This window comes from Pleurodeles waltl, chromosome 1_1, assembly GCF_031143425.1.
Source record: "Pleurodeles waltl isolate 20211129_DDA chromosome 1_1, aPleWal1.hap1.20221129, whole genome shotgun sequence".
In the NCBI taxonomy this organism is placed as follows: Eukaryota; Metazoa; Chordata; class Amphibia; order Caudata; family Salamandridae; genus Pleurodeles; species Pleurodeles waltl.
Genome location: NC_090436.1, coordinates 336,538,791 through 336,682,969, shown reverse-complemented (window position 1 = coordinate 336,682,969; position 144,179 = coordinate 336,538,791).

Sequence of the window (144,179 nt, the reverse complement as noted above, 5' to 3'; positions counted from 1 at the left end):
CACGGCTGGTGACTTATCGGTAGCTGAAACATGAGGAGAACATAGCATTAGATATAGCACTGGGTGGAGGAAGAACAGACATGCAATGTACACAGCATTCTCAGATGACATATGCTGTCTACCACACATTCCACAACACTGACAAACTCCAAATATATACTAACTTCCTACCAGCCATCTACAGTATCATGTACATGTCACTGGGGCAATGGCTATCCATTGTTTACCATAAGGGCCCAGAGGTACGTGGGCTACTGCGTCCTTGCTCAACATTTGTGTCATCATACTAGTTAGGATCAAGTGGCTCAACAAGTCCGGAATCCCTGTGCCATTTACAATAAGTGGCGCAATGTATGCAATGCATCACTTTGACAACCCTGGTGCTACAGCAAGCCTTGGCCAGGCATCATGGATTCAGGGTGGTGGTCATCTGATGTGGGGACAGGAAACTTCCCACCAGCAATTTTAAGGTTTGGCAAAGCATCATTCATGTGTCCATGGGTTAACACTTGTTCAGAGCACGCGTTACAAGGGGGCACACCATTGCTCAAAATTGGCCCACATGTACAGTTCAGGCTTAGTGCCCATATAGTTTGGCCAAAGCCAGAATAGTACATCTATGCTGTCTACAGATTTTGTACCTATTGCCCCCTACCCTGTGCTCTGGTGTGCAAATTGTGTTATACGGCACAGACAAGGTGGCTGTATGGGTGACCTAAGGAGCACAGTAAGATTGGCTCTGCACTGGGTGCAGCTACAGTATTCCTATTCATTGAACATGTGGACATGCACTTCAGACATCTCCTAAGTACCAGGTACACACTTAGCATTCACATTTTATGTACATGTGATGTTACTAAGATCACTCACAAATATCATGATGGGTAGACCATGTTAGTAATTCTGCACACACCTAGCTTGCTACAATCCGTAGACATGTCCCACAACCATCTGGAGCAGATTTGTATTATCACTGTGTACTCAACTGACTGTTGGCCAGCACAATAAGGCTCCTCGCACAACTGCTGCCTCACTTAAAATCTGAAGAGTAGTGAGGCACCGATGGTACAAGTGTCTCCTGCATAAGCCCCCTAGAGACCTCAAAAGATGTACACCATCTGTACAGTTTCCTGAGTAAGTGAAAGCTGTGTGTGGCACACAGTGCTGTAAAAAGTGCTGTGACAAATATGTTGGCAACAGGCATGCTAATTAGATAAACAGCAGCTCAGACAATGTGATGATTGACATCACTGTATATGTGCAACAATCAAAATATCCAGAAGGAATGAATATATACCCAACTATCTAAGTAAAAAACTCAATTTTTCACTGAAAAATAATTTCTTTTATTTACATTAAACCAATTTAATCATAGTGCCCACAGATTACCTGTGCACCCAAAAGGAATCTAATATACAAAGCAATTATAATAAGAAAACTCTAATTATATACAAGTATTAAACATAAAGAAATCAGTCCACAGTTCCATTAGGGCACCGTAGTAATAAGGTATAGTCTGCTTAGCCATCCAGTGGCAAGCAGTCACAGAGGAAGGTAGTGGCAGTTGTCCAAGGAAAGTATCTCGCCTCAGTGAGAGAAACCAATCACTGAAACGAAGTCCGATACAGTCCACAAATTCTTAGATCCAACAATTCGAAAATTCCAACAGTCACTCCTTAGAAGTTACAGTCGACGCGTTTCGGCCTTAAGAAATCCGGCCTCCTCAGGACAATGGAAACAGTGCCTGCATGGTAGTGGAAGAGCGATAAATGAATAATTATCGCAACCAGACTCGTACTATTTTTAAAACGTCAAGCCGGCCGTGTGGATCCAAAAGTAGCAGCTCTTAGGCATGAGGAGGCTGGATTTCTTAAGGCCGAAATGCGTCGACTGTAACTTCTGAGGAGTGACTGTTGGAATTTTCGAATTGTTGGATCTAAGAATTTGTGGACTGTATCGGACTTCATTTCAGTGATTGGTTTCTCTCACTGAGGCGAGATACTTTCCTTGGACAACTGCCACTACCTTCCTCTGTGACTGCTTGCCACTGGATGGCTAAGCAGACTATACCTTATTACTATGGTGCCCTAATGGAACTGTTGACTGATTTCTTTATGTTTAATACTTGTATATAATTAGAGTTTTCTTATTATAATTGCTTTGTATATTAGATTCCTTTTGGGTGCACAGGTAATCTGTGGGCACTATGATTAAATTGGTTTAATGTAAATAAAAGAAATTATTTTTCAGTGAAAAATTGAGTTTTTTACTTAGATAGTTGGGTATATATTCATTCCTTCTGGATATGTTGATTGTTGTACTGTTTTTGTCCCTGATCCAGTGGGGTAATAGGGACTTCCCCTCCTGCTGTTTGTTATCACTGTATATGTGGGCATGCCTTCCTTTACTTAACACCCACAATTCCTTTAAAAAAAAAAATATTTTTTATTCAGAAAAGAAAGAAAATTCATTGCAACAACAATACAGAGTGAAGAAATTCATCCAGCAAAAAAAAACACAGATAATAATATTCAATGTTTATAATAATTCAAATCTGCCTCCCATAGCAAACTTTTCCCCCACGATAACCTATTAGTGTGTCCGTACCCACTCCCCAAACCACCCCCAGATTGCCTGCCCCTTCTTCCTCGCACCCCTTCCCTTCCGCTGATACAGGGCAGCCTCCAAATGATAAATAGATATTAATTTCCCCAGCCACTGCTGACACGTAGGGGGCCATGTGTCCAGCCATGCCGATGATATACATAGTTGATATGACACAATTGCCATAAATATAAACACCCTGTGCATTCCCACCCTACTCTCTGGGATCCCTAGAATGACCATATCAGAGGTAAGGTCTACCTCAGATCCTGTTACCCCCCTTAGCATCTGCTGGACCCCTTCTTTCAATTATGCCAGTTTCCCACACTTAGCAAACATATGTATAATATCTGCAGTAAATACACCACATCTCGGGCAATGCGTTCCCTCCAACCTTCCCCATTTGGCTATTTGAGCTGGGGTATAGTATAGATCGTACAATGTTTTATAATGCTGTGCCTGTAATGCTGAGGGCAACAGCATGGTGTGCCCAAGCTCCAGAGATTCATAAAACTTAATACCTCCCTTATTAAATTTAGTAGCCCACTTCTTACTGTATTTCTCAAGATCATTAGATTGTTCAGACATGAGTATTGAATATATAGATCTTATTTAAATACTAGTCCTTTCAATTATGTTCTCCAATAAAGCATTCTTTGTAAACCCCTGTACCCCCGTTTTTTTTCTCAAAAAATCTCTTATCTGCAAATACTTAAAAAAATCTCTCCGCTCCAATCCAAACTGCTCCCGAAGGTCCTCAAATGCCTTGACCCCAGACCCATTGTAAAAATCGCCTAACCTTTGCATCCCCAGGAGGGCCCAATTGGTGAAATAACAATCTTTAATTATCTCGAGTAGGGAGGGGTTATTATCTATCAAAGTATAGTGATTAAACCATCCAAGTCCTACCATTTTCTGCCACGATCGCAAACATTTATAGGCGGCTTCCAAAACCTTAAATCATACTTTCTTGTAATACCCAGGTTCCGTAAAAACTAACAAGCCCCCATTAGCTAGTGGACCAATCATCAACTCATAGATATTTGGGTAATAATCTGCCTCTGCCTCACCATATTTCCCCCTCAGCAATGGGCACATATATTGGAAAGCCGCTGCCATCTGATACAGTTTCAGGTTCGGGAGAGCCCACCCCCCTTTTCTGTAGATAAAGACATAAGTTTGCTTGCTCTTCTACACTTACCATATGCCCATACAAACCTCATAATTAGCCGATCTATCTCCCCAAGCCATGATTTTTCGAAGACCAGTGTGATTGCCCAAAAGAGATACAACAGCTTGGGAAGAAAAATTATTTTAACCATATTGCATCTCCCCATTATTATAGACATATGTAGATTATTTCACTGATTAGAATCCTGCTTAGCTTTACCTAATATTGGGTCCAGGTTTATACTAACTATCTCTTCTACCCTTAAGGCAATATCAATGCCTAGATATACAGCTTGGTCCACCCTATGAATATCCTGTGTAATCAAACTAATGTAGTCTATTAGCCAATAACTGGGTTTTTCCTTATTTAGTGAATACCAAGCAAACTTCCCAAACTTACATGTCCCTTCCTCTATTTCTCTCAATGCTACATCTGGGTTGGGGGTTATGATTGCTATATTGTCAGTGTATGCCAACACTTTTGTGTCCCATTCCCCATCTCTGAACTGGCGAGATAGCAGAATTTCCTTCTAGCCGTCTAAGCAGGGGATCTATGTATATTGCAAACAGCAATGGAGAACGTGGGCATCCCTGCCTGGTACCACACCCTATTTGGATGTAATCCGATTGCCCTCCCATTAACTGTATCCGAGCGCCAGGAGATTTATAGAGAGCTTTAATTGCCAAAAGGAATTTTCCCCCAAGACCGTAGACCTCCATTATTCACCACAAATAATCCCAATTCACTCTGTCAAAAGCTTTCTCAGCATCCAGCAATATGACAGTCATTGGTTCTTTTGCCACCTCTTTTGCATCTAAAAGCGTGATATCCCTCCTAATATGATCCGTGGTGTCTTTTCCAGGTATAAACCCAAGCAGATATGGTACTTCCAACTTCCAAATAACCTTGGAGAGCCGAGCTGCGAACATTTTTTAATACATTTGACCATCGCTATTTATTAGTGTGATTGGCCGATATGAGCCTGGATTCTGTGGCATCTTCCCCTTTTTCAAGAATACTGCTATATCAGCTAAAGCCCAAGATGGGGGGGGGTTTACCACCATTCTGCACCCGGAAAATAATTCCAACATCAACGGTAGCAATTGCGCTTTAAAGCATTTATAAAACACTAAGGGGATTGCATCAAGAACAGTACCTCTACCCATGGAGAGTCCCCCCATTGCCTCCTCTATCTCCGCGCAGCTAATACACTCCTCTAAAACCCCTTGTTCCTTTTCTGGGAGTTTGCTAACCTTATTGGTACTTAAAAATCCAAGCTTTGCTTCTTCTGTAAAGGAGGGAGATGACTTACAGAGTTCAGCATAGTATTTCCGAAACACCTCCCTGATCCCATCCGTGTCCACCACGATTCGTCCTTGCTGGTCCTTGATTTCCCTAATAACCCCAGCTGCTGCCTTATGGCGAGCACGTACAGCTAGCAGGCGACCAGACCTCTCACTATATTCATAGCTTTCGGAACCCTTGGCAAGATATTTTTCCGTGATTTGTTTAGCTGAGATTTCATTGATTGCTGCCTTTGCGATAGTAATCTGTTCCAAAGCAGAGTTCGTGTCCTCCCCCCTCTCGATAATCAAAGTCAGCTGGTTTTCTGCTGCACTAAGCTTTATATATGCCTCATTAATCAAAACTTGAGCATATCTCTGTCTCCTAAGGCTAAAGCTCAAAGTTTCCTCCTGTATCCCAGCCTTCAAGGTGTCCCAAACACTCTCCAGTGGGGCAGTTCCTAGATTTAATTCAAAAAATTCTGTTATCCACTTTTTCATATGACTATATATTCAGGATCATTAAGCAGCCCTCTCTCAAAAGTCCACTTCCTCCTTCTATGTTCAAAACCATCCAATTTCAACTTCCAATACTAATGGATTATGATCTGCCATGAACTATGGATATAATTACATGCCTGCTCCTGCCATTAATTCGGGAGATATTAAGAAATAGTCCAGTCGAGCCAGCTTCACATGGGGAGCAGAATAATATGTATACCCAGGATCCGGTGCCCGAAGCTCCACCCAAGCTCTTTCTGTAAACCACATAATGCCTTAAATACCCGGGGTTTGCGACCACAATACCTCTTGAGGGTAGTATTAAGCAGATCCCTTAATCCATTCCAAAACCCATTAAAATTCAAATCCCCACAAAGAATATAAGGAGAGGGCCATTCGGCTAGTTCCACTGACAGAAAATCGATCAGGGCTATAACTACCCCATATATAGAGCACAGGGTAAAACATCCCTTACTATAGTGGCACTCTATAGCCACCCATCTACCATTTCTGTCTGCCGCCCTCCTTGTAAACTTCAATCTATTACTCACATCCAAAATCGCCCTACCCCCTTGTCCTGAAATTCTGCTCAGTGCAACCTACCACCTTCATATCTAATGAGTTCAACAATCCTCTATCCCCGTATTCAACATGTGTCTCCTAGAGACAATATATATCTGCCCTGAGAGTCTTCAGCTCTGCAGCCACTTTTTGCCTTTTACGGGGATCATTCAAACCACAGACGTTGATTGATGCTATTCGCAGTCTAGTCATTTACCCCTTAAATATATTTCCAGCAAATATACCCATATTTTTATTTTTATTTCCGTTGATTCCATCCTTGTATCTTATATTACGTTTCAAACACAATCCCTCCGTCTTTTTTACATCGTGAACATCTCTTTTCTCTCCTTCAGCTCCCTCAACATCAAGCAAACCATCTTCTCTTTCTTTTCCTTTTTTCTTTATATCCCCTCCCAACACCCCCACCCTGCTCTCAACACTTCCACCCCCCATTCCCCAAACCAGCTCCCTCTCTCCACCCCGCTCCTCCCAACCTCTACCTCACTCACCCCCTACCAAATGAGCAATCAGACCACCGCTGGCCTGCATGATAGAAACCCTTAATACCGGTCAAGGCCCCTCCCGCGAAGCCACGCATCTTATAGTCATCCAGCTTTACCCCCACTAGCCAAGAGCCAGAAATAAGAGTGTATAAAAGAGACAGAAGGGGGGGGACCCTTTAGTTCACAGAGCTTTTTCCTTCATTTCCATCAGATATTCATTTGCTTGAACTTCAGATGTGAACACCCATCCCATTAATCACTGTTTTCAACCTAGCCGGAGCCAGCAGAAATCCTCCCCTCCCACGTCCTGAAAAGGTTTAATCATCTGCCGCAGCCGCCACCTGCACTCAACTGTGACGTGACAGTAATCTGGTCACACAAAAAAAGTTATATTCTCCGCACAGCAGGGGGAATCAGGCCAAGCTTTCTCAAAGATAGCTTGCCTTAGCAAAAAATTACCAAAAAAAACAGGATGGCCCTGGGATGTTTAGACCCCAAGTTGTGATCCCCCCTCGTTTACCCAGAGAGAATCTGTGAACCCTTTGAATTTCCGTCTCCCAGTCCAATTCCCAAGCTCTGGAAAGGCACTGTGTAACAACTTAATCATGAATGCCTTAATATCATTTCCCTCTGCCCCTTCCCCTATCCCTAAGAATCTTAGATTATTTCTTCTCTGCTGATTCTTGAAATCTTCCAGTTTCCACATAATATATGTCAGTTAACCGCCTTGAGTCTCCACATGTTCTTTCAGAGCCACCACCTCTCCTTCGACCACCAAAGTGCGGCTTTCAACGCTGTTTAGCTTTTCTTCTCTCAGCACAAGATTTAGTTATCTTGCGAACTGTAACCTGTAGCTGTTTGGTGGCCATTCAGGCTCTTCGACTCTCCACCCGTGTCTCTGTTTGCAGCTGACTTACAGTGACATATAGCAAGTGTAGCAGTTTTGTATCTGCACTAGCTATGTTGTTTGTCTGCCCATCCGTAATGTTCTCACCTTCGACTGAGTTATGGATAAGAGCCGTATCTTTAGGGACTTTGAAGTCTTTCTCGGGTTGAGATAGTCTAATTCCTGAATAGTCTCATTTAAGCGTCTCAGCACACTCCTCCGGAGAATCTCCTGCACCTATTTTGGAGTTCATACTCTTGCGCTGCCACCGCTGTGGTCTCACCGTAGTCCTGACCGCTGAGGATAAGCTCTCAGCCATCGATGAAGCATTCCCATCCTCCTCACTCAAATCGCATCCACTGCTCCCTGCTTCTGACTCCTCCGTTAGTGAATAAAATGTATCTCCTCCATCTTTAGACCAATCAGTGCTCTTCCCATTATTCTCTGCCTTTCTGGTCTCAAATGTCCAATCTTTGGCCACATCCTCTCCCACAGTGCTCTTTTCCTTCTCCCACTCTATCCCCTTTTCCTGTTGAGTCTCAGGGCATTCATTAATCAGATTACGGGTGTTTTTTGCCCGTTCTTCTTGTTCTCGTATGATATGGAGAGTGGCGGAGATCACCTGTTGCTACGAGTTCTTTATTCCATCTCCTTGCCCCTCCACGTAGCCCTGTGATTTGTCCAAGTCCGGGCTGCTCTCAGTCAGCCCCTTGCCATTTTCTGAGCCTTTCTCATCATGGTATACCCCCCCCAAGAGCCTCCACCACCATGTTTGGGACATCCTTAGAGAGGGGGATAGGGCCCGCAGCAGCACTCCCCTGATCCCCATGAGTCAAGAAATCAGTTATAATTGGCTGTGTTTTACTCTGACTTCTATCTCTTATTGTAGTGTCTGACTGGGCTCCTCTAAGCTGGTCCCTCTCATCTTTAACAACTCCAGGCCCAGCTCCACTGCTGGTCTTGCAGCTTATCTTACTTTATACTCCCGTGAGCCGCTTCCTGGTCAGACGACCATCACTGCCTTCTTTTCATACATGCCCTTGGCGTGCAACCTCAGGTTTGTCTGCCAAATTTCTTACATTCTTTGGCGCAATTTCTGCCACCATAAACCAAGGTCGGGTCACAATTAATTTACCGATCCTGCGAATCGTCTCTTGAAAAAGTCTGGCTTCTCTTTTTAATCATTTAACAGCACCTTTCAGCCCACCACTTAGAATGCACACAGGGCTTAGCCTTACCCCCTCGGGAGTCGCTTTAACAGCAATCAGCATTTGAATGTCTTTACCTTCCTGGTCTGACCCGCCGCTGTGAGAGATTGGCAGATGTGCCGATGATCGCTTGAGCGTCTCCGTGCGCTCTGACAGTCCCAGGGTCACAAACTCAGCCGAAATCCATCCAACATCGGTAGCAGCGGGGGTGCAAGACTCTGGGAAATGTGGGCACAGCTCAGCTTAGCATGAACGCGAATGCCATCTCCATGTTTGCGGTTCTCCGAAGTCCGTCCTTCCGCATGGCATCCAAGGGGAGGGGCCAGCAGCCGTCTATCCGGCATCCACCTTGCTCAGTAACACCCACAATTCCATAGTAGCACATTGGCACTTGTGCAACAATCAACTCATTCTCCATCCTCAATGTAGCATTGGACATGATGTCCATATCCTAACTCAGATGACGTCATTGGCCACACAATACATTTCCTCATTGTAATGTACAGATCAGTTCCTCTCACACAAAACCCTGGAATGACACATGTGACTCACAAGGTGACAATTACTGGCTGCATTAGGGGTCTTCAAACAGGGACACTTCTCCACTGGTGTAAGGTGGAGGCCCACCTGCAATACATGACAGGATAACATAGCTTTGTGAATTTTGGACATTTCTGTGCATGGACAATAGTTTCACATTCAACTTGTAAAGCTGAGTAAGCAGGTCAACCTAGTGGTAGGTCAGAACAACTGCCAAACATTAATGACCTGTCTGTGAGACAAAGGGGCCGATAATGGAGACCTTGGCAGCACTAAAGCATCACTTTCCCTGACGCTCCTGTGGTGCATTTCACTGCATCATATGTACATGGATTTGTAATGCAACTGTTTTGTTGCGTTACACTTCCATGTCCATATGGGGCAGCATAACACAGTATTCTGCATCAGAGGGACATGCAATGGTTGTTGCAGTGGGCGTCTCATTATAACACCCATTTCCTTTGACTCTGCCCCAGATGTTGAGATGTTGAAGACATCTTACTCATTATCAGCGATAAAAGACTAACACCTGCCCTAGGGTGGTGTGACCACAGAAAAGTGTTGAGGAATGCATTGATACAGCCTAGTTTCTTGTTTCTAATATGTGTGCGCCATTTCAAAGCACACAAACTAGAGCTAAAATGCCCTGGCTGTTTCCTTATGCTCACGTAGTTGTCCCTTCCTGCTCATTAACTGATTAACATTATGGGGGTTTTCCCAGTACTGTGTGGGCAGCCATTGTCGCCATAGTAGACCATTTATGTCCAGGAAGGGATACCAACCTGCGCATATACACTCCCCTCAACACAGACACGCTTGCACTGCGGTCCAAGTATGCCTGCATTGGTGCAGGCTTCTGAGTGATGTGCTAGTGCTGGCGCAGGTGCAGGCCTGGCCCATACTGTCTGTGAAATGGGGCAGGTCTCTGGTACAAATTCAGCACATGTGTGTCAGATAATAGAAACATTATGGGGTGTATGTGATATACAATGTACACAAAGTAGAATGTGCAGGTAGTCTGGACCAAGTGCATAGCTAAGCTCCCTTAAATGCTGCAGGCCAAAGACACAAACGGGCTGATTTAAGTAAAGTGAGGCTGCACCTAGTGCATTGCAACTGTGCTTGCACCCCCAAGCGCCTTCCTTTCCCCCACCATGTGTTTGGTGTATAAAATATACGGTGCACCTTGGCACAGGGTAGGGGCAATCGCATCATTTTATATAGACGCAAATTATGTACTCAGCAAATATTTTGGTGCAACTCCTGCAGAGTACATAGAGGCCCATCATATATCATGTTATGCCCCCTTTTAATGCCGGCTCTAAGCAGGCGTTCAAAGTGTGGGAAAAAAGGTGCAAGGATATATAAAAGAATTCCCCGCCCCATATGTTTTGCCCACTCCCATACATGATGACTGGCTCAGCCATCATGTTGTGCAAGACTTAACAAAGTGGTGTTATGCATGCATTGAACCACTTTGTTAATATGGCACAGGGAAATGGCACTTGAGCACTGCCATAGCGTCATTCATGAATTTCACAATGGACTCTTTAATAAGGCCCAAAACAACCTGTCCTGACCCTTGAGAAAACATGGTGCACTCAACCTTATGTCTGCTTGTCATGCACATGCAAATTAGAATGTTGCTATGCAAATGGGGTACTAACCAAATGGTCCACTAATCTGAATCCCCAGGTGATCCAGTAGACCTTGCTCCGGTACTATGATATCACCCTGGTCGGTGCCCACAACTCTGAATACTCTGTGTAGGTGGTAGAGCACCTTGTCCCACTGCAGCTTCCGTGCCTCTGTGGGGCAGCCCTATATTACACGGCCACCCAAAACTAGCATCATGGGAAGGTAATGCTGCACAAGCCAGATGAACCCTATCATCTTCGTTGCCCTCACTTTCCCAGACATTATGCAGTATGAGCAAACTGCAAATATAAGAGCCCAAAAAAATAAACTTATTTAACTACCCCACCTAACCCCAAAAACCACAACAAATTATGCTAACCCTACACAAACACCCCACAATACAATGACAACTACAGGACAAAAGCACTACAAAAAACTGAGGAAAAAACAAAAATCACACAACAGTAATAGGGCAAAACTCTCCAACAACACCAATCCTTCACCAGCACCAGCTCCACACACCCTCACACAGTCACAGACAAAAAGACTGTGAAGTGAAAGTGAAATCACTGTACCATGTATGCAGTCAGGAAGTCCTGTTTCATCACTTCCTGGGCCTGTGCATCACGTTTTCTGATATGCGTCATTTTCTTTTTCACATATGACAGACATGCATACATTTTTTCCTATTGAGGCTGACAAGGCCTCAAGACATGCGATTGACGCGCAGGGGCCATGCGTCATTTTTTTATTAGCAAAGTATGAAGTTGGTCATGCGTGGTATTCCTTCCGATGAACCCTGACAAGGCCTGTGTGCTTGAGATTGATGAGCAGGGGCCAAGCATCATTTTTTGGCATAGTTGAGTATGGAATATTACAGTTTGCGTCAAAATGTTTGACGCATAATGGAAATACATGGACTTTGTTGGAAAGGCTGACAGTGCACACAAATTCACATACCATGTCACAGGGGCTATGCATGTATGTAGTCAGTATGGTATGGCTATCTGTGTGTGCATGTATGTTTATATTTTAACAGTAACATTGGTATGTGTTACCATTATTTTTGTATGTGTGTGTGATGCATGTGATGACTGATACCGTTTGCATATTGGCATGTGTTTCTAGACTTTGTCCACATACATGTTCCCTCATTTGTACTAGCAGTGTACATATGTAATATAACACATATTTGTGGGTCTACCACATTGTAATGTCTGATTTCAAAATGTACATTTAACAACAACACAGTAATACATGTGATACCCTTGACAAATTGTACTCAGAGGATGCAGTGGACTATGGCTGGGTTGATTTCATGTTAACCCTAGCAATGTGAGTGCATATGTGCCCACACTGTGGTGTGTTTTTAGGTTAAGGCTTCATGATACTCTGCTACACGTGTGACATATAGTTCCCCATGCATCTATGATGCAGGAGATGATGTACTCAAATGTGTCAATGAAGCTTGGTATGTGCTGTGTGTGTGGAAAGACATATGTAGTGTCATATGTGTAAAATTTACCACATTGGTGTGTTCATGGGATATGAAACCTCACATATCTATCTTCCTGCATGGACATATGTTGGACTTTGCTAAATGGCTGCTTAGTCCTATCAGTGCCACCTATGTTTCCATATGTGGGAACACATCTGATGGTCATTTAAATCTGTCAATGATCATGTGATATAAATGCATTTTCATTTGTGGAAAGTTGACTTTTGTGCAGACTCCAATACACAATACTGGGCCTGTGCCATTTTAGTGGTACAAGTCTGCAGAGATATCAGACATATGTGTGCATGCCACAAATTAGGTACTTACAATCGACCATAACATGTTTGTTATGACTGTCACATACAATGGCATACAGCTGTGTAGCAGTGTTGCAGTCGGGCAATGATAGCAGCCTAGTCATAATTACTACTGTGGGACTTTTTATGCTCACACAGACCCATGGTTGCATGCTTTGGTGCAGGTTTATAGTGCTCTACGTGGCTCAGTCCACTGTGCACATGCATGAGGCCCCTGACAGTGTCAAGAGTCAATGTAGCATAAGCATTGGTGTTCGGGCGTTGGCCGGGGATCCAGCCTCATTCTGATAGCTCTTCAGCAAGCAATGCATAGTCCCCATTCAGACTGACACATGCATATTTGTGATCGAATGGTCTCGGATTTTAATTTTCCTTTGGGGTACTTGATGTCAGACTTGCCCGATCATGTACAGAGGACAGACTACTTGTATGTGTAGGACATGTCTCATAAGTTGGCATGGTCTGACAGACATGGTAAAACATTATTAGTAATTTTTATTTGCAGCTTGGTTAGGGCTTTTATCTCTAGTGTAACTTGTAATTTTTGTACGACTCAGGGGACAGATGATGTCATCTGTTATGGCCTTCTGTCAGAATGGTATGCAATGGGCAACTACAACGTTGTTGTTGTAGCAAACATGAGTGGGTTATGGAGTTTTGTACTGACCTATGCATCCTCTCTGAACATATGCTGGGTGACCACATGGTGACATTGTTGTGTTGCACAGTGAGTGCTGGTCTATGTGTGTACCTTCGCCATCATGTATGGCATATCTTGTTTGGAATAGATTAGGTCATACATTGGTGGCATTCCTTAGGCTGCTTACACTTTGTAAACATATTTTACTGCAACATTGCCCGGTCATACATGGACAGGATGCTACATGTGACTTGTGTAATTTGAAGATGCGCACATCTTCTACTACTGGCTACATGATAGTTTCCCTTCCATTTCAAGGCTTTGCAAAATTATATGACTTCCACCCACACATGACAGTACTCCTGCCACAGTACTTGTTGTATCTCCAAGTGTCTGTGGGATCCTTTCAGCTGGCCTTCCACATCCTTTTGTGTACATGGGTATGTATTCAATTCTGCATTCAACAACCTATGTCACTGTCACCATGAGTGTATCTTGTTAGTGTCTGAAATCATGTAAGCGCAGGGTTTTTGAATTGCCACATGCAACATATCTGTCTCCTTCTTCACCCATACAATTTAAGGATGATTCTGTGACATGTTTGGACATTGCTAGACATACTTGCACATCCCACACCTGAGTGACATGTTGGAGACCAAGATATTTTAGGGAATTATGTCACAGTAGGTAAATTTCCCTTGGTCAGGCATGTGAGTGTCAATGAGAGGCGTGTTTTCATGTGTGGCATGTGATGGTATCATACAGACTATACTAGGTTGCCTTGCTGACACGTCAACCATTGTAGGAAATTGCAAACCCTTTCCTACCTAGGCCATACACCTGTACATCAGTCTTCACATGTATATCCAGATTAGCTGCAGGCATGTGTCAAGGCAACAGATTTGTGTAACAAGCGTGTTAGAATGTACATAGGGAGGGGGACAAACTCTGCCTACACTCCACACAGACACTGAATTTTGATGGTGCATTCTCGAATGTTATTGTTAAATCCTGACCATGGACCATAGGTCTGGAGAGTGGATCAGCACAAATTGCTGCTTCACTTGTCTAGAAACCCCTAGCACAATGCACAACCAATATGTGTGTACTTTATTGGTGGTACAGCACTCTGTGTGGCAGGGTTGGGCCCAATGGTGGTGCCAGCACGTAACGGCATTGATATACGGTGCAGGCTTTGGCTAAAACTTTAGTTCCTAAACCTGAACAGTCAATAAAGGTCCATTGATACTAATGGTGTCCCCCCTTGTCACACTTGCTCAGTATGGGCATAGTAGCTACCCTCCTGAGATGTGACACAGTTTAGTTCCTATTTTTCTAATGCACCATTTGGAAATAGCCCCTACTGTCTGTACCCCCCTCAAACATCTTGCCAGGTGGGGGGATGATGTGGGGTAAGGGGTAGGAGTTTGCACAATGCCTACCTAATGCCATGTATATTTTGTGGTGCATGGATCTAGGCTTCAGGAGCCACATGGCTGTGAGTAATGTGACACTGATATGTGGAATGGAGGCACTAGACCATCTTACATCACAATCTATGTTCCATCCATCTTTGTAACTGTTGTGTCTATTTCCTGCTATCATGGTAGCCCTACAAAGCCAAACTCAGGCCTCCATGTTACCATGTGGAACTACGCATGCTGTGTGACAATTACTGATCCTTTGTGGCTGATTATGCCTGTGCCAGCCATCAGGAGTACAAGGGTGTGATTCACACAATTGGAGGAGTAGCAAAATAGTTGCAGAGGAACCTCCAAGGTTCCTCTACATGATTTATCTCAGACACTCCCAACACATGCACAGTGCAGGCGTTGGGAGGGGGCACACCATATTTTTGCATGGATCCTTATGTATGGTGCATGAAAGGTCAGGTATGTTCTCAATACTCCTACAAAGTTCTACTATGGCATCCATTAACTTGAAAGTATAGCACCTACTCTGTGCCATGGTGGGCCGTTTCTTGTAAACAGCGCACACATGTTGGCATTAGGGGACGCTAATGGGCACATGTGAAGTGGCACAGGACTAGGTGCTGCATCAGTTCTCATTAATCTGCCCCATGGTCTTTAATGTCTGATGACGTTGTATTCCTATGTGTGCCGAACACTGCAGCAGCCAGGTGAAGGTGCACACTGTGGGTATGTCAGGTATGTGTAGGTGATATATAGTTGGTAATGGCAATACTTGGGTGGCATTTGTTATTGGTGCCGCCAGAGGCTTGTACACCATGACAAATATGGGGCTGTTCCTATGTATGACTTTCTTTACATTGACATGGTCTATGCCATTCAGATAGCTGAGCTATTAATTGTTTGGTGTCATATGTGTGGGATCTGTATTTTGTTGTCAACCAGTGAACACTTGTAGTGGTTTGGGCCCAGCTTCTATATGCAAAGGGGACATAGCTCCACCTGTCCTTCACGTGGTGTGCCAGTCAGGTTGTGGCTGTATTATGTACATATGGATGTATGTATGTGTGATGTGCAATGAATGCGGTGTAGTGTGGCATGTGGCATATGTGTTGTCTGTACATCTGTGTTCCCCTGCCCACGTGTGCTTAGTGTGGTGTATGCCTTGTTTGTCGTACAAGGTTGATGTGTTGTCTGTGTACTGATTGGTATGGTGGCTTACCTATGAGTAGCCCATTGCCATATTGCCCATCCTGGAACCACTTATTGATGGTGGAATGCCGGAATATGTAGGCATCATGATGCTGCCCGGATATTTGCCTAGGATGCGTGTGAAGAGTCCACGGTGGTCTACAATGGCCTGCACATTTATGGAAAGGGTGTGCTTGTGGTTCCTGTAGAGGTGTTCCGTTACTGCAGGTGGCACAAGTTGAACATAGGTGCAGTACATTGCACCCAGCACATGCGGGGACCCAGCAATTAGGTAGAAACCATGCTTGGTCTCCTGCTGCAGTTGCTGGGTGTTGGGGAAGCAGATGTGGTGGGGTGTGAGGTGGATGATTGCATCCAGAACATTTGGTAGGAAGGCCCAGAAGGATGGCTGGGAGATACCACCCACTTGTGCGGCCGTTGTATGAAATGACCCTAACACCAGCATATGGAGGACAGCAACGAGTTTGATCATGGGTGGAATATTTGTTGGAGTTTCCACCCTTGCTGTGACGTTCGGTGCAATTTGGTGCAGCACGCGTACAATGGACTCCTGCTTCAGATGGTAGATTAGATGACATCTTGTTCCTGGAGCGCAAGGATGGTTGTGCACTGTCGAAATACCCTCTCCCACCTTATGCAATGCCTTTGTGGCTACTGTGGAGGTGTTTGGGGTTCCTGTGGTGATGCTGGAGGGATATGTTGTCATCGCTGTCATCTGCGGCATGTGCCAAACTGGAGCATTAACAGTTCCATGTTGTAAAGGAGGTTGGCAATGCTCCTTCTGTGTGTTTTCCTTAAGTAGTAGTGTGTGGGCCCCATTTTAACACCTGGACTGATCGGGCATTAAAAGTTGACGCAAATCGGGCTTTGTGTCAGTTTTTTGGACCGGTTGCTTTATGTGCATCGTTTTAGTGTTGGGGTGTAAATATGGCGCTAGAGGACTAACGTCATTTTTTGGGAGGGAACACCTACCTTGCATAACATTGTCGTTAAACAACGCAGGGTGGGTTGGCGCTCCCCAAAAATGACACTAACTCAGATATTTTAACGCTAGACGAGTCTAGCAGCAATATATAAATATGGCGGTATGTTAACGCCGCTTTTGTTTAAAAAAAAAATGATGCAAAGGCGGCGCAAAGTTTTTTTAAATATGGGCCTTGATGTCCAGCTTCCAGAGAGTGCGAGTGATGTATCTTCCATGTTTCAAGCCTCTACTCCCTACCGGACAACCTCCAGCCGTCAAAGTGCCAGCAGACCACCTTTGCATCTACCAAGGCTTGTCTGTCACCAATCCAGAAACCGACGGCCACTCGGACATCACTGACACAAGAGTAGACCCCCAGCATAGAGACTGACTTCTGCAACGACCCCTTTCCTGTGGTTCTGCATCCTGAAGAGCGTGAACTCAAGAGGAGCAGCAAAGCAGCTTTGGCGTGACCAGCTCCTGTGATTGACAGCTTGAAACCACGTCTACACCCGGAGTCACTGGACGTGGTGACAAAGATCCAACTGTTGATTCCTGGTCCCCCAAGTACCTGTTTTTCAAGTGGTGTGACCGTGCCAACAGCCACGGACCCTGTCAGCACCAACGAGAGCCAAAGCACCTCTGTATCCGGACTCCCTGGAAAGGAAATAAGAAACTGACTATTGACTCTTGGTCTAGGGCCCTACAGAACCTTATGTCTAAGTGGGTTACAAGGAAATCACCCTGCAGGTGCCCGAGTGCCCACTTTGATTTTCTCTATTGACTTCAATGGGAGCCATTTAAACAGTGAAAATACCCTATTTTCCAAAGCTTCTAAAATTCATAACTCCAGTTGTGTGTAACTTGAAAAGTTAATTTTAGTGTTTAAATTTATATAAAAATCTTCTTTATGTTTCTAAAATTGTGTTGGATTTCTTTAAAGTTGTGACATTTACTTATTGTCTATGTTGGTATTGTGAAATGCTTTACACATGTTTCTCTAAGGAGCTTGGCTGATCTTTGCCACTCTGCCAGGACTGAGCTAAGGTTTACTAGTGTGAACCCGAGGTCCACGACTGGGTTATGTGCAAGTATGACATGGTAAGACTCCCCAGTCGTACCACATAATACTGCCAGCTTGCTACAATGGCCCTTCAAAAAGACAAGGCCCCATATCTTATCTCTTTCACCGGGCATCTCTCTGAAGAAGTTGTCTCCATTTATTTGTAACCAAAAAACATGAACCCTGCATAGCAAATCACCATATGTAAGGGCTGCTTTGGAGCAAGTGTAGCTTTAATTGATTGAGTCACCTGAGTCTTCATGGGGACATAGGTGTATTTTTTAAAGAGATTTAATGTAGGTGTTTTATTAGACAAGTTCAGGACTGCATCCATTTAATGAACAGTCATACAATGTTTGCACTAGGTACAGTCTGATTGAATATTACTAATATATATATATCTATATATACATATATATATATATATATATATACATATATATATATATATATATATTAAAGCACTTGTTTCATCTAAAACAGTGAGCCACCTTGCTGCATCCATTCTATTTGTATAACAATTCAAACCAGTGACTTACATATATAAATATGTAGGGGTATATTTAAGAAAAGTGGCGCTGCACTTTCATTGCGCCCCTTAGTGCCCCCCTACTGCCACCATGTGTGCGCCGTATTTAAAATAAGGCGTACCATGGCACAGGGTAGTGGGCAATAGCATCATTTTTTTAATGTTATAGATGTATTCTGCAGGAGTAGCTGTGCTTTTTGCTGCTAGCTGTGCTTTTTGGTGCTAATCCTGCAGAGTACATAGGGGCCCATTATAGATGATGGCATGCCCCTTTTTAGCGCCCCCTTTCCATACATAGGCGGTGATTCTAACCTTGGCGGACGGCGGAGGCCGTCCACCAAGGAACCCCCGTCAGAACACCGCACCGGGGTCGAAAGACCGCGGCGGTGATTCTGAGATTTGCCCTGGGCTGGCGGGCGGCCGCCAAAAGTCCGCCCGCCAGCCCAGGGCAAATCAACCTTCCCACTAGGATGCCGGCTCAGAATTGAGCCGGCGGAGTGGGAAGGTGCGACAGGTGCAGTTGCACCCGTCGCGTATTTCAGTGTCTGCTAGGCAGACACTGAAATACTTTTTGGGGCCCCCAGGGGCCCCGCGGCACCCCCTACCGCCATCCTGTTCCTGGCGGGCGAACCGCCAGGAACAGGATGGCGGTAGGGGGTGTCAGAATCCCCATGGCGGCGGAGCGCGCTCCGCCGCCATGGAGGACTCTGACGGGCAGCGGAAAGTACACCGCCGACTTTCCGCTTCTGACCGCGGCTGAACCGCCGCGGTCAGAATGCCCAGCGGTGCACCGCCAGCCTGTTGGCGGTGCAACCGCGGTAATTCGCCCTGGCGGTTTTTACCGTCAGGGTTAGAATGACCCCCATAATGCCTGTTGCAGACATAATGTAGTGCAAAGGATTACAAAGTGGCGCAATGCATGCATTGCACCACTTTGTAAATATGACGTGGCATTTTTGGCCCTCTAACTCCACATTAGTGTAAAAAAATGACACTAATGTGGCGTTAGAATGGCACTAGGGGCTCTTAAATATGCCCCATAGTGCTTTTTGTCACAGGCTAGGACACCATTGCAGTATAAATATACAAGTCAATATTCCCCATTGCGTCAACCAGGATTCAGTTCTTTGATCTCCTAGTCACACACATCTGCAGTAATCACATAAAGCAAATGAGGTTTCATAATGTGCATTTACCATCATTTAACTTGCATTTATTTTCCATTTAGTGTGTGTGCCTTAACAATAAAATAGTTACATAATTGTTTATTCTTTTTACCCACTTCTTTGATGCTGTCACTAAACTTACAGACCTAGCTCCATGGCGTTTTTGATAACAGTTGTCATTCCTTTTTTGTGTGCATTTCAACCCTGCACGTACATGAAGAAAGCCTGGAAATGTGTCAAATTAAGAAAGTTGTTTTTTCCAGGCTGTCTTCATTTCCAAGTATTACTGATGCATTTGCTTCCCCCAGGTACTAAAGCCAAGCCCCACAGTTTAAAGACCTCAGATCTACAGGCTATTTGATGCTGACATCTTGCCAGCAATTATATCAAAGCTAGAAACACATCCCTCCCACCAGGGCACCCCAGTGAAACAAGCACTGGCAAATCCAATAGGTTTGTACTGCCTGTCAGTCTTATTACTTTGTCAATGGTGTGTTTTGTAATTTGTTTTTGTAAAACATTATTGTTGGTGATGCTTCTGGGCCTTCATTGATTTAAAAAACATTGGACAAAAGCAAATATATTTTTAGCTTAAAAAATCACTCATTGCATAATTGTGATTAGCACTGAAGGCAACTACTTTGAGTGTGAATGTGATGCTTGTAAAAGGGCAAAATGCAATCTCTCACAATGAAGTTAGCCAGTATCTGATGTTGGCTAACCCAATGCTTCATGCTGTAAATGGTGTGAGGAAAATGTGAATGACAGAACAACAGACTAGTGGTTAAAGAGGGTTGACTGGAATCCCAATTAAGTAAGTATAGTGTACATGTAGATTAAGTAAAGACAGAAGGTATTGGTTAACACCATGCCTAAAAGAAATTACATTGGTTGGTTGAAGATGTGGGACAGTTCATGGAGGTGGGCAGTGGAACTAAACATGATTTCATTCTTGGACACAATCTGCCGAGCCTGGACTGCAGTACCAAAAACATCTCTTGTAAAAATGATCTCATGAAGATCTCTCTCTTTCTATACATCCATTCTCTCTCTCTCGCCTCTCAATTTATTCCCTCTCTGATCACTTTCTCTTTACCTTCTTCCTCCCTTTCTTTCTCTTTCTCTAGAAGCCTCCAATTGTCTGCTGCATTTAACCTCTGGGAGCTGGGAAGGTGGCAGAGGCACCAGGGCCAGCCCCGGGCCATTAATGGCCCCAGCCCATCAGGAAAATGCAGAGTGGAGTGAAAGGCTAGCCTGGCCTTGCCTCCATGATAGAACAGCTGCCCGTACCAAGCACTTCCACTTTGATGCTCTTCCCTCAAAAAACAAAAACGTCTTGCGGAAAGGTTAGGACAGAAAAAAACACTACCAAAGCTAGTGGATCTGGTCTTGGCAAGCTATTGTGGTGGTTACCTTTTTTATTGAATGCATATACCATAATCAAACATACCACTGCTGAAACATAGGGACTGATTACGAGTATGATGGTCCTGGGACTGCTGTACCCATGGTGGTGGTGCGGCTGCTGCATCCTTGGAGGTCCAATCGCCAGATTAGGATGCTGGCAGTCAGACCGCCACAACACCGCTGACACCGCCAGGATCAAAGATCCCACGATACTGGTGGTGGGGAAAGCCTTGGTTGAGCACAGAGTTGCCCATGGTGGCACAGCCATGCTGATCATGACTTGCCTTTCCGACAGCCTTTTCATGGCAGTGTCACTACCATAAAAAGGTGGGCTGGAAGGCATAGGTGGGGCCACGGAGGGGCCCCTGCACTGCCATTCCCATGTTGTGGACAGTGCAGGGTCCCCCCTGTCGGCAGGCTGGGAATAGGCACTTTCTGCTATGGCAGACAGTGCACATTTCCAGTGTGCTTCCAGTGCAGACTTTGCTGTGGCATTGGCTTCGGCTCCCCTGGGAGCTGAAGCCATTGCTGCTGCACTGTTTCCACCAGCCATCCCAGCAGGGTGATCATAATACGGTGGTCCGGCAGTCGGACTGCCAGGATTGCAATGAGCGCCATCGTGGCCACATGCTTGCAATAAACAAATTACATTAGAAGAAAACAAAAAGGTACTCCACACAAACACACACACACACACACACACACACTGCAAGCTATTCTTTCAAGCCCTTCCCATGCTCTATCTCTGTAGTAATCTAAAGTGGTATTATTCTCACCTAGTTTATCCATGCACAGCAGACAGTGCATCATGACCATCTAAGCCCAAAGAAGATCAGTCACCGACTAACTCAAATATTAGTCATATTTGGCAGTTGAACATAAGATATTGTGTTGTCTCTCTTTAGGGAAGGAGTATGTGTTCATGATAAATATAGACACATGCTGAATCCACAGCTGATGTAATAATTATCATTTCCTGACTGGACTGAAAGTGAGAAGAAGATGAGAAAACTGGAGTGCAGGGTGGTGTAGAGTCAGCATGGTAGAAGACAAGCTACCACAAAAGTAACTTAACGTCACATCTGCAAGGGAACTCATAATATAGATTAGACTAGCATAATTATTTGTCTCTGTAACGTATGTTGCTGCTGTGGGTGGAGCACACCAGATTTAACTTTACCTACCTATCTAACATAGTTTATGAGGAAAGCAGTTTCAACGAAGGAAGTGAAACAGTAGAGGATATAAAAAGACAGGACAGGAACCTTTTGCTGCTTAAGCCACATTTTGTCCTCTTTAAACACACTTTACCCTTTGATGTCAGTTCTTTCTTTTCTTTTATGCTTCTCCATGCCCCCCAGAATGTCGCTTAGAGTTGACACTACCATGCATATTGATTTTTTTCACTGTATATAAGCGTATGTAGACATTCCAAGGCAATCAATGGTTACTGGTTGTCAGAATGTGGAATTTAGTCCTGTTCTGATAACAATGGCACTATTCCTCACGAAGTCCAGTTAGGTCTCAATAATTTAAACTGGAGTTCAAACCTTGGAAGCAGTAGTACAGAGCAGACAGGTATAACGAGACCTGCGAATACCAAAACAGTTAAAAAATAGAAAACAAAATACAATAAAATCCCACTCCAATTTATAGAAATAGTATGAATGTAATCTTCAAATCAACGCTAAAATGACAAAAATCAGATGAAGTACCGGAGTGCTAGACTTGGCATCCTTGGTGTGGTCTCCTCTAACTTTTTCCCTCTGTTCCCCAGGTCGCTGATGTCTGCTGGACTCTGGTTTTGCTGTTTTTGTTACTTTGGGCACTTTACCACTGCTACCCAGTGTTAAAGTGCAAGTGCTCCTATATAGAATGGCTATCATCATGGCTTTCCATGATTGGCATATTTGATTTACAAGTAAGTCGCTAGTATAGTGCACTAGAGGTGCCGAGGGTCTGTAAGTCAATGTTACTAGTGGACTTGCAACACTGGTTGCGCCGCTCACATTAGTAGCCCCGTAAACATGGCTCAGACCTGCCACTGCAGTGTCTGTGTGTGCAGTTTTAAACTGCCAATTCGACTTGGTAAGTGTGCCCACTTGCCAGGCCTAAACCGTCCCTCCTTATACATGTAAGGCACCCCTAGGGTAGGTCCTAGGTAGCCCCATGGGCAGGGTGCAGTTTGTGTAAAAGGTGGGACATGTACCTATGTGTTTTAAATGTCCTAACAGTGAAATACTGCCAAATTTGTTTTTTCACTGTTGCAAGGCCTATCTCTCTCGTAGATTAACATGGGGGCTGCCTTTAAATATGATTAAAATGTAGATTCCCTTTGGGAGCAGATGAACACATGGAGTTTAGGGTCTCTGAGCTCACAATTTAAAAACACATCTTTTAGTGAAGTTGGTTTTTAGATTGTGTGTTTGAAAATGTCACTTATAGCAAGTAGGCATTTTCTTGCTTAAACCATTCTGTGACTCTGTGTGTTTTGTGTATTCCCTGACTGGGTCATTTTGACAGTTGGGCTGTTTGCACCTCTCTCTAGACACAAAGGGTGCTGGGATGTAGCCCGCATATTCTGATGAGCCATCTGTGCTGGAGTGGAAGAAAGGAGTGTTCACTCACACCTAGCTGGGCTGTGCCTGCCCTCTCACAATGCAGTCTCCAACCTCCTGGTGTGTGGCTGGGGCCTGGCCTGGACAAGAAAGGATCTTACAGACACTTGAGGCTTTACTTTGTAGTAGGCCTACTTCAAAGGCAGAAAGGGGTATAAGAAGAGCATCCCAAACCCCTAAAGATCAGATTACTTCAAGGATTCAAGAGGAACCTCTGCCCAGAGAAGAGCTGAAGAGCTGAGAAAAAGTGCTGCCCTGGCCTGTGACTGTGCTGTGTTGGGCTATCCTGCAGTTGCTGCTTCTGCCTGTGCAAGGGGACAGAGGCTGGACTTTGTTGCATCCCTGCTTGAGAAGTGACTCAAAGGGCTTGGAGTAGAGCTTGCCTCCTGTTTTGAAACTTCAGGGACAGCAAAGGCTTCACCAACTAGACCAGAGTCTACTTGCTGTGGACTCTAGCTTGCCAGAGGGTACCATTCTAGTTCCTGGACCCATGTAAGTGAATTCCTGGAGAAAAAACAGTCTACCGACGTCGGACGATGCCTTGTGACTTTGTAAAGGATGCTGCCGCTGCCCAGAACCACAATGCATCTTGTCCTGAGGCCGTGGACCTCGCTGAGTGTGAATCCGATGACCCTGTGAGCTGACGCCGCTACCCCGGAACTGCAACTCCACCTGCCTGAGGCCATAGACCTCATAGAAGTCCGACGACCCTGTAGGCCTAGCGTGCTGCAACAGCTGATTCTGCCCAACTTCGCTGACACTGGAGTGTCGTAAGTCCAACCTCTGTGATGTTCCAACACCATTGCAGCGCCTGCTGCCCTGTGACATCATTGTGACCCCGTGAGGTCACCCCGAAGCATCGTAACTCTGCCGGGCTTCGCATCTGCTGGAACCAAGGGACGGACTTCGCATCCAACGCCTCCTCACCTCCACCACCCTGTAGAGAGGACCTGATGCCGCTGCGTGATGCCGCAGTTCTTCTGCCCCATGGCACCGGAACCAACTCCGCATCGGAGCACTCAAAGCCGCTCTCCCCGACTTCGTGCACCGGCCTTTTTTCTACTTGTTCTGAAGGTAATATACCTGGGGGTTGACCAACTCCGTGACAGTGCCATTGGCGTTACGTTGCAGGAAACACCCCGTTATGATGCCGTACTTTACCAACTTGCCGTGGTTTCACCTCAGATCACTGTTTTCTTGCTTTTAAGTGCTAAATTTGTATTTTTAACTGTATTTGTGGATTTTTATCACATTTGGTCTTGTTTAGATAAAATAATTCATATTTTTCTAAACCTGTGTTGTGTCATTTTGTAGTGGTTCACTGTATTACTGTGTATGTTGGTACAAATACTTAACACGTTGTCTCTGAGCTTAGCCTGCCTGTTCGTGCCAAGCTACCAAGAGGGTCAGCAGGGGTTAACTAAGTGTGATTCTCCTTTACCCTGACTAGAGTGAAGGTCCCTGTTTAGACAGGGGGTAACCTGACTGTCAACCAAATACCCCATTTCTAACACAGAGATATGGGTTTTCAAAGTTTTAGATATTTATAGCACTATAAAATGCAAAGTGCCAACTGCAGGTACCTGGTTGTGGTAGATAGGGTCAAAGTCACAAGTTAAGGCTGATGACAATGGAGCATGGGTTAGATACAGGGACTGGCTTCAGTTCAGTGGAAATGTTTTAGTCTCTGGAAGGGAAAATGGAAATCCTCAGTGGGACAAGCTGTGGCCGAGATGGGCTCCACAAGACCAAACAGTCATCAGACAAAGTTCCGGTAAAGCCATTGACTTTCGGCAGGAAAGCCCTAACTGAGAGAAATTAGAAATTCGTAATCAAGGAAAGACCCTTTCTGGCAGAATACTTTTGGCGTCTTCGCCCATTAAAGATTTTTAGCTTCAGACTTAAAAACATTTTTGGAAGTGGAGAACCTTTCAGCTGGGCAAACCAGCAAGTTGAGTTGGACTGTCAGTATGATGTAAGTGTCTGTGGCTTTGCAGTGGTCTGGGGTAGTCTCTAGTACTTTTGGCAAAGTTCCTTGAAAATGTTCCAGCTTTTAGGGTTAGGTGGGAGGATAACATTCCCCAGCAGCTTGGGGACACCAATTGGGGGTTAAGACTCACTACAGAGGACATCAGCAGCAGCTACCAGGGCAAGTCCATATCAAACTGGTCGGCTGGGCCCTTCAGGGAGGTGGGCTTTCTCCAGCTTTTGTGTCCTTGTATCTTAACAGAAGGCTAGCCAACTAGCCCTTTGAGTCCCTTCTTCATCAAATGGGAGCAGGTCCAGCCCTTGCAGTCGTCTTTCTGGAATCCAAAGTGTTCAGCAGTTACAGTGCTTTTACTGTCTTAATCAGTTCTAGCAGTGTTCTTAAGAAGGTATTTAGGGTTAACAGTTTTATGATCAGCACTGGCTTGAGGGTGGGGGAACCCCATGTGCAAGGGGGAAAATGTTCCCAAGGACAATTCTATCCACTTTAACTTAATTCCCTTGGGATTTGACACTAAACATTCCCACACTGCCCTGCGCTTCCACAATCCAACATGGCATTCTTCTCCTGGTCAGAGCTCTGGGCACACCCCTGAGGTTTGTCTATTAAAGTGAGGAGCTCCCCCTGCAAAATAGTTCTGGAACATGTTTTCCCGACCTGGCATTTGTGCCACTCTGGCTTCTTAAACAATGGCAGGCCTGGGTGTGAGTAACATCTGTCTATGACAGGGAACTTAAATTTGAAGGTTGGATAGTTGGTTGGTATATTCCCCAGGCCATCCTTTCAGGAGAAGGGCACACCCCCTCTGAACTGTCCCTTACCTGGGAGCCATTCGTATCTCCCAACAGGCTGCCAGATGACAGATGGGTTAAGTTCCAAATAGGCTACTAGAGGATTTAGGCAGGAAAATACTGACTTTCTAAAAGTGGCATGTAGGAGGCTGGCCTGGCTTGTAGTGAGTACCAAGGGGTACTTACACTCTGTACCAGGTCCAGTTATCCCTTATCAGTGTAGAAGAGGTGTTTCTAGCAGCTTAGGCTGATAGAAGGTAGCTATAGCAGAGCAGCTTAGGCTGAACTAGGAGACATATAAAGCTCCTACTATACCACTGGTGTCATATGCACAATATCATAAGAAAACACAATACACAGATATACTAAAAATAAAGGTACTTTATTTTTATGACAATATGCCAAAAGTATCTCAGTGAGTACCCTCAGTATGAGGATGCCAAATATACACAAGATATATGTACACAATACCAAAAATATGCAGTAATAGCAAAAGGAAGTAATGCAAGCAATGTAAAGTTACAGTAGATTGCAATAGAGCACATAGGTATAGGGGCAACACAAACCATATACTCCAAAAGTGGAATGCGAATCACGAATGGACCCCGAACCTATGTGAGCTTGTAGAGGGTCGCTGGGACTGTAAGAAAACAGTGAGGGTTAGAAAAATAGCCCACCTCAAGACCCTGAAAAGTAGGGGGGTCATTCTGACCTCGGAGGTAAAAGGCGCTTACCGCCAGTCAGAAGCCCGCCATAACACCGCCGCGGCCGCGGTAAACCGCCACGGTCATTCTGACCCGCAACTGGCAAACCGCCAAAAACCCGACATCCACAAAAGTCCGCTCCACCAAAGGTCAGCGCAAAAATGGCGATGACCAAACCTCCACCGTCACGCCAACAGAAATACGCCCATACCATTCCGACCCACAAATCCACGCGGCGGTCTTTCAAACGCGGTATTCCATTGGCGGTACACACCGCCGCGGTCAAAATACACACACACATAGAAAACTCAGCCACATTGGTCAGTTTGAAATACACACACCTGATACACATACTAACACCACTCCCACACACCCAACACTATATAAAACACACACCCACATCACCCACAAGCCCCTACGACCCGAAATTATTGACGAAGGCTAGAGAGAGAGCACAGAATAGACAATCACACAACACAGAGGCACACAACACCATCACCCACACAGAATCCACGCAACAAACACCACACACCACCACACGCACCACACTCATCACCACAAACGCCACCCCACACCTCAACCACACCACCCCATGGCACCCCAAAGACACCCCAGGTTCAGTGACGCCGAACTCAGGGTCATGGTGGAGGAAATAGTCCGTGTAGAGCCCCAGCTCTTCGGGGCACAGGTGCAGCACACCACAATTGCCAGGAAGATGGAGCTATGGCAAAGGATAGTGGACAGGGTTAACGCGGTGGGACAGCATCCACGCAATCAGGAGGACATCAGGAAGAGATGGAACGACCTACGGGGAAGGTGCGTTCCATGGTATCAAGGCACAACATTGCGGTGCAGAAGACTGGCGGCGGACCCTCTCCTACTCCCCCAGAATTTACCGCATGGGAGGAGGAAGTCTTGCACATCCTGCATCCTGAGGGCCTCACAGGAGTAGGCGGAGGAATGGACTCTGCTAAGGCAAATCTTCACTACTGCTTCCCACCCCCACCCCACCTGCATGCCAAATCATACCCCCACCCCCTCCCCCATCACACCAACACCTAGCAAAAGGCTCACCATCACAACCCACCCATCCCAACACCAAGCCCTGCATGCGACCACAAAGCATGGACACCCATCACCAAAGCATGCCCTGCACACACACATCACCCCCACAAGCCACCCTCACAAAAGCCCCCACAAGGAAATGCCTGCACTTGGGTACACGAACACCCACCCATCACACGAAATGCCACACACAGAAGCAATAACCATACCTTTATACCCCTGCAGGACCCGAACGCCACCACACCGCCACGGAGGGTCCAGAGATGTCCATCCCACCCCCAGAAGAGGCCCCCAGCGATGACAGCAGCTCTGTCTCCCTGGACCCAGATGACCAGCCCGGCCCATCGGGGACCTCTGGACAGTCGGTTCCCCACAGACAGCCACAGGCTACACCAGACCCAACCCCCTCTGGGAACACCAGCACAGCTCCCACCCAGCGGGCCCATGCCTCTGTCTCCAGGACACGTAAATCAGCGGTGTGTCCACCACTACTGGGCACCCAGGTTGACCCACCACCCCAACAACAACAGGGACCTGGGGGCAGTGGTAGTGGGCACACCGTCCAGGGGACAGAGGCCCAGGAACACAGGGGAACTGGGAGGGCTGCTGTGCGACAGGGGGGGCACAGGCCCGGGGAACCGACTCTCCAAGAGGCCCTCTCCTCCATCATCGGAGCATACCACCGCTCCCAGGAGACGATGGCGACGGTACTGGGCCGGTTCCAGGAGATCCAGGAACTGCAGGAGGAACGGTACATGGGGTTCAGGGAGGAACTGAGGAACATCGGTTCCGCAATGGGGACCATCGTCGTGGCCCTTACCCAGATCGTCACCACATTGCGGGACCATGTGGCACCCCAAAGGGCCCCTGTCACTAGCCCAGGACAGGAACAGCCTACCACCTCCGCCGGCGCTAGTGGACAGGAGGCCCCCACACAACGACAGGCCACCAGAACCCCACCTTCTGCAGAAGAAGAACCACCCCGCAAGCAGAACCTGAGATCTCACAAGAAGACAGAGTAGGATTGCAAGACCCCCGCCAGCCTAAGATACCCCCAGATGTCATCCCACTGTCCCACATTGTCACCCTGTCCAACCTTGAACTGCCCCTGCTCCATCCTTCCCCAGGCATATGGACAATGCACCTGTGCCACTGAGAACTGGACTCTGCCATGGACATTACTCCACCCCCACCCATCACCGTTTCCCAATCATGTACCTATATGTAGCACTTAAAATAAATCACTTATTGTACTTAAAAAAACAGGAGTCTGCTTGTATTCTTAACAAATGTATTACACATAACGGTGCAATAATGTCCAGTTACTTTGTGATGACAACATACCAATTTCAATAAGCTTTAGTCCATGGGCAAACAAAGCTGAAGTCAGGGAGTGGGTCATACAGCTCTGAAAAGGGAAGGGAAAGTCACAAATCAGTCAACAGGAACTGGGGGGAAACACAGACAGTGGAGATGCATGAGGCCTTAAGTAAATGTAAAATGGGGTGGCTGATTCTTACCTGTGTGCTACTGAAAATATTGTTGTATGACTGTATCCCTGTTGTCCGTGTCGTCCCCGTTGTCTTCCTCCTCTTCACTCTCCACAGGCTCCACAGCTGCTACAACACCACCATCTGGACCATCCTCCTGCAGAAAAGGCACCTCATACAGCAGGCCACGATGATCTGGCACACCTTCTTTGGTGAGTACATGAGGGATCCCCCTGTCATATGCAGGCACCTAAACCTGGCCTTCAGGACCCCGAAGGTCCTTTCTATGATCCTCCTAGTTCTCCCATGGGCCTCATTGTACCGTTCCTCTGCCCTGGTCTGGGGATTCCTCACTAGGGTCAGTAGCCACGACAGGTTGGGGTAACCAGAGTCACCAATTAGCCACACACGGTGTCTCTGTAGCTGTTCCATCACATAAGGGATGCTGCTATTTCGCATGACATACGCGTCATGCACTGACCCAGGGAACTTGGCATTTACATGGGAGATGTACTGGTCAGCCAAACAGACCACCTGGACATTCATAGAATGATAACTTTTTCTGTTCCTGTACACCTGCTCACTTTCTTTGGGGGGAACCAAAGCCACATGGGTCCCATCAATGGCACCAATGATGTTGGGGATATGTCCAAGGGCATAGAAATCACCCTTCACTGTAGCCAATTCGCCCACCTCAGGGAAAATAATGTAGCTCCGCATGTATTTCATCAGGGCAGACAACACTCTGGACAAAACCTTAGAAAACATAGGCTGAGACATCCCAGATGATATAGCCACTGTTGTCTGAAAAGACCCACTTGCCAAAAAATGGAGTACTGACAGAACCTGCACCAGAGGGGGAATCCCTGTGGGTTGGCGGATGGGGGACATCAGGTCTGGCTCCAGCTGGGCACATAGTTCATGTATAGTTGCTCTGTCAAGCCTGTATGTAAGTATGATATGTCGTTCTTCCATTGTCGACAGGTCCACCAGCGGTCGGTACACAGGAGGATTCATCCTTCTCCTCGCAAGTCCCAGCGGACGGTGCCTAGGAAGGACAACATGGAGCACAGAGTCAAGCAACCCACAGGTTCGTTCACACAGCTTGCACAGTACACGAATCGCTATGCATTGAAAGGCTTGTATGAGTGGCAATGCAAGGCCTAGGCCTGTGTGACGCAGTAGAAATCATGCCATGTGGGCCCTTGAAATGGCGGCTGCCTGACCTGTGAAGTGTGACAGTGGGATGTGAGGTCACTGCACTGGCGTGGCACACCGTGGCGGTAGGCAGTCGAAGACCGCGGCGCAAAGAAGCATTGGTTAACATTGAACCCTATGGGTCTCAGGAGCCAATGACGATGTGCGCCGGCGGTCGCGGTACGCACCGCCGCGGTACGCACCGCCGCGGGCGTGACCGCCATTTTCTATCTGATTAATCACTCGAGACATGATCATCCACAGGAGAGGACCTATACTGCAAGTGCTGCTGTGACCTCGGTCTGGGAAATACAATGGCTGCTGCGACTGGGGAAAGGGCCCCTGCCTTCACTTCCGAAGAATTGGAGAGACTTGTTGATGGGGTCCTCCCCCAGTATGCGCTACTCTACGGTCCTCCAGACCAACAGGTTAGTACACAGGGTGCACGTTGAATGGGCTATGCCTGTGTTGAGTGGGGTGTATGTAAGATGGTGGGGAGGGGAGCGAATGAGGAGTGCAACGCACGAAAGATGAGAGCATGTGCCACATGGCAAGGTTGGGGAGGGGGGGGCTACTCACATTGACCAGGCAGAAAAATGATGCGATTTCGTTTACCACCCTGTACATGTCACATAGGTCAGAGCCCATCAGAAGATCAACATTTGGCGTGCCATCGCCAAGGACGTCCGGGCCCTGGGGGTCCACAACAGACGGGGCACCCACTGCCGAAAGAGGTGGGAGGACATCCGCCGCGGGACCAGAAAGACCGCTGAGTCTCTGCTGGGGATGGCCTCCCAACATAGGAGGGGTGCCAGCCGCCAATTGACCCCCCTGATGTCCCGGATCCTGGCGGTGGCCTACCCCGATTTGGATGGGCGCGTGAGGACATCACAGCAGACACAAGGGGGTGAGTATCAGCACATTCTGCTATCTTTGTGCGCAGTGAAGGTGTCTGGGTGGGGGAGGAGGGCTGTGGCTATCTCCAGGCCAGGGCACATTCTGTAGCCTAGGCCCCTCCGTTAGACACGGCCCTGTGCCCCCGCCCCCCCCCTCTGTAGGGTGCCAAGTACAGCTATCCATGGTCCGGCCTCACCCATGTGTGCATTTGTCGTCCATAGACCTGTAGGCCTAGTCACAATAACTGAGTAGTGTACCCCGATTGCGCGGCCTAGTTCAGGGGGCTTCTGTGTCTGTCCTCTCCGACAACGGTGTTGCCAATGCATGCACTCAACCTGTCTTCATTTCTCCCCCCCCCCATTTTCTTTGTCTTCCTGTTCATTTGTGCATTAGCATCATCAGGCGGAGGAGAAGTGGCATCGGCGCACGAGGGAGCTGCATCTCACATGGCCCCGGAGGGCCATACAACAGACTCTGAGTACACCAGTGAGACGGAGGGCGAGTGGAGCTCCACAACGGGGACCCGTGGAGACGTCAGCGACACCGACACGTCCTCGGAAGGGAGCTCCCTTGCGGTGGCGGCAACATCCGTGCCCACCGCCACAACAGGTACAGCCGCCACCCAGCGCACCAGCCCCGCCCTCCCAGCAGCCTCTCAGCCTTCGCTCCGTGCCGCTCGGCCAGGAAGGCGGGCATCTCCTTCGCCCCAGGCACCTCAGGCCCTGCCCCAGTTACCCCTGCTGCCCTCAGTGAGGAGGTCATTGACCTCCTCAGGACACTCATTGTTGGGCAGTCTACCCTTTTGAATGCCATCCAGGGTGTAGAAAGGGAGGTGCATCGGAGCAATGCATACCTGGAGGGCATTCATTCGGGTCAGGCTGCCCATCAGCGATCGTTCAACGCTCTGGCCTCAGCACTGACGGCAGCCATTGTCACTGTCTCCAGCCTCCCTCTTCTGACTCCCTCCACCCAGTCCCAGTCTCCTGTTCCTCTGCCTATCCCATCCACACCATCAGACCAGCCTGCACACACCTCTACACCCAAGGGCAGCTCATCCAGACATAAGCACCACAGATCCCACAAGCATTCACCCAAGCAACATCCAGATGCAGACATGCCAACAGTCACTACCACCTCTGTGTCCCCCACCTCCTCATCTCCCTCCCCCCTCCCTGTGACTTCTCCACTCACACCTGCATGCACACCACCATCAGCCAGTACTTCCATCACCAGCACACCCTCTATTACAGTCCGCACACGTGCAGTCACCACCTCCACTGCCATTTACACGTCCACTGTGTCCTCTCCCAGTGTGTCTGTCACCCCCTCTTCCAAACCACACAAACGCAGGCAGCCACCCACCCAACAGCCATCCACCTCACGACAGCCTCCGTCACAAGCACCTGCACCCAAAGAAAGCACACTTGACTCTCCTACAACCACATCCTCTTCCTCCACTCCCATACCCACTACACCTACCCGTCCCTGTCCTTCCAAAGTCCTTTTCCTTTCCAACCTTGAGCTCGTTCCAATCACTGACCCACCCCCTCCATCTGGTAAGAGTAAAAAAAGCACCTCAGCCACCACCAGCCCTGCATCTACTGTGACCATAGTGCAGGGCTATTGGAGTCCACCAGATCCTAGGGCAGGAACATCGGCCAGCAGCAAGGGGACAGCCAGCCCACCCCCTGGGAAGAGGACAAAAAAGAAAAAGGCCTGGCGCGACAAGACTGAGACGGCTGCCACCAAGGACAGTAGCCTTGCCCCGTCACCTGCCACAACATCCAAGGGAGGCAAGGGCCACAGAGCTTCAGCGAAGGAGGGCAAGGGCAGCAGGGCGGAGAAGTCAGGCAGCAGGCGAGCTGCCCAGGAGGGCCCCACAGCCCCATTCCGGTTGTGACGGCCGACACCCACAGGCCCAGGACTCCATCACAGGAGGGCCCCGCGACCGCAAGTTCGGATGGCGAATGAGCGGGAAGTCTTGCCCAGGTCTGGCTCCCTAGACACACAGGACAAGCACCGCTGAACAGGGGCCCGCCGGCACAAGAACCGCTGAACAGGGGCCCGCCGGCACAAGAACCGATGAACAGGGCCCCGCCGGGACAAGAACCGCTGAACAGGGGCCCGCCGTTTCAGGCACCGCTCCGCTGGGCCCTTCATCTCAAGCACCGCTCCGCTGGGCCCTTCCTGTCAAGCACCGCTCCGCTGGGCCCTTCATCTCAAGCACCGCTCCGCTGGGGCCTTCATCTCAAGCACCGCTCCGCTGGGCCCTTCATCTCAAGCACCGCTCCGCTGGGCCCCGCCGTCTCAAGCACTGCTCCGCTGGGCCGTTCCTGTCAAGCACCGCTCCGCTGGGCCCTTCCTGTCAAGCACCGCTCCGCTGGGCCCCGCCGTCTCAAGCACCGCTCCGCTGGGCCCTTCATCTTAAGCACCGTTCCGCTGGGCCCTTCCTGTCGAGCACCGCTCACTGGGCCCTTCCTGTCAAGCACCGCTCCGCTGGGCCCTTCATCTCAAGCACCGCTCCGCTGGGGCCTTCATCTCAAGCACCGCTCCGCTGGGCCCTTCATCTCAAGCACTGCTCCGCTGGGCCCCGCCGTCTCAAGCACTGCTCCGCTGGGCCGTTCCTGTCAAGCACCGCTCCGCTGGGCCCTTCCTGTCAAGCACCGCTCCGCTGGGCCCCGCCGTCTCAAGCACCGCTCCGCTGGGCCCTTCCTGTCAAGCACCGCTCCGCTGGGCCCTTCCTGTCAAGCACCGCTCCGCTGGGCTCCGCCGTCTCAAGCACCGCTCCGCTGGCTCCTTCATCTCAAGCACCGCTCCGCTGGGCCCCGCCGTCTCAAGCACCGCTCCGCTGGGCCCCGCCGTCTCAAGCACCGCTCCGCTGGGCCCTTCATCTCAAGCACCGCTCCGCTGGGCCCTTCCTGTCAAGCACCGCTCCTCTGGGCCCTTCATCTCAAGCACCGCTCCGCTGGGCCCCGCCGTCTCAAGCACCGCTCCGCTGGGCCCTTCATGTCAAGCACCACTCCGCTGGGCCCTTCCTGTCAAGCACCGCTCCTCTGGGCCCTTCCTGTCAAGCTCCGCTGGGCCCCGCCGTCTCAAGCACCGCTCCGCTGGGCCCTTCATCTCAAGCACCGCTCCGCTGGGCCCCGCCGTCTCAAGCACCGCTCCGCTGGGCCCCGCCGTCTCAAGCACCGCTCCGCTGGGCCCTTCATCTCAAGCACCGCTCCGCTGGGCCCTTCCTGTCAAGCACCGCTCCGTTGGGCCCCGCCGTCTCAAGCACCGCTCCGCTGGGCCCTTCATCTCAAGCACCGCTCCGCTGGGCCCCGCCGTCTCAAGCACCGCTCCGCTGGGCCCCGCCGTCTCAAGCACCGCTCCGCTGGGCCCTTCATCTCAAGCACCGCTCCGCTGGGCCCTTCATCTCAAGCACCGCTCCGCTGGGCCCTTCATCTCAAGCACCGCTCCGCTGGGCCCTTCATCTCAAGCACCGCTCCGCTGGGGCCTTCATCTCAAGCACCGCTCCGCTGGGCCCTTCATCTCAAGCACCGCTCCGCTGGGCCCCGCCGTCTCAAGCACTGCTCCACTGGGCTGTTCCTGTCAAGCACCGCTCCGCTGGGCCCTTCCTGTCAAGCACCGCTCTGCTGGGCCCCGCCGTCTCAAGCACCGCTCCGCTGGGCCCTTCATCTCAAGCACCGCTCCGCTGGGCCCTTCCTGTCGAGCACCGCTCACTGGGCCCTTCCTGTCAAGCACCGCTCCGCTGGGCCCTTCATCTCAAGCACCGCTCCGCTGGGGCCTTCATCTCAAGCACCGCTCCGCTGGGCCCTTCATCTCAAGCACTGCTCCGCTGGGCCCCGCCGTCTCAAGCACTGCTCCGCTGGGCCGTTCCTGTCAAGCACCGCTCCGCTGGGCCCTTCCTGTCAAGCACCGCTCCGCTGGGCCCCGCCGTCTCAAGCACCGCTCCGCTGGGCCCTTCCTGTCAAGCACCGCTCCGCTGGGCCCTTCCTGTCAAGCACCGCTCCGCTGGGCCCCGCCGTCTCAAGCACCGCTCCGCTGGCCCCTTCATCTCAAGCACCGCTCCGCTGGGCCCCGCCGTCTCAAGCACCGCTCCGCTGGGCCCCGCCGTCTCAAGCACCGCTCCGCTGGGACTTTCATCTCAAGCACCGCTCCGCTGGGCCCTTCCTGTCAAGCACCGCTCCTCTGGGCCCTTCATCTCAAGCACCGCTCCGCTGGGCCCCGCCGTCTCAAGCACCGCTCCGCTGGGCCCTTCATCTCAAGCACCGCTCCGCTGGGCCCTTCCTGTCAAGCACCGCTCCTCTGGGCCCTTCATCTCAAGCACCGCTCCGCTGGGCCCCGCCGTCTCAAGCACCGCTCCGCTGGGCCCTTCATCTCAAGCACTGCTCCGCTGGGCCCTTCCTGTCAAGCACCGCTCCGCTGGGCCCTTCATCTCAAGCACCGCTCCACTGGGGCCTTCATCTCAAGCACCGCTCTGCTGGGCCCTGCATCTCAAGCACCGCTCCGCTGGGCCCCGCCGTCTCAAGCACCGCTCCGCTGGGCCCTTCCTGTCAAGCACCGCTCCGCTGGGCCCTTCCTGTCAAGCACCGCTCCGCTGGGCCCCGCCATCTCAAGCACCGCTCCGCTGGGCCCTTCATCTCAAGCACCGCTCTGCTGGGCCCTGCCGTCTCAAGCACCGCTCCGCTGGGCCCCGCCGTCTCAAGCACCGCTCCGCTGGGCCCTTCATCTCAAGCACCGCTCCGCTAGGCCCTTCCTGTCAAGCACCGGTCCGCTGGGCCCTTCATCTCAAGCACCGCTCCGCTGGGCCCCGCCGTATCAAGCACTGCTCCGCTGGGCCCTTCCTGTCAAGCACCGCTCCGCTGGGCCCTTCATCTCAAGCACCGCTCCGCTGGGGCCTTCACCTCAAGCACCGCTCCACTGGGCCCCTCATCTCAAGCACCGCTCCGCTGGGCCCCGCCGTCTCAAGCACCGCTCCGCTGGGCCCTTCCTGTCAAGCACCGCTCCTCTGGGCCCTTCCTGTCAAGCACCGCTCCGCTGGGCCCCGCCGTCTCAAGCACCGCTCCGCTGGGCCCTTCATCTCAAGCACCGCTCCGCTGGGCCCTGCCGTCTCAAGCACAGCTCCGCTGGGCCCCGCCGTCTCAAGCACCGCTCCGCTGGGCCCCTCATCTCAAGCACCGCTCCGCTGGGCCCTTCCTGTCAAGCACCGCTCCGCTGGGGCCTTCATCTCAAGCACCGCTGGCCCATTGACAGTGCCGGTTCTGTGTCGAGCAGGGCTTCAGGAAGCACTCTGGCTCCCTAGACACACAGGACAGGCACCGCTGAACAGGGGCCCGCCGGCACAAGAACCGCTGAACAGGGGCCCGCCGGCACAAGAACCGCTGAACAGTGCCCCGCCGGGACAAGAACCGCTGAACAGGGGCCCGCCGTTTCAGGCACCGCTCCGCTGGGCCCTTCCTGTCGAGCACCGCTCACTGGGCCCTTCCTGTCAAGCACCGCTCCGCTGGGCCCTTCATCTCAAGCACCGCTCCGCTGGGGCCTTCATCTCAAGCACCGCTCCGCTGGGCCCTTCATCTCAAGCACCGCTCCGCTGGGCCCCGCCGTCTCAAGCACTGCTACGCTGGGCCGTTCCTGTCAAGCACCGCTCCGCTGGGCCCTTCCTGTCAAGCACCGCTCCGCTGGGCCCTTCATCTCAAGCACCGCTCCGCTGGGCCCCGCCGTCTCAAGCACCGCTCCGCTGGGCCCCGCCGTCTCAAGCACCGCTCCACTGGGCCCTTCATCTCAAGCACCGCTCCGCTGGGCCCTTCATCTCAAGCACCGCTCCGCTGGGCCCTTCATCTCAAGCACCGCTCCGCTGGGCCCTTCATCTCAAGCACCGCTCCGCTGGGGCCTTCATCTCAAGCACCGCTCCGCTGGGCCCTTCATCTCAAGCACCGCTCCGCTGGGCCCCGCCGTCTCAAGCACTGCTCCGCTGGGCTGTTCCTGTCAAGCACCGCTCCGCTGGGCCCTTCCTGTCAAGCACCGCTCTGCTGGGCCCCGCCGTCTCAAGCACCGCTCCGCTGGGCCCTTCATCTCAAGCACCGCTCCGCTGGGCCCTTCCTGTCGAGCACCGCTCACTGGGCCCTTCCTGTCAAGCACCGCTCCGCTGGGCCCTTCCTCTCAAGCACCGCTCCGCTGGGGCCTTCATCTCAAGCACCGCTCCGCTGGGCCCTTCATCTCAAGCACTGCTCCGCTGGGCCCCGCCGTCTCAAGCACTGCTCCGCTGGGCCGTTCCTGTCAAGCACCGCTCCGCTGGGCCCTTCCTGTCAAGCACCGCTCCGCTGGGCCCCGCCGTCTCAAGCACCGCTCCGCTGGGCCCTTCCTGTCAAGCACCGCTCCGCTGGGCCCTTCCTGTCAAGCACCGCTCCGCTGGGCCCCGCCGTCTCAAGCACCGCTCCGCTGGCCCCTTCATCTCAAGCACCGCTCCGCTGGGCCCCGCCGTCTCAAGCACCGCTCCGCTGGGCCCCGCCGTCTCAAGCACCGCTCCGCTGGGCCTTTCATCTCAAGCACCGCTCCGCTGGGCCCTTCCTGTCAAGCACCGCTCCTCTGGGCCCTTCATCTCAAGCACCGCTCCGCTGGGCCCCGCCGTCTCAAGCACCGCTCCGCTGGGCCCTTCATCTCAAGCACCGCTCCGCTGGGCCCTTCCTGTCAAGCACCGCTCCTCTGGGCCCTTCATCTCAAGCACCGCTCCGCTGGGCCCCACCGTCTCAAGCACCGCTCCGCTGGGCCCTTCATCTCAAGCACCGCTCCGCTGGGCCCTTCCTGTCAAGCACCGCTCCGCTGGGCCCTTCATCTCAAGCACCGCTCCGCTGGGGCCTTCATCTCAAGCACCGCTCTGCTGGGCCCTGCATCTCAAGCACCGCTCCGCTGGGCCCCGCCGTCTCAAGCACCGCTCCGCTGGGCCCTTCCTGTCAAGCACCGCTCCGCTGGGCCCTTCCTGTCAAGCACCGCTCCGCTGGGCCCCGCCATCTCAAGCACCGCTCCGCTGGGCCCTTCATCTCAAGCACCGCTCCGCTGGGCCCTGCCGTCTCAAGCACCGCTCCGCTGGGCCCCGCCGTCTCAAGCACCGCTCCGCTGGGCCCTTCATCTCAAGCACCGCTCCGCTAGGCCCTTCCTGTCAAGCACCGGTCCGCTGGGCCCTTCATCTCAAGCACCGCTCCGCTGGGCCCCGCCGTATCAAGCACTGCTCCGCTGGGCCCTTCCTGTCAAGCACCGCTCCGCTGGGCCCTTCATCTCAAGCACCGCTCCGCTGGGGCCTTCACCTCAAGCACCGCTCCGCTGGGCCCCTCATCTCAAGCACCGCTCCGCTGGGCCCCGCCGTCTCAAGCACCGCTCCGCTGGGCCCTTCCTGTCAAGCACCGCTCCTCTGGGCCCTTCCTGTCAAGCACCGCTCCGCTGGCCCCCGCCGTCTCAAGCACCGCTCCGCTGGGCCCTTCATCTCAAGCACCGCTCCGCTGGGCCCTGCCGTCTCAAGCACCGCTCCGCTGGGCCCCGCCGTCTCAAGCACCGCTCCGCTGGGCCCCTCATCTCAAGCACCGCTCCGCTGGGCCCTTCCTGTCAAGCACCGCTCCGCTGGGGCCTTCATCTCAAGCACCGCTGGCCCATTGACAGTGCCGGTTCTGTGTCGAGCAGGGCTTCAGGAAGCACTCTGGCTCCCTAGACACACAGGACAGGCACCGCTGAACAGGGGCCCGCCGGCACAAGAACCGCTGAACAGGGGCCCGCCGGCACAAGAACCGCTGAACAGGGCCCCGCCGGGACAAGAACCGCTGAACAGGGGCCCGCCGTTTCAGGCACCGCTCCGCTGGGCCCTTCCTGTCGAGCACCGCTCACTGGGCCCTTCCTGTCAAGCACCGCTCCGCTGGGCCCTTCATCTCAAGCACCGCTCCGCTGGGGCCTTCATCTCAAGCACCGCTCCGCTGGGCCCTTCATCGCAAGCACCGCTCCGCTGGGCCTCGCCGTCTCAAGCACTGCTCCGCTGGGCCGTTCCTGTCAAGCACCGCTCCGCTGGGCCCTTCCTGTCAAGCACCGCTCCGCTGGGCCCCGCCGTCTCAAGCACCGCTCCGCTGGGCCCCGCCGTCTCAAGCACTGCTCCGCTGGGCCCTTCCTGTCAAGCACCGCTCCGCTGGGCCCTTCCTGTCAAGCACCGCTCCGCTGGGCCCCGCCGTCTCAAGCACCGCTCCGCTGGCCCCTTCATCTCAAGCACCGCTCCGCTGGGCCCTGCATCTCAAGCACCGCTCCGCTGGGCCCCGCCGTCTCAAGCACCGCTCCGCTGGGCCCTTCCAGTCAAGCACCGCTCCGCTGGGCCCTTCCTGTCAAGCACCGCTCCGCTGGGCCCCGCCATCTCAAGCACCGCTCCGCTGGGCCCTTCATCTCAAGCACCGCTCCGCTGGGCCCCGCCGTCTCAAGCACCGCTCCGCTGGGCCCCGCCATCTCAAGCACCGCTCCGCTGGGCCCTTCATCTCAAGCACCGCTCCGCTGGGGCCTTCATCTCAAGCACCGCTCCGCTGGGCCCCTCATCTCAAGCACCGCTCCGCTGGGCCCCGCCGTCTCAAGCACCGCTCCGCTGGGCCCTTCCTGTCAAGCACCGCTCCTCTGGGCCCTTCCTGTCAAGAACCGCTCCGCTGGGCCCCGCCGTCTCAAGCACCGCTCCGCTGGGCCCTTCATCTCAAGCACCGCTCCGCTGGGCCCCGCCGTCTCAAGCACCGCTCCGCTGGGCCCTTCATCTCAAGCACCGCTCCGCTGGGCCCTTCCTGTCAAGCACCGCTCCGCTGGGGCCTTCATCTCAAGCACCGCTGTCCCATTGACAGTGCCGGTTCTGTGTCGAGCAGGGCTTCAGGAAGCACTCTGGCTCCCTAGACACACAGGACAAGCACCGCTGAACAGGGGCCCGCCGGCACAAGAACCGCTGAACAGGGGCCCGCCGGCACAAGAACCGCTGAACAGTGCCCCGCCGGGACAAGAACCGCTGAACAGGGGCCCGCCGTTTCAGGCACCGCTCCGCTGTGCCCTTCATCTCAAGCACCGCTCCGCTGGGCCCTTCCTGTCGAGCACCGCTCACTGGGCCCTTCCTGTCAAGCACCGCTCCGCTGGGCCCTTCATCTCAAGCACCGCTCCGCTGGGGCCTTCATCTCAAGCACCGCTCCGCTGGGCCCTTCATCTCAAGCACCGCTCCGCTGGGCCCCGCCGTCTCAAGCACTGCTCCGCTGGGCTGTTCCTGTCAAGGACCGCTCCGCTGGGCCCTTCCTGTCAAGCACCGCTCCGCTGGGCCCCGCCGTCTCAAGCACCGCTCCGCTGGGCCCCGCCATCTCAAGCACCGCTCCGCTGGCCCCTTCATCTCAAGCACTGCTCCGCTGGGCCCCGCCGTCTCAAGCACCGCTCCGCTGGGCCCCGCCGTCTCAAGCACCGCTCCGCTGGGCCCTTCATCTCAAGCACCGCTCCGCTGGGCCCTTCCTGTCAAGCACCGCTCCTCTGGGCCCTTCATCTCAAGCACCGCTCCGCTGGGCCCCGCCGTCTCAAGCACCGCTCCGTTGGGCCCTTCATCTCAAGCACCGCTCCGCTGGGCCCTTCCTGTCAAGCACCGCTCCGCTGGGCCCTTCATCTCAAGCACCGCTCCGCTGGGGCCTTCATCTCAAGCACCGCTCCGCTGGGCCCTGCATCTCAAGCACCGCTCCGCTGGGCCCCGCCGTCTCAAGCACCGCTCCGCTGGGCCCTTCCTGTCAAGCACCGCTCCGCTGGGCCCTTCCTGTCAAGCACCGCTCCGCTGGGCCCCGCCATCTCAAGCACCGCTCCGCTGGGCCCTTCATCTCAAGCACCGCTCCGCTGGGCCCCGCCGTCTCAAGCACCGCTCCGCTGGGCTCCGCCGTCTCAAGCACCGCTCCGCTGGGCCCTTCATCTCAAGCACCGCTCCGCTAGGCCCTTCCTGTCAAGCACCGGTCCGCTGGGCCCTTCATCTCAAGCACCGCTCCGCTGGGCCCCGCCGTATCAAGCACTGCTCCGCTGGGCCCTTCCTGTCAAGCACCGCTCCGCTGGGCCCTTCATCTCAAGCACCGCTCCGCTGGGGCCTTCATCTCAAGCACCGCTCCGCTGGGCCCCTCATCTCAAGCACCACTCCGCTGGGCCCCGCCGTCTCAAGCACCGCTCCGCTGGGCCCTTCCTGTCAAGCACCGCTCCTCCTGGCCCTTCCTGTCAAGCACCGCTCCGCCGGGCCCCGCCGTCTCAAGCACCGCTCCGCTGGGCCCTTCATGTCAAGCACCGCTCCGCTGGGCCCTGCCGTCTCAAGCACCGCTCCGCTGGGCCCCGCCGTCTCAAGCACCGTTCCGCTGGGCCCTTCATCTCAAGCACCGCTCCGCTGGGCCCTTCCTGTCAAGCACCGCTCCGCTGGGCCCTTCATCTCAAGCACCGCTCCGCTGGGCCCTTCCTGTCAAGCACCGCTCCGCTGGGCCCTTCATCTCAAGCACCGCTCCGCTGGGGCCTTCATCTCAAGCACCGCTCCGCTGGGCCCTTCATCTCAAGCACCGCTCCGCTGGGCCCCGCCGTCTCAAGCACCGCTCCGCTGGGCCCTTCCTGTCAAGCACCGCTCCGCTGGGCCCTTCCTGTCAAGCACCGCTCCGCTGGGCCCCGCCATCTCAAGCACCGCTCCGCTGGGCCCTTCATCTCAAGCACCGCTCCGCTGGGCCCTGCCGTCTCAAGCACCGCTCCGCTGGGCCCCGCCGTCTCAAGCACCGCTCCGCTGGGCCCTTCATCTCAAGCACCGCTCCGCTAGGCCCTTCCTGTCAAGCACCGGTCCGCTGGGCCCTTCATCTCAAGCACCGCTCCGCTGGGCCCCGCCGTATCAAGCACTGCTCCGCTGGGCCCTTCCTGTCAAGCACCGCTCCGCTGGGCCCTTCATCTCAAGCACCGCTCCGCTGGGGCCTTCACCTCAAGCACCGCTCCGCTGGGCCCCTCATCTCAAGCACCGCTCCGCTGGGCCCCGCCGTCTCAAGCACCGCTCCGCTGGGCCCTTCCTGTCAAGCACCGCTCCTCTGGGCCCTTCCTGTCAAGCACCGCTCCGCTGGGCCCCGCCGTCTCAAGCACCGCTCCGCTGGGCCCTTCATCTCAAGCACCGCTCCGCTGGGCCCTGCCGTCTCAAGCACCGCTCCGCTGGGCCCCGCCGTCTCAAGCACCGCTCCGCTGGGCCCCTCATCTCAAGCACCGCTCCGCTGGGCCCTTCCTGTCAAGCACCGCTCCGCTGGGGCCTTCATCTCAAGCACCGCTGGCCCATTGACAGTGCCGGTTCTGTGTCGAGCAGGGCTTCAGGAAGCACTCTGGCTCCCTAGACACACAGGACAGGCACCGCTGAACAGGGGCCCGCCGGCACAAGAACCGCTGAACAGGGGCCCGCCGGCACAAGAACCGCTGAACAGGGCCCCGCCGGGACAAGAACCGCTGAACAGGGGCCCGCCGTTTCAGGCACCGCTCCGCTGGGCCCTTCCTGTCGAGCACCGCTCACTGGGCCCTTCCTGTCAAGCACCGCTCCGCTGGGCCCTTCATCTCAAGCACCGCTCCGCTGGGGCCTTCATCTCAAGCACCGCTCCGCTGGGCCCTTCATCTCAAGCACAGCTCCGCTGGGCCCCGCCGTCTCAAGCACTGCTACGCTGGGCCGTTCCTGTCAAGCACCGCTCCGCTGGGCCCTTCCTGTCAAGCACCGCTCCGCTGGGCCCTTCATCTCAAGCACCGCTCCGCTGGGCCCCGCCGTCTCAAGCACCGCTCCGCTGGGCCCCGCCGTCTCAAGCACCGCTCCGCTGGGCCCTTCATCTCAAGCACCGCTCCGCTGGGCCCTTCATCTCAAGCACCGCTCCGCTGGGCCCTTCATCTCAAGCACCGCTCCGCTGGGCCCTTCATCTCAAGCACCGCTCCGCTGGGGCCTTCATCTCAAGCACCGCTCCGCTGGGCCCCGCCGTCTCAAGCACTGCTCCGCTGGGCTGTTCCTGTCAAGCACCGCTCCGCTGGGCCCTTCCTGTCAAGCACCGCTCTGCTGGGCCCCGCCGTCTCAAGCACCGCTCCGCTGGGCCCTTCATCTCAAGCACCGCTCCGCTGGGCCCTTCCTGTCGAGCACCGCTCACTGGGCCCTTCCTGTCAAGCACCGCTCCGCTGGGCCCTTCATCTCAAGCACCGCTCCGCTGGGGCCTTCATCTCAAGCACCGCTCCGCTGGGCCCTTCATCTCAAGCACTGCTCCGCTGGGCCCCGCCGTCTCAAGCACCTCTCAGCTGGGCCGTTCCTGTCAAGCACCGCTCCGCTGGGCCCTTCCTGTCAAGCACCGCTCCGCTGGGCCCCGCCGTCTCAAGCACCGCTCCGCTGGGCCCTTCCTGTCAAGCACCGCTCCGCTGGGCCCTTCCTGTCAAGCACCGCTCCGCTGGGCCCCGCCGTCTCAAGCACCGCTCCGCTGGCCCCTTCATCTCAAGCACCGCTCCGCTGGGCCCCGCCGTCTCAAGCACCGCTCCGCTGGGCCCCGCCGTCTCAAGCACCGCTCCGCTGGGCCTTTCATCTCAAGCACCGCTCCGCTGGGCCCTTCCTGTCAAGCACCACTCCTCTGGGCCCTTCATCTCAAGCACCGCTCCGCTGGGCCCCGCCGTCTCAAGCACCGCTCCGCTGGGCCCTTCATCTCAAGCACCGCTCCGCTGGGCCCTTCCTGTCAAGCACCGCTCCTCTGGGCCCTTCATCTCAAGCACCGCTCCGCTGGGCCCCACCGTCTCAAGCACCGCTCCGCTGGGCCCTTCATCTCAAGCACCGCTCCGCTGGGCCCTTCCTGTCAAGCACCGCTCCGCTGGGCCCTTCATCTCAAGCACCGCTCCGCTGGGGCCTTCATCTCAAGCACCGCTCTGCTGGGCCCTGCATCTCAAGCACCGCTCCGCTGGGCCCCGCCGTCTCAAGCACCGCTCCGCTGGGCCCTTCCTGTCAAGCACCGCTCCGCTGGGCCCTTCCTGTCAAGCACCGCTCCGCTGGGCCCCGCCATCTCAAGCACCGCTCCGCTGGGCCCTTCATCTCAAGCACCGCTCCGCTGGGCCCTGCCGTCTCAAGCACCGCTCCGCTGGGCCCCGCCGTCTCAAGCACCGCTCCGCTGGGCCCTTCATCTCAAGCACCGCTCCGCTAGGCCCTTCCTGTCAAGCACCGGTCCGCTGGGCCCTTCATCTCAAGCACCGCTCCGCTGGGCCCCGCCGTATCAAGCACTGCTCCGCTGGGCCCTTCCTGTCAAGCACCGCTCCGCTGGGCCCTTCATCTCAAGCACCGCTCCGCTGGGGCCTTCACCTCAAGCACCGCTCCGCTGGGCCCCTCATCTCAAGAACCGCTCCGCTGGGCCCCGCCGTCTCAAGCACCGCTCCGCTGGGCCCTTCCTGTCAAGCACCGCTCCTCTGGGCCCTTCCTGTCAAGCACCGCTCCGCTGGGCCCCGCCGTCTCAAGCACCGCTCCGCTGGGCCCTTCATCTCAAGCACCGCTCCGCTGGGCCCTGCCGTCTCAAGCACCGCTCCGCTGGGCCCCGCCGTCTCAAGCACCGCTCCGCTGGGCCCCTCATCTCAAGCACCGCTCCGCTGGGCCCTTCCTGTCAAGCACCGCTCCGCTGGGGCCTTCATCTCAAGCACCGCTGGCCCATTGACAGTGCCGGTTCTGTGTCGAGCAGGGCTTCAGGAAGCACTCTGGCTCCCTAGACACACAGGACAGGCACCGCTGAACAGGGGCCCGCCGGCACAAGAACCGCTGAACAGGGGCCCGCCGGCACAAGAACCGCTGAACAGGGCCCCGCCGGGACAAGAACCGCTGAACAGGGGCCCGCCGTTTCAGGCACCGCTCCGCTGGGCCCTTCCTGTCGAGCACCGCTCACTGGGCCCTTCCTGTCAAGCACCGCTCCGCTGGGCCCTTCATCTCAAGCACCGCTCCGCTGGGGCCTTCATCTCAAGCACCGCTCCGCTGGGCCCTTCATCTCAAGCACCGCTCCGCTGGGCCCCGCCGTCTCAAGCACTGCTCCGCTGGGCCGTTCCTGTCAAGCACCGCTCCGCTGGGCCCTTCATCTCAAGCACCGCTCCGCTGGGCCCCGCCGTCTCAAGCACCGCTCCGCTGGGCCCCGCCGTCTCAAGCACTGCTCCGCTGGGCCCTTCCTGTCAAGCACCGCTCCGCTGGGCCCTTCCTGTCAAGCACCGCTCCGCTGGGCCCCGCCGTCTCAAGCACCGCTCCGCTGGCCCCTTCATCTCAAGCACCGCTCCGCTGGGCCCTGCCGTCTCAAGCACCGCTCCGCTGGGCCCCGCCGTCTCAAGCACCGCTCCGCTGGGCCCTTCATCTCAAGCACCGCTCCGCTGGGCCCTTCCTGTCAAGCACCGCTCCTCTGGGCTCTTCATCTCAAGCACCGCTCCGCTGGGCCCCGCCGTCTCAAGCACCGCTCCGCTGGGCCCTTCATCTCAAGCACCGCTCCGCTGGGCCCTTCCTGTCAAGCACCGCTCCGCTGGGCCCTTCATCTCAAGCACCGCTCCGCTAGGGCCTTCATCTCAAGCACCGCTCCGCTGGGCCCTGCATCTCAAGCACCGCTCCGCTGGGCCCCGCCGTCTCAAGCACCGCTCCGCTGGGCCCTTCCAGTCAAGCACCGCTCCGCTGGGCCCTTCCTGTCAAGCACCGCTCCGCTGGGCCCCGCCATCTCAAGCACCGCTCCGCTGGGCCCTTCATCTCAAGCACCGCTCCGCTGGGCCCCGCCGTCTCAAGCACCGCTCCGCTGGGCCCCGCCATCTCAAGCACCGCTCCGCTGGGCCCTTCATCTCAAGCACCGCTCCGCTAGGCCCTTCCTGTCAAGCACCAGTCCGCTGGGCCCTTCATCTCAAGCACCGCTCCGCTGGGCCCCGCCGTATCAAGCACTGCTCCGCTAGGCCCTTCCTGTCAAGCACCGCTCCGCTGGGCCCTTCATCTCAAGCACCGCTCCGCTGGGGCCTTCATCTCAAGCACCGCTCCGCTGGGCCCCTCATCTCAAGCACCGCTCCGCTGGGCCCCGCCGTATCAAGCAACGCTCCGCTGGGCCCTTCCTGTCAAGCACCGCTCCTCTGGGCCCTTCCTGTCAAGAACCGCTCCGCTGGGCCCCGCCGTCTCAAGCACCGCTCCGCTGGGCCCTTCATCTCAAGCACCGCTCCGCTGGGCCCCGCCGTCTCAAGCACCGCTCCGCTGGGCCCTTCATCTCAAGCACCGCTCCGCTGGGCCCTTCCTGTCAAGCACCGCTCCGCTGGGGCCTTCATCTCAAGCACCGCTGTCCCATTGACAGTGCCGGTTCTGTGTCGAGCAGGGCTTCAGGAAGCACTCTGGCTCCCTAGACACACAAGACAAGCACCGCTGAACAGGGGCCCCCCGGCACAAGAACCGCTGAACAGGGGCCCGCCGGCACAAGAACCGCTGAACAGTGCCCCGCCGGGACAAGAACCGCTGAACAGGGGCCCGCCGTTTCAGGCACCGCTCCGCTGTGCCCTTCATCTCAAGCACCGCTCCGCTGGGCCCTTCCTGTCGAGCACCGCTCACTGGGCCCTTCCTGTCAAGCACCGCTCCGCTGGGCCCTTCATCTCAAGCACCGCTCCGCTGGGGCCTTCATCTCAAGCACCGCTCCGCTGGGCCCTTCATCTCAAGCACCGCTCCGCTGGGCCCCGCCGTCTCAAGCACTGCTCCGCTGGGCTGTTCCTGTCAAGGACAGCTCCGCTGGGCCCTTCCTGTCAAGCACCGCTCCGCTGGGCCCCGCCGTCTCAAGCACCGCTCCGCTGGGCCCCGCCATCTCAAGCACCGCTCCGCTGGCCCCTTCATCTCAAGCACTGCTCCGCTGGGCCCCGCCGTCTCAAGCACCGCTCCGCTGGGCCCCGCCGTCTCAAGCACCGCTCCGCTGGGCCCTTCATCTCAAGCACCGCTCCGCTGAGCCCTTCCTGTCAAGCACCGCTCCTCTGGGCCCTTCATCTCAAGCACCGCTCCGCTGGGCCCCGCCGTCTCAAGCACCGCTCCGCTGGGCCCTTCATCTCAAGCACCGCTCCGCTGGGCCCTTCCTGTCAAGCACCGCTCCGCTGGGCCCTTCATCTCAAGCACCGCTCCGCTGGGGCCTTCATCTCAAGCACCGCTCCGCTGGGCCCTGCATCTCAAGCACCGCTCCGCTGGGCCCCGCCGTCTCAAGCACCGCTCCGCTGGGCCCTTCCTGTCAAGCACCGCTCCGCTGGGCCCTTCCTGTCAAGCACCGCTCCGCTGGGCCCCGCCATCTCAAGCACCGCTCCGCTGGGCCCTTCATCTCAAGCACCGCTCCGCTGGGCCCCGCCGTCTCAAGCACCGCTCCGCTGGGCTCCGCCGTCTCAAGCACCGCTCCGCTGGGCCCTTCATCTCAAGCACCGCTCCGCTAGGCCCTTCCTGTCAAGCACCGGTCCGCTGGGCCCTTCATCTCAAGCACCGCTCCGCTGGGCCCCGCCGTATCAAGCACTGCTCCGCTGGGCCCTTCCTGTCAAGCACCGCTCCGCTGGGCCCTTCATCTCAAGCACCGCTCCGCTGGGGCCTTCATCTCAAGCACCGCTCCGCTGGGCCCCTCATCTCAAGCACCGCTCCGCTGGGCCCCGCCGTCTCAAGCACCGCTCCGCTGGGCCCTTCCTGTCAAGGACCGCTCCTCCTGGCCCTTCCTGTCAAGCACCGCTCCGCTGGGCCCCGCCGTCTCAAGCACTGCTCCGCTGGGCCCTTCATGTCAAGCACCGCTCCGCTGGGCCCCGCCGTCTCAAGCACCGCTCCGCTGGGCCCCGCCGTCTCAAGCACCGTTCCGCTGGGCCCTTCATCTCAAGCACCGCTCCGCTGGGCCCTTCCTGTCAAGCACTGCTCCGCTGGGCCCTTCATCTCAAGCACCGCTCCGCTGGGCCCTTCCTGTCAAGCACCGCTCCGCTGGGCCCTTCATCTCAAGCACCGCTCCGCTGGGGCCTTCATCTCAAGCACCGCTCCGCTGGGCCCTTCATCTCAAGCACCGCTCCGCTGGGCCCCGCCGTCTCAAGCACCGCTCCGCTGGGCCCTTCCTGTCAAGCACCGCTCCGCTGGGTCCTTCCTGTCAAGCACCGCTCCGCTGGGCCCCGCCATCTCAAGCACCGCTCCGCTGGGCCCTTCATCTCAAGCACCGCTCCGCTGGGCCCTGCCGTCTCAAGCACCGCTCCGCTGGGCCCCGCCGTCTCAAGCACCGCTCCGCTGGGCCCTTCATCTCAAGCACCGCTCCGCTAGGCCCTTCCTGTCAAGCACCGGTCCGCTGGGCCCTTCATCTCAAGCACCGCTCCGCTGGGCCCCGCCGTATCAAGCACTGCTCCGCTGGGCCCTTCCTGTCAAGCACCGCTCCGCTGGGCCCTTCATCTCAAGCACCGCTCCGCTGGGGCCTTCACCTCAAGCACCGCTCCGCTGGGCCCCTCATCTCAAGCACCGGTCCGCTGGCCCCTTCATCTCAAGCACTGCTCCGCTGGGCCCCGCCGTCTCAAGCACCGCTCTGCTGGGCCCCGCCGTCTCAAGCACCGCTCCGCTGGGCCCTTCATCTCAAGCACCGCTCCGCTGGGCCCTTCCTGTCAAGCACCGCTCCTCTGGGCCCTTCATCTCAAGCACCGCTCCGCTGGGCCCCGCCGTCTCAAGCACCGCTCCGCTGGGCCCTTCATCTCAAGCACCGCTCCGCTGGGCCCTTCCTGTCAAGCACCGCTCCGCTGGGCCCTTCATCTCAAGCACCGCTCCGCTGGGGCCTTCATCTCAAGCACCGCTCCGCTGGGCCCTGCATCTCAAGCACCGCTCCGCTGGGCCCCGCCGTCTCAAGCACCGCTCCGCTGGGCCCTTCCTGTCAAGCACCGCTCCGCTGGGCCCTTCCTGTCAAGCACCGCTCCGCTGGGCCCCGCCATCTCAAGCACCGCTCCGCTGGGCCCTTCATCTCAAGCACCGCTCCGCTGGGCCCCGCCGTCTCAAGCACCGCTCCGCTGGGCTCCGCCGTCTCAAGCACCGCTCCGCTGGGCCCTTCATCTCAAGCACCGCTCCGCTAGGCCCTTCCTGTCAAGCACCGGTCCGCTGGGCCCTTCATCTCAAGCACCGCTCCGCTGGGCCCCGCCGTATCAAGCACTGCTCCGCTGGGCCCTTCCTGTCAAGCACCGCTCCGCTGGGCCCTTCATCTCAAGCACCGCTCCGCTGGGGCCTTCATCTCAAGCACCGCTCCGCTGGGCCCCTCATCTCAAGCACCGCTCCGCTGGGCCCCGCCGTCTCAAGCACCGCTCCGCTGGGCCCTTCCTGTCAAGCACCGCTCCTCCTGGCCCTTCCTGTCAAGCACCGCTCCGCTGGGCCCCGCCGTCTCAAGCACCGCTCCGCTGGGCCCTTCATGTCAAGCACCGCTCCGCTGGGCCCCGCCGTCTCAAGCACCGCTCCGCTGGGCCCAGCCGTCTCAAGCACCGCTCCGCTGGGCCCTTCATCTCAAGCACCGCTCCGCTGGGCCCTTCCTGTCAAGCACCGCTCCGCTGGGCCCTTCATCTCAAGCACCGCTCCGCTGGGCCCTTCCTGTCAAGCACCGCTCCGCTGGGCCCTTCATCTCAAGCACCGCTCCGCTGGGGCCTTCATCTCAAGCACCGCTCCGCTGGGCCCTTCATCTCAAGCACCGCTCCGCTGGGCCCCGCCGTCTCAAGCACCGCTCCGCTGGGCCCTTCCTGTCAAGCACCGCTCCGCTGGGCCCTTCCTGTCAAGCACCGCTCCGCTGGGCCCCGCCATCTCAAGCACCGCTCCGCTGGGCCCTTCATCTCAAGCACCGCTCTGCTGGGCCCTGCCGTCTCAAGCACCGCTCCGCTGGGCCCCGCCGTCTCAAGCACCGCTCCGCTGGGCCCTTCATCTCAAGCACCGCTCCGCTAGGCCCTTCCTGTCAAGCACCGGTCCGCTGGGCCCTTCATCTCAAGCACCGCTCCGCTGGGCCCCGCCGTATCAAGCACTGCTCCGCTGGGCCCTTCCTGTCAAGCACCGCTCCGCTGGGCCCTTCATCTCAAGCACCGCTCCGCTGGGGCCTTCACCTCAAGCACCGCTCCGCTGGGCCCCTCATCTCAAGCACCGGTCCGCTGGGCCCTTCATCTCAAGCACCGCTCCGCTGGGCCCCGCCGTATCAAGCACTGCTCCGCTGGGCCCTTCCTGTCAAGCACCGCTCCGCTGGGCCCTTCATCTCAAGCACCGCTCCGCTGGGGCCTTCATCTCAAGCACCGCTCCGCTGGGCCCCTCATCTCAAGCACCGCTCCGCTGGGCCCCGCCGTCTCAAGCACCGCTCCGCTGGGCCCTTCCTGTCAAGCACCGCTCCTCCTGGCCCTTCCTGTCAAGCACCGCTCCGCTGGGCCCCGCCGTCTCAAGCACCGCTCCGCTGGGCCCTTCATGTCAAGCACCGCTCCGCTGGGCCCCGCCGTCTCAAGCACCGCTCCGCTGGGCCCCGCCGTCTCAAGCACCGCTCCGCTGGGCCCTTCATCTCAAGCACCGCTCCGCTGGGCCCTTCCTGTCAAGCACCGCTCCGCTGGGCCCTTCATCTCAAGCACCGCTCCGCTGGGCCCTTCCTGTCAAGCACCGCTCCGCTGGGCCCTTCATCTCAAGCACCGCTCCGCTGGGGCCTTCATCTCAAGCACCGCTCCGCTGGGCCCTTCATCTCAAGCACCGCTCCGCTGGGCCCCGCCGTTTCAAGCACCGCTCCGCTGGGCCCTTCCTGTCAAGCACCGCTCCGCTGGGCCCCGCCGTCTCAAGCACCGCTCCGCTGGGCCCTTCATCTCAAGCACCGCTCCGCTGGGCCCCGCCGTCTCAGGTACCGCTCCGCTGGGCCCTTCATCTCAAGCACCGCTCCGCTGGGCCCTTCCTGTCAAGCACTGCTCCGCTGGGGCCTTCATCTCAAGCACCGCTGGCCCATTGACAGTGCCGGTTCTGTGTCGAGCAGGGCTTCAGGAAGCACTCTGGGCACCATGCCTCCTCCATTAACAGTGGAGTCAGTAATCCATCTGATGGACTGTGGCTTGGCACTTCCCAGGATGGTCCAGTGGGCAACCCACCCACTGTAGATACTTGAGAGACTGTGGCTTTGCACTCCCCAGGATGGGACAGTGGGCATGCCACCCACTGTAGGGACTTGAGAGACTGTGGCTTTGCACTCCCCAGGATGGGACAGTGGGCATGCCACCCACTGTAGGGACTTGAGAGACTGTGGCTTTGCACTCCCCAGGATGGTACAGTGGGCAAGCCACCCACTGTAGAGACTTGTGAGACTGTGGCTTTGCACTCCCCAGGATGGGACAGTGGGCAAGCCACCCACTGAAGAGACTTGTGAGACTGTGGCTTTGCACTCCCCAGGATGGGACAGTGGGCATGGAGGCCCCTCGTGGATCTGGCGTCGTGGACTCATGTGGCTGAGGTGCCCCCCCTTCCCTTCCCCCTGAGGTGCCTGTAGTTTTATTATCTGATGCCCCAGCAGTGTTCTCTCCAATGGTATCTGGTCTCCTGTGTGGGCTTTGCCCATGTGTTTGTGCACATTGGCCCACGGACTATGGAACTTTGACGGAATGTGCAGGACTTATTGCCTATGTATATATTGTTGACTATGTTCATTCCTTATTTTTGTATCTTTTATATAGCATATTTCCCATACCTTCAATGGAGCTATTTTTACATATATTTTATAGATTATTTTAATTGTGTCTTTGCATTATTCCGGGGGGTTTGGGTGGTGTCACTCTGACTTGTTGCTCGGCATTGGGGTGTAGGTATTTGTGGTGGGGGGGTGGGTGTATGGTGCATGTGTGTGCCCGTAAGCTTTCCTCCTCCCCCCTCGCCTGTGTCGTAGGTGCAGTACTCACCGTTGTCTGTCTGCGCCGGCGTTCGTACTCCTGGTAGATCAGCAGGTAGACAATAGCTGGTAGGATGTGTAATTCGGGTTCCATGCTGTCCAGATTCCTCGTGGAGTGTGTAGAGGTGAGCGTTTTCCCGTTCGTAGTCTGTTTCCGCCGTGTTTTTATTGGCGGGGCTCCCGCCCCGGAAAAGGTGGCGGATTGGTGAGTTGTGATAGGGTGGGCGGTACATTGGCTGCCGCCTGCCTGTTGGCGGTGACCGCCGCGCTGTTTGTCTGTCCCGCCGTGGCGGTCGGAGTGTTAAAGTAGCGGGCTGTGTTGGCGGTTCCCACCAGGGTCAGAATTCCTTTTTTTTGACCGCCTGCCTGTTGGCGGGTTGGCCGCCGCTTTATCACCGACCGCCAGGGTCAGAATGACCCCCTAGGTGTAAAGTGCACCTATGTTCCCCAGAGAGCACAGAAGTCGTGATAGGGGAATTCTGCAAGGAAGACCAACACCAGCAATGCAACAACAGTGGATTTCCGGACCTGTGAAACAAGGGGACCAAGTCCAAGAGTCGCGACAATGTCGAGAGAGGGCAGATGCCCAGGAAATGCCAGCTGAGGGTGCAAAGAAGCTACCCCTGGATGGTAGAAGCTGTGGATTCTGAAAGAACAAAGAGGGCTAGAAACGTCCCCGTTGGAGGATGGATGTCCCACGTCATGAAGAAGCTTGCAGAGGTGTTCCCACGCAAAAAGACCGCAAACAAGGCTTGCTAGCTGCAAGAGTCACGGTTAGGGTTTTTGGATGCTGCTGTGGCCCAGGAGGGACCAGGATGTCGCCACTTGGATGAGGAGACAGAGGGGGCACCCAGCAAGTCAGGGAGCCCTCACAGAAGCAGGCAGCACCCACAGAAGTACCGGAACAGGCACTTGGAAGAGGAGTAAACCGGAGCTCACCTGAAGACACAAAAGGGAGTCCCACGATGCCGGAGGACAACTCAGGAGGTTGTGCACTGCAGGTTAGAGTGTCAGAGACCCAGGCTTGGCTGTGCATGAAGGAAATCCTGGAAGAGTGCACAGGAGCCGGAGCAGCTGCAAATCACACGGTACCCAGCAATGCAGTCTAGCGTGGGGAGGCAAGGACTTACCTCCACCAAACTTGGACTGAAGAGTCACTGGACTGTGGGAGTCACTTGGACAGAGTTGCTGAGTTCCAGGGACCACGCTCGTTGTGCTGAGAGGGGACCCAGAGGACCGGTGATGCAGTGTTTTGTTGCCTGCGGTTGCAGGGGGAAGATTCCGTCGACCCACGGGAGATTTCTTCAGAGCTCCTGGTGCAAGAAGGAGGCAGGCTACCCCCAGAGCATGCACCACCAGGAAAACAGTCGAGAAGGTGGCAGGATCAGCGATACAAGGTTGCAGTAGTTGTCTTTGCTACTTTGTTGCGGTTTTGCAGGCATCCTGAGCAGTCAGCGGTCGATCCATTGGCAGAAGGTGAAGAGAGAGATGCAGAGGAACTCTGATGAGCTCTTGCATTCGTTATCTAAAGAATTCCCCAAAGCAGAGACCCTAAATAGCCAGAAAAGGAGGTTTGGCTACCTAGGAAGGAGGATAGGCTAGCAACACAGGTACGAGCCTATCAGAAGGAGTCTCTGACGTCACCTGCTGGCACTCGCCACTCAGAGCAGTCTAGTGTGCCAGCAGCACCTCTATTTCCAAGATGGCAGAGGTATGGAGCACACTGGAGGAGCTCTGGGCACCTCCCCTGGGAGGTGCAGGTCAGGGGTGTGGTCACTCCCCTTTCCTTTGTCCAGTTTCGCGCCAGAGCAGGGCTGGGGGATCCCTGAACCGGTGTAGACTGGCTTATGCAGAGATGGACACCATCTGTGCCCATCAAAGCATTTCCAGAGGCTGGGGGAGGCTACTCCTCCCCAGCCCTGACACCTTTTTCCAAAGGGAGAGGGTGTAACACCCTCTCTCTGAGGAAGTCCTTTGTTCTGCCTTCCTGGGCCAAGCCTGGTCGGACCCCAGGAGGGCAGAAACCTGTCTGAGGGGTTGGCAGCAGCAGCAGCTGCAGTGAAACCCCGGGAAAGGCAGTTTGGCAGTACCCAGGTCTGTGCTAGAGACTCGGGGGATCATGGAATTGTCTCCCCAATGCCAGAATGGCATTGGGGTGACAATTCCATGATCTTATCCATGTTACATGGCCATGTTCGGAGTTACCATTGTGACGCTATACATAGGTAGTGACCTATGTATAGTGCACGCGTGTAATGGTGTCCACGCACTCACAAAGTCCGGGGAATTTACCCTGAACGATGTGGGGGCACCTTGGCTAATGCCAGGGTGCCCAAACACTAAGTAACTTAGCACCCAACCTTTACCAGGTAAAGGTTAGACATATAGGTGACTTATAAGTTACTTAAGTGCAGTGGTAAATGGCTGTGAAATAACGTGGACGTTATTTCACTCAGGCTGTAGTGGCAGGCCTGTGTAAGAATTGTCAGAGCTCCGTATGGGTTGCAAAAGAAATGCTGCAGCCATAGGGATCTCTTGGAAGCCCAATACCCTGGGTACCTCAGTACCATATACTAGGGAATTATAAGGGTGTTCCAGTATGCCAATGTGAATTGGTGAAATTGGTCACTAGCCTGTTAGTGACAATTTAGAAAGCAGAGAGAGCATAACCACTGAGGTTCTGATTAGCAGAGCCTCAGTGAGACAGTTAGTCATCACACAGGGAACACATACAGGGCACACTTATGAGCACTGGGGCCCTGGCTGGCAGGGTCTCAGTGACACATACAGTAAAACAACATATATACAGTGAAATATGGGGGTAACATGCCAGGCAAGATGGTACTTTCCTACATGGCATTTTCAAAACAGTAATTTAAAATCTCACTTGGACAGCAGATTGCATTTTAAATTCCTATTAATTTGTTTCTTTGAACCATGGTTCTATCTATTCCTAAACTGAAGTTATGCATTATTATGTGTTATAATGTCATCAAGTGCGTTTATATTGGAGAGCCAGTCTTGCCACAGTAAAAAAAAAGTTTAGAATTTTTTCACTGCCATGGCATATACAACTTAAGAAAACTTGTTCTACTTTTTAAATGCCATACAGGCATTTAGGGCCTACCATAGGGGTGACTTATGACTAATATAAAGGAAGTTTTATGCTTGTTAAAAGGGTGAGTTTAACAGGTCGATTGGCAGTTTTAAAGCTGCCATGCAAAGCTGCAATATGTGCTGCAGTCCACTAGTGCTATTTAACTTACAGGCCCTAGGTACACAAGGCACCATATATTAGGGACTTACAGGTAGGTTAAATATTCCACTCAGGGATTAGGTAATTGTACACGTTTTAGGGGTCAGAGCACATACAGTGGGTGCTGAACGACAGCCCCCCAGTGTTCTGTGTCCAGACACTAGCGATATAATCTAGCAAAACATGGGGAATCACCACCAAAAAGGGCATTTTGATACACTGGGCTTTGACTATGCTGGTATGAGCCATTCACCTCTGACGTTACGGGGCCTAACCTTCCTAAATCAAATAATCCCTTTAGCACTCAACCCTCAGGTTGATGAAATTCAGCAGCCCAAGTCTGACTCAGGGAGTGGGTGTGGTGTTAGAGACTCAGAACCCTATAGAAAATGTAATTTTATCTAGCCAGAATTTTAGTTTATAAGACAATAAGTACTTAATTACTAACACAAAATTAACATACTCATTAGAGGGCATTCATAAGTGGTACTAATGGAGTGCAGAAACCATAGTAACCTGAGGGACAGTCTTAAGTGTAATGAGCATTAGCCATTAGCCCTTGGCCAATAATGGGGAGTCTCTCTGGGTTTATAAAAGGTGACAATAATGCAATTATGTCCACTTTACATAATTAGGAGTAATTTAAGGCAAAATATTCCTACCACAAGAGCACTTTAGCAAAACAAGTAGCTGCATGTGCTGCTGTTTATGTTCTGTTGTATTTTGCGCTAAAAAAATAGTACTAAATGCCGGGAGTAAGTTGGGGGAAAATCCTCTCTAAGTGCACATTTAGCGAGCGCATGAAGCGGTTGGTGCTGCTATTCATGTTCTGTTGCATTTAGCACTATTTCTTACTGCAGAATGCATCCCTGCACCCATTTTTTAAGTTTTGATAGGAAATGTTTGCACTAAGAAAATAGTGTTAAATGCAGAATTACTCTTGTTAACTAATTTTGGGTAATATCCCTAAATTTTGGGTTAACTCCATGCAATGTTCAGTATTTTTCAGTGGGGCCCACTTCTTAGAGGGCGAACGGTGTCCACCCTGTGAAAATAGTGGGTGGACGCAGTGTACCAGCGTGTACCCCCGACTTGTGCCCTGGCTACAAGGAAATTACGTGAGCTATGCCAACCCCTTGTTGTAATGACACTGAAATCTTTTGTCCTGGATGTCAGTTTGTGCATGACGGTCCTTTTGCTCCCTATTGGTATATGGCCCTATACCCCTGGATGGATTGTGCTTTGTACAGTCTACGAAGTAGGAGTTGACTGCTCCTTTCCATGGCCCAGCAAGCCTCTTTGCAGTCTTTGGAAGACACATCTCTGTACCCTCGGTTGGGTGAGCATAGGAAGGGCCAGTGCCAGTAGAGGGCAGCTGTATCATTGCTTGTGGTTGGGTGAGTCTTGTTTCTTAGGGTCTTCTTCAGGGCTAAACGCAAGCCTCCCACCTAAACAAGTTAGTGTCCACCCCCAAAATGATGATTTAGGCAAAGTCCTCCTTAGCTCAGTTCAGTCTGGTGCAACCACACACTATGATCACCAGTTGAGCAGTGCATCATTTTTCATGTTTCATGTATTTGTAAAGTGCAACTAATGCCTGTGGGCATCTTGGCGCTAGCCCTGACAAAGGAAGAGGAGATGGAGTTTAGGATACTGTCTGAGAGTCTAGAATATGGTTAGTGATTAAAAAGGCAGGTTTTAAGCAATTTCATAAATATTAAGATATTGGAACAACTTTTCAACACCAGCGGGAACGTGTTCCATAATTTTGTGGTCTTTAAAAAGAAACTTCTGCCTCACAAAGATGCTCGTTTGTACCTTGGTACCAATATGCATTTAAAGGTTGCAGATCTCAAACTGTGAGAGGGTACATACCAGGTAAGATTATCCTGGATGTATTTGGGAGCCATATTGTGTAGAGTTTTAAAAGTGATGCAGAAAGCTTTAAATTCAATTATTTTCTCCACAGGTAACCAGTGCAAATTTTTAATAGCCTGTGACACCGATTGATATTTAGGGATCTTTTTCAGGAGCCGAGTAGCTGCATTCTGTAGTATTTGTGGCTTTGAGAGCTGTTTTTCCTTATGCCTAATTACAAGGCATTACCATAGTCCAGTTTAGCCAGGATTAAGGCAGTAATTAGTGTCTTTTAAAGTTCCACTGGTATGAACTGGCAGATTTTCAGGATTAGCCTTAATTTCAGAAAGGTGGATGATACTAGCATACTAACTTGATTTTCAAATGTCAGTTGATTGTCATAAATCATCCTAAGTTGTTTAGCTGTCCGCACTGGTAAAGGAAGCAAACCCAGATTCAGGGGCCACTAATTTTGATTCCAGAAGGCTTTGTCTTGTCCAAATAGAAAAACCTCAGTTTTCCTAGAGTTAATTTTCAAACAGTTGTGGGACATTCAGATGCTGATCTGTGGTATACAGAAGTTAAATTTTTCCACGGTTTCATTTAAATTAATGGAAATAGATATCACAATCTGCATAAAAATAACTGAAAAACCAAAGGATTTGATCAAAATGGCCAGAGGTGATACATACAAATTGAAAAGAGTGGGACTTAATTGTGGTCCTTGTGGCACACCGCAGGGTAAGCAAAGGTGATCAGAAAGAAAGCCGTCCATTGCAATGTGATGTACTTTGCCTGATAGAAATGATTTCATTCTCTTAGACCTAAATAGGCAAAGCGATCTGTCAGACTATCATGGGTGACGGTATGTGTAGAAAAATTGCCTCTTTCTAGCATGGTTACCCCACTTTTGGCCTGTTTGTCAGTGTGTTTGATTGTGTCTACTGGGATACTGCTAATTAGGACCCCAGTGGTTAAGGCCCTTGCCTTAAATTATGGTTGTAGGATACTGGTAATCCAGTATGTTACCCACAATTGGCATACTGGTGCCCCCTTATAAGTCCCTAGTATATGGTGCTTAGGTACCCAGGGCACTGGGGTTCCAAGGGCTCCCTATGGACTGCAGAATATCTTTTGCCACCCATAGGGATCCTATGCAAAGGCTTCTACAGGACTGCCATTACAGCCTGTGTGAAAAGGTGCATGCACCCATTCACTGCCATTTACACTGCACCAGGTCACTTATAAGTCACCCCTATTTCAGGCCTTCCAGGCCTAAAGGCAGGGTGCAGAGTACCTGTCTGTGAGGACACCCCTGCACTAGCAGAGGTGCTCCCATGACCTCCAAGACCCTTTTCCCGGACCCCATTTTACATGTGTACTGGATATAGGTCACTACCTATGTCCAGCTACATAATGGTATGTTTGGTATCAAACATGTTGGAATCATACCCCAATGCTTTTGCAAGCATTGGGTGTATGATTCCATGCACTCTGGGGCCCCCTTAGAGGACCCCCAGTATTGCCATTACAGCCTTCTGAGGTTTTCCAGGTGGCCCCAGCTGCTGCTACCTCTCAGACAGGTTTCTGCCCACCTGTTGCTTGAGCAGCTCAAGCCCAGGAAGGCAGAACAAAGGATTTCCTTGGGCGAGGGGTGTTACACCCTCTCCCTTTGAAAATAGGTGTTACAGACTTGGGAGGGGTAGCCTCCCCAGGCCTCTGAAAATGCTTGGAAGGGCACAAATGGTGCCCTCCTTGCCTAATCCAGTCTATGGGACCCCCAGGGGTGGTGCTCAGAGCTCCTCCAGAGGATACCTGGGTTTTGCCATCTTGAATTCCAAGTTGACAGGGAACTCTGGGAGCATCTGCATGGCCAGTGCCAGCAGGTGATGTCAGAGCCCTCCTCGATAGGTGGTTCCTCAGATTTAGATTGCAAGACTCCAGCAGGAATCCTCTGCATCCTTTACATCACCTACTTACCAAAGAAACTGCATCTGGACCCTCCAGGAACTCTACAAGCTGCAACAAAGAAGCAAAGATGACTTCTGCAACATTGTATCTTCAGCTCCTGCCTGCAACTGCAACTATATCCAGGTCGTGCATCCTCCGAGGAAAGCCTGTCTTCAACCTGCACCAGAAGAACAAAGGAATCTCCCTTGGAATGAAGGAGTCACTCCCCTGCTTCAGCAGGCACCCCTCTGCAATGACGATAGGTGGCGTGGGTCACCTTTCCTGATGAAGTGCGTGGATCCAGCATCAAGAGTGGTGGACTGAAGTGGTCCAGATGGTCCTGACATCCTACTGTTCAACTTTGGTGGAGGTAAGAGCTTGCCTCCCAACGCAAGACAGTACCTCCGTGCACCACGTTTTGCAGTTGCCAAGGCTTGTGCAGCCCGGGCCCCCAGCACTCCTTCCTGTGACGCACGGCTTCCTGAGTGGTTCTCCGGCGGCCTGGGATCCCTTTGTATAGTGCTGAATGGGCCTCCTTTTGCATCTTCTTTGTCCTTGTGCTGTGGGACTCCTGTGCACACTGCGCTGGCCTTCTCAGGGCTCTCTGAGTTGCTGAGAGCCTCCTCTGAACCCCCTCCTGGGTAGAGTCCACCAGGTCCCTCCTGATCCCGGGCAGTGCCATTTTCTGATAACCACAAGTTTTGCTCATGCCAAGGCTTGTTGGAGGAATCCAGCGACTCAAACCAGACTGCATTCATCCATCAGACGTGGGACATCTTCTGCACCAACCAGGAAACCGCATCTGACTTGGGTGCAATGCTGACTGTTGTTCCTCACCAATGATTCTTCTTTTGCACCTTCACCTGAGTTAGCACGGGCTTCTGTTCTCCCTGGACTCTTCTGTGCTTCTTGGACTTGGTCCCCTTCTCCAACAGGTCTTCAGGTCCAAGAATCCATTGTTGGTATCTTGCAGTCTCTTCTGGTTCTTGCATAATCTTCTTTCTCGTGTTCTTGTGTGTTTTATGAAAGTTACTGTGTTTTACTCCTGCTTTCCTAGGCTCTGGGATGGGTTCTATTACTTACCTTTGGGGTTTTCTAATACTCCCAGCACCCCTCTACCCACTACACTTTCCTAGGTGGAAACTGACTTTCGCATTCCACTTTCTTAGTGTATGGTTTGTGTTCCACCTAGCCCCATTTCTAACTATTGTGATTTTCACTATTTGCACTATTTTCTAACTGTTTTTACATCTATTTCTACATATTAGTGTATATAATTTGTGTATTTCTTACCTACTAACGGAGTATAGTCTCTATGGTATTTTTGACAATTGTGTCACCAAAATAAAGTACCTTTATTTTTGTAGCACAGAGAATTTTCTTTCATGTGTGTAAGTTCTGTGTAACTACAATGGTATTGCATGAGCTTTGACTACATTTCACTAATAAGGGATAACTGGACCTGGTATAAGGTGTAAGTACCTTAGGTACCCACTACAAACCAGGCCAGCCTCCTACAGTATGAAAAGCCGCCTAGAGGTCCAGAAGAATTAAGGTTAATGCTTCTCGGTTCTAGATTTCTGTAGGTTTTCTTATCAAGCACTGTAAGAAATTGGGTTAATGTTTGAAGGGGTGAGAACTCTTGTCAGACTTTTGTCAAACAGCCACAATTCTTGTCAGGATGAACCACAAAAGGCTCTAAATTAACCCATGATTAACCCTCTGGCAGTTTGGCACAAAAGCATGTCAGGCTTAACTTAGAGGCAATGTGTAAGGTATTTATGCAGGACACATACAGTAATAATGTGAAAACACAACACCAGAAAACATTCCCAAACAAAGTAGAAAATAAATAGAAGAAACGTTAATAAATTAAATGAGACCAAAACAAAAAAGATCCAATCAGTAGAACCATAGATATGCAATTTTAAAGGCTTAAGTAAAAATAGCAACAAGAAGCAGAAAACTCTAACGTTGGTTATCTGATCATGCAAGATCGGGCCAAAGAGACAAGTTGAGGCTGACCTCAATGGAGTGTGGGCTGGCTACAAGGACCAGGCTAGTCCATCTGAAAAAGTTACCTTCTCAAAGTCCAGTGTGCAGAATTAAAAACGTCAGGATTTCTCAGGAGGTCAACTGGTGCCAGGGAAGGGCCTGGGACCTGGGGTGACAACTCTTGGGTATCAGGAACTCACTCCAGCAGAGATTATCAGAGCTCAGACAGATCCATTTAATTCCTTTGAGATTTTGCCTGCACTTTTTTCTTAAGTCGAATGATATTCCCACAGCAGCTGATTTTGAAAAACTAAAGATTTCTGGATCGAGGACCTGAACCAGAGTAGCTTAAGCGAAGGCAGCAGGCACCAGAAGGAAAGAGGGAAGACAGCCTTGTCCAATAGCAAATCCATCCGTGTTCCCTTCCCTGATCTGTTTGCATGCTCCGCTCACAGCATTTTACCCCCAGCTGTCAGAGAGGTTGTCTTCTTGGAGATTTGATTATCTAGGAGGCTGAGGGCTTCAGTCAAGTTGAGGGTGTGCCAGCTCTAACAGCGATGCTTTCAGGACTGGATAGGCAACCTCTTCAGTTCTGAGAACAGATTCCCCACAAGCAAGTCTACTAGGAATTCCTGCAGCATGCCAGTGGTAAAGTCCACCACTGGGAACATTCTCTCAGTCGTTCTACAGAAATTAAGGCCCATATTGCAAGGTGCTCGTAGAGCAGTGCACCAAGAATTACCAACACCACAGGGCTCCAAATCCCTAGTGTGCAGGAATATATGTGGCATTCCAAGTTGGACCCTGAGAATGGGGAATTTTAGTGTGAGTATCATCCATTTCTGATGATACTCCCTTTTTTGAATTGTTTGTCACTTTCGCACAGATTGTTACTGAATATACCTTTTTTCCCACTTCTACCACTAAACATTCACGTGCTTCTAATGAACCTAGCCATTTCAGTTATTTGTATCTATGTATTAAAGGCCTATAGGTCATTAGGTCAGTGTTCTATACACTTCCAATTAAATTTTAAGGGAGCATGTAAGTGGAGTAAATGAAAAAAATGACTACAGTCTTATTTGAATATGTCACATGTATCCCTCCTATTCCTGCAACCATTTTTAAACCCGTTGTTGAAGTAAAGAATGTCAGACAAATGTATTTCAGTTGTAAAATCAAGAAAATGTTGCAACTCTTTCGAAAATGACAACCTATTTTCAGTCTCTCAGTATGTCTGAATTTAGGAGCTTTTTACAGCATAAAATACGCCTTCGTGGTGTGCTGCCATTTAAATAATTAGCATGGCGAAACGAACGCTCCATGATTTGCATCAAAAGGGCGCCCACACACTTGCAAATTATTTAAATAAGAAAGAGAGCTTTTCAAACTGCAGTGTGAGTATTCTTGGTCTGTATTTTATAGCTGAATGAACAGTTTAAAGGTTAACCCAATAAAATATATTTGATAAAATTATATATTTCTTTGTGCAACATCATTCTTCAAGCTCCTTAGACTAATTGTATTGTTTATGCTACCTGGACCATTGTGCGGATGTCAAGGATGGTATTTAGTTTTGGAAATTGGTAGAGAGATTTATATACAATGCACACATAATTTTCTTTAGATTGAATAAAGAAACGGATACACCTCCTCGAAGATGCATAAAGAAAACGACGTATGTCGTAGAAGATGCAAAAATAAAGTGATGCATCTCTTATACACATAAAGTACTTAAAGTAGCAAAGAACTGATGTACCTCCTGGAGAGTATACTATTATAGATAGCATAGTATGGGTTGGAGTTAATCGAGAGGGATCACAGCTGAAAGACACAGTACCGATTCACACTACAGGCACACGCACATAGTCGACCACACGCACGATCCCCTTTCAAGCGCATGAACCACAGAAACACGCACACACGATGTTCTTAGTATAAGAGAGCACCATAGACGTACCAAACGTGCACAATGTGCTAGCATTTATTATCGTAAATATTCTGGGGCTAAGGAAATGCTTGTAATGACAGCAAAATAGGTAAAGGTTACGGAAAATATATAGATTCGCTTTCCTGATGCAGCTGCCTTCAAGTTGGCATTATTGGTTATGGCACATTTCTGCCACACATTTAGGAGGGGGTGTAGGCCTTTGTATTCACTTCAGACACTTTTTTATCAATCCCTATTTCCTTTTTTTTGTCGAAAGACAGATTGACATCCACTTAGTCTGTGCCTGTAAAGATCCCATCCATAGAGAAACATTGACATAAAATATTGCCAGGGCCGGCTTTAGCGCTGTTGGTGTCCCGCATCCCATGACCACCTCCTCGGATTCCTTCGCTATCACCCGCAAATGTGCCCCATATCGCTTCATAGTCCCCTTTTCACATACCTTCATTTGTTTTAAAGCGCTTGTAAAGGCTGGCTTTACTAATCCTCTCAGCTACCCACCTAAAGTATAGTTCTGTTTTTGCAGCAGGCATATTAACCCTTTACGCTACTTTATGGCGAGTCAAAACTGCTGCCTAGACAAAACTCCCATCTCTCTCCCTAGCAGGCACAATAATCACAAGAGGTATCTTGACATTTTCATTGCTTCCTGAAGGCTGGAGGCACAAATAACTTTTTAGCAGGTGCTTTTAAATTGCAAGTCTCATAAGTTATTGCTAAACCCAGCAATCCCCTCCCCCGAGGTAAGCGCCCCCCCTCCCATCCAGATCAGATCCTGGTGTGACTGCACCGCTCACACAACCCAAAGCCAGCCCTGAATATTGCCATGTCAAACAGACACAATTGGATGTCTGTAGGGATACAGAATAGGTATGTGGCAATTTGTCCCCCTCTCGTTAAGCATGTCATGACTTCCTGGTGCTTCGGCATCAATAGTGCATCAGGTATGTGACACCGGGACATAGGTTTTTGAGGGGGTGTAGGAAATTGGGTTACTGGTTGAGAGGGGTGAAACCCTACTCAAGCCGCAAACACACCCTCTATCAGGGTGAAACACAAGCAAACACCAAATTAACCTGTGCCTACCCTTCTGGTAGCTTGGCACAAAAGCAGTCAGGCTAAACTTAGAGGCAATGTGTTAAGTATTTATGGAGCCCTTCAAACAGTAATAAAGTAAAAATAAGACACAAGAAAAATCCTACACCAATTTAGAATAATAGAGTAAAATGTAATACATTGTTTGAGACCAAAACAACACAAACCAATCAATAGAACCCGAGATTTCAATTTCAATGTTTTAAGCAAAAATAGTGCCTAGAAGATCCAAGCACAAACTGTGACTATCAGGTCCCACCGGACTGGCACAAAGTCACAAGTTGAGGCTGATGGCAATGGAGGGCGGCTGGATACAGGGACCAAGGTAGGCCTGCTCAACAGATGGCCTCATATACAAGGCCTTTACGCCACCGTTGCCTAATTTCTTTCTACGCAGCAGTGGCGCAAGCAGTGTTTTACACTGTTCCATATTTACAAACTGAAACATTGGGCCCAATGTGTCAGTTTGTAAGCCTTGCGTCACATTATACCTGTGCCATGCATAATGTATGCGAGGTAGGTGTTCCCTCAGGAAAAGCCACGCAGAACTGATGCAGTTAAATTTACAATATTTCACTGTATTGTTCTACAGCTCCACTGTGTCAGAATTTTAATGCCTGCTCAGAGCAGTCATTAAACTGATGCAGGCTTTTCTCTATGGAAGCCTGACTTGCATTGCTGGAGCAGCATCATTATTTACGCTAGTGCAGCAATGCATTAGTTTAGCACCACAGATGTGCCAGAATCGGATATATCTGTAAAAAATGTGCACCATGGAGCTCTGTATTGTAAATACAGTGCATCTGTGGCATCATTAGGGGATCGTAGGGCAGCACAAGAAATCTTATGCATTGGAACCGATGCGTCAGATTCTTGTAAATGAGGTCCAGAGTATCTTAAATCCTGGTTTGCTGAGTGCTGTGAGGTTCTGTGTGGAAGAAGTGTTGCTCAGCGGCGGCTCTGAGGAAACTTCAGGGCTGCGAAGTGAAGTCTTGCATTGTAGTTGAGCATGCGGTTGATGAGGGGGCTTGGGAAGCGAAGTCTGGCATTGAGGCCATGCGCGGTAGGAGCAGCAGTTCCAAAGAAGCTGCAGAGCTATGATGCGAAGTCCTGTATCTTCGTCAAGGATGACTTGTGCAGGTGCAGTTCTTAGAAGACTGGTGGATGTGATGTGAGGTTTGTTGCTGGGTATGTTTCACGCTGTGGTATTTCTGAAGTGGACTTGCAAGGAGATGCATCACGCTTCATCAGATCTACCCACAGGACCAAAGCTGGGGTGGCAGGGCAACTTCAGGCCCACTTCCAAAGGTCCAGGGCTGGGGTCACACCACTTGAGGAGTAGGACTCACAGCAGACAGTGTCTAGGTGCTGACTTTAAGGTGGTTGGAGTTCTTTCTGTTCCTGAGGCTTTCATAAGGATGCCAGCCAACTAGCCCTTGGAATAACTCTGGTGGTCCTGGGATCAAACTGCAGGTCAAGTCCATCTCACTCAGGCAGCAGGGCAACAGGGAATCTGTCGTTCTTGCAAAGCAGTACAGCAGACTGTCTTCTATGGGCCCTGAGGTTGGGTCTGAAGGTCTTATATATATACCTGATGCCCACTTTGAAGTAAGAGAGGGTTCTGGAGGTTTCCACCCCCAGAGGTGTCTGGAATTTTCTGTTTCCTGCCCTGGCTCCAGCTTGTTTGGGGACACAAAAGACTAGTACAAACTGTTTGTGAGTGTGCTCAGACAGAGGCTTTGTGATGTGCAAGTGTGGTAGATGACAGCTCCTCCCACTCATCATGTCAGAGGTGGCCCATCCTGCCAACATCTATTCCTCTTTGTCTCGCTTTCTGGAAGCAACACACAAAGGCCAACTGCCAGCTACACCCAGTTATGTGACCCAGGATTCAGGTTGCAGGCACCAAATGGTTGGGATACGAAAATGCCCGCTTTCTAAAAGTGGCATTTTCAGGACTGTGACTTGAAATCTGGCTTTACCATGAAAGAGGGCTTACATTACAATTCTTTAGACCCCAAACATGACATTCCGAGTTGCTTCCAATTGAAAGGTAACACTTATTGAATGTTGTTGCACACACTGGAATGAGAATAATATTTGTTTATATTATTTAAAATTATATAATTATTATGTTTCTGTGTATTTTCAATTAAATTTGTTTTATTAGTAATGTTTGTAATATATATTATTAGTGAAATGTATTTTTTTATATTTACTTTTTCTGTGTAATTAAATTGGTATTTTTTAAAATTATTTCTCAGTTTATTTGTTGCGGCTTTTAATTTATTTTTTATATATATATGTATTTATATATATATATATATATATAAACATATATATATATATATATATATATATATATATATATGTACACATTTACATATATACCTGTTATTTTATTAAATTTAAAAAAGTAAATGTTCATATAAAGTACAGTTATTACATTACATTATATATCTGTGAATAAACACAAACACATACATATACATTTGTGTGTGTTTCTTGAACTAAATATATATTTATATATACTTTATATTATTTAAATGTATTTAATTTACGTTATATTACTGTTACATGTTAATATCTTTAATGTTTACTATTTCTAACTATATATCTTAAAAACAATATTTTGGTATATATTTTCTGATATTACTGTAAAACAATATTTTGTTTCCATATTTTTGTACTTCCCCTTAAATGTAGAATATTTTTGTCCTCAATATTTTTGACACAATATTTGTGTATCACAATATTTAGGGTTTCAATATTTTGTCAGCAAACTGGCTGGAAGAATGTACCCTGGAACAGATTTCAGTGTATAAATACTTGTGAACTACTGTCCATTTCAACTGTCATAGGAACTCCATTTTTCAACAATGATGTCAAAAATTAAAAGTTCAGACAATGCTCTTAGAAGGTGTAATGTAAAACATATGGCTGAGTTACCTCTTCCAATGTTGAAAGACATTGAGGGGATGATTATTCCTAGGCTCTGTATGGGGCACAACTTTTTGCCACTAGACAGTAGATGTAAGTGGAAGCGTGAAAACGCAATTCTATTTGCTGTAGAATGCTATAATACAAGCTCTAAGATATTTATACCTGCTAAATGAAAGAAAATAATTTACAAATTATCTTTCATCTGCTGGCAGGGTTAATTTATGTGGGAATTTACAACTGCAGCAGACTTCGGTACGTGTTCAAACTCTGCCCTCATGGAACTGCCAGTAAGGGAATTACTTGTGAAGATCATTATTCTAAAACATGTTATGAGATCCAGACTCAAAGCCGAAGGCACAAATACAGACATTGATTATCTAACAGAAAGTAATCAAAATATATGGAAAGACATTTTACTATTGAGAAGAGGTGTAAATTCAGCCTGGAGAATACAAAGAGAAATGTGATTCATTTCAGAGGAGCTTGGGGTTCTTCCTTTTTAGTTGAAGATAAAATTGAATCTGCTGTTCCTTGACTGCTTTCTGTTTAGAGATCAACGAAAAATATTTTTAAGACCTATTTTGAGAAAATAAGGTTGTGTGTTGTTCAATAGCTGTTTTTACCTTTGATGGCTTATAGTTGTGTGGCTAATATTTATTTATAGATTTTGGATCAAATGTCCTCTTAGTTAATGAAAATTCAGCTACTGTCATAGGATGGAGCCAGAAGGTAAGGAGGTCTTTGGTCTGGCGCAGGTGGGTGGGAAAAGTGTCCCACGTTTTGGCGGCGAGGTGCGAGAATGATCTACCACCAGTTGTAGTTCTGCGGATGCATGGGACGGTTGCGAGGGCGAGGTCGGCGGAGCGGAGATGCTGGGTTGGGGTGTAGAAGGAGAGCCGTCTGTTGAGGTATTCTGGTCCGGTGTTGTGCAGTGCTTTGTGAGCTTGGGTGAGGAGTTTAAAGGTGATTCTTTTGTTGGCTGGGAGCCAGTGCAGGTTTCTCAGGTGGTCTGCGATGTGGCAGTGGCAGGGGATGTCCAGGATGAGGCATGCAGAGGCGTTCTGGATGTGTTGCAGCCTCTTCTGGAGTTTGGCCATGGTTCCTGCATAGAGGGCATTGCCGTACTCCAGTTTGCCGTACTCCAGTTTGCTGGTGACTGTTCTTCTGGTTTCGGTTGGTATCCATTTGTAGATCTTTTGGGGCATGCAGAGGGTGTTGAAGCAGGAGGAGGAGATGGTGTTGACTTGCTGGGTCATGGATAATGAGGAGTCCAAGATGAATCCTAGGTTGCATGCGTGGTCGGAGGGAGTCGGAGCGGCTCCGAGAGTGGCAGGCCACCAGGAGTCATCCCATGCGGAGGGGGTGGAGCTTAAGATAAGGACTTCCATCTTGTCAGAATTGAGTTTGAGGCAGCTGCTCTTCAACCATTCGGCGATGGCCTTCATACCTTCATGGAGGTTGGTCTTGGCGATGTCCTTGGTGAGGAAGAGGATCAGCTGGGTGTCATCGGCATCTGAGATGATGTTGAGGTTGTGGGATTGCGCGATGTTAGCGAGTGGGGCCATGAAGATGTTGAAGAGGGTCGGGCTGAGGGATGAACCCTGGGGTATGCCGCAGATGATTTTGGTGGCCTACGAGCGGAATAGGGGGAGGCAGACTCTCTGGGTTCTGCCAGTGAGAAAGGAGGTGACCCAGTCTAGGGCTCTGTTGCGGATTCCTGCATTGCTGAGGAGTGAGCATAGGGTGTGGTGGCAGACGGTGTCGAACGCGGCCGAAAGGTCCAGGAGGATGAGGGCTGCGGTTTTGCCTTTGTCTAGTATGGTTCTGATGTCATCGGTGGCAGCGATGAGAGCGTTTTCGGTACTGTGGTTGCTGCGTAATCTGGATTGGGAAGGGTCCAGGGTGCAGTTCTCCTCGAGGGAGCAGGTTAGTTGTCTGTTGACAGCCTTCTCGATGGCTTTTGCTGGGTAGGGGACCAAGGAGATAGGCTGGAAGTTCTTGGGGTCCTTTGGGTCCGCCTTGAGTTTTTTGAGGAGGGCGTTGATCTCGGCATGTTCCCAGCTCTCCGGGAAGGTGGTGGAGTTGAAGGAGCTGTTGATGATGTTCCATAGTTGGGGTGCGATGACGGAGCTTGCTTTGTTGAGGATGTGGTGAGGGCAGGGGTCAGATGGAGAGCCAGCGAGGATGGTGTTCATGATTTCGATGGTGGTTTTGTCATTGATGGGGGTCCAGGAGAGCAGGAGGTTGGTCAGAGGTGAATCTGTGGTGTTGGTGGTTGACGGGGGGGTCTGGGTGCTGAAGCTGTCGTGAATGCAATCTTGCGGTGGAAGTAGGAGGTTAGGGAGTCGCAGAGGTCTTGGGATGGCGGGACGTCATTGGAGCTGGGGTTGGAGAGTTCCTTCACAACGTGAAGAGCTCCTTGTGGCTGTGTGCGTTGTTGTTGATTCGGTCTTTGAAGGTGGTTCTTTTGGTGGCTTGGATGAGTTGGTGGTGTCTGCGGATGCCGCTTTTAAAGGCTATGTGGTTGTCCAGAGTCTGATCTTGGCGCCACTTTCTTTCAAATCTTCTGCAGGTTTGCTTAGATTCGTTGAGGTTGGCAGTAAACCAGAAGGCCTTTCTGTCGGTGCGTCTGTTGGAGGGATTCTTGATTGGGGCGAGAGTATTGGCACAGGTGTCAACCCATTGCCTGAAGTTGCGGGCAGCTCCATCAGTGTCGGTGGTGTCGATGGGTTGGTCCCGGGAGAGGGCCTTCGATGACCTTGTTCCAGCTGTGGTGGGGGATCCGTTGTGGGCGGTAGTGTGTTGTTGGTTTCTTGAAGGAGAAGTGGATGCAGCGGTGATCTGTTCAGTGGAGTTCGGTGGTGTGGCTGAAGGATACCTGATTTCTGGCAGAGAATATAGGGTCGAGTGTGTGTGCTGCTGAGTGGGTCGGTGGTTGGAGAGGTTGTCGAGCAGGGTGGCGGTATTGTTGTCGTTGGTGTTCTCGAGGTGGAAGTTTAAGTCCCCGAGGAGTATGGAGTCAGTGGATGCGAGAGCATGCGTGCTGATGATGTCGGTGATGGAGTCGCTGCAATGCTGTCAGCGGCTGGGGGGCCTGTAGACAAGGGTCCCTCGTAGGGTGGTGTTTGGATCAGTGTAGATCTGAAAGTGCAGGTGTTTGGCAGTGCTGAGGGTGTCTTCGGTGCTGGCCGTGATCCTGAGGGTGTTCTTGTGGATGATGGCGATGCCTCCTCCTGGTTTGTTGGAGCGGTCCCTGCGGGTGATCTTGTAGCCATCCATGATGGCTATGGCGATGTCAGGCACTGAGGAGGAGTTCATCTAGGTCTCGGTCAGGAAGGCAAAGTCTGGGGAGGCTGAGTCCAGTAGATTCCATAGTTTTACTGCGTGCAGGTGGACAGAGCGGGTGTTGAGAAGGATACATCTGAGATGGTTGCGTCCTGCCTTGGTGGGTGGGTCATTGGCATGGAGGCTGGTGAAGGTGCAGTTTCAGCAGGAGAAGGGTCTGCATGTGGTCTGCGGGGAGGCTTGAAGGCATGTGGGAGAGCATCAGGTGTTGAGGGCGCAGAGGGTGGTGGCAGCGTAGTGAAGACGTGCGTGTTGGCGGTGGGGGGGCACCAGTCAGAGGTTCTGGTGCTGGGCACGGTTCATGCATGGATGGGTGCAGACGGGCTTGCCTTTGGTGAGCCTTCGGCGTGGCCACCATCAAGTAGGGAGGTGGGGAGGAGACTACAGCTGGGAAGCGGGAGCGGGGTGAAAAATGGTGTGAAAAAGGGGCGGGCTGAAAACAAAGGGGGCTGGGCAGCAGCAGCGGGAATGCAGCGTGAGAGAGAGAGGAGTAGGGCGGGCCACAGGGGCAGTAGCGGCGGGGGAGAGAAAGGGGAGGTGGAGCAAAATTGAGAGAGAGAGCTGAGTGAGAGAAAAACGAGGTGTAGTGCAAAGCAAAAGGAGCACAAAGGGACAGGAGTGAAGCAGAACAGAGAGCAAAGCAGAGAAAAGGAGGAGAGAGGCAGAAGGTAACCTAGTAGGAAAGCAGAGCTCTCCCACTAGACACCAGGGATGAGGCCCAGGCAGAAGGCTGCGGGTGGAGGAGGGCCTCGAACTCCTGACATGGGTCAGGAGTTCAGAGGAGCCAGGGAAAGGGTTCTACTTACAAGGTGGGGCCATGGGAGGCAGAGCAGTGCACTGACCACTGATTAGTTGTGTAGGTTCTATGTGAGCAATATGTTACAACATCATCACTTGCTGTGCAGTTCTGGGGTCCTATTACACAAAGGGTGCATTTTTCCTGTTTGGCCCAAAGCGCATCTCTATTTAGATGTGCTGTGCACATGCAAACAGGGAAAGTACAGCCTATTACAGCCTATTACAAAAAATGTGCTCCCCCTAGGCAAGCCACAAACCCCTGTTGCCCTGAGAGTAACACTGTCAAGAGAAATATGGAGGGCTACTTCAAAGCCTCTCCGTGTTACACTATGCAGGCGGCAACTCGTCTGCACTTTAAAGAGGGGAGAGAGATCCCCCTGCAGGCAGGTGCAGTGAGTGACTGCACCTGTCTGCAAGAGGGTTTCTGGGGGGTCCAGAGGACCCCAATTATCCATCCAGAGCCCTACCATCAGGGGGCACACTGACAGTGAGCAACCTTTTTTTGGTACACTTCTAGCTCGCAGCTTCTTTGCCTTTGCACCTGCATTCCAAATACAGTGCAGGCACAGAGGCAAAGAGATCCCTCATTTGCATGGGGACACTCTCCCATTACTGAAGGGGCCACACAAACGTTTGCAGCTCGTTCTGTAATAGCAAAGTGCCTAGGGCGCACAGAGTGGCTGCTCATGCCAGTTGTGCCCTCGGGGCACTTTTTGTAATACGACCCCTGGTAAACTTGACAGTTTTCATTGTCCTTACACTTCATGTATTTTTTATTTAGTGCTGAAGCAGAAAAAGGTAACAACTTATGCTTCTATGGATGACAACTCATCATCATCAGCAGTCAGCCCGTAGTTCCAGATCCCCATTACGACCCTGGAAGGTGGGCATCAGGGGTGTACCATGCATTGCAGTGGGTAGTCAATGGCACAGGGACCTAGAGGTGAGAGGAGCCAAATCCTGTTTGTAGAACAGCCATTCAGAATGTGTGTTTTGCTCACCTACATGTTTTGTTTGCTTAGATTTCTCTCTTTACTCAGAGGTTAGTGCAGGATCATGGAGAGTTAGAACCACAACTCAGATGATGGTAGAATTGTTTAATAGGAGTTAACCAGGCAGCACTTCTTTAGGGCTGTGGACAGTGTAGCATATATAAACATAAATATACACATAAGTGTTAAAGTTTCACACTTATTAAAACTTACAAACAGAAAAAGAGGAACTGAAAAAAGCAAAAAATATAACACACTAAATAGGCTTTTCCTCCCTTTGTTGTACTAGGGACCATTTTACGCATGTAAATTGTAGAAACCTGTCCAAATAAAACACCGTGTTTTTTTAATATACTATGGTTGCATTTCTTTAATGGTTAACCTTACTCCAGTGGCGGGACTGGCGGTGCTGGCGGTCCTAATCCACCAGGGCAGCGCTGCAACAAACACTTCCCTGGGGATTACGACCCCTTTCTCTCCCAGCTTTTACATGGCAGTTGCACTGCCCTGTAAAAGCCTGCAGAGATGTGGTGCAGTGAGCCCCATGAGGGCCCCTGCACTGCCCATGCACTTGGCATGGGCAGTGAGGGGCCCCCATGGACAGCCCTGTTGCACTTTTCACTGTTTGCATTGCAGACAATGAAAAGCGCAAGGGGTGCTGTAGCACCCTATCCACTGCAACATTTTTGCTGGCTCATATGGGCTGTTCCCCGCTGGGCCAGGGGCAGAAACACAGTTTCCGCGCACTGACCCAGCGGGGAACTCGTATTGGGGCCCGCAGGAAGGCAGCCGCACTTGCGGCAACCTGACCGCTGGAGTTTGGCGGGTGGCCTTTTCCACCCACCAAACTCGTAATGACCCCCATAGTCACAATGCAGATGTTAACAGAGGTTCTCTTCAGAAACAAACGTGTTGTCACTGTATGAGATTCTACAGACCGGTTCTGGGGTACTACCTGGTCAACATCTTTTATTTCTGCTACTCGTAGCAGCAATTTAGCAGCTAGTGCTGTTCTGGTAATGCACCCTTCATCCCTGGGGTACACATGTGAAGTGCTGTCGCTCATTTCTGCCTAGCTGCTATGAGAATTGTATATTCAACTGATAGTAGGAATGTAGAAGCCAATTCCAAGACCGTCCTTGATGAGAGGCGCACATGCTTTCGCAATTGTGCCCTGCGATGCTGCTGTGAGGTGAGGCAGGGACTGCAGCGCTCAGGGTGCACTGAGCCTGCCTTGTTGTCGTGCTTTCTGTGTTCACAATGGGGTCATCCTTTGCTCAAAGACCAGGAGTATAATGTTAATCCTCAAATCCTAGTGTGAAAGCGGACAGGTCACGAAGTTGGCAGTTTGTTCACTACCTATGTTGTTAACAGTGCAGAGTGTCCCCTGTGGCAATGGAAATGTATACAATGTTTGTAGTGCAATTCCAAGAGGGAAACATATACTAAACTTTAAGGTTAATCTGCCTATTTGCAGATATACAATGCCAGTGTTCAAACTTTACTAAACCTATAATATAGGATCTCTTCAGGATGTACATCATTATGGTTTATAGAGAATGAGATTATCCTTAATCCTTTCCACAAAAAACTCATATTATTTATTTTTAATACATGAGATTCTGCAATCCCTGCTTAAACCTGTCTTTAATGTGTTTATTTGGGGCAATGCACCCAGTAATGCCTGCTGCCAGAGCCAGTTAAAGGCAGGTCAGGTCGCAGAGCATAATTAGAGCAAAACTTAGTTTTTAGGATCGAGCATGCGAGGACTTGCGCTACTGCATGCATTTAGTTTGCAAGACTCTGTTGTGTTCAGTAGAGGGCTTGGAGCCCGCCTGTTGCTCACCATTTGTTGGTTTTATGGCACTCTTTGCAGCCTCGTAATTCGTCAAGGCATGCCTGGCATCACTTTTGTTTCTGTGTGTGGAGCAAGGATCAAGCACTAATTCAACTTCATTAGTGCCCCTCCGCTGCTCCCGACCTGATCAAGGTACTATTTGTTGTTTTTAACTTGGAGTACCCTGCAAACAGAAGGCTTGTGACTGGCAAAAATGTGCCCAGCAGGCACAAAATTGCAAAGTTTTTTTTTTAAAGCTAACTTTATTTTATTTTTACCAAGTTGTCTTTTCTCAGTGTTTCTCATGTTTTCTTTTGTTTTTGCTCATGGGCATTGTTCTCAAAAGAAGACAATTAACTTGTTTGAATTATGGGAGACCTATTGCATTGCAAATTATTATCTTTTCTTATGCTGTATTTTTGTAGCTATATAGAGACAATTCGAAAGAGATATTTATGGGAATGTAGTTGTTTTTTGTACTACTTGGGTAATTATACAAACATTGGAATCTTTTCTTGATTCAAACTTAAAAAAGAAACTTGGACTTCGACCTTGTAACTCTATATTGTCATGGAACTCCTTGCTGACTTGCACTATCCTTATTTTGCACTGCGTAGGGACTTTGGGCCATATGTCCGAACACTTTTTCCCATAGACTCAGAATGGGTAAAAACCTTTGCTACATCTGTCCCTTTATCCCATATACAATTCTGAGCACATAATATTTTGAATCATACAAGGTTAAACCACAATTTTCAGCATAAGAAAACAGTCCTTTTCTCACTTTTTCTAGCATTAAGCTAGCATTTAGAACATAAATTGCTATATTGAGGCAGATTACTTTACGCAGTTCACGCTTATTTGTCTGTTTTTGTTCCTCTGATATCTGTGTATAGTATCCTACCAAGTTGCCCACTCTGAACAGATACAGGAATCTAATACCATCTTCTTTACATTATTTAGCAAGATGAGTAAACTTGGGCTAATATTTATACTTTTTTTTTTTATGCAAAAGCGGCGCAAACATACAAAATCCAATAATATTATGTAAGTTGGCGCCACTTTTGCGTAACAAAATGACACAATTGCGGCACTAAAAAAGTATAATAATGGGCCTTGGTATCTTCTCGCCATTGTGCAATTGGCAAATTGAATGCCAGCTCAATAAAACAATTTATGATCTAAATGCTTGCTTAGTGCTGGACAAAATGTTTCTAGGACTTTTTTTCTTTTTTCCTTTTGTGTCCAAACATTGTATTTTTATTCATGTGTGATTTAAGTTAAGACTTATGTGTTCAGCATTCTTAATAGCTAAAATTAACCTTTTGTTAATAAGATTGAGCAGAATCCCATTCTTCTATGAAGCAGAATCTTTCTTTCATTCAAGATAAATATTATGTTACAAATGTTGTAAAAAAATAACAGGCTAATTATCATAGCATTTATTTTCTCAGTGTGGAATATTTCAATGTAAACACTTTGCACGCTGCCGCCAGGCAACAGGTTGATCCACTTTGGGGGCTGGGTGATTGCCAATTATTTTTATTTTCATATCGTAAAAAAAAACAACGTTTGCAATGTGGGTCTTTTAAGCAAGCCATTAAGTTGCCCTGAACTATTTTGAGTCAGAGTTAATTTTGTGCTAAAATCATATCCAACAAAAACAGTCTGATAAGTAACAGATTCAACCCTTTGTGCGTACAAAATGATCCATTTTAAACAGTTATATGACCGAAACACGCATGCCGGAACAATGCATGCCTGAACAACGCAGTCAGAACCACAACCATGTCTTTTACATGCATACCTTGACCACGCATGCGTTTACCACAAATTTTGTTGTAAAAGCATGCTTAGTAAAGGCATATGTGGGAAATGGCATGTGTGGTTCTGTCATACAAACCCCCCACCCAACCTGAGCCCCAAAACTACCTCCACCCCTGATAAATAAACTACCCAGACAACCCCCCACCCACCCCGAACCCTAAAACCTTCCCCCACCCCTAATAACTAAATTATTCTGACTCACCTACCCACCCTAAGCCCTAAAAGCGAAACTACTTGACCCCCAAACCCCCTGAGCCCTAAAAAAAAAACTATCTCAGACCTCACCCCTGCCTCTAAAAACTAAACTACCCTGTCCCCCTACCCACCCTGAGTCCTAAAAAAACAGCCTAACCACCCACCCCATCCGTAAATAAAAAAAAAACAATCCCCACCATCCTAAGCCCTAAAAAAAATACACAAACACCCCCACCCCTGCGCCTAAAAAAAGACAAAAGCCCTAACCCACCACCTTTCATCCCAAGCCCTTAAACCACCCCTAAAAACTACCCCCAACCCTGCCCCAGCCCCACTTACCTCACTCTGTCCTCTCATGATCCACTCTGTTTTTTTCTGTGCCTTAATCACGCATATCCGTAGTTTGACGCATGTGTGGTTAAGGCACAAAAAAAGGCAGTCATTCTGGCAAACATGGTTATGCTTGCATGGTAAACATCTGCGTTGTTTAGGGCCTTTCCCCATTTTAAACTGCTGCTTTTATGGCTTGGCTTGAGAGTGCAGATATCGCCAGACAATTATGCCAGAATTAACAGGAGAGGGGCTTTGACGCTATCCAGGAGTACATGTTTTGATTGGCAGAAATTGTGTACTTCCACAAAAACTACTTGACCTCTACACAGCTATGATCATTTTGTTTATTTATCCACCTGTCTGCGCTTGACCTTTCAGGGGCAAACGCACTGCTTTGTAATTCTATTAAAGTATTTCTATTTCTAATAAAGTATTTTAGATAACTAGATGATTTAGGACATTTTTCTCTGGCAGCAGCACAGATGTGAAGGGCAGACATAAACATACATGGATTTTTAGGTCTGGCTTGATAGTGTGTTTATAAGCCAGGCCTGTTGCATGGGCAATGCTTGCTTCATTTTTTTAACTCATCCTCCACAGGGTGCAGACCTCTATGTGTGAATTTCTGATAATCATGAATTTTGATTGCATGTAGTTTTTGAAGTATGTTTTGGTTTTTCTACATATGTTCAGTGTTGTGGCGTGTGGCAATGGACCCTAGTACAAGGAAGGAAAAGGGCCCTTGCACTACTGTTGGGTAGTAAAATACAATTCTCAGGATTCAATGGAGCCTTTGGGCACAGTGCCACTTCCCCTGCTTCACCATTAATAGTTTTACCACTCAATAGGTAGATTTAACAGTGTTATGCTCTCAGGAGAAAAGGGAAGCATGGTGCTAGTACTATTTAATTTTCTATATAGTACTCCATACAGTCTCTACCCTCTGGCACTCGCATATCAGAAGGACATGCAATGTATTATCCAATTTGTGGAACGTAAGGCAGGGAGCAGGACAAGGAGCCAGGGTCAGCCCTGATGAAAGTTCACCCTAGACTCACCCTGAAAAGAAGTCATGATTAAAATGGGTTTGTGTGGGTTTGTGTGGATTATGGCAGCACATCCTGCTTGAAAGGAATCCCAGAGCTGCAGCCTATTTAAGAATTGAGAGAGTGGCACAATAGCTGTCTAGCTCTGCAGACAGCTACTTTATCAAGAGACCACATGTCTTCCTGAAGCGATTGTCTTCCACGGATACTCTGAACAAAAGCTTGTACTTCCTCCTGTTGCATTTGTCACCTCTCACTCAGTTTTACTCTGAATTAGTGTCCTGCTCCCTATTGCTAAAGATTTTAAAAAGTGTGGACACTGCTCTTCAAAAAATGGAGTTATACTTTAGCATCCCAGCTGCTTCCATACACCTGAATGGAATTTCATCACATAACACTCAATCAGGGTAAGGGGTATGACTTTGTAGAGGACTGGGGGACCGGTGAGATTCCTACTGACTGAACGACTTGTGAATGGTATAAAAATGACATTTCAGTCAATCAGTCATTCAATAAACTTAATTCAGCTTCTTAAATTAAACCCATAAAAACACATAATAAAAACATCAGTCCATAGACATGGCTCTAAAAACTTTGCAGTCAGCAAGACTAAATCTCAAAGATTGAGCAGCAAAGTAAAATAGAGCACCTAAAAATCAGAATACATAATCATTTGCATAGTTCCCTATCTATTTCTTATCTTCAGGGCACAGTGAACAAAATTGTCCACAGCAACACACAGTTCCATATGACTTAGTTGTTGCAAAAGGACAAAAGCCTCCTTATGTAGTCTGATTTTCGAAAAACGCAAAATTGGAACCAAGTAATGTTTCTGTGCAGAAGACTATAACCAACAAAAAAGAATAAAGTGTAATGTGCTTTGAGAGGAAATATTATCACATGGGCACTTTGCCAATATTGAGCTTCAGTCAGCCTTTCTTAGGAATGCCACTATAAGGTAAAACCTAGAATCTATTGTGGACACCAATGTCAGGTAAAACTCACAACCCAAAGACAGTTTAATTAAATTATAATTGGTGCTCGAGCATAATTTGTCAAAGCCTGCCTGATGGAGACTTCCTTGTGTTGCCATAAACACTTTCTTCACCTTCAACACTTTTCTTTCCTCTGCATTCTCAGGATTAAAGAAGAGCTTCATGAGACCTATGTCTACGTTCCTTGACTTAAGCCTTTGCCATTATTAATCCTGAGAATTGCCCTAGCATTGTCCAAGGAAAAACAGTCTGCCAGCATTTCCCTCGAAAGCTGTGCTCCTGGGTTTCCCCAACTTCTAAGCCAGAAAAGTACAGGCTCCAGCTAGATTCTGTTTACCATACGGGCCAAGCCTACCTCAGAAAGACACATAAAAGATGGTGTTGATTGAGGGACCACCAAGATTCTACACAGAAATGTATCATCAACAGTAGCTCAGAACCCTTGTACTCCCAGACACCTGCTCTATAAACAGCCAGAGCGATACACTTACTTTTAAAAATATTAATAATCTTTTGTAAAGGCCTGTGCCCGAGTCTGCATGCAAAATGAAATACAGAATCCACAGCTCTTCCGAACTGAGAACTAAATAAACTATTCCAGGTAAAATTAGAATCCAGGGGAAAACCTAAATAAGCAAAAGTTTATACTTTTAACATTTCTGTTCCTCCCTAATGGAATAGTCTTGTTTTGACATGTTTTGGATCCTCGTCGCAAACAAATTAGTAAGGTTAGTTTCAAGATCCAAGCCCTCATAAACAATAAAAAGCATCTAAAAGAAGTTGCAGACCGTTTGCGGTTCTTGAAATGTAAACCGCATCATCCATGTAAAGAAAGACAGGTAAAAAACAAGATTTCCTTTTGGGTAGGTCTTTCCCCGTTTTATACAAATGATGTTCTAGGCTATTTATATAAATAAGGAGCAATAAAGGGGCCATCACACATCCTTGCCGGACCCCTAATGAGGATTTAATTATGGGGGAGAGTGCACCATCTGTTTCATATTTGACCCTACCTTTGGTATCCCAGTGCATCCTTTGAACTAGTCCAATTAAAGCCTGGTCAACCATTCACCATATCAAAGGCACAGTAGAGGTCCATTCACGCAAGATGAATGGAACCCCTCCTGGCCTTGACCTATTTGCCTATAATCAGCTGGAGATTTAGCCACTGCTCCACCATGCCTACTCCTGGGCTGGACTCTCCACAAGGCCTGATTTTCTATTAGCGAAGCCTCAAGTCTGGCTGCCAGAACACTGCCTAGTATTTTGAGGGAGCTGTCCTGAAAGGAGAATGTCTATCCCCTTTTTAAATAATGGGGACAACTACCACTTCCCTCCATGATGGAACAAGCTGCCACTTTATTTGTTAAAATTGAAGCCCAAAAACACAATTATCTTTGTAAAGGTTCAGTGGCACACCATCAGGTCCAGGAGCCTTGCCCGAGGGGCTCTAATTACTAGCTGCAACTACATCCCTCACTTCAATGATCTTGCTGAAACTGGAGTACATCTCCAGATTACAATCTGCTACTTCTCTATTGTCTACATTGAGATCCCTGTTTTCTGGGTTAGACATATTAGTAAAATGATCTGCCCATGCTTCAGTGGGTATAACAGTAACCAATGGGTGAAGGAGGCTGGCCTGGCTTGTAGTGAGTACCAAGGGGTACTTACACCTTGCACCAGGTCCAGGTATCCCTTATTAGTGTAGAGGGGTGTCTAGCAGCTTAGGCTGATAGAAAAGGTAGCTTAGCAGAGCAGCTTAGGCTGAACTAGGAGACGAGTGAAGCTCCTACAGTACCACTAGTGTCATATGCACAATATCATAAGAAAACACAATACACAGATATACTAAAAATAAAGGTACTTTATTTTTATGACAATATGCCAAAGTATCTCAGTGAGTACCCTCAGTATGAGGATAGCAAATATACACAAGATATATGTACACAATACCAAAATATGCAGTAATAGCAATAGAAAACAGTGCAAACAATGTATAGTCACAATAGAATGCAATGAGAGCACATAGGGATAGGGGCAACACAAACCATATACTCTAGAAGTGGAATGCGAACCACGAATGGACCCCAAACCTATGTGAGCTCGTAGAGGGTCGCTGGGACTGTAAGAAAACAGTGAGGGTTAGAAAAATAGCCCACCCCAAGACCCTGAAAGGTGGGTGCAAAGTTCACCTAAGTTCCCCAGAGAGCACAGAAGTCGTGATAGGGGAATTCTGCAAGAAAGACCAACACCAGCAATGCAACAATGATGGATTTCCAGACGAGAGTACCTGTGGAACAAGGGGACCAAGTCCAAAAGTCACGATCAAGTCGGGAGTGGGCAGATGCCCAGGAAATGCCAGCTGTGGGTGCAAAGAAGCTGCCACCGGATGGTAGAAGCTGTGGATTCTGCAAGAACAAAGAGGGCTAGAAACTTCCCCTTTGGAGGATGGATGTCCCACGTCGTGAAGAAGCTTGCAGAGGTGTTTTCATGCAGAAAGACAGCAAACAAGCCTTGCTAGCTGCAAGGGTTGCGGTTAGGGTTTTTGGATGCTGCTGTGGCCCAGGAGGGACCAGGATGTCGCCAATTGCGTGAGGAGCCAGAGGGGGCGTCCAGCAAGACAAAGAGCCCACTCAGAACCAAGCAGCACCCGCAGAAGTGCCGGAACAGGCACTACAAAGTGGAGTAAACCGGAGCTCACCCGAAGTCACAAAGGAAGGTCCCACGACGCCGGAGGACAACTCAGGAGGTTGTCCCAGGCTTGGCTGTGCATGAAGGAAATCCTGGAAGAGTGCACAGGAGCCGGAGCAGCTGCAAATCACACGGTACCCAGCAATGCAGTCTAGCGTGGGGAGGCAAGGACTTACCTCCACCAAACTTGGACTGAAGAGTCACTGGACTGTGGAAGTCACTTGGACAGAGTTGCTGAGTTCAAGGGACCTCGCTCGTTGTGCTGAGAGGAGACCCAGAGGACCGGTGAAGCAGTTCTTTGGTGCCTGCGGTTGCAGGGGGAAGATTCTGTCGACCCACGGGAGATTTCTTCGGAGCTTCTAGTGCAGAGAGGAGGCAGACTACCCCCACAGCATGCACCACCAGGAAAACAGTCGAGAAGGCGGCAGGATCAGCGTTACAAGGTCGCAGTAGTCGTCTTTGCTACTTTGTTGCAGTTTTGCAGGCTTCCAGCGTGGTCAGCAGTCGATTCCTTAGCAGAAGGTGAAGAGAGAGATTGCATTCGTTATCTAAAGAATTCCCCAAAGCAGAGACCCTAAATAGCCAGAAAAGGAGGTTGGCTACTTAGGAGAGAGGATAGGCTAGCAACACCTGTAGGAGCCTATCAGAAGGAGTCTCTGACGTCACCTGCTGGCCCTGGCCACTCAGAGCAGTCCAGTGTGCCAGCAGCACCTCTGTTTCCAAGATGTCAGAGGTCTGGAGCACACTGGAGGAGCTCTGGGCACCTCCCAGGGGAGGTGCAGGTCAGGGGAGTGGTCACTCCCCTTTCCTTTGTCCAGTTTCGCGCCAGAGCAGGGCTGGGGGATCCCTGAACCGGTGTAGACTGGCTTATGCAGAGATGGGCACCATCTGTGCCCATCAAAGCATTTCCAGAGGCTGGGGGAGGCTACTCCTCCCCAGCCCTGACACCTTTTTCCAAAGGGAGAGAGTGTAACACCCTCTCTCTGAGGAAGTATTTGTTCTGCCTTCCTGGGCCAAGCCTGGCTGGAACCCAGGAGGGCAGAAACCTGTCTGAGGGGTTGGCAGCAGCAGCAGCTGCAGTGAAACCCCGGGAAAGGTAGTTTGGCAGTACCCGGGTCTGTGCTAGAGACTCGGGTGATCATGGAATTGTCTCCCCAATGCCAGAATGGCATTGGGGTGACAATTCCATGATCTTAGACATGTTACATGGCCATGTTCGGAGTTACCATTGTGACGCTATACATATGTTGTGATATATGTATAGTGCACGCGTGTAATGGTGTCCCCGCACTCACAAAGTCTGGGGAATTTGCCCTGAACAATGTGGGGGCACCTTGGCTAGTGCCAGGGTGCCCACACACTAAGTAACTTAGCACCCAACCTTTACCAGGTAAAGGTTAGACATATAGGTGACTTATAAGTTACTTAAGTGCAGTGGTAAATGGCTGTGAAATAACGTGGACGTTATTTCACTCAGGCTGCACTGGCAGGCCTGTGTAAGAATTGTCAGATCTCCCTATGGGTGGCACAAGAAATGCTGCAGCCCATAGGGATCTCCTGGAACCCCAATACCCTGGGTACCTAAGTACCATATACTAGGGAATTATAAGGGTGTTCCAGTATGCCAATGTAAATTGGTGAAATTGGTCACTAGCCTGTTAGTGACAATTTGGAAAGAAATGAGAGAGCATAACCACTGAGGTTCTGGTTAGCAGAGCCTCAGTGAGACAGTTAGGCATCACACAGGGAACACATACATATAGGTCACAAACTTATGAGCACTGGGGTCCTGGCCAGCAGGGTCCCAGTGACACATAACAAACATACTGAAAATGTAGGGTTTTCACTATGAGCACTGGGCCCTGGCTAGCAGGATCCCAGTGAGACAGTGAACACACCCTGACATACACTCACAAACAGGCCAAAAGTGGGGGTAACAAGGCTAGAAAGAGGCTACTTTCTCACAATGGGGGCTTCTCATACCTGGAAAAGAAGCATTGGTCAACAACCTTCATGAAGGCAGCACTATCCCTCAATTTGGATGCTTTTTCTAGTTCTTTCCAAGCGGAGTTTCTTAGCTCGATTTTCCTGTCCTCAAGGATAACCTTATGAGACCTCCTTGCACACACAATATCTTCTTTGGAGAGTGGAGTTTTGTAGTTTTGGACAGTACTGCTTTTAACTTTTTATGAGCAGATCTGCAGACATGATGAAACCAGCCTAGAAGTGGTGGGCGTTTAGAAACTTTATTTAGATTCAGCCCCTTATATATATTCTCTGGGGATTCCTCCGAAGACGTCATTAGTGAAATTGCTTGGTTATTATCCTTAATGAGTTTATAGAAAAAAGCCTAATTATTTATTCTGTCCCATGTTCTCCTCATAACTTTTTTGCGTGAATGGGTTAATCGCAGATTCTCTATCTGTCTTTTTATCACCTGGCAGGTGAAAATCAAGGTCAAGGACAAGCGGAATATGGCCACTTATACAAGAGGCAGTGACATTGTAATCCAGTATTAATTCAATTAAATCCAAGGACAAAATAATAAAATAGATCTCGCTACCAGTATTGGACCCATTGTAAGTAGGGAGAAGACGTGCTGCATCTACTCTATATTCGTGCTGAAAGTGTAACACCCTTATTCCGCAAATAGAGAATTCATTATTTTCACAGTTTCATGTTAAAACCCCCTACCCTAATATTAGTTTCTCCTTTTTGTGACCTTCTGAAAGATTCATCAAAATATCTTTAAGCTCATCAATTACAGTTGTAACTTGTGTGTCAACGATTTTTTTATAGAAATTAACCACAGTAACATCAAATGAGTAGAAGATCTGCAATAGCACCAACTGTAAATTGGACGTAAAATGAATTATTCTGGTAGGGAGACTTGTTAATTTTACAGAAAGCAAAATAGCTAGGCACCTCTTGGCTTTTTGTTTTGGTACTTACACTCCTTACAGCTCACTCACAAACGCTTGCATTTTCAGCCTTGAAAAAGCCACAGTCTTTCGTGACATCAGGGGCGAAATACGTATTGGCGGTTTGTCTCGTTCATGGTCCTCTGCTAGTAACTCAAGAGGACTCCACCATTATTAAATAAAACACCATATGAATTTGCATATCAATTAGAGTTTGGGAATTCTTTGTAATTAATAAGATTATCCTACTACTCAAGAACAATGCACATCAGCTCTGTCCTACATCTGATGGTAAAGTCTGTGTCAATGGGTTAAGGGTTCCCCATTCTTCATGGACATCTGGTCTTTTTTGCCTATTATATTGAGCGGCGTTGTACGGAATCTAAACTCTTGATCCTTTAAAACATTGCAGTAAAACAATGCCTGCATTATTAATGGCAGAGAGTCAGTCAGAATTTGAACAACTTGGTATGAATGCCTGCAATATTCCGTGACAAAATTAGGAGACCTCGTTGATCAGACATGGACCTCCTTCAAATGTCCCTCAGGTCAGCTAAACCTGTTGTAGAATCACTCTCTTGAACCACCTACTCCTCTACAGTCATTTGGCCCTCTTTTTGTGTTACATCAGCACTGAAACATTTCTGGACCAACAAGCCCACTTTGGGACAGAGCCAGTTCAGGTTAACCATGGAGGCCAGTACTTCAAAGGAATTCTAAACGTCCACATTATAAGTCACAAGATGGGTGGCATTTGCTATTGCTTGATTCTTTGAGAGGATAGCAGGCCTTTAGAAGTAACCCAGGGGTAGTATCCAAATGGAACCTGGAATTCGAGTCTGGCTATAATGATGGTTAAGGAGTGTTTAACTATATCGGTCATTTAAAATTAATAATCAAGCAGCCTCCATTTACTTCCTTTTGCCAGGACCATCCAGGGTGTTCTTATTACCATTAAAACCTCAGTTGAAAAGTCAAGGGGCCACCCAGAGTTTTTCCTTAACCACTTACCTTACTTTTCAAGGCTAAGTGATCTTTCTTCATAGACGATAAGGTCGGAACATCCTTTAATACTATTACATATGGAGTACACTCAGATGGAAGCTGAAGAAAGGTATTTTTCATAATATCAGAGGCTTCATTGGCTACACAAAAACCAATCTCCCTTCCTGTTCCCCTTTTCCCTCCTGTGACGTTGTAACCATTTGTCTTTGCTCGCTCCTGGCCGCCCTCATTTGCTCTGCAGGCATAGTAATCAAGGGATGCATTCCTGCTGGCGCTGCAGCAGTGGACTCGGGCAGAGCAGGCAGGGAACTAGAGGTCACAGCTGCAGAGCATAAAACTACAGATGGCGCCGCACGTGGCGCCACCAGCGGCTGCTAGGCAGCAAGGAGAGAATTCACCTAGCACAGTTATAATTCAGTTTTCCCCAGACTTTCAAGGATTGCTTCAGACTTTTCTAATAAGGTCTGAAGAATTTTGTTATATAGGTCCTTCATTATATCTGTTAGCGCCACCTTTTGTGCTGCCCCAATGACCCTACAAGGTGAGAAACTAGAATGGCACGGCCTCTTTGATTTCGGTTTAACTTCAACCCTCTTTCTTCTACCCACTTGGACCCTTGTTGTAACTCCACAAGGATGAGATTGGGGTTGTATCACATTTAGCTCCTCAATAGGAGCACTAACTGGTGTATCTGGAGCATTTGGACCCACATCTGAAATGTGATCTGCTGCTCTAGTATCGGCAGTTGATAAAGCCTTTGAGGCCAAAGAAATGCCAGGAGGAAGAAAGAGACAAACAGTGTGCAGATAACTTGATCTCCTTATTAATTACTCCAATTGCCCTCTGCAAGAATCCATCAAGGAGGGTGCCAGGAGCAGTTTTAGATGGAATCTCTGAGGGCCTACTCTTCCCGATTCGACAAACACAATTTGTAAACAAGCTTTAAGGAGGAAGCTGTAAGGAGAAAGATTAACAGTTCCTGATAAGCAATGAAGGAGATATGGCCCACCTTGGCCTCCCGCGGGCCGTGGGAAAAACAGAGGGTCTTAAATGCACCTTCTTGGCACACTGTCACCTGCCCCGCCCCCTCACCTCCTGGCTCCAGGTAGGGAGGAAGGGACTGTGGGAGATAGAGTCCTTGATCACGTCCGTCAGTCAGTTCTTTGACCTCTTGTTTGCTTCATAGTTATAGCTGTGTGAGAACGAATATGATTGCACCCTAGTGGCAATGATGGTGGCAATTGCAGCCCTAATAATCCTTACATAGATCGATACAGTACTTACACTCTTTACAGGTCCAAAGAGAAACTCCGCAGTAGGGCAATTTGAATGAGACAAGTGGATTACCTGCGGGGGAGGGAAGTGAGCGCATGCCACACCTGCTGCTATGGGAGCTGCTTCCACACTCCACGTGCCCAATGCCTCTGAATCACATAACACCACAGCACTGCCTCCTCTAGGTCCCCGCGTTTCAGACAGTCCGCTGGTATTCCAGGAGACATGATGGGTGCTGAGAAAGCACCCACTGTGCTAGAAACCTCTACCAAACTCAGCCAGACCTGCGGGGAATCACATGAGTCACAAGAGCTATGTGCTGGCAGGGTTGGGTTGAGTGACATTTCATTGGAACCAATAAAGTAGTGAGTAGTCTTGGAGCATAGGAGTGAGATTTTATTTGTGACTTTGTAGCATGCCAGAGGTGCAGGAGTGTGATTTGAATACAGCCCTTAGGGCGGTAAAGGTATGAGGAGTCTGTTAGGCCGGTGAGGGATGCAGGAGTGAGATTTCTTCTGTAAGGCTATGAGGGGTACACCGGAGTTCACCTGGGAGGGTGCTCCCATGAGTTCTTTGCAGCTATTTTGAAGGGGGAGGAGTCAGCAGTGAGCAAGGAATTTCCCTATCTACATAGTACTGTTGCGCCGCGGCGACCCACAGCGTCTCCTGGCCGGGCTGTGGGGGAAGCCGCGGCCCGTGTTAGAGGTCGCGGGCCCGCGGCGGCCCTTTTCTCCTTGCGCTTTTCTCCTAATGCGGTGAGGCCTGAGGCCCAGGATTGGGCGTTGGTCCTCGCTGCACACGGCGCGCGACGTGAGTGTTGCCATGGGGTGTCTACGCCCCCCCCTAGTGCCCACTTACCGGGTGCCCCGTTTCTGGGCCTTCCTTTTCTCCTGCATGATTCCTGGAGCCATGCCTTCTCCTTCCCAACACACCTTGCACCTCCCTTTTCCCTGCATGCATCTGTTCCCTTTTTTACTATGGTGTCTTTTCCTATTTCTTGCTATAGCCCCTTCCCAATCCAAAATGGTGGTGTTACTATTTCCTGTCTATCACTTCCTGTCTAGGGGTATATAAGGGGAATCATTTCTTCTTCTCATTGCGTTGCAACACTTCTGCTGTGGTGGTCACGCTCCGGCTGGTCTTTACTTGGACACCAGTTGTTCCTGTTTTTTCTTCGGCTTTCCAGTATTTCCAGACTCCTGAGTGCTAATTCCTTGTGTCCTCCTTCTGTTCCAGGGAGTTCCTGTTGGAGGTTTTTTCCCCTTGGGGTTTTTCCTCTGGGACTCCTTCTGGAGGGCACGGACTGTGGTGGCGTACTATTGTCAACAGCACCATGGCAACCGGAAGGGGTCGCCCCTACCTCGGTCAGAGCAGGACTTGCAGGAACCGAGGCCGCACATCATCCCTGTCCGATACTGACGGTAAGCCCAGGGTGAATCGTGACAAGTACATTCATTCTGGAACTGTTGTCTGATCTGTAATGTTCAGGTTTATCCTGGTGAGATCTGAGCTTCTGTACTTCTATAAGTAAGATATTCAGGTTTAGGTGAAGATAGCATATCTTATTTAAACTGTCATTACCTCTGTAACACTGTAACACCGTGGTCACAAATGCTAAACTAAAAATCGTTTTACATCATGTTTTTTGAGAGACAGTTATGTTTTTTTTCAAAGTTGGGGTTTATTAGCTTGCTTGGATTGTTGGCTAACTAGTCAGAATTATCTAAATTCAAGGTATACTCTATCTCATACTCATCCCCTCATCTCTCTCTTCACCTCAAACACCTTTCTCTCTGTACCTCACCCTCCTCCCTTTCGGTTAACCCTTCTTGCAATCTTCTTATCACTTTGGTGCACCAAAAGAATAGATGTCTGCCTCAGAGGAGTGGCTTGGTAATACTCAAGGCTTTAAATTATCTTTTTTTCTCTCTCTCTCTGTCTTTGTATCCTACAGGAATTCCATCTTTCCTCATTCTTCGATCCAAATGATTTGTGATAAAATTGTATGTTGCCGCTTTTGGAACAAGATTTGCACAGTTATGTTGATAGAACGGTATTATAGTTACTCTCCCTGTATATTTGCCTTACAGTGTACTCGCCAGGTTTTTGAAAACTTAAAAATAAGAAAGACCTGAAGGAGAAACTATGCAGTACTTCACAATTGTATAAACTGCCCCAGATGGATTAGTCCTTTGCAGCCACAGAAACACGAATAGTCACAGTAGAATAATTTTATGTCCCTGTTGTGTAATTTCAGAAATTGCCTCATTCTGAAACAGCGAGCCGTAGTAAAATGAATGGCCATGGTGAATATTGTGCTAGGAGGGGTAATAATCATTAAAACTATTGAGTTACTGTAAAATACAAAATACAAAATCGTCTGTTGTGCCAAATGCTACCACCAGAGAAATGGTGCGTCCAATAGAAATGATGCATCAATTCAAAGGAACAATATGCTTCAGTACTGTACCATAGAACTGTGCTTCTCAGAATAAGGCCCAAGACCATATACACATTGGCAGTGTACTATCCTGACTAAGCATAGTTTTGGGGAATGTTTAATCAGCGGCGGTGGCCGCATAACGCAAGGGGAAGGGTGGGGGGGTTAAAGTCAGAGACAATGTAAAAATAAAAAAAAAAGTAAATCTTATCTTGCCTCCATCCCGTCCGCATCTTGCCGCCTCGCACTTCTCTTCCTTTGATGTCCCATTCACTGCTGGGACACCAGCACAGACTCCCCAGCAATACTGGTGCTGCTTTCATGCAAAACCTTGCATGAAAGCAGCACCAGGATTGGTTTGAGCTGCAGTGACTGCCACTGAGACACAGCCCTGGGGTCTGTGCTTCAGACAGCCAGCCAAACACACATGCGCACTTAGGAGCACTCTCCCCCCCTCACCTCCCGTGGCCCAACCCTGACCCTTCTGCACTGCTGGCTGTGCCAGAAACAGACAAATAAAATGATCCATTGTTGTATTTGTCTCCTTCTGGCACAGCGAGTGGGGCGATGCTCCTTCGCCATTGCGAAGGAGCCACACCTGTGTGTCATCTCATGCTCTCAGCAAAAGGCTGACAGATTGCAACATGTAGGCAGTACACAATTGCCTATATGAAGAGAAAAGAAATTCACTGTACCTAAGATTGCATCAATCCATATGATGGACCATTGATTGGTGCCTATGATTGTTATTATCCACTGTTAGTACATTGCTAGTCCATCACGTTTGTGCTGGCATGTGGATAGTTTGTATTACTGCTCAGTAAGCAATCATAATGTGTTTTGCAAGAGAAGTGTGTAGGAAGTGGTGCACTAATGCAGATGGCCTTTCCAGGTTCTTCGATTTAGGCAATTAAATCTTTTTGGAAAGGTTAGTCTCATTACCTTTCATTTTGAATGGGGGTGTGTGTAGTAAAGTGCCCCTTTATGACATGGTCACTCCCACTTTTTGCCTGGTATTTAAGGCAATTTTGAGTGAAAGTGTACAGGGTTTCTGCTAACCAGGTCCACAGTGCTAAATCTCTTTCCCTAAAACTGTGCAATTGCTCCCCACCTGGCAACATTTTTGGCCCCCCTCTAAGTTCCTGGTAAATGGTACCCCGGGTACCTAGAACATGGGCACCAAAGACAGTCCCCAAGGGCTTCAGCATGTATTGTACCATCCTCAGCGACCCCCTCACCTACTACATGCAGACTGCTAAGCAGGCTGCATGTCTTTGTGTGGCTAAAAGTGAAAACACGACATAGCACACAGCCTGTGTGCCATGTCCCCTATCACTGCATGCAATATACATAAGTCACCCCTTCTTAAGACAGGGTGCGTTATATTACATGTGAGGACCTATCTGCATGAGCAGATATGACCCTGCTATGTCTTTGTTGATTCTTAGAGCTAGTTAGTGAACGGTGAAGCAATTTTAAGTACGTGTTGGGCACTGGTCACTCCAAGTTTCCCAGCAGCATGATAGCTTCATTAAAGCTAAGGATGTTTGGGATCAAACGTTCCATATTAATAAACCTTAACTGATGCCAGTGATGGATTTATTGATACATGTATCCCAAGGGCGCCTTAAAGGTGCCCCCTGAAAACCTAGCAACTACCTGTGTGGGGACTGACCAGTTTTAGCCAGTCTGCCACAACCTGACATGAGGTTCACCTCCTAGGGTGAAGGTCTGTGCTCTTGGCCAGGCAATCACAAAGCCTGCTCCGGGATGATCTGTAAATCTGCATTCCAAGGAAGGGGGCTTCGAAGAGGCCCACAACTCTTGGTATGCCTATCTAGTTTCACTCACAGGAGAGATGCCTATCCCTTCCCCAGAACCCATTTGGCACCTGGACAGGTAGGAAATTCCAAATTCAAGGAGGTTTGCCCCCACCCCTCAGGTCCGTCCCACCCCTAAGGTGAGATGTCTGATGCAGACAGAACTTTTAAAAATCTGGCCTCTTGGTGTTGACAGATTTAGGAGCTCTGGGACAGGATTATGCCCCCTTCCCACAGAAAGTGGTCATATAGGGGGTTAGTGACCCAGCGGTAAGAAGCCCATTGGCTACTACCACGCACTCCCCAAAATGCCTCTAAATGCAGGATATAGGGGAGGCCCTGGGATCAGGAAATCAGATCACTGCCGACCTAAGAAGAAAGACACTGAAGAGCCGCAAAAGGAACAAAAGAAGCAACTGACTTGGAACCTGCCCTGCCGGCCTGTCTGCTCTGCTGCGCCTACCGAATTGTGCCAAAGTCAGCTTGTCGTGCAGATGCTGTGCCTTCAAAAACCTGGGAGGCATGCCTGCTTTCAGCAAAGACCCAGGAACTCCTATGGAGCAGTGAAACCCAAGACAAACTATGAGGACTCTGGACCCCCAAAGACCAGACATTTGGAAGCACAATTGCACCTGTGCTGCACAGCCCAAGTTGAAGTTGACCAATGGTGCCAGTTTGGTCTGGCAGCCCTCCAGAGACAAAGCCCACCATGGACTTACCCACCGTAGACCCCCAAGACAACACCTGCTGCCTCTGGACTCAGACTTCCTAAACTGTGAGTGGACCTGTGGAACAAACCTGATGCCTCAAAGCACCTCTGCAACCATGCCCCCGGACCGTGGAGAACAATACCCAAGCTGTCCCCTGTCCCTGGACATCTCAAAAGCGGAACTACCCTTGTTGGTTCTTTCCAATTGAATGCCCAGTCCTCACCTGCAGCATCTTCTCGCCCGGATAGATCTCCACTGAGTAACATTTGGCACCCGAAGCCATACCACACCTCTGTGCCTGACTGCAACAGCTCCACCCAGTGTGAACTGTTGGTGTGGTCTTGACCCGTGCCCAGTACTTACCTGAAGTCCAGGAGATTGGACTTGTAAGTTGCTGTACTATACCTGAATGCAGTACTTGTTGTTCTCGTCTGAGGATAACATTGCCACTTCTGACAAATGTACTATGTATGGACTTTTCCAAATCCGGAAGTATTCTTCTTGGCAAACATACTTACCTGATTGTAATGATTCTGGTGTCAAAACATATATAACAAAACTTGTTATTATCTCATATCTCGTTATTATTTCATAAAGAGCCGGCTTCTTACATGGTGGTAAATTTGATTTATTTGAGCTGAATTGAGATTGACGTTCCAAAGCGTGCTAGCACACTTTCACTTCTAATTGTGCGTGTGCAGAGGTTTTTTTCCACATGTGCAATTTCAATAACGTACTGTGCTCACTGACACAATGGGTGCAACTGCAGTTGCAATAATATTTGTTTAAAGACATGCCTGTTTCTTGCTTGCTTGGGAATGGATATTCATAGTATTTCAATAAGCAAATAAGGCAAATATCTTTAAACAAACATTCTTGCTCTCAAGCGCAGACATTGCTTGCTTTCCTGTATTTTTGAAAAACGCATTTGCCAGCAGTGTTTTGGTGGTGGCAATGGGGAATGGTTTAGGGGTAATGCTGATGCCGGAAAACAGTATGATACTACAAAAGTTATATTATCGTACTCGGTCAAGGAGGTAAATTGAGTTTGTGCACATAATGCTTCTGCAAAACTCAAAATAAACGCCAGTTTGTAGCAAACAATGGCAAAGCCAGTGACTCTGGCTGTCATATAATTAACACATGAAAAGAAGAACTGTTAGGCGGTCATTACAACATTGGTGGTAAAAGCTGCGCATCGCCGTGCAGAAGACTGCCCACACACCACCACAGCCGCGGAATTCCTCCACAGCTATTATGGCCCACAGCTCGGAATCCGCCAAAATTCAGACACCCACACAAGTCCGCCACACCAAAGGTCAGTGATAAACTGGCGAAAACAAATCCTCCACCGTCACGCCAACAGAAATACGCCCACACTATCACGACACACGAATACACGCCGCGCTCAAAATACACACACATTTACAAAACACCACCACATTGGACAAATCGAAATACACTCACCTGATACACATACACACACCACTCCCACACACTCAATACAATATAAAACACACACCCACATCACCCACAAACCCTTACGATCACAAATCACGAACGAAAGCCAGAGAGAGACACCACCATCAACAACACTAGCATCCACAGGCACACAACACCATCACCCACATAACTTCCACGCACCGCACACTACACACCACTGCATATCAGCACACTTTTCACCACACACACCACCCCACACATCACTTACACCACCCCATGGCACGGCAAAGACACCCCTGGTTCTTGGAGGAGGAGCTCAGGGTCATGGTGGAGGAAATCGTCCGGGTAGAGCCACAGGTATTCGGAGCACAGGTGCAGCACACCTCAATTGCAAGGAAGATGGAGCTATGGCGAAGAATAGTGGACAGGGTCAACGCAGTGGGACAGCACCCAAGAAATCGGGAGGACATCAGGAAGAGGTGGAACGACCTACAGGGGAAGGTGCGTTCCGTGGTCTCCAGACACCACCTGGCGGTTCAGCGGACTGGCGGCGGACCCCCACCTCCTCCCGCAGAACTAACAACATGGGAGGAGCAGGTCTTGGCAATTCTGCACCCTGAGGGCCTCGCAGGAATAGGTGGAGGAATGAACTCTGGTAAATCAAATCTTAACTATTACATCCCCCACCCTACCTGCATGCCACCACATACCCCCACCCTCACCCTCACCCCCATCACTCTAACTCCTCACAAATGTCCCAGTATCACAAACCACACATCCTAACACCAAGCCCTGCATGCAACAACAAAGCATGGACACCCATCAGCAATGCATGGCCACTGCACATACCCATACACCCCCCTAAACCATCATCACACAAGGTCCCTCACAGGAATGTTAGCACTGGGGTACACGTGCACCCACACATTGCACACCATGACACACACAGATGTAATAAACATCCTTTTATACCCCTGCAGGACCCCTACCAAACGTCACCGGACAGGAGGGTCCACACATGTCCACACCACCAACAGAAGAGGCCCACAGTGATGACAGCACCTCTGTCCAACTGGATCTAGATGACCAGCCCGGCCCATCGAGGACCTCGGGACAGTCGGTTCCCCACACCCAGTCACATGCCACTACAGAGCTTCCCCCCTCTGGAAACACCAGCACAGCACCCACCCAGCGGGCCCATACCTCCGTCCCGAAGGACACGTCAATCAGCAGTGTGTCCACCACTACAGGGAACCAAGGCTAACCCACCACCCCAACAACAACAGCGACTTGGGGGCAGTGGTAGTGGGCACATGGTCCAGGGGACGGAGGCCCAGGAACACAGGGGAACTGGGAGGGCTGCTGTGTGACAGGGGGCGGACAGGCCCAGGGAACCCACTCTCCACGAGGCCCTCTCCTCCATCATGGGAGCCTACCACCACTCCCAGGAGACGATGGCAACAGTACTTGCCAAGTTTCAGGAGACCCAGGCCCATATTTATACTTTTTGACGCTAAACTGCGCTAACGCAGTTTAGCGTCAAAAAGTTTTGCGCCGTCTAACGCCATTCTGAAGCGCCATGCGGGCGCCGTATTTATGGAATGGCGTTAGACGGCGCAATCAGACCGGCGCTGCCTGGTTTGCGTGGGAAGAAACCACGTAGACCAGACAGCGCCGGCGTAGGGGGAAAATGGCGCATGGGCGTCTTAAAATGGGGCAAGTCAGGTTACGTCGAAAAAATCGTCTTAACCCGACTTGCGCCATTTTTTAACGACGCCCATCCCCCATCAACATGACTCCTATCATTGGAAAGATAGGAGTCATGCCCCCTTGCCCAATGGCCATGCCCAGGGGACTTCTGTCCCCTGGGCATGGTCATTGGGCATAGTGGCATGTAGGGGGGCACAAATAAGGCCCCCCTATGCCACCAAAATAAAATATAAAAAATAAAAAATAAAACTTACCTGAACTTACCTGAATGTCCCTGGGGTGGGTCCCTCCATCCTTGGGGGTCCTCCTGGGGTGGGCAAGGGTGGCAGGGGGGGTCCCTGGGGGCATGGGAGGGCACCTGTGGGCTCATTTTGAGCCCACAGGCCCCTTAACGCCTGCCCTGAGCAGGCGTTAAAAAGTGGCGCAAATGCGCCGTTTTTAGCCACGCCAACTCCCGGGCGTCTCTTTTGCCCGGGAGTATAAATACCACGTAAAGTCCTGGGAGTCATTTTTTAGACGGGAACGCCTCCCTTGCATATCATTAACGCAAGGAAGGGGTTCACGCTAAAAAATGACGCACATTCCGGGAACTTTGGCGCTATTCGCCTCTAACGCCATAGTATAAATATGGCGTTAGTTGGCGTTAGTTTTGCGTCGAAATTGCGTCAAAAAAAACGACGCAATTTCGGCGCAAACGGAGTATAAATATGGCCCCCAGCGCCTGCAGGAGGAACAGTATATGGGCTTCAGGGAGGAACTCAGAACCATCAATTCCACCCTGGGCACCATCGTAGGGGTGCTGAAGGAAGTACTCAACACCAGGAGGGACACTGTGGCACTACAAGGGGCCCCTGACACTAGCCTGGACAATGAACTGCCCACCACCTCTGCCGGCGCTAGTGGACAGGAGGCATCGCCACAGGACCACCATACCAGCACCCCACCCCCTGCAGATGCAGAACCCCCTCGCAAACGGTCCCTGAGATCCAGGACAAAGACAGAGAACTATGCCAAGACCCCCGCCAAGAAATGAGACCACCCTAATTGTCATCCTACTGTCCCACTTTGTCACCCTGTCCATCCTTAAACTGCCCCAGCTCCACTTCCTTTGACCATATGGGCAATGCACCTGTGAGACTAATAGACTGGACTCTGCCATGGACATTCCTCCGCCATCACCCCTCACCATTTTACAACCCACTCCAATATTGAGCACTGAAATAAACACCCTTAAAGGACAAAACAATCTGGAGTCTGTCTGTGATTTCGGAATACTGTATTAGCAATAACTGTGGCAAAAAGCTTTTTCATTGGTAATGTCAACTTACCTATGTCACACAGCTCTAGTCCCTGAGGAATCAAAGCAGATGTCACACAGTGGGACCCACATCTGTGAAATCGTAAGGGAAAGTGACAACTCAGTGACCATACACTGGGTGAAAATGACAAACAGTAGAGAGGTAGTAGTGTTAAAGTACATGTAGTAGGCAGGTTTGTATTCTTACCTGTGTCTCACTGGAAATATTGCTGCATCACTGAGTCCCTGTTGTCCATGTCTTCTTCCTCTGCTTCCTCGTCTTCACTGTCCACAGGCTCCACAGCTGCAACAACATCGCCATCTGGACCATCCTCCTGCAGAAAAGGCACCTGTCGTCGCAAAGCCAAGTTGTGAAGCATACAGCAGGCCACGATGATCTGGCACACCTTCTTTGGTGAGTAGAATAGGGATCCACCTGTCATATGGAGGCACCTGAACCTGGCCTTCAGGAGGCCGAAGGTCCGCTCAATCACCGTCCTAGTTCACCCATGGGCCTCATTGTAGCGTTCCCCTGCCCTTGTCCAGTGATTTCTTACTGGGGTCAGTAGCCATGACAGGTTGGGGTACCCAGAGTCACCTGCAAATGGCGAGGGACAACTGTTAGACACACACTAACCTGGAGGGATATCCCCAGACCCAGACAACCATTCCCACTGACTAGCTTCCAGGTGCTCACCTAATAGCCACACACGGTGCCTCTGGAGTTGACCCATCACATAAGGGATGCTGCTATTACGCAGGATGTAGGCGTCATGCACTGAGCCAGGGAGCATGGCATTCACATGGGAGATGTACTGGTCGGCCAAACATACCATCTGTACATTCATTGAATGATAACTCTTCCGGTTTCCTTACACCTGTTCACTCCTGTGGGGGGGGTACCAAAGCCACATGTGTCCCATCAATGGCACCTATGATGTTGGGGACATGTCCTAGGGCATATAAATCACCTTTCACTGTAGGCAAATCCTCCACCTGAGGGAAAACGATGTAGCTCCACATGTGTTTCAGCAGGGCAGACAACACTCTGGACAACACATTGGAAAACATAGGCTGGGACATCCCTGATGCTATGGCCACTGTTGTTTGAAATGACCCACTTGCAAGGAAATGGAGCACTGACAGGACCTGCACTTGAGGGGGGATTCCTATGGGATGGCGGATAGCTGACATCAGGTCTGGCTCCAACTGGGTACACAGTTCCTGGATTGTGGCACGGTCAAGCCTGTATGTGATTATCACGTCTTTCCTCCATTGTCGACAGGTCCACCAACGGTCGGTACACCGGAGGCTGCCGCCATCTCCTCACATGTCCCAGCGGACGGTGCCTATGAAGGACAACAGCGAGCACAGAGTCAAACAACTCAGAGGTACGTACCCACAGCTTACACAGAACACCATTCATAATCAAAAAAGTGGCCTGTATGTGTGTTGAGTCTAGGCCTAGGTATGTGTGACGCAGTTGAAAATGAAGCCATGTGGGCCCCTGAAATGGCGGCTGCCTGACCTCTAAAGTGGGACCATGGGATGTGAGGTAACTGCGCTGGCGTTGTACACCGTCGCAGTAGGCAGTCGAAGACTGCGGCGCAATGCTGCATTGGTTAACATTGGAACCTACGGGTCCCTGGAGCCAATGACGATGTACGCCGGCGGTGACGGTACGCACCGCCGCGGACGTGACCGCCATTTTCTATCTGTACAATCACTCGATACCTGATCTTCGACAGGAGAGGACCTACACTGCAAGTGCTGCTGTGACCTCAGTCTGGAAGAGACAATGGCTCGAGTGTCTGGGGAAAGGGCCCCTGCCTTCACTTCGGAGGAGTTGGAGAAACTTGTGGACGGGGTCCTCCCCCAGTACACGCTACTCTACGGTCCTCCAGACAAACAGGTAAGTACAGTGGGAGCATGCTGTATGGGCTATGCCTGTGTGGAAAGGGGTGGATGTAAGAAGGAAGGGGGGAGAGTACGACGTGCATGAAAGGACGGTGAGTGCATGCGCCACATGGCAAGGGTAGGGATAGGGCCAATCACTTTGACGGTGCAGTTGGTAATAACTTTCTCTTCCCCCTGTACAAATCATGTAGGTCAGCATCCACCAGAAAAAAACATATTTGGCCAAGGATGTCCGGACCCTGGGGGTCTACCACAGACGGAGCACCCACTGCCGGAAAAGATGGGAGGACATTCGCTGCTGGAGCAAGAAGACGGCGGAGGCTCAACTGGGGATGGCCTCCCAACGTGGGAGGGGTGCCCGTCAAACCATGACCCCCCTGATGGTCAGGATCCTGGCGGTGGCGTACCCGAAGTTGGATGGGTGCTTAAGGGCATCACAGCAGCCACAAGGGGGTGAGTACACTCACATCCTGCTGATTTTGCACGCAGTGGAGGGGTCTGGGTGGGGGAGGTGGGCTGTGGGTTTTCCTAGGCCAGGGCGAGTTCCGTAGGCAAGGTCCCTCCGTAAGGCAGGCCATGTGGCACCCCAGCGCACCTCTGTAGTGTGCCAAGTACACCTAGTCATGCCCCTGTGTCATCCATGTGTTGAGATGTCGTCCATAGCCTAGTAGGCCATTTCCCAGGAATTGAACAGTGGAGCCCAAGAGCGCGGCGTAGTGCAGGGGACTTCTGTTTCTGTTGTGTCCGCCAACGGTAGCGGTAATGCATGTACTCAACATGTCTTTCTTCTGTCGTCCCCCCCTTTTTGTGGTCTCCCTGTTCTTGTGTGCATTAGCATCATCAGGCGGAGGAGCAGTGGCACCGGAGCACGAGGGGGCTGCATCCCACATGGCAATGGAGGGCCACACTACAGAATCGGACTTCACCAGTGGGACGGAGGGCGAGGGGAGCTCCACGGCGGGGAAAGGAGCTGAGACCAGTGACACGGACCCGTCCTCTGATGGGAGCTCCCTTGTGGCCCCCCATCTACAGGTACAGCCGCCACCCCCCCTTCCAGCACCGCCCTCCCAGCAGCCCCTCAGCCTTTCAACCCGTGCCCGCTCACCCGGGAGGGTGTGCCTCACCTTCGCCCCAGGCACCTCAGCCCCTGCCCCACTCACCCCTGCTGCCCTCAGTGAGGAGGCCATTGACCTCCTCAGGTCCCTCACTGTTGGGCAGTCTACCATTTTGAATGCCATCCAGGGAGTAGAAAGGCAGTTGCAACAAACAAATGCATTCCTGGAGGGCATTCATTCTGGTCAGGCGGCCCTTCAGTGAACTTTTCAGACTCTGGCCTCAGCACTGATGGCAGCCATTGTCCCTGTGTCTAGCCGCCCCCCTCCAACTTCCTCCACCCCAACCCGATCCCCTGTACCAAAGCCTATCCCAAGAACACCTACAGACCAGCATGCACACACGTCAACACACAAGGGAAGCTCAGGCAAACTTAAGCACCACACATCCCACAGGCACTCACACAACCATCACACACATGCAGACATAGCAACATCCACTGCCTCCACTGTGCGCCCCTCCTCCTCGTCTCCTTCCTCCCTCCCTGTCTCGTCTACACTCACACCTGCATGCACTACCTCTACAGCCACTACGTCCCTCTCCAGCACACCCACCACCACACCCCGCTCACGTGCAGTCACCAAACCCACTACCATTCACACGTCCCCTGTGTCCTCTCCCAGTGTGTCTGTGACGCCCCCTCCCAAGATACACAAACGCAGGCACACACCCACCCAACAGCCATCCACCTCACGACAGCCTCCAGCGCATGCACCTTCACCCAAAGTCACCAAACGAACACCTCCTACAACCACAACCTCTTCCTCCACTCCCAAACCCCCTCCAGCTACCCGTCCTAGTGTGTCCCAAAAACTTTTCCTGTCCAACCTTGACCTCTTTCTCACACCTCCCCCACCCCGTCCGTCTCATAGGTCCCGGACTAGCACCTCAGCCACAACATCTTCGGGACCAGTGGTGCCTGTAGTCACCGGAATCTGGAGTGCACCGGCCACCAGGGCAGCCAGTGTGGCACGGAGCGACAGCACAGACAGTCCCCCACATGTGAAGCATCAGAAGTTGGCCAGTACCCGGCGGGAGAGGGGGAAGACTCCAGCCACCAAAGCCGCTCTCAGGGGTACAGGTGGGAGTGTGGAGTCAGCTGCGACACCTTCCAAGATGGGGAAGGGGCACAAGAAGGAAAGAGCAGCACGGCGGAGAAGACCGCCATCATCCCAGCTGCCCAGGTGGCCACCGCCAGCACAAGGCCAGCTGCCCAGGAGGCCACCGCCAGCACAAGCCCAGCTGCCCAGGAGGCCACCGCCAGCACCAGCCCAGCTGCCCAGGAGGCCACCTCCAGCACCAGCCCACCTGCCCAGGAGGCCACCGCCAGCACAAGGCCAGCTGCCCAGGAGGCCACCGCCAGCACCAGCCCAGCTGCCCAGGAGGCCACCGCCAGCACCAGCCCAGCTGCCCAGGAGGCCACCGCCAGCACCAGCCCAGCTGACCAGGAGGCCACCGCCAGCACCAGCCCAGCTGACCAGGAGGCAACCATGAGCACCAGCCCAGCTGCCCAGGAGGCCACCGCCAGCAAAAGCCCCGCTGGGCCATGAAGGACCGCCAGCAAAAGCCCCGCTGGGCCATTAAGGACCGCCAGCAGCTGAGTCACTGCAATGGAGACCGCCGTCTCAAGCACCGCTGAACAGAGCACCGCCGCCTCAAGAACCGCTGAACAGGGCACCACCGTCTCACGCACCGCTGAACAGGGCACTGCCGTCTCAAGCACCGCTGGCCCATGAGCGCCAAGGGCACTGACGCTACTGAGTCCATCACGGGCAGAATGAAGCACTCTGGGCACCATGCCCCCTCCAGAACCAGTGGAGAGATCCATCCACTACCTCTGTCCTTAGCAGGATGAAGCACTCTGGGCGCAATGCCCCCTCCAGAACCAGTGGAGAGATCCATCCACTACCTCTGTCCTTAGCAGGATGAAGCACTCTGGGCACCATGCCCCCTCCAGAACCAGTGGAGAGATCTATCCACTACCTCTGTCCTTAGCAGGATGAAGCACTCTGGGCACAATGCCCCCTCCAGAACCAGTGGAGACTGTTATCCACTTGAGAGACTGTGGCTTTGCACTCCCCAGGATGGAACAGTGGGCAACCCACCCACTGTAGAGACTTGAGAGACTGTGGCTTTGCACTCCCCAGGATGGAACAGTGGGCAACCCACCCACTGTAGAGACTTGAGAGACTGTGGCTTTGCACTCCCCAGGATGGAACAGTGGGCAACCCACCCACTGTATAGACTTGTGAGACTGTGGCTTTGCACTCCCCAGGATGGAACAGTGGGCAACCCACCCACTGTATAGACTTGAGAGACTGTGGCTTTGCACTCCCCAGGATTGTACAATGGGCATGTGGCCCCCTCATGGATTTGGCGTTGTGCACTCAAGCGGCTGAGGTGCCCCCCCTTTCCCTCCCCCTGAGGTGCCTGTTTTGTTGCTCTCTGATGCCCATTCAGTGTTCTCTCCATCATGGTCGGGGATCTTGTGTGGACCTCGCCCATACCGTGTGGGCTCAGTGTTCCACAGACTTAATTGGAGCACTACCTGGACTACTATGCTTGATATATATTTTGTACATGGTGTATATATATATTTTTGCCTGCTTGATTTTAATATATTACAATGGTTACGTTCATTTTCTATTGTCTTTGCATTCTTCCGGGGGCGTTGGGGGGTGTAACTGTGATGTATCAATATGCATTAGTGTGTGTGTTGTAGTGGGTGAGGGTGGGGGTGGGGGTGTTGCATGTGTGTGTCCCTGTTTTTTCCCTCCCCCATCCCCTGTGTTGCAGGTGCAGTACTCACTGTCTTCGCCGCCGGCATTCGTGCTCCTGGTAGAGGAGCAGGAAGTCTATTGCAGGGAGAATTTGGAGTTCCGGGTCCATGGTGTCCTCGTTCCTCGTGGGGTGTGCAGAGGTGAGTGTTTTCCCTTCGGAATTCCTGTTTCCGCCGTGTTTTCATCCGCAGTGAATCCGCCCCGGAAAAGGTGGTGAATTGGTGGGTTGTAATAGTGTGGGCAGTACATTGTCTCCCGTATGTCTGTTGGCGGTGACTGCCGCTCTGTTTGTTTGTAACGCCGTGGTGGTTGGAGTGTTAAAGTGGCTGTCTTTGTTGGCGGTTTCCGCCACGGTCGTAATTGCAAAGTTTTTACTGCCGGCCTGTTGGCGGTCTTACCGCCGCTTTAACACCGACCGCCAGGGTTGTAATGACCACCTTAATGTTTGTATTTGCATTTGTTAAAGACAGATATTGATGGTAGTGGTTGTAATGATGGTTCGGATGGTGGTGGTAATGAATGTTGTAATGGTAGGTATTGGTAATAGTGATGATGATGATGGTTCTAATGGTGGTAGTAAAGGTAGTAGTGGTAACAATCATGATATATTTTAAATACCTGTAAAGCTAGATTTGTAAAGAGATCAAATGTTTGAATTTCTGTGTGTCAGGAAAGTATTTCCCATACTATTGCAGCATCATTTAAATGCTTCAGTTCTACGGCAGTGTCACTAGTCTAAAGCTATTAAATTACAGCCAGAAAAGCAAAAGCATAGTTCGTTATTTAAAAAAATGGAGTCGTTTCTCAGATATAAGAGCCCAACATCGGATAGTCTGTCTTTAAATACACACCAAATGCTCCTTTAAGAAAATACATTAGGGGCCTATTTACCGCCTTGTCTCATTTAAACTCCTTTGGTTACTAGGGTATACTGCTGCACCTCTCACACCCTCACTTTCAGTACGTCGTGCCTCACTCCACTCTCCTCTCTCTCTACCTCTATCTTCTTCTCTTCGTCACCCCTCTTCCTCCTCCTCTGCATCTCTCTTTTGTCTCTCAACTTCACCATCTTATGTCTGTGGCTCACCCTCCTCTTTCTGTGCCTCAAAGCCTCTACAATCTCTCTTTCTTTCTGCCCCACACTCTCATTTTTTCCTCTGGCTCAAACTCTTTTTTCTGTGCTCTTTGTGTGGGTCTGTGCGTGCACATGTGTGCAAACATGGAAACAGCACCTTTTCTGTGTTAGGCATTATTTTGATTGCTGTGATGTAATTGCTGAAATAGAACTGTCTTTTCATTGACTGGCATGCAGTTGCGAACCTGGAATGCAGTGACCATCTCAGATGTCCTGTGGCTGTCATTGGCCCATGATTCTGATGAATTTAAGAATGGGCCTAACAGGCCGAACATGGTTTTACTATAATATTACATAAATGCGAGGTAGTATCTGTCCACTAGGAGGCATTAGAATATGAAATCACTTGTTAAAAAGGACAAACTTTTTTATCTGAAAGTGTTTAAATATTTTATGAGAAAGATGTTGTTTTTTTAAGGGATTCAGAGCAGGTCGCTTTAAAAAAAAAAAAAAGTGATAATTTGTTAATTTGAAATGTAAAGAACTGAAATTTTAAATTGTGTTTTGTATTATTTTTTATATAATTTTACTTGTTATGTGTTTTCCAGTGTCTTAGTGTAATTTATTTTAGTTTTGGAATGTAAGGTTTAAGGGGGAAAAGGTGGGTAGTGTTTAAAAATTAGTTTTTTAAATTTGTACAAACAATACTTTTGACATTTAGGGGGTCATTATGAGTTTGGCGGTCAGAAACATTACTAATAAGATTCCACACCCAACCCATCTCCTAATCATTGCTGCAAAAGAAAGAAGACGTACGCTTACCAGACATATATGGTGTAACAACAATGTGCAGAAAGGGATGAGATTTTGTTATCCAATGTGCATAAACGCATACCAGAAAAGATTTGTTTTTGATCACTTGCTCATTAACCTCTTAAGTATTGACCTCAAGGTTAGGAGTGACAGTGCTATTCGAAAAGTCCCCAGTCATGTTAATGCTAGAACTTGGTCCGCAGACTAAATTGGTGAATTTATGAAACAGTGTCCAGGGTCTGATATTTGAGATGTCATTTACCTAAATGCTAGAACACTTTTTTCAGCAAAATGTACACAAAGAATTGTCATAGGATATTGTGTAGAATTTTGCAGATTACTAATTATATCCCAATTCTCTACGCATCCTTACTTCAACGGGCTTGTTTAAATACATTGTGTACTCACAGAAACAGGTGCAGGAGGTTTATGTTGTTTATGAATTTGCATTTGTCTCTCTGAGATTAATATTCTGAAAGCTCTGGTAGTAGGGCAACTATTACCTAAGCAGCACCATTCATATACCATTTCCTTTGATATTTACTTCCCACTACTATTGTGTAATTCTCATGGGAGGTGCAGTTTTCATGTTGGACCTGGCCCTTTTTGCCGGGTCATCTCCAGTCTTTTTGCCTCCTTCCTCCTATTGTTTCTGACCTGTTTTTGTTGGCTTTTGAACTCTGGGCACCTTACCACTGCTAACCAGTGCTAAAGTGCATATGCTCTCTGTATACAATTGTACTGTTGATTAGTTTTTCCATGACTGGCATATTTGATTTACTGGTAAGTCCCTAGTACAGTGCACTAGAGGTGCCCAGGGCCTGTAAATCAAATGCTACTAGTGGGCCTGCAGCACTGGTTGTGCCACCCACATTAGTAGCCCTGTAAACATTGCTCAGACCTGCCACTGCAGTGTCTGTGTGTGCAGTTTTTAAACTGCCAATTCGATTTGGCAAGTGTACCCACTTCCCAGGCCTAAACATTCCCTTTTCTTACATGCAAGACACCCCTAAGGTAGGCCCTAGGGAAGTCCCATGGGCAGGGTGCAGTATATGTTTAAGGTCGGACATATACTAATGTGTTTTGCATGACCTGACAGTAAAAATCTGCTAAATTCGTTTTTCACTGTTGCAAGGCCTAGCTCTCTCATAGGTTAACATGGGGGCTACCTTTAAATATGATTAATGTGTAGATTTCCTTTGGGAGCAGATGGACATGTGCAGTTTGGGATCTCTGAACTCACAATTAAAAAATACATATTTTAGTAAAGTTGGTTTTGATATTGTGTCTTGGAAATGCCACTTTTAGAAAGTGGGCATTTTCTTGCTTAAACCATTCTGTGACTCTGCCTGTTTGTGGATTCCCTGTCTGGGTTAGTTTGACAGTTGGGCTGTTTGCACCTCTCTCTTGATAGTGACACAAAGGGAGCTGGGGTGTAGCCTGCATATCCTGATGAACCATCTGTGCTAGGAGGGAGGGAATGAAAGGGTTGTGCCTTCCCTCACACAATGCAGTCTCCAACCCCCTGGTGTGTGTCTGGAGCCTGGCCTGGGCAAGGCAGGATTTCACAAACAAGAGAGATTTTCCTTTGCAGTAGGCCTACTTCAAAGGAAGAACTGGGTAGAAGAAGGGCACCCAAACCCCTGAAAATTAGATCACTTCTGGACATCAAGAGGAACCTCTGCGTGGAGAGAGCTGAAGAGCTGAGGAGAAGGGCTGCCCTGCCTGTGACTGTGCTTTGTGGAGCTATCCTGCAGTTGCTGCTTCTGCCTGTGCAAGGGGACAAAGACTGGACTTTATTGTGCATTCCTGCTTGTGAAGAAATATCCATGGGCTTGTCCTGAGCTTGCCTCCTGTTGTCAAACTCTCCGGGCCATCATAGACTTCTCCTGCCAGCACATGGACTCTCTACTGAGACTCCTGCCCTGCCAAGTGGTGCCCTATCAAGTTCCTGGGGCCTTGGAAGGTGAAGCTGGCAGACCAAGACTTGAAAATCCACGCACAGACCGCCATGCTTGGAGAATTTCGACGCACCTTCCGAGACGCGGCTGAGAAACAAGGTGCCTCCGGCTTCGCGGCTGAAAACTGACCCTCCACCTGCATCGCGGCTGGAAAAATCAACGCACGCAGCGGAGAAATACCGTGCAGCCAGAACATCAATGGGTGTGTAAAAACAACACACCGCTCTCCTGTGGAGAGAAGAAATGACGCACGCCAGCCTGACCAGAGGAGGAGAAACGATGCACGGTCTTGCTTGCAGATGAGAAATCGACGCATCGCTAGCCTTTTCTGACGCACACTCGCTCGTGCGTGTTATTTTGACGCTACCCAGGTACTTTTCAACGCTAACAGTGTTTTTACTGTTTTCTCAAAGATTTAAGACTCTCTTGCTTTTAAAATTACTAACTGGACTTGTGTATGTTGGATTTTTGTCATTTGGTCTTGTTTTGTTTAGATAAATATAACCTATTTTCTTAAACCTGTGTTGTGTCATTTTGTAGTGTTTTCACTGAGTTACTGTGTGTGTTGGTACAAATACTTTACACCTATACTCTGAAATTAAGCCTGCCTGCTCCTGCCAAGCTACCAAAGGGGTGAGCGGGGGTTAGCTGAGGGTGATTCTCCTCTACCCTGTCTAGAGTGAGGGTCCTTGCTTGGACAGGGGGTAACCTGACTGCCAACCAAAGACCCAATTTCTAACATTTAATTTCCACTACTACCTAGTTCTTGAGTTTTAATATGAAAAATGCTATTGATTCTCAAAGCTAGAGGGCTAACATAAAATAAACTGTTTGTGGGCCTCTTATAAATGTCTTCTGAAGGCTAGAGGACCTTGAGAAACGTTAACTCCCGGACACCATCAGAAAAATGCTAAATTTTGTAACCAAACATCTATTTGAGGAGGTTCAAAGCTAACCATCTACTTGCCCATAAACTCGAAAAACTCCTGATGTGATGTCCCAATGATTAACGTTGATGCAAAAATCTATGTAAAACTCTTAGGGCCTTATTGGGAGTTTGGCAGACAGGAACACCCGTCCGCCAAACTCCCAACTGGGTGGTCGCCGCCATGCTGGCGACCTCTCTGCCAGCCCCATTAAGACTTTCCCACTGGAAACCAAGGTTTCCACCAGTCAGCCCAGAGTGAAAGTGGCAGCAGTATTGTCTCCGGCTCATAATTGAGCCGGCAGCAATGCTGCCGCACGCATGGGGCATCAGCACCCTCAAAATGTGCACTGTTTACACAGCAGAAAGTGTGCATTTCGAGGGTGCTGGGCAGGGAGACGCCTGCACTGCCCATGCCACATGCATGGACATTGCAGCCCCCCCCCCGGCCACCTGCACCTGTTCTCTGCCAGCCTTTTCATAGCGGTGGTATCCCCATGAAAAGGCTGGTGGAGAACAAAGTTGTAATCAGCAGAGCTGTGCTGCTTTCAGCGCCGCCCTGGCTGATTGCAGCCTGCACCCGCCAACAGCCCATCTGGATCGAAGGTCCTGTCAAGGATGACGGCGGGTAATGCGATGGTCAGACAGCTGCTACCACGGCAGTCCGACCCCCACCTTGGCATTGGCGGTCCTTGGACCACCAATGTCGTAATCGGGCCTAAGTCACTCATTAGACCCTTCTCTGGACTGAGTCTATAGCAAACTTCCAATCATCCTTCATCATAAATCGGCACATAGAGGATAACATCTGCCTATATATATTGAAATAACAATATTCACTTGACCCTTGTATCAGTGGAAGCTGAAAAAGCATTCAATAGAACTGAATGACCCTTGCTAGAAAAATACTGAATAAAATTGGATTGGGTATGCACTAGAAAAAATTAATTTTAGCAAATTACCAACACCTGGAGGCCAAGATTCAATTCAATTCAATTCAATTCAATTCAATTCTATTGTACTTGTGCAGCACATGGCTACCCAACTGATCTTCCCAGTGCTAAATGAAAGACAACCTTTTCACAAAACCACGATGAATCACTTCCCCCAGGCCATGTTTCGAAAAAGTGGGGTTTTAGCATTTTCCTAAAACAGGCTTTCGATGGTTGCCCTATAAGGGAAACCAGGAGAGCATTCCAGAGCCTGCGAGTGAGAAAAGCAACAGAGCAACCTCCACTCCTTGCTCTTTTGATCTTTGGCACCACAAGAAAGAGTAAGCAGGGATAGGATAATCAGAGGGATTTTCCCATAAATGGCCCGATGCGCTATACAGAGAGCCTTAAAGTGAGTTATTTTGTCAACTGGAAGCCAATGCAGGACTGCAAGAACTTGTCTGACTGACTGATGCTTTTGAAGTTTATGAATAATTCTAGCTGCGTCTTTTTGCATCACTTGGAGCCTTTTTATCACATATTTCAGACTCCCAAGATACAGGAAGTTACCATTGAGTTCATAACACTCTTTACCACTATTCTTCCTGTGGGGAAAGGTAGCATCTGAAAGAATTTACTTAGAGATCTTTACATGTCAAAGCATAAACCTGCCAATTTATTGACTTAAGCCCAGGCGTTTTTCTGCTTGGGTTGGCTTGGGACTATCACCCAGATACTCTGGCCATGGGAGTTCCTGCCACATAGAACTGTTATTGCCTACCACCACAACCTCCATTTTCTCACCAGTACATTTTAGCCTGCTATTGGACATCTAGCCTATATCCTGCCTAAGGGAAGAATTTAGTTGGAAAGTAGATTGAGTGGTACTGGGTGTGAGAGCCAGAAAAACCTGAGTGTCATATGACACTAGGGTGAGCCCATGTCAGTGGGTAATTTCAACCAATAGGCGTACACACAGGTTAAACAATGTGGGGCTAAGCAAGGAGCCCTGTGTGACCGCACATGATAACGGATGCATAGAAGAGGCAATGGATTCTTCACACACTTGGAAGATCCTATCCACTAGGAAGGCTTCCAGCCATTTGATTCCCTGTAATGCCAACATCGAGCATCCTCTGAATTAAGATGGCATGTGACACTGTATGAAAGCCTGCACTCAGGCCCATCATAATAATCGTTGCCTGGCTCTAAAATGGAGCTGAGTTTTTCAGCGGCTGCCAACAGTGCAGTTTCCACACTGTGGCCAGACCTAAAACCTGTCTGAATAGGATTATGAATGTCATGCAATTCTAAAAAAAAACTGTACTGATGTTGATTAACATGTTTTTCAGTATTTTGTTAGCTACCTGGAGAAATGAAATAGGTCTTTAGCTGTCTGCTAGCTCAGGGTTTGCTGATGATTTCTTCAATTGTGGCTACAATATAGCAAATTTCCAGGCATTAGTATATGTGCTGTTTCAAGTCAATGGTTGAGGATATTCCTGATGGTCTCAAAAACAGACAGGCCTAGAACATCTGGCAGATCTCGATCCAGTGGATAGCCTGATTTGATAGACTCAAGAATAAGTTCCAAAGGTTCACTATTTAAAGATGAAGCTTTTTTGAGAGCTGGAAAGGCAGTCTGGATGGGGCCGGCAAGTTTCTTTGATTGGTCATTGGTATTAGGAACAGTGGCTGGTGGCAGGAGGGTCAGGATTTATTATTTTGTTGCACATGACAAATCAAAATCAAAATGATCAAAATCAATGGGGAGTCTTCTTGCATAATACAGTGGCTAGGGTCACGCGGAACAGTTGTTTCCTTTCTCTTCTTCTAATGGCACTTTCAAAAGAACGCCCTCAAGATACAAAATAATCCAGATATTCTGGGTTTCTGAGCCACAAATAATCACTGTAAATGAGCGCCATTGACTGATATTGTGCTTTGCTTGTGAGTTAACTTGAGTTTTCTATTCCACAATTGGTGACTGAGATAACGGATTTTTCAGAGGGTTCTGGCCTCGAAATTAACTACTTCAGGTTGTTCACCCTGAATGTCGTAAACACTTTCAACAAAAATTAAAACCATCTGCTTGAACCTGCGAGTACTTGCTCCAAAGACCGTATTACGAATTTGGCAAGGGTTTAACGGCAGTCATTAAGGTTGCTTTATGAGTCCATTATATTGCTCATTCTTGACATTCGGGCTGTTTGAAATCTCATGATTTGGATGGGGATTCATGTCTCAAAATGAACTTTTTACATCTACTATACACAGCTCACACATCGCTACTCAGCGTACCACACTTCGATTCGCCAGCTTCACAGTCCTCAGGCTCTCTGGGTTGCCAGGAGGACCAACTTTAGCTCAGGTGGTGCGTAGTGCGACAAACATTTTTGGCGCCCCTGTGACCTTCTCCGAAATTCCCTCAGTACCATGCTCCATCAATGATCCTCATCTTTCAATAGTCCCTCTCTTACATGCATATAATTTGTCTTATACCCCTCAAAGTCATACCAGTGTAGGGTGTCAGAGCACTTTACATTACACACACATTATTCAGAGACAATTAATCATCCATGTGTAAATCAGTCCATTGGAAATGTGATATGACAGTGAGGATTACAAGGTGCGCGAATCACATCATCCCTAGTAGCAGGCAGTATATTTTAAAAGTGGTTTGTATGGAGAAGCACAAATTAATGATTTAAAACGTACTACACTTCAGAGGTTAGGGTTTGCTTTACTAATAAGGATGTATTCTACTCAAACACACCCTTTTTACTAACTTTGGGATAATGAAGCACAGGAAAAAAACATAACTTTCTAAACTATTTGATGCTCTTTGATGACAGTTAATAGCTCACTGTGCTATATTAGGGTTGTAACTAATGAAGCACAAGAAACAACAGCATCTCTGTGACAAAACCAATACTCCACTGAGCGATGCATATACAATACAGTTCTGCGATTTGCGAAGTACATGTTATTTGCAGCAGGGATAATAACCCTCAGAGTTACTTTATAATGAGTCACAAATGCCACTAAACAAAACTTCGATCTCTCACCAGGAAGAACAATAACCACCAGAGTTATTATCTTGAGATTTTTATTATTACCTGAAAAACATCTGGACATACAAGGAACTCTGCAGCAGGTGCTTTTAAATCCCATGTTATTTCTAAACATAGTGCCTTCTGAGGTCAGCGCAAGGTGTGGCTGCACTGGTCACACCACCCTAAAGCCAGCCCTGGTAGTCAGAGGTTTCTCCGTACTCGTGACCTGTTACCAGCACTTCTTTACTGAGACCCTGATGAATCGTAGCCTGGAGTAAGGGTTGTGGCTGTAGGTGGTTCTGCCTTTATATAGGCAATACTGGGAGTATGTGTGCAAGTACCTCTGGTGTTTCTCTAGCCTTTACCCTTATTTTCTGAGCTTTTGCTACTGAGAGTCATGTCACTCTCCAAGAGTGACATGGCTCACCCCGTCATGCACAAGTTTGTCATCAATAATTTTATTGCAAATGTTGCAGTGACATTATCAATGATGTCATAGAAGATGTAATGAGTGATGTAATATGTGGCTAATTAGCAGTGTGTGGCAAGGGTGCAAGTTATAGTTTCCTTAGGGCATGAGATATAGGGCCTAATTTGGACTTTGGCGGTCTTACTACTGGAACGCTAATACAGTGGTGGGGAAGGTGCCGCTGACCGGCGGCCTCCCCACTGACTTATTATGAAGTCCTCGCTGGGCCAGATGGTGGAAACAGTGCAACAACTCTCAGGGAGAGTCAAGGCCAATGCCACCGCACTGTCGGTGCTGTCAGCACACTCTGAATGTGCACTGTTGCCATGGCAGAAAAGGCACATTTTGAGTGTGCTGACAGGGGGTCCTCTCCATTGCCCATGATAGGGGCATAGGCAGAGCAGGGTCCTGCCATTGCCCCTTCTCTGCGTTTTGTCAGATTTTTCATGGCGGGATCTCTGCCATGAAAAGGCCGACAGAAAGGCAAGTCGTGATCAGAGTGGCAGTGCCGACACCGGCACAGTCATGCTTGACCACTGCTTTCTGCACCACCACAATAGCGGAATCTTGGATCCTGGTGGTTGTGGCGGTTGTGTTGGTCTTTTGGTGGTCTGACCACCAGCATTCAAATCTGGCAGTCAGAATGCCAAGGATATGGCGGTCGGACCGCCACAGCAAGTACGCCTGTCGCATGGACTGATAGGGCTCATAGATACTTTAGATAAGTATAACTATAACTAGTGTATTTCAGTGTTTTTGTTTGTTCAAAACATTACACTGTCACATTTTCACCTAACAATAACATTGCTTTAACCTTTGGTATTTTCAGTACATTTCTAGGGTTTTAAACATAATGTAATATTTATGACGATACATAAAGCCAGGCCCTGCGGTCAACCCCTCACAGACATACACACCATAGGGTTGGCTTCAGGCAGCCAGCTCCCTGCCAGGAAAGAGGGTTTTGTTGCCTCCCTCTTCAAGCCAATACTGGCCTGGTGACTCCATCCACCTGGGCCAAAATATATATTCTTAGGGGAGTTGGCTCAAAGCTCGCCTTCCCGAGACCATATGGGCTCCAGGGACCCCATCCCCTAGGCCATACACTAATTATAGGAGAGGGGGCACATGGCCCCTCTTCCAAAAACATTAAGAGGCCCTAAGCCCCACCCAATGCAGACAAAAACATTTATTTTAGGGGCACATTCTCCCCACATCCGAGCCCAAGTGTTCCCAGGGGACCCTACCCATCAGGGCAATACTTTAATTATATGAGAGGGAGCTCATGACCCCCCTTCCTGAGACCTAAGAGCCCCTGTGAACACCATCTCCTGGGCCAAATGCGTTGATAATAGGGGAGAGGGGCATGTGATCCCCACTCCTTGATCCTGAATGGGCCCTGGGGTGCCATCCCCCGTGGCCATACTTTAGTTTTTGGTAAAGGGGTACATGGCCCAACTCCCGAGCATTAATAGGCCCCAGAGACCTCATCCCCTGTGGCTGCAGTTAGCTTAAAGGGGAGGGGGCATGCAGCCCCCTTCCTGAGCTTTAATAGACCCCAGGGACCCAAATGTGCATGCCAAATTCCTCAACGGTGGAAGGGGGCATGCAGCCTCCTCACTGAACCTTAATAGGTCCCAGGGACCCCATCCTCCGAGGCACTAATTAAGGCAACAGGGAGGCATCCCCCCTTAAGCCTTTGATATGCCGCAGGTACCCCATCCTCCGGGGTAAATTCCTTTGAAAAAGAGAGGTAGCCATGCAGCACCCCTTTTCGCGCCTTAATAGGCCCCAGGGACATAATGCCTTAGGGCTTCAATTACGTAAAGGGGAGGGTGTGGGAAGCCTCACTCCCTGAGCCTATTGTGGCCCCAAAGAGTCACTTACGGAGCCCTGTTTTTTTTGTAGGTGCATACCTTCTTGTCCACCTGAGGCACTCAGCAAGCAGCAAGGTGGGGATTTTGGGGGAGCCCCAGAACCATTATGGCCCCAGCTGGCTTTCCGCATACAGCGGGAGCCAGCATTGCTCCCACCTAGCGAGACCAGTCTCTTATGCTTGCTCCTGTCATGTGCGAGCAATATGGTGGTCATTACAACCCTGGCGGACGGTGTTAAAGCGGCGGTAAGACCACCAACAGGCCGGCAGTAAAAAAAATTGCAATTACGACTGTGGTGGAAACCGCCAACAAAGACAGCCACTTTAACACTCTGACCGCCACGGCGGTACAAACATACAGCGCGTCGGTCACCGCCAACAGACAGGCGGAGGACAATGTACCGCCCACACTATCATGACAGGCCAATCCGCCATCTTTTCCGGGGCGGATTCACCGCGGATAAAAACACGGCAGAAACAAGAATTTCGAAGGAAAACGCTCACCTCTACACACTCCACGAGGAAGGAGGACACCATGGACCCGGAACTCCAAATCCTACCTGCGATAGTCTTCCTGCTCCTGTACCAGGAGCACCAACACCGGCGGCGAACCCACGGTGAGTACTGCACCTACGACACAGAGGAGGGGGGAGGGAAAAAACAGTGACACACACACACGCAGCACGCAACACCCCCACCCTCACCCACTACAACACACACACTAATGCATATCTATACATTATAGTTACGCCCCCAAACCCCCCGGAAGAATGCAAAGACAAAAGGAAATGAGTGTAACCATTGTAATATATCAAAATGCAGTACGCAAAAATATACATATATACACTATCAACAAAATATACACCAAGAATAGTAGTCCAGGTATTGCACCACTCATAGTTCGTGGACCACTGGGCCCAAAATGCATGGGCGAGGCCCACACACGATACCAGATCAAAACAGAGAGAACACTGCAGGGGCATCAGATAGAAATACAACAGGCACCTCAGGGAGAAGGGAAGAGGGGGCACTTCAGCCGGATGAGTGCACGACGCCAGATCAATGAGGGGGGTCCATGCCCATTGATGTATCCTGGGGAGTGCAAAGCCACAGTCTCTCAAGTCTATACAGTGGGTGGTTTGCCCACTGCTGCATCCTGGGGAGTGCAAAGCCACAGTCTCTCAAGTCTATACAGTCGGTGGTTTGCCCACTGCTGCATCCTGGGGAGTGCAAAGCCACAGTCTCTCAAGTGGATAACAGTCTCCACTGGTTCTGGAGGGGGACTGGTGCCCAGAGTGCTTCATCCTGCAAAGGACAGAGGTAGTGGATGGATGTCTCCACTGGTTCTGGAGGGGGACTGGTGCCCAGAGTGCTTCATCCTGCTAAGGACAGAGGTAGTGGATGCATGTCTCCACTGGTTCTGGAGGGGGACTGGTGCCCAGAGTGCTTCATCCTGCGAAGGACAGAGGTAGTGGATGCATGTCTCCACTGGTTCTGGAGGGGGACTGGTGCCCAGAGTGCTTCATCTTGCTAAGGACAGAGGTAGTGGATGCATGTCTCCACTGGTTCTGGAGGGGGACTGGTGCCCAGAGTGCTTCATCCTGCTAAGGACATAGGTAGTGGATGCATGTCTCCACTGGTTCTGGAGGCATCACTCACCCCTTGACGGTCCCAGTTGCGTCTGTGCCCCTGCCGCTCATGGGCTACCGGTGCTTGAGTTGGCAGTGCCCTGTTCAGCGGTGCTTGATTTGGCGGTGCCCTGTTCAGCGGTGCTTGAGTTGGCAGTGCCCTGTTCAGTGGTGCTTGCCCTGTTCAGCGGTACTTGATTTGGCGGTGCCCTGTTCAGCGGTGCTTGAGTTGGCGGTGCCCTGTTCAGCGGTGCTTGATTTGGCGGTGCCCTGTTCAGCGGTGCTTGAGCTGGCGGTGCCCTGTTCAGCAGTGCTTGATTTGGCGGTGCCCTTTTCAGCGGTGCTTGAGTTGGCGGTCCTTCTTTGCCCAGCTGGGCTGGGGCTGGCGGTCCTTCATTGGTCAGCTGGGCTGTGCCTGGCGGGGCCCTCCTGGGCAGCTGGGCTATGGCTGGCGGGGGCCTCCTGGGCAGCTGGGCTGTGGCTGGTGGAGGTCTCCTGGGCAGCGAGGATGGGGCTGGCATTGGCCTCCTGGGCAGCGAGGATGGGGCTGGCGGTGGCCTCCTGGGCAGCGAGGATGGGGCTGGCGGTGGCCTCCTGGGCAGTGACGATGGGGCTGGCGGTGACCTCCTGGGCAGCTGGGCAGTGGCTGGTGGGACCCTCCTGGGAAGCGGGGATGATGGCGGTATTCTCCGCTGTGCTGCTCCTCACAGACTTGCCAGGTTTCTTATGGCCCTTCCCCACCTTGGGAGGTGTCACAGCTGAGTCCACACTCCCACCTGGACCCCTGGGAGCGGCGTGGGTGGCTGGAGTCTTCCCCCTCTCCCGCTGGGCACTGGCCAACTTCTGGTGCTTCACGGGGGGGGCTGGCTGTGCTGTGGCTCTGTGACACACTGGCTGTCCTGGTGGTCGGTGTACTCCACACACCTGTGACTACAGGCACCACTTGTCCCGGAGATGTTGTGGCTGAGGTGCTAATTCGGGACCTATGAGATGGACGGGGGGGAGGTGTGGGAAAAAGGTCAAGGCTGGAGAGGAAAAGTTTTTGGGACACACTGGGACGGGTAGCTGGAGGGGGTTTGGGAGTGGAGGAAGAGGTGATGGTAGTAGGAGGTGTACGTTTGGTGACTTTGGGTGCAGGTGCATGGGCTGGACGCTGTCGTGAGGTGGATGGCTGTTGGGTGGGTGTGTGCCTGCGTTTGTGTATCTTCGGAGGGGGCATCACAGACACACTGGGAGAGGACACAGGGGATGTGTGAATGGTAGTGGGGGTGGTGGCTGCACGTGAGCGGGGTGTGCCAGTGGGTGTGCTGGTGAGGGACGTAGTGGCTGTAGAGGTAGTGCATGCAGGTGTGTGTGTGTAGACGAGACTGGGAGGGAGGAGGGAGACGACGACGAGGGGGACACAGTGGAGGCAGTGGATGTTGGTGTGTCTGCATGTGTGTGATGCTTGTGTGAGTGCCTGTGGGATGTGTGGTGCTTATGTTTGCCTGAGCTTCCCTTGTGTGGTGAGGTGTGTGCAGGCTGGTCTGATGGTGTGCTTGGGATAGGCAGAGGTACAGGGGATTGGGTATGGGTGGAGGAAGTTAGAGGGGGGAGGCTAGACACAGGAACAATGGCTGCCATCAGAGTTTGAAAGGCTCGGTGAAGGGCCGCCTGACCAGAATGAATGCCCTCCAGGAATGCATTTGTTTGTTGCAACTGCCTTTTTACACTCTGGATGGCATTCAAAATGGTAGACTGCCCAACAGTGAGTGACGTGAGGAGGTCAATGGCCTCCTCACTGAGGGCAGCAGGGGTGACTGGGGCAGGGCCTGAGGTGCCTGGGGCGAAGGTGATGCCCACCCTCCTGGGTGAGCGGGCACGGGGCGAAGGCTGAGGGGCTGCTGGGAGGGCAGTGCTGGTAGGGGGGGTGGCGGCTGTACCTGTAGATGTGGGGGGCACAGATGTTGCCGCCACCACAAGGGAGCTCCCATCAGAGGAAGAGTCCGTGTCGCTGGTCTCAGCTCCTGTCCCCGCCGTGGAGCTCCCCTCGCCCTCTGTCCCACTGGTGAATTCTGAGTCCGTAGTGTGGCCCTCCATGGCCATGTGGGATGCAGCTCCCTCGTGCTCCGGTGCCACTGCACCTCCGCCTGATGATGCTAATGCACACAAGAAGAGGGAGACCACAAAAAGGGGTGGGGGAACAGAAGAAAAACATGTTGAGTGCATGCAGTACCGCTACCGTTGGCAGACAAGACAGACACAGAAGCCCCCTGCACTACGCCACGCTCTTGGGCTCTACAGTGCAATTCCTGGGAAATGGCCTACAAGTCTATGGATGACATCTGTACACATAGATGCCACAGGGGCATGAATAGGTGTACTTGGCACTCTACAGAGGTGGGCTGGGGGACCACAGGGCCATGCTTTACGGAGGGGCCTAGCCTACGGAACTCGCCCTGGCCTAGGGAAACCCACAGCCCTCCTCCCTCACCCAGACACCTCCACTGCGCGCAAAGACAGCAGAATGATAGTGTACTCACCCCCTTGTGTCTGCTGTGATGCCCTCAAGTGCCCATCCAACTCCGGGTAGGCCACCGCCAGGATCCTGAACATCAGGGGGGTCATGGTTCGACGGGCACTCCTCTCACTTTGGGAGGCCATCCCCAGCTGAGCCTCCGCTGTCTTCTTGCTCCAGCGGCGAATGTCCTCCCATCTTTTCTGGCAGTGGGTGCTCCGTCTGTGGTAGACCCCCAGGGTCCGGATGTCCTTGGTGCTGACCTACATGAAATGTACAGGGGAAGAAGAGAAGTCATTACCAACTGCACCATCAAAGTGAGTGGCCCCCATCCCTACCCTTGCCATGTGGCACATGCACCCACCGTTTTTTATGCATGCAGAACTCTGCCCCCTTCCTTCTTACAACCAGCCCTCTCCACACAGGCACAGCCCATACAACATACTCCCTGTGTACTTACCTGTTTGTCTGGAGGACGGTAGAGTAGCGTGTACTGGGGGAGGACCCCATCGGCGAGCTACTCCAACTTCTCCGATGTGAAGGCAGGGGCCCTTTCCCCAGACGCACGAGCCATTGTCTCTTCCAGACCGAGGTCACAGCAGCACTTGCAGTGTAGGTCCTCTCCTGTTGAAGATCAGGTATCGAGTGATTCTACAGATAGAAAATGGCAGTCACGTCCGTGGCGGTCACGTCCTCGGCGGTGCGTACCATCACAGCCGGCGTACATCGTCATTGGCTCCTGGGACCCATAGGGTCCAATGTTAACCAATGCAGCATTGCGCCACGGTCTTCGACCGCCTACCGCGATGGTGTACAACGCCAGCGCAGTTACCTCACATTCCATTGTCACACTTTAGAGGTCAGGCAGCTGTCATTTCAGGGGCCCACATGGCCTAATTTCCAACTGCGTCACACCTACCTAGGCCTAGTCTCACCGCACATACAGGCCAAATTTTGTGTATGATTGGTGTTCTGTGTAAACTGTGGGTACATACCTCTGAGTTGTTTGACTCTGTGGTCGCTGTTGTCCTTCATAGGCACCGTCCGCTGGGACATTTGAGGAGATGGCGGAATCCTTTGGCGTACCGACCGCTGGTGGACCTGTCGAAAATGGAGGAAAGAAATTTGATAATCACCTACATGTTTGACAGTGCCACAATCCAGGAACTGTGTACCCAGTTGGAGCCAGACCTGATGTCAGCAATCCGCCATGCCACAGGAATCCCCTCTCAAGTGCAGGTGCTATCAGTGCTCCATTTCCTTGCAAGTGGGTCTTTTCAAACAACTGTGGCCATGGCATCAGGGATGTCCCCGCCTATGTTTTCCAACGTGTTGTCCAGAGTGTTGTCAGCCCTTCTGAAACTCATGCGGAGCTACATCGTTTTCCCTCAGGTGGAGGACTTGCCTACAGTGAAAGGTGACTTCTATGCCCTTGGACACATCCCCAACATCATAGGTGCCATTGATGGGACCCATGTGGCTTTGGTCCCCCCTCACAGGAGTGAACAGGTGTACAGAAACGGGAAGAGTTATCATTCGATGAATGTACAGATGGTATGTTTGGCAGACCAGTACATCTCCCATGTGAATGCAATGTTCCCTGGCTCAGTGCATGACGCTTACATCCTGCGTAATAGCAGCATCCCTTATGTGATGGGTCAACTCCAGAGGCACTGTGTGTGGCTATTAGGTGAGCCCCTGGAAGCAATACAGTGGGAATGGTTGTCTGGGGTTATCCCTCCAGGTTAGTGTGTGTCTAACAGTTGTCCCTCGCCATTTGCAGGTGACTCTGGGTACCCCAACCTGTCATGGCTACTGACCCCAGTGAGGAATCCCAGGACCAGGGCAGAGGAACGCTACAATGAGGCCGATGGGCGAACTAGGAGGGTGATCGAGCGGACCTTCGGTCTCCTGAAGGCCCGGTTCAGGTGCCTGCATATGACAGGTGGATCCCTATTCTACTCACCAAAGAAGGTTCATCGTGGCCAGCTGTATGCTTCACAACTTGGCTTTGCGACGACAGGTGCCTTTTCTGCAGGAGGATGGTCCCGATGGTGGTGTTGTGGCAGCTGTGGAGGCTGTGGACAGTGATGAGGATGAAGCAGAGGAAGAAGACATGCAGAACAGGTACTCAGTGATCCTGCAATATTTCCAGTGAAACACAGGTGAGAACGCATTCCGGCCTACTACATGTACTTTTACACTACTACCTCTATCCTGTCTGTCGTTTTCATCCAGTGTATGGTCACTGAGTTGTCACTTTCCCTTACGGTTTCACAGGTGTGGGTCCCAACATGTTTCATCTGCTTAGATTCCTCATGGACTAGAGCTGTGTGACATAGGTATGTTGACATTACTATTTAATGAACATTTTGCCACTGTAATTGCAAATACACTATTTCGAAATCACGGACAGACTCCAGATCTTTTTGTGCTTTAGGTGTGTTTATTTAAATGCTAAATATTGTAGGGGGAAGTTAAATGGTGAGGGGTGATGGCAGAGGATTGTCCATGGCAGAGTCCAGTCTATTAGTCTCACAGGTGCATTGCCCATATGGGCATAGGAAGTGGAGCTGGGGTAGTTTAAATATGGACAGGGTGACAAAGTGGGACAGTGGGATGACAATCAGGGTGGTCTCATTTCTTGTCGGGGGTCTTGGCATCGTGCTCTGTCTTGTTCCTGGATCTCAGGGACCGTTTGCGGGGTGGTTCTCCCTCTGCAGGGGGTGGGGTGCTGGTGTGGTGGTCCTGTGGCGGGGCGTCCTGTCCACTAGCACCGGCGGAGGTGGTGGGCAGTTCATCGTCCATGCTAGTGTCAGGGGCCCCTTGTAGTGCCAAAGTGTCCCTCCTGGTGTTGAGTACTGCCTTCAGCACCCCTACAATGGTGCCCAGGGTGGAGCTGATGGTTCTGAGTTCCTCCCTGAAGCCCAAATACTGTTCCTCCTGCAGGCGGTGGGTCTCTTGAAACTTGGCCAGGACCGTTGCCATCGTCTCCTGGGAGTGGTGGTATGCTCCCATGATGGAGAATAGGGCCTCGTGGAGAGTGGGTTCCCTTGGCCTGTCCGCCCCCTGTCACACAGCAGCCCTCCTAGTTCCCCTGTGTTCCTGGGCCTCCGTCCCCTGGACCGTGTGCCCACTGCCACTGCCCCCAGGTCCCTGTTGTTGTTGGGGTGGTGGGTTATCCTGGGTTCCCTGTAGTGGTGGACACACAGATGATTGACGTGTCCTGGGGACAGAGGTATGGGCCCGCTGGGTGGGTGCTGTGCTGGTGTTTCCAGAGGGGGAGGCTCTGTTGTGGCTTGTGCCAGTGTGAGGGGCACCGACTGTCCCGAGGCCCACAATGGTCCGGGCTGGTCATCTAGATCCAGTTGGACAGAGGTGCAGTCATCTCTGTGGGCCTCTTCTGTGGGTGGAGTGGACATGTCTGGACCCTCCTGTCTGGTGACGTTGGGTAGTGGTCCTGCAGGGGTGGAAAGGCATGATTATTGCATCTGTGTGTTATGGTGTGCAATGGGTGGGTGACCGTGTACCCCAGTGCTAGCATTCCTGTGTGGGAGCTTGTGTGATGATGGTTTAGGGGGGTTATGGGTATGTGCAGTGGGCATGCTTGGGTGATGGGTGTCCATGCTTTGTTGTTGCATGCAGGGCTTGGTGTTATGATGTGTGGTTTGTGATATTGGTACATTTGTGAGGAGTTGGAGTGATGGGGGGGAGGATGGGGGTATGTGCTGGTATGCAGGTAGGGTGGGGGATATAATAGTTATGATTCAACTTACCAGAGTCCATTCCTCCACCAACTCCTGCGAGGCCCTCATGATGCAGAATCGCCAAGACCTGCTCCTCCCATGTTGTTAGTTGTGGGTGAGGAGGTGGGGGTCCGCCGCCAGTCCGCTGAACCGCCAGGTGGTGTCTGGAGACCACGGAACGCACCTTCCCCCGTAGGTCGTTCCACCTCTTCCTGATGTCCTCCCAATTTCTTGGGTGTTGTCCCACTGCATTGACCCTGTCCACTATTCTTCGCCACAGCTCCATCTTCCTTGCAATTGAGGTGTGCTGCACCTGTGATCCAAATAGCTGTAGCTCTACCCGTACGATTTCCTCCACCATGACCCTGAGCTCCTCCTCCGAGAACCTAGGCTGTCTTTGCCATGCCATGGGGTGGTGTAGGTGATGTGTGGGGTGGTGTGTGTGGTGATAAGTGTGGTGATATGTGGTGGTGTGTTGTGTGAGGTGCGTGGAAGTTATGTGGGTGATGGTGTTGTGTGCCTGTGGATGCTAGTTTTGTTGATGGTGGTGTCTCTCTCTGGCCTTCGGTCGTGAATTTTGGTCGTAGGGGTTTGTGGGTGATGTGGGTGTGTGTTTTATATTGTATTGGGTGTGTGGGAGTGGTGTGTGTATGTGTATCAGGTGTGTGTATTTCAAATTGTCCAATGTGGCTGTGTTTTGTAGGAGTGTGTGTATTTTGAGGACCACTGCCTGCTCTGAAAAAATGTTTGCAGTTCCATTCACAAAGTGGAAGGGGTCCTATGGGGACCCATTCCCTTTTGCTAATTGGTTACCACCCATTTCAAATTGGTGCAAACTGCGATTGCTTTGCGACCCCGTTTGCGGTCACAAAGCAATCTGGCATTGCACTGCGACTCGCAGTTAGGAAGGGGACTCCCCTTCCTAATTGTGACTCGCAAACCTGTTTTGCGATTCGGTAACTAGGTTACCGAATCGCAAAAGGGGTTTTGTGCATTGCAAAATGCAGTTTGCACGTCGCAAACAGCGAAATTCACTGTTTGCGACGTGCAAACTGTTTCTTACATCTGGCCCTTAGTACTTCTTCTACCCAGCAAAACCTACCATGCATCATTAAGAAACTCCAACAGACAAATTACTAAGTAAACCACCTAACTGGCAATATTGTCAAAGGCCAACTATTTGAATCCATCTATAGACCCTTGACAATTTTTCCCTATTTCAATGTATCTTTCTCAATGGCATGAGTTACAGGACTCCTACATGATAGGAATCAACATTCAAAGATTGTGGTCCCAGAACGTTTTATAAGTAACAACATACCAATGATTACTCCTGAACTTTCTCAATCTTGAAGTAATCTGTTGTGACAAAGTTGTTTGTAGATGACCTGGGAACATGCACCATCAGTGGAGTAAATTCCTCAAAGTAAATAATTTATAGTCAGACTCTGAATCATGGAGTGGACCAAATGGCTGCATTAGAAGCCTGGCTGTGTCTGTAAAGTTCCTGGTTCTTCTCACACCAAGGAAGAAGGACAGCATTTGCAATGTCCCCAAGAAAATCACTACTTGCACTTTAATGAACAAAATCTCATTAAAATTCATGGATCTCACAAGATTAGGTAGTCTCAGTCAAAGACCAAGACTATAAATACAAGCTTCACATTGAGAATTCAGAGGGAAGAGGTATCCTATCAGTGATTAGATCTATAATGAGGGGCTATTTGTATATTTTCAAACCCGAAAGCAGGCTGTATTTTGTATAAAATCTGGAGGTATTAAAAACCACATCATGGATGAGTGAACAGTAGAGGGTGAGAATTTCTTGGATGTTATAATGCCATTAATTAAAACCCTAATACTGGTTGGTATTTGTATACAATTATTTGTATACAATTACGTGCCTACCAAACATGAAAAGCTAATGCTAGCGAAAGTGCTTGCTTGACGGTGATACAGCAGTGAATCTGGTGTGACGTAACACCGAAGCTGAGGCAACTGTTTGTGATGTGAACACTGTGGATAAAGGTAACATTTCAATCTACAAAACACAATAGAAAATGCAACTGCCTATGGAACTATGACACTATCCCAAGAGGCACCACCAACTGAGAGAAATCTTTTAGGAGAGAGAACTGAGAGTGAAAACCTTGACAATATGTAATTACCATTTTAGAGTAAGAGTTGATACCGGCTGTAGCTTAAAACAAACAGAACCTTGAGCAAGATCTCAGTCCTAGGACAACAACTTTCTACACTCAGGTGAGAGAAATATTTGACTATCCTCTTTTAGAGTCTGTTAAAATACTTTTCACAAGATATTGAAGTTAGTTTTTAATTCTCACAGGGAGGCGCACAAATTGTTTATTTTTGTTATTTTCTTTAAAAAAAAAAAATTTAATGTGTTACTTGGCTCACATCCCCTTTCTTTTGGGCTCATCTTTCCATCAGTGTGCTGTCAGTCACATGCTGGTTGTATGGACGTGATGGACCGAATGGTCCATACTGCTTCTGCAAATGACAAGGTACAAGAATACGTTGTAAGTGAACGACAGCCAGACAGTACGTTACATATCATAACAGGCAAATTTCAAGGGTTTTTTCAGACTTTAGTTCACAAAAGCATAACTAACCTTTCATTGTGACAGCATTTACATGGCATCCCATTTTGCACTCCACATGGCTTTGGCCTTTTTTACAGCACTAAACTAAGGGGCATATTTATACTCTGTTTGTGCCGGAATTGCGTCGTTTTTTTTTACGCAATTCCGACGCAAAACTAACTCCATATTTATACTTTGGCGTTAGACGCGTCTAGCGCCAAAGTCCATGGAGTTTGCGTCATTTTTTAGCGTGGACACCTACTTTGCGGTAATGATATGCAAGGTAGGCGTTCCCGTCTAAAAAATTGACTCCGAGGCATGTGCGCCGTATTTACACTCCCGGGCAAAATTCACGCCCGGGAGTGGGGGGGTAAAAAAAAATGACGTCCGGCCGCTTTTGCGCAGTTTTTTAGCACCTGGTCAGGGCAGGCGTTAAGGGACCTGTGGGCTCGGAAGGAGCCCAGAGGTGCCCTCCCAAGCCCCCAGGGACACCCCCTGCCACCCTTGCCCACCCCAGGAGGACACCCAAGGCTGGAGGGACCCATCCCAGGGACATTAAGGTAAGTTCAGGTAATTTAAAAAAAAAAAAAAATTGTGGCATAGGGGGGCCTGATTTGTGCCCCCCTACATGCCACTATGCCCAATGACCATGCCCAGGGGACATAAGTCCCCTGGGCATGGCCATTGGGCAAGGGGGCATGACTCCGTCTTTGCTAAGACAGGAGTCATTTCAATGGGGGTTGGGTGTCGAAAAAAATGGCGCAAATCGGGTTGAGGCGAAAAATTTGCCTCAGCCTGACTTGCCCCATTTTTTGCTGCCCAAGCTCCATATCCCCCTACCCCGGCGCTGCCTGGTGTACGTCGTTTTTTTTCACGCACACCAGGCAGCGCCTGCGGCTAACGCCGGCTAACGTCATTGAATAAATACGGCGCCCGCATGGTGCTTCAGAATGGCGTTAGCCGGCGCTAATTTTTTTGACGCAAAACTGCGTTAGCGCAGTTTTGCGATAAAAAGTATAAATATGGCCCTAAATCTTTCAAAATGATGGTAAACATGGGGGCATATTTATACTCCATCTGCGCCAAATGTGCGTCAAACATTTTGACGCACATTCAGCGCAAACGTTGCCCCGTATTGAAACTTTGACGCCCGAGACCGCGGATGACAAAAGTTTGCCATGTGCGTAATTTTTGGGACGCGGCAACCCGCCTTGCGTTAATTATATGCAAGGTAGGCGTTCCCGTACAAAAAATAACTTAAATGGCCACGCGTCGTATTTATGCTTTCAGGCAAAAATGACGCACGGCCGGGAGGCGGAACCGGAAAATGACGCACAGCCCGATTTGCGTCAAACTTTAACGCCTGGGTCAGGGCAGGCGTTAAAATGGGACAAACACACCTGTATTTAATCAGAACACAGAAGCAACAGCAAAGCAGCAGAGCAGCAAAAGGGAAACATGGAGGTGATTCTTATCCAGCGTGCACGCAGATGCTGAGCCCAGCAGCTACCACAACACCAGCAGGGACCCCAAAGGCAGAGCAGAAGGCAGGAGAGGATATTCCGCCCCAGAACAACCCTTCATGGCCTCAGGGAACACGACATCATCCAGAGGTACAGGTTGAACTGACAGGCCATTCAGCAGCTGCTGCGAAACATTGAGCCGCAGTTGGCACCCACTTTGCTGACACCCCACACCATCCCAACAGAAACCAAGCTGCTTGCCGTACTTCACATGCTGGCAAGTGGCTCTTTTCAAACAACTGGTGCCCTGGTTAGCGGAATATCACAACCATCATTCCCTGCCTTTTTGCCCAAAGTACTGGTTGCCATCATTGGACTTACACCCGCCACATCTGCTTCCCTAACACACTGCAGAAGCAGCAGGAAACAAAACAGGGGTTCTACCTCATTAGAGGCTTCCCACACGTCCTTGGTGCAATCGACTGCACACATGTACACCTTGTGCCACCTGCTGCAACTGAACACCTCTACCGCAACAGGAAGCACACACATTCCATCAATGCGCAGGCCATTGTCGATCACCAAGGATTGATCACCAACATCGTGGCTAAATATCCTGGGAGTGTCCATGACTCATTCATCTTCCGTCACAGCACCATCAATGAACACTTCCAGGATGGACGGTATGGCAATGGTCTACTTGTTGGTAAGTATAAAAACCTACTTATATAGACACTGCACAGCAACCCTCTAGGACACACAACACATTATCCACAACAGCAATATGTCGACAGGAACACACTGAGGTCGTTTCACCACTAGGCATGTTTCTTAGGTCACCATTGAACCTGTCACACATCGGAAATTAGTGTACAGTCTAATGTTAAGACGTCAAAGATCACAACGTGTGGAGTGGGTTGCCTAAATGTCACCTTGCAAATTGTAAGTGTTTCAATGACGTTTACATTAATCCATTGCATAAGTCTAAAGGTATGGGATCTCCAGGGTACATTGATATGAACATGTTAACAACACTGTCAAAATGAATCTGTGTATGGAACTATCATCTCACCCCCAGTGAAGACACAGGGACACCTGTATCACAAGTCACAATTCTAGGGAGGGCACACAGTACTGCAAATCCCAAAACATACTGCTGACAACCGGTCAGCAGGCAAACACTCATTCAGCCAAGGAAACAACACAATGCAGATGGTACATCCTACAAGCCTAGGATGTGACATAATAACACAAAAGAGTCACAGACAACACAAGACAACTACTGCCATGAAAGGTCATTTCAATAGGGCTAGCTACTTCAACATGATCCCCTTCATTTTCTCTTGCAGCTGATCAGGGGTATGGCATCCAGTCATGGATAATGACACCTATTGGCAACCCGAGTACTGCAGTAGAGCGTGCCTACAATGACGCACATAGGAGGACACGCACCATAGTCGAGAGGACCTTCGGCATCCTCAAGTCAAGGTTCCGGTGCCTCGACATAACTGGTGGTAGCCTCCTATATTCCCCGGAAATGGTCTGTAAGATCATCCTAACATGTGCTATTTTGCACAATATTTGCATAAAAAGGAACATTCCCCTCCTGGAACCCGAGCCACACATGCCTGAAGAGGAGGAAGAGGAGGATGGTGGCCTACAACATGAGGGGAACAACAGAACACGGCCGCTGGTTTATGCAGGCGGCAACATATCGTGAACAATTTCTTTTAAATATAATCACCATCACCACTTTATGAACTAATTTAAATAAACACCTATAATAATCATCATATCATTGTTTGGCTATTCATTTTTGCACACCTTCATCTCTAACTATCAGAATAAGAGTGTTGCCTCATGGAGCATTGCTGATATACCGATTAGGACACTGAAAATCGCAGAGCTAATGTGATGCGTAACATACAATGGTCACATACACACACACTGTAAATGACATATATCATGTACATTTCTCCTATGAAGGCCAATAGCAGAGGACCACACCTATTTCACACATACATGTTGAAATCATGGTTCATCGCAGCATATGGCACACAACTAAGACACCATCACTTAATAAGGGGAAAACAAGCCTCATACATGAGGCAGTTGATGTGCTTTTGCATCAGTAACAGGAATGTCTGACCAGACCCTTGACAGCAGTAAGTCCAACTGCATCCAATATTTGCAAGGACTATTTGTGACCAGAGTTCCATAGAAGCAGTACCTAGACAGCACAAGTGGGACACATATGAGCAGCATTGCGCACATGACATTCCATGTACAAGTCAGCCCATTTCCTAACTCCTGACACACCCATGCACCTGGTCACAATCCACCTGTCTGAAGAGATCCCTAGAATACTAAGATGTGTACCCTGATATTCCTTCCTCTACACGCACAGCTTGCCAATGGCAATCCAGTGTGCTACACCCTTTCCTGTGGTATGCCATTGTCATAGAACATCTGACTGCATGGATGTCAGGTCAATTAATACACTGGCTTCTAGTTTCCAAGCCCTGTTAGCACCTGTAGATTGCTTCCCGTGTGAAAATGTCTGTTGGCCATTATAATGCAAATCTCACCTACAGGACTTGTGAGAAACAGATACAGCCAACACCTCTGATCACCTCCATGCACACCACCCATTTCAACAAGCACTGCCCCTGCTGATGCCTGGAACAGCATAGGAGTTGCGATTTTTTCAAATACACTGTTAAGCAGTGATACTAATTAAGCCGTGTAACACAGCCCTTGGGTTCATTTGTCACCTTCAAAAACACAGGTCATACACAGTTTGACATGTCAACTTTCTAGTTCGTCCTCCAAACAATCTTAGTCAGACCACTGATTATGTAACTTGTCAAATTGCTAGATCCTGATTCACCCTGCATTCTGTCAGCCTGACTGGCATCTGTCTGTCCCCTGTGTCTACATATGTACCACACTTGCGTTAGCAAACCTCTCATTCATCAGGGGGTATTTGGGCATGTGCTTCTTCAATGCATACCCAAATACATTGTATAGCATCATCTGCCTTTTAACTGTACCATATGAGTTAAATCCTCTGTGAAAACAAAAATGCATGGCCCATCCCTTGTCTGGGTCTCATTTATGCATGAATGACAAAGTGTGACAGTGTCCCAGGGCCGTATGCAGGGACTGGGTACTGGGCCTTCAGCAGAACCAGCAACCTCTGATAATGTCCATGAAATATCCACACATGTCAGGACCCTGAAAGTTCACACACAGAATTACATTGCTCACAACATATTGATGGGCCGTGTGTGGTGAATAGCTGCGAGAATAATCAGCACAGAGGCTATGATGTTCCCAGATACAGTGGGACTTGCAGAGGCTAACCTGTGTACAAATGTTGTAATGACACCTGCCGGAACATGACACCTGAGACATTATCTCACTCAGCACACCAAGGTTGCCCTGTAGACTGTCTCATTACACGTCTTTAGTGACAGGGTGGGACCATCCCCATGTGGGTTCTCATGCCCACATCCACTTTACTCACATTGATCAACAAAGGATACTCCGTAGATACAGGAATAGCTGCCACTGACTCATGATGAGACCTGGACCTAACTATGACAACATACACCCCTAAAATATACAGGATTAACATTGGACCACACACATGAACAAGACACCTATGTGCAATTGATCACTATGTGGACATGTGCTGCCTCCTCTGCTGGTCCACCACAGCCACTTGAGAGTTGTGGCTCAGTTATATGACCTCAACTGTGGTGTCATCATACATTTGTGATTCACCTTTGTCTGTCTGGGCAAACAACATGGTACCCACTTCCTCAATGCATGTGTATGACTCACTGTGAGATTCACCAACTAGTGCCTAGGAAGCTGTTACCAAAACTCTAGGACATAGGATGTTGAAAATGTGGACCATTGACATGAACAAGCGTCTGCCATCTATCTGATGCATGCTTTGCCATATGTGGTGTCTACGTTACCCTAAATCTTGGAAGTACACATTACGGATGTTGTTACATGTATGACTAACACATGTCCTCTCTCATTTCCACACTGACTTGCATCTAAGGTTTGGACACATGGACGGCACATTCATACAAGCATATGTGCAATAATGCATCATGTGATACACACACACTTGGACAACAAATACATTAGTTGCCACAGCACACACATTGAGCCAAAGGCATTTGGGTATTGTCCATATGTGCGTCACATTGCTATCCTCTCCTGATGCCAAACATGCCCAATTTGTGCAATACATATATGTAGGCCACACATATGGCCATCTAGTGCGTCAGCCAACCGTCAAAAAACTGTGAAGGAAGTAGCGGATCATGGTCCGCTGCAGTATGATGTCACACATGTGAACACACACCATCAATACCAGAGTGGGTGCCATCAGGCTATCTCTGATGTGTCCCAAATGTAACATAACATAAAAACAGAAATAAAGCCCAAAACCAGTTCATGCACTGAAATTTTGACGTTGCTAGCATTATGCGTAATTTTTTTGTACACCAATACAGAATTTGCATCATTTTTTTTAACGCACAGGAGTGAAAATTAGGCGGCATCCAGATAATTGTACAGGCTATTTACTATTATTTGGATGCAGGCTAATTTTCACTCCTGCGTCAAAATAAATGACGCACAAACTGTATGCATGAAAAAATATGACGCATAACGCGAAAAAGGGCGGACATTTTATTCAGGAAGTGATGTAATAGGATATCCTGTTTACAGATCATGTACAGTGGGTGTACTTTCACTTTCACTTTGCAGTCTATGATTCTTCTAGACTGTGTGGCTGTGTAGAGAGTGGTGTCCATTGATTTTGTGCTTTTGTGTCCTGTGTGCTGTCTCTATTGTCAATTTGTGAAATAAATATTGTTGGTGTATACTGTCCTACTGTGTTTTGTGTACATTTGTCCATTTTTCTAGTGTTTTTGTTGTTTGTGGGAGTCTGTTGTGGGTAGTGGTAGTTTGGGGATAGTTGGGCTCTTTTAGTGGTTAAGTTTACTTTTCTTCTGTATTTGTACCCCTACTTTCCCCCTTTTCCCCTTTCTATTTCTTTAACCCCTATTCCCTTTCACATTTCTACAATGTCTGGTAGACCAAGTCTTGGCAGGATGGGTGAAGAGGAGTTGGGGGGCTTCATATGGCTTGTGTGCCATTTCTTGCCACTGATGATCGAGGCAGGGTGATACAGGGGTATCATACTGAGGCGCGCAGAATCTGGTGGGGAAAGGTGCTGCATCACCTGCAGCTTGTGTATGCCAGCCAGAGAAGTGACCACCAGCTGAAGCACCGGTGGGCTGACCTCATCACCAGGGAGCAGGATCTCTTGGACCACCTGGGCATCATGATTGGTGGCACTGTTGGTGAGTACTAATCATGTAAATGTGCATGATTAAATGCTCTGTAGTGACATCAGATGATTTGTACAATGTCTGCCCGCTAAGTTGCTGACTGTGTGTAATGCTGGGGAAACATACAGGGTAATTGATGCACTATGGGAAGGATCACAATTGCTAGCTGTCAGGTAGCACGTGCTCAGCAAACTTACAGGATACTTTTCCGTGAAGTAAATTGGTGCTGCCTTTGTGTCAGACAACCAAACAAAATAGGAGCCTATCATGTCTATATAGGCCACATTTGCCAGAGAAGTAAAGATGTACCAACATATTGGCTAACTTTGTTGACGCAATAGCTAGACTGACTTTAGAATCACTACATGATGCAGAAAATGAGTGCTGGCTTCACGTCAATTGATGATAGCAAAGTGGCCCAGACATATGTCTCATGTGAGTCTGGTGAGTGTGTAAGGAAAGCGTTCACGGAAGTGCTATGAATGTTAGGGTTATTGTGGTCCTTTATCTATTTGGATACATGTCAGATCTGGATTTGAAAAGGTGTAAAGTGCCCTCAGCTAACATCTTAGAATGGTTGTTGGAGTTAGTTGTGCCACATTCCAATTAGGGATGGCAGTCCAAAGGTATGCACATGGGTTCACATCTCCATGGTTGGTGCAAATCACCATAGCTGGGCCACATCAAATGAAGAAACTGTAACAACATGAGGGCTTACAAAAGTCCCTGTCCCTCTGTACATTGTACCTATGTGTAATAAATGTGTAATGGCCACATAGGCTGTTTGACTGGTAATGCAGTCCTCAAGTAACCAGGTTTTGGATGTCTCTCTTGGATGCACATGATGAGACGATTACACTCCATATTTTTTTCTGGTCACTAATGACGGGGCATGTTTGTAACCACATGATAGTTAGGGCCACTGCATGTGTGCAGATATGTGTGTAACTGTCACAGGAGACCCATACTATGTACAAGTTGGCCGTGATATATCAGATGCAGTATCATCATGTCTGAATGGCTGCCATTTCCTTATTCAGTCTACACATTGTATATGTTTATGAAATTGTTGGTCAGTGCACAGATTTTGAGCACATTTCTTCCTTCCATGCCTTTCAGGTGGGCCGGCACCCTACAATGTGGGAGAGGTGGCTACATTTGAGGACCCCGACCACTCCAGTAAGTGTTGATATGTCTGTTATGTGTTGTGTTTGCTGGTTATGGACTCCTGTGTGTTGAACTCATAGCAAGGTGTGATGCGTTGGGCAATCATTTGTCTTGTTCCATGAGTGGGATTTCATGTTCTCAAATGTTTTGAGTTGGCCAATGCGTATCCTATTGTATTATCTAGGGATTGTAGGCCATTCCTGTAGGCACCACAGTGAGTACTGGGGTGAGTCATGTGGATGACACTTGTATCAACAAGAGTCGCACTGGAAGTCAGCTCAGATTTAGTCAGCCTGTCAGACCCACATTCTCTAAGATTGGTACAGCAAATTGCTTTCCAATAGACATCTGCTTCCCTATTTACCAAGGTACTTATTAAACTGTAGGTAGAACTTCCTAGCACCATGTACTTCCACATGTAGTGCTACAAGTATGTGGAACTTGGTGCAATGGCCTAGGTGTGCATGCTAATCATGATCGTGAGCGTTCTTGCAACTCTGTGTCTGATGTAAGTCATGCCTTACTGGAAGTATTTGTTGTGTACCAAGCTCTGCATTTCCTGACATGTGTGGCGCTATGATTGGTCAAGGGTTTGCAGATTCCTAATTGTTGATAGACCTTACCTGTGGTGTGTGTGTAGAGCCAAACACGTGTGGAGTTTTCTCTACACTCCTCGGTGTCCATGTTGTTTGGAATTGATATTTGTTTATCCACCCCCCCACCCTCAAACACAGGCATGGGTTTGTGAATAGGGTACCTAGGACTGATGCTACCAGTATGTTACACATACATATGAAAAAGTGACTGTTTGGTTGGAACCTAGTACACACACTCAGGTTTGGCACATAGGCACTATACTGGCAAGTCCTGTTACAACTTGCAGACCATGTGGCTTCAGTTTTGCATTCCGTACACTGACATTTGTAGCCCAGGTATTGGCGGAGGATATGCAACATGATTGTTAGCTGATAACTGGCAGAACTCAGATGGCAAGTCAAAGCCAGTTGTTACCCATCTTGTAGGTTTTGGATGTACTATGTGTGATGTGACATTTGTAGGCTGGCCTGCCATGTACTTCCTCAGAGACATTCAATGATCTGTATTGTGATATGAGCTGTTACAAGTACAGTAGATGTATTGTCTGATTGACTTTGTGTGCCGTTTCACACAATGTAGTTCCTAATGTAGATTATTTGCATTTGTCTTCACAGCTGCAAACATGACTCCAGACCAGGTCAGTGAGTTCCAGCGGCGGGTCATGAGATACCAGTACATCCTGCTGATGGAGTTGGGGTTCAGGAGGATGGCCTGTCGATATCGCCATGAACGGGCCTCCGGAGCATGGAGGGCCTTCCCACAGGGTGGCCCTTCTTTGCCCACCACAGCCACCACCAGCACAACCACCACTTCAAGCCAGGTGGCACCACCCACAGCTGGGACTGTTGTCCCTACATCTGCCGGACTTCCAGGCCCCAGCATTGCTGCAGGTGCAGGACAGCCCACTGGCCTTGGCTCCACACACACACAGACCTCCTCCACCGGTACCCAGACTGCCCCAGCTCCATCTGTTGACCCTGCAGCATTCCACAACATAGAACGGAAGATGGACCGTGTGTTGCGCAAGTTAAGCCATCTGAGCCGGGATGTTCGCCACATTAACCGGCGTGTGAAGTCCATCAAGAGGTCCAACCTCTAGACTTTTTTGATATGGACATGATTCCCTCCCCTCCCTCCTCTTTCCTTGTTCTAATACTTAGTGGGCTTAGAGGGCTTAGGGGGTCATTTTGACCTTGGCGGACGGCGGAGGACCCGCCAGGAACAGGATGGCGGTAGGGGGTGTCAGAATCCCCATGGCTGCGGAGCGCGCTCCGCAGCCATGGAGGATTCTGTAGGGCAGTGGTAAACCGGCGGGAGACCGCCGGTTTACCATTTCTGACCGCGGCTGAACCGCCGCGGTCAGAATGCCCTCGGGAGCACCACCAGCCTGTTGGCGGTGCTCCCGTGGTCGGTGACCCTGGCGATCACCGGCCGCCAGGGTCAGAATGACCCCCTTAGTGTTAGGTTAGTATAGGCTGTTAGTTTAGTTAGTGTTAGTGGGTGGGCGGTCCTGATTCTTTCTATTTTTACTTATTACGTGTTTGGGTGGGTGGGTGGGGGGCTATGTTGAGGTTCTTGTGTGTTTATAAAAAATATATATATATATATATATATATATATATATATATATATATATATAAAGAAAATAGAAATTACAAAAAAATATATATTTGTTTAGTATAGGATAGTATGTGTTTAGGTTAGTATGTGTTGTCCTCCATGCGTCCCGTCTCATAAGGGGGGTGGGGGGGTGGATGTTTAGAATGTTTCGTTACATGTGATAAGTACGTTTAGCTTAGGTTAGTTAGGGACAGTTGGAGGTAATGAGTAGTCAGGGTAGATTAGGGTAGGTAAGACTTTTCCCTCAGTTTCCTCCTCTGTGATTAGAATTTAATAAATATATAGTTAACCCTTAACAGTATGTGTTAAATGCTACTTGATCCTGGGCTTGGAATTAGTGTACATGAATGTTGTTCTATTACATTTGTGTCCTATGCTACAAACAAATCCCAACTGAGCTGTAAGATTGGCAGCTGCCCCAGAGCTACCTTGCAAAGTTTCCACCATTCGTTGCAACCACCAATCACAGTTAATATGGATCACAATGTGTTTCTGTTGATAAGTGTGTTTTCTACGTCACAAACAGTGCTTCCAGACTTGGTATTGGGGGAACAGTTTTGGGTCTGACTGCAGTGTGATGATCAAGGACACCCTTATAAGATGAGTTCTCGTAGGCACTCTTGTATTCTTGTCTTCATGACTCACATACGTCATTTGTGACACAGTTCAGCATGAGTACCTATTTGTATGTAAACTCAGACAGATTCATTCATGCAGTTTTTGTAGTGTTTGCTTAGATTTGTGTGCACTGTGATATGTGTTAGTATTGCATGGTGACAACATTTTGCAGCCACTATTTGATGACTTAGATATCCCTTGAGGAAGCATTATTCTGTCCAACACAGCATGATGGTGTATGGTTTCTCACTTCATCAGATATGTCCCTCAGGATGGGCAGAGTATGATGCAATCATGGGCACTGTGCAGAATTATCTGACTACATAATATCAGGACAGTTGTATTGACAAGGTACGTAATTTGACAGTAGGCACATTTCAGTTATCTACTGCACAGTTGATATGTCACATTACCCAGAGACAGATTTGTTGTGTAAGTGCTATTTATTGAAAAGTGCTGTAGTGCTATATGTACATTGTCCATGATTGAGAGTCCATTAAAGTGACATCTTCCATTGTGATCCTACACTAGGGGTTAAGGAAATGCTTTCGACATGCTGGGTGATGTTTCAGACAGTGCAGAGGGACAGGATTTGCCAATGAATAAGAGTGAGACAATCACTGGGCAGGCTGACAAGATATACAGTGGTAAGCAGAACAGTCATTAAGTAGAGTTGTTGTAAGACTGGCATGTTACAAAGCGCAGGACCTTGGTAATAGTTGGCCATGTGGCAGCGACTACTGATTCCGGGTACTGTTCAGTGCGAAGGTGATCTGTTCCATGTCGTCTTCTTTTTCTGATGTATGTGTTGCCTCCTCTGTTCTTGGGGGCGGTGGTTGTGAAGGGGCAACACACACCTCAGTATTAGAAGACGTGGAGTCAGACATCCTGGTCGTTGCAACCCATGAAGGTCTTAAGGGCAGTACTGCTGCAAGGAGGATCTGCTGATTCTTAAGAATAGCAGCCACATCACGATGGTAGGCAGCCAGGTCGGCCCTGAGGGGGTCATGATTGCATTTGTGCATGCTGTGGAAGGTTTGGGGTGCGAGGTGTTGTGGTAACTCCCTTACTGCAGTGGTGAATTCCTTGACAGTTTCTTGTAGTCCTTGCAGGTTGGATGTAAGGGCTTGCATGGCTGCTGCCTGATCTGCAGATGACATCATGCACAAATGCACTCCCTCTAGGCTGGCTGCCATAGTTTGCATCCCCACCCGCACCTCCTTGGCCAGCTCCCGCTGTACCCCAACTACAGTTCTTTCAAAGCTGGTGCCTGTGTCGTCTGAGTCCTCAGCTGTATTGGAGCTGGCAGGTCTTACAATTGGGGTGGTGGGTGGATCCTCTGCGATGGCTGCTTGTTCTGTACTCCTCCTTGTGACTGAAGGTGGGGTCTGGAGGGTTTCAAGGACCTCTTGGATGGTCTCCTGGGGAATGTTTATCAGCTCGTCATCCATGTCATCACGGTAATCTGGGACAGGCATATCCGCAGGAGATCCATCTTCCTCTGCAATGAAACGGGGTACAATTAGTGTGTCTGTGTTGTGGCATTAGTGATTTGACATACCTGCCTTGTGATGAATTCACATTGTGATCTTGTTTCGTGTTTATTGCTCCAGTCTTTCAGATGGGCATTCTCCCAGGCCTATGGCCCACCTGCATGTGACATGTATGTTATTAAGTTATTAGACTTGTCAGCATCATCTCTTCTAGGTGTTGGTTTTGGCCAAGTAGTGAATTGCCACCTTCTTGTCCTACTCAACCCTCCTTCTACATCCATTCTCATGGTGAGACCTTTCACTGGCTGTGGGTGTTCTGATGGCACTGGCAGCACACTTAACAATCTGGACATGCCCCAGTCTCTGATCTTTCACATCCACTTAAATGTAGTTGACAAGTAGCATATCCTATGCATAGCAATGTTATGGCACGATATGGATGTTGGCACTGGTAATGTGTACAGCTGATGTTGGGAATGTGTGGTACATTGGATTGCCCTGATAATCGTATCAGTGTATTTTTCCTCCTCTGACTGTGCAGGTGTATATCAGTGACCAGTTACATGTGTCCTCCCCCTCAATGCTGTAGTCTGAGCAGTATGACATTTGGGATGTTACATTGTGACCCAGGCACAGGATGGACCCTGACATATGCAGCATGGGTATGTCCTTAGTGCTGTGTAGCTCCTATTGTTGTTTACATTGGCTGATGTTTGCGACAACTATGGGCATTGACATTTGCCAGTACTGGGGCCTTTGTCTTTTTTCAGGGGATTGTTGAAGTTGTCATCCTCAACCCTCTAATTTAGGTGTGTATGATCCATGGGGAGGTTACTGCCATTGGCTACTTGAGCTGCACACAGAGCGGAGGTGGTAGTGGCAACTGTTGTCGCAGTTACATTCCAGTTGTCGGTATGGCTAGAGGTTGTTAATAGGGCCCTAGTTAATGTTGGGGGGTATGGTGGCTGACGTGTGCCGGGATGTCAGTTTGACGTGGTGCCCTTCCCTCCTGGCATGGCTTTCCCTTTGCTCCATCATTGGCATGGCAGCATGCCCCCACTGGACTGTTGTTGGTGTAGTGTAATGGTGTGCCCCAGCTTCTGTCTGTGCAGGCCATGCCCCCATGCCACTCCATGTATATGATGACTTACATGCAATGTGTAGTAGGTATCCCCCCCCGGTTGCAGTTAACATTAGTGCATTTTAATTCCCCATGCAACTTACCCTAATGTGCGTTGTCTCCTGGTAGTCTGCGCTGTCCTGTCCTTGAATCCCTGTGACGATCTCCTCAGAGATGACGGCTGTGACCATCTCCTCCATGTGGTCCAGGGCCTCCTGGTGTGCTGGACTCCCACCTCCAGTCTGCAGTGCTGCCTTCCTGTTCCTGGCCATCTTTTCCTTTGTCCTGCGCTTGAAGTCATGCCAGCGTTTTTTGCACTCGATGACTGTTCTGCGTACTTCTGCCACACTGTTGATCTTGTCAACAATTTGTTGCCATATAGCCTCTCTCCTACTAATTGGCAATTTTGAGGTGACAAACAGTTGGTGCTGATGTTCTGTCACCTCTTTAACCAGAATTTCCTGCTCCTCTGCACTGAAGCGACACTTTCTTTTCTTCTCATAAGTGTCCTGGTTCTTGTGTGGGTCCTCCTGGCTGGTTCCTGGTCTGTTGTCATCTTCCTGGGGTCTGTAGTGGCATCTGGGATCCATTTTGCCTCTCCTCTGGTGAAATGGCAGTGTTTGCAGTTGCGCATATCCGGTTTGCCGGGTCGTAAATTGACCCACAGTCATTTCCGCCGCGTTAACGTCGTTTTGCTTTACGACTTGACGTTGCGGTGTGCGTCAAAATAAATGAATCCCACCTGTGGTTTGCGCCGCCGTGCGTCAAAGTATAAATTTGATGCCCGCACGGGGCACCAAAATGGCATTAGCCGGCGGTATTATTTTTTACGCAAAACTGCGCCGGCGCAGTTTTGCGTCAAAAAGTATAAATATGGCCCATGTTATCTAATTCATTAGCCAATCATATTTGTTAGAAAATTCAAATGTGATTGATTGAAATCACAATTTTAGAAATCGTGGGGCCCTGGGGGCTCCTGCAGTGCCCATGCCAATGGCATGGGCACTGCAGGGGCCCCCGTAAGAGGGCCCCACTTTGTATTTCAGTGTCTGCATTGCAGACACTGAAATACGCGACGGGTGCCACTGCACCCGTCGCACACCCTCCACTCCGCCGGCTCCATTCGGAGCCGGCCTCCTCATGGAGGGCTGTTTCCCACTGGGCTGGCGGGCGGCCTTTTGGCGGTCGCCCGCCAGCTCAGTGGGAAACCCAGAATGACCGCCGCGGTCTTTTGACCGCGGTACGGTCTTCTGGCGGTTCCCTCCAGGCGGGCGGCTCCCGCCACCCGCCGGGGTCAGAATGACCCCCTTAGATTTTGAGAGGTGTAAATTGTTGGACAAATTATTCAAACTAAGGACGTCCACTCAATAAAACTTTAAATTACCTTGAACTTGGTATGCTATTGTTTTCTAAGTTTTCAGCAGCTGAAATGTGTTACTTACATTGACAAAGAAACTGTTCAAAAATATATTGCTTGACTTGAGAAATAACATGAACAAAATTATAATTCAATATGATCTGTCTGGAAACGTATAATTCAATGTGGTCTGTCTGAGATCTGGCAAAATTTGTTCCTTATTGAAGTACAAGTTTAAGACTGGAGTGTACTAAGAGGCTCACATGATAGCTGCATTGGATTATTTCTCTAAATTATAATGTGGTGCTCTACTTTTGAACCACTATTCCTAATTTCAGCCACAGCCCTACCTTGAGGCAGGTCTTTAGCCCTTGGTCTTTGGATATGCGTTTCTAATAGTTTGCTTTCAACAATTACAGTTCTAGGATATTAGTGGTAAGTGGTGTTGGCCCCAGATGAAATTATGATCAATAATAAGTACAGATTTTGTTAATTAGACAAAGAAGTTTTTTTAAACATTTTGTTTAATTCACAGCAGAGAAGTACAGAGCAGTACAATAAAAGGTAGTCATACAGTAGCACATGCATCATCTGACAATCATTTAGGAGTAAAGCATTTTATCAGGTAAGTAACAGGGAATTTCCCATGGAAGCACATAGAGATACATCATACTCCCTAAGTTGCAATCAATAAATCAGTGCCCACCTTCTCAGTATAATCCGTTAATCACCCAATGAACAGTATGCATATAATGAACAGTTCAGCATAAATGGAATATAGTGAGACGGGTGTCAGCCAGTATCCATTGTGGCCAGATGAGACCTAAACGCCCCCCAGAGGTCTCTTGGCCTTGCAGCCGATGGCAGAGTGACTGCATAATTTCCAGCCTATTCTTCACATAACTTTATCTCCTTGAACCATCTTTAAAAAGAGCAGCCCTCTGCCCACCCTACTTCATGGCCATCCTCCGTTTTCCCAAAAGTATTGCAGTGGTGACATGCTTGCGGTATTTTTTCAGAATGTTTTTCATATATTCCAGTAGTATCATGTCAGAAGTCAGTGGTGAATGATCAACCATGGCAGCAACTGCATTCATTACGTGCTGCCAAAGCTCAGCATTTGCTGAACACGTCCAGGAACAGTGAACAAATCCTGCTCCCCAAGCGCCACACTTTCGACACCGTGTGTCACCAGAGTGACTGATCTTGGCCAGCACCATAGGTGTCAGATATACCCTGTGTAGGCATTTATAGTGGACCAGCCAAAATCTACCATTAAAAGATACTGTTTTAATTTATTGACAGCAAAATCACCACATTAGATAATTCCCCTCAACACCTAGGTCTTCCGACAACTGCACCTGTGCTTGAGATGGGACATCTTCTTTATGTTCCACCGGCACTGCTTAGGGCCTCATAATTAGTCTATCTCGGTGGGGGTTGGAAATTAGGAAAGTCATCAAGTTCCATTCAACAGGCACCACGTGGAATGCAGCGAAAATCCATCTAGACTCATAAGAAATGTTATTAAACGCTAGGATGTCCACCAATGTTCCAGGCACATCTCCTGAATATTCAGAGTATGTTTTGAATGTGCGGATTTGAAATAGGTCCCCCAGGGTATGAATGTGATGTTGGTTTAGGGAGGAGTGCAGAGTGGAATTAAGGTCAAGTTTAAGTAACCTATAGTGATTCTTCTGTATTTAAGTTGAACAGAGCACAGGGGCAGCACACAAGGGCGCCAGGTATGTCAACACCCGAGAAGGAGCAGACTGTATGCTACTCTTGCATGATTCTTGAAAACCCAGAGTATGGTGGCCCGTGTAGCAGAATCAGATGAATCAGTCCCTTGTCAAGGACAGCATGAGGTGTATGGCGGCTATTATGAAGCCAATGATATATGAACTGAATTTGTGCCATCAAGTAGTATACTTCAAAATGGAGTGCTGCAAATCCCCTCCTGTTATATGGAAGGCGCAGCCTATTCCAATTCACTTTAGGCTGTTTCCGGCCCATGCTAATTTAATCATAAGGGTTTGCAGTTCAACAAAGAATGCTCTATTCAGGAAAATAGGAATATTTAGGAACATATATAGACGTTTTGGGAAAACCACCATTTTCTTTAGAGTTGTCCTTCCTGCAAGGGTCAGGGAAAGGGAAATCCAGCAATCCACCCTATTACTAAGTGCTTCCAAATATATACCATAATTCTCTCTAAGAATGGTCTGGATATCCCTATGATCCTGTATACCTAGCTAGCAAACTAGACCATTTGCCATTGTAACAGGTAAGATAGAGCAGGCTGGGTTGTGACCTCTGTCAAGGGCACCATAATAGACTTAGTCCAATTGACCTCATTGATGACAGGTTCGAGGTTCTCGTTAGGGTTTTGAATCACTAGGAGGGTATCATCAGCATACATCGATAAGATAGTATTTCAGAATCACATGTCAATGCCATATCTACAGCAATGCTCTTGAAGGACACACGCCAAATGATCCACCATAACAGCAAAAAGAATGGGAGAGAGGGGCCACCCCTGACGCATCCCCCTACCTATTGGAAACACCAAGGACATCTCACTATTAGCACGTACTCTAGCAAGAAGGTCTGTGTAAATGAGTCTGATCCATGTCACCATTACCCTCCGGAGCCCCAATCTTTCCAGCACTTTCAACAAATATATCCATTCAATTGTGTTGAATGCCTTTGCAGCATCTAAAAAAGTGGCTACCACTTTTAAATTTGGATCAATTTGGTGAACAATGACCTAAGGTTCTCAGCTGTAGAGCGACCTGTGATAAATCCAGATTGATCAGGCCTGACCAATAGTGGCGTTAATGAGCCCAGTCTACCCAGCTTGGTAAGCTTCTTCATATACCTCTAAAAGCACTGGGGCCAACTCTTCCCTATTCTCCTTATAAAATTATGCTGGGAAGCCATCACTCCCCAGAGTGCTGCCATCATGTAGTTGGCTAATAGCCTGTTCTCTTCGCAAGTAATGGATTGATTAATGTTGTGCCTATCTTCTGTGCTCAGCAATGCTAGAGCCACCTTGTCTAAGTATGAGCAAATGTGAGGGGGATTCAACTTCATCTTGGAGCCATAGAGATCTGAATAAAAGGAAACAAAAGCTTCTGGTATATCATTGGGGTCATATGTTAGAGGTCCCTCAGAGGTGCATATGCAAGGGATGTGTGTTGCTGCCCAACCTGGTTTAAGCAGGGCTGCTAAGGTGTGACCCAATCTATCCCACCTCCATATCTACGGGCCTGACTATATTTACCAAGAAATTTAAATTCTCTACCTGCTTCCTACTGTAATTCATTCAGTTTAGTGCGCATAAGGTTGAGCGAGGAGCTATCTTGGGTGTGGTAATAATGCTGCTCCATTTGGCTCAACTCACACTCTAGTGTGGATAATTGAGCCCTAATCACTCTAAGTATTCCATTGCCCTTGGAAATACATTCTTCCCATATCAGAGCCTTGAGGGCCCCCCATAGTATAGCAACCAGGGATGCCAAATCTCTTTTAGCCTCCAAATAAAATCAAATAGCTTGTTAAATCTCCTCTCAAAAGGCTTGGTCCAGCAAGTTTTTGGGTTGAAGGTGACATGTGTATGATCTGTGCCGGGAATGGGTCAATTTGAGATAAAGTATGACTGAGGAGTGATCTGAGAAGGTTCTAGGAAGGTGAGAGACCACTCTCTGCCAACCCAGCACATTCCTTATGCCCATCCAAAAATCTATGATAGATGCGGAACCATGCACTAAAGAGTGGAAAGTATATTCACACAGTGAGGGGTTTTTATAGCGCCAGATGTCTGTCTGATCAAAGTGCTGCATGACACCAAGAAGCACCTCACAGGCCTTGGTGAGCCACCTGTCTCTACTACCAGAGCAGTCTAACTGCATATTCAGAACAAGGTTGTGGTCTCCTCCCCATAAACTCATTGTAGGAGGCTGGCTTGGTTTGTAGTCGGTACCTTAGGTACTTACACCTTATGCCAGGTCCAGTTATCCTTTATTAGTGAAGTAGTAGTGTTCTAGCAGCTTAGGCTGATAGAGGTACCTATAGCAGAGCTGCTTAGGCTGAACTAGGAGACATGCAAAGCTCATGCAATACCAATTATAGTTACACAGTACCTATACACAAGTAAGGACAAATATCTTAGAGGCAATACTCCTTCTGGAGGTGAGTATTATACACAATATATAAACTAGACACCAAAAAAAGGTAAGTAATTAGACATAGGATGGTGGAAACAATAGGAAATGCTATAGAATGCAATGGGAGAAAATAGGTCTAGGGACAACACAAACCATATACTAAGAAAGTGGAATGTGAATCATGAATTCCCCCCTAGACAAGTGTAGTGTGTGCAGAACCGCTGGGAGAGTAAGAATACAGTAAAGGTAAGTAAATTACCCCATCCCAGAGCCCAGAAAAGCAGGCGTAAAGTACTGCAAGTTTCCTTAGGACACACTACACCTCATGATATGGATTATGAAGAACTGAAAAAGAAGGGGACCAAGTCCAGAAGTCGAAAGAAGTTCCAGGGAGGACAGGAGCCCCCGCACACCAGAAGAGGGTGCAAAAGAAGAGTTCCCGGTTGGACAAAGACTGCAGGAATGCACCCTAGGAAGATGCCAGCGGGTTCCTGCATGATGCTAAGGATGTCCCACGACGTGAAGATGGATGCAGACGTGATTTCGTGTTGGAAGTCGCCAACAAGCCTTGATTACGACAAAGTTGCGTTTTGCATCAAAATGGCGCTGGTTGGACCCAGGAGGGTCTGTGTGAGGAGGAAGAGGGGGCTCTCAGCACTTTAGAGAGCCCTCAGGAGAGCCCTCAGGATGCCAGGCAGCACCCACAGGAGTCCCAAGACACGGGGACAAAGGAGGTGCAAAACACGGTTGGTGCAGCACTACAAACAAGGGTCCCACACCGCCGAGGTCAACTCAGCAAGTTGAGCGTCGCAGGATGGAGTGCTGGGGACCTGGGCCAGGTTGTGCATGAAGGAATTTTGCAAATAGTGCACAGAGGCCTCAGGAGGTGAAGATAATGTGGTGCATAGGAGTACTGTCGCTTTCAGGGAAGGGAAGGTCTTACTTCCTCCAAATTGTGTCAGCAGGACATCAGGACAGTCTGTGTCGATGGGGTCCACCCCCTGTGTTTCTAGGAGCACGCTTGTCGCTGTGAGAGGAGTCCAGGAGTACTAGTTGTCGACATGGAAGGTGCCTGCATGAGTAGGGGAGTGACTCCGTCACCCCCACAGGACATTCCTTCGGTCCTCCTGGTGTAGGATGAAGACAGGGAGTTCTCAGAGCGTGCACACCATGGAAGCTGTTGCAATTGCTGGCTGGAGCTGAAGCTACAGAAGAAAAGTATCCCTTATGGATACTTTGTTGCTGTTACACTAGGTGCTGCAGCTGGCTGCGGTTGATCCGAGGTCAGAGGATGAAGTAGTAGTTGCAGAGGATTCCTGCTGGAAACTTGCAA